The sequence below is a fragment of the Schistocerca serialis genome, chromosome 5, assembly GCF_023864345.2.
Source record: "Schistocerca serialis cubense isolate TAMUIC-IGC-003099 chromosome 5, iqSchSeri2.2, whole genome shotgun sequence".
NCBI lineage: Eukaryota > Metazoa > Arthropoda > Insecta > Orthoptera > Acrididae > Schistocerca > Schistocerca serialis.
This window is the reverse complement of record NC_064642.1, coordinates 106338327-106482505: the sequence shown is the minus strand read 5'-3', so window position 1 is coordinate 106482505 and position 144179 is coordinate 106338327.

Sequence of the window (144179 nt, the reverse complement as noted above, 5' to 3'; positions counted from 1 at the left end):
GGGTAAAGAAAGTTGCAATCTTAGGAAATACAGAAACAGTGCTCCATAATCAGCCACGCTCGGGACGTCCTGTCACAGCCACTGCTCCACACACGCTAAATCGTGTGGATGCCATTCTTCGTGCCGAACGGCGCATCACAACTCGACAATTGGCTCTACAGTTGTCCGTCACCATTGGAAGTGCGTCTGCAGTGATAGAGACTCTCGGATATTCAAAGAGGTGCTCGCGATGAGTTCCACGAATGCTCACAGCGGACCACAAGATTCAGAGAACGGCCATTTCATGTGAATTGTTGGAGCGTTCTGAGACCGAGGGAGAGGCCTTTCCGTCACGGATCGTTACGGGGGATGAAAGCTGGGTGCACCACTTCGCGTCGGAAACAAAAATCAGGACAAGAGCCTTTACCAGCAGTGAATACATGCTCTTCCACAACGTTGGCGTACGGCCATAGAACATGATAGAGACTACGTAGAAAAATAGGACATGAACAAGACATGTTAATGCATATTGTCAACAAATTCTGACTCTTAATAATAAACATGTTCTGATAAAAAATGTGGGTCATTACTTATTGAATGACGCTCGTAGAAGATCTACTGACGAGATGAACAATCTAATGAGTAAACAATATGTATTCAGAGTAAATCGAAGAAAGATGAAAGTAATGAGAAGTAGCAGAACTGAGAACAGCGAAAAACTTACCATTAGGATTGATGGACACGAAGTAGTTGAAGATTAGGAATTCTACTACCTAGGCAGCAAAATAACCAATGGGAGTAAAGAGGACATCGAAATCAGACTAGCAATGTCAAAAAGTGCATTCCTAGCCAAGGGAGATCAACAAGTATCAAACATAGGCCTTAATTTGAAGAAGAAATTTCTGAGGATGTACATCTGGAGCACAGCGTTGTATAATAGTGAAAGAAACTTGGGCTGCGGGAGAAGAAGAGAATCGAAGCATCTGAGATGTGCTGCTACCGACGAATGTTTCAAATTGATTGGGCTGATAAATGAGGAAATTGTGAGCAGCATCGGAGAGAAAAGATATATGTGAGAAAATCTGACAAGAAGAAGGGACAGGGTGATAACATATCTGTTAAGACATGAGAGGAAAACGTCCACGGTACTAGAGGGAGCAGTAGAGGGTAAAAACTAGAGGAACACAGAGACTGGAACGCATCCTGCAGATAATTGAGGATGTAGGTGGAACGTTATACTCTAAGATGAAGAGTATATTATTACTATTTAGTTCATTAAAATTATTTATATATTATTATAAGTAAATATTACTTATGTCTGCTTTTATTTTAATTATTGGTTTATTTATTGGTTTTAATTGGTTTAGCTTAATTCCTTATTTCATTTTAACATTATGCTCCTGGAAACCTGTAAAATATAAATATTTCGTTTTAAATACCACAGGAGAGCAAATAGATGTATTTCGCAGCGGCAATCTCGAGGAAATTCGTCGTCGTTAACTGCTCCACCTGAAATGTCTAAAACCTTTACTCGCTACGCAGATCGTTCGGCACGATTGTGTGCTATGTTGTTTGATGAGTCTGGATGATAGGTACTACAAATTAGCTAGTTAAAGTTTATTAATTAGGAGACAATCTCTCGACGAACTCTGACACTGGAAAATGCAGGTTCGCACTATCGTACCAAACTTCACCTCCTAGCGATCTACGTCTTGTAATATCTGTACCGTGGTAAGTAACTAATTTCGGTACGGAGATATACACACTTTGTATATCTGCTGTTGGTTACTAGATTTTATTTTGTGCAAAAAACTATTTGAACATTTACTATGTAACTTAATGGTGTCGCACAACGGTACAATCTCTCTCCTCCTCTCATACGTCCGATCTCTCCATTCCCTTAACATACAGTCTCTGAAACAAAATCTTTGGTACTGCAAAAATTTGGAGATGAGCTTATGGCATCGTTAAAACACAGAGATGCGTTCGTAGTACTTGAAGTCCGAATCTCACAGTCGGTATATGTCGTTCACCGCAATATGAAAAAATGTCGTGTAACGAGGGCCTCGCCTCTTGAGTGGCGTCTTGCGTGTCGATGGGGATGAAATGATGATAATTAGGACAACACAACACCTAGTCTCTGAGCGGAGAAAATCTCCGACCCAGCCGGGAATCGAACCCGGGCCTTTAGGATTGACAGTCTGTCGAGCTGACCACTTTTTTTTTTTCTTAGATCTCACTTTGTTCTATATTGTTCGTTGAATTTGTTCGTGGTGGATGTGTGACGACACTCGTTCAGGTTGTTCGTTGATCCATTCACTCAGTTTTTTTTATTACAGAGGGCAGCTAACCCTCTGACCGAACACGCTGAGATACCGTGCCGGCTACTACTCAGCTACCGGGGGCGGACACCACAATATGAATTTGTCGCACGGAAGTTGGAGTTTTGCATACACTGGTGTACCATGAGAGGATTATGTATTGTATTAGAGGACAGCATTTTGGTCGTATGTTTGTTCATCTGTTTGAGCATGTAATAGTGTATGTATTGCACTTGAGTGTAGCCTTTTGGTTGTATATATGCTCATCAGTTTGTAAATGTAATTGTTGGTCTTACACCATAAGAGGATGATGTATTTGGGGACAGCAGTGTGGTCGCATGTCTTCATCTGCTTGTATACGTAATTGTTGGGATTTTCTGATAAATAAATAAATGTAAATGTCGAGTGACTAGGGCCTCCGACAGGGAAGACACACATAGCCGGTTTCGAAATCATGTTGAAGTAAAATCTTGTTGCAACTGTCTTGCTGTGTTATACGAATCATATTCTTGTACGGTTGCTGTTTCACAGGTATGTTTAAAATTGTGTGATAATAGAGGCCACTGTTGCGGAAAATTTTAAAATTATATTTCCTCTCATATTGTTGGAACTCGAACGTTTAACGCATCTGGGTTTACTGGGTTGACTCTGACGATGCAATACGCTTGTACGCTGCAGCTAGACCGTCAAGCCCTGAACTGACGTTGTGACGCTCTTTCGCGTCGTTTCGACTTCCCAGAAACACAGAAGTGCTGCACTTTAAACAGAGACGTGGTAACTTGAGTTGGCTGTGTGAGTGTGTGTGTTCGTTGCAGAAACGTCGAGCTGCACTCAGACTGCTGCAGCCAACAGCAAATCCGCGCTTACGGTAATAACGGCGCGGTGCGGGGTCTACCGCAGGAACATTAGGGCCAGTCGTGTGACTCGCCAAGTGGGGCGCCAGCAGGCGATCGGCGCTGGAGCTGGGAGCTGCTGGCTACTGCCGCGGGCCGCGCCCTCCCCTCCCTCCATCCCTCCCCCCCCCCCCCTCCCACGCCCGGTGGCCGGCCGTCCTCACCCACGTCCTCGGCAGCCCGGAGCGGCGAGGCACTTCTCCGGACGCGGCACGAGTAGCTGGCGCGACCGATATTACGCCTGCAGCGGGTCGGAAACAGCCGCAACGGAGAGCAAAACCGACAGTTTTCGACGCAACTAGACCACTGTGCAACCCTGCCAATGAAACGGCCCGAACGAGTTCCTAAGGTTTCCGCGACGTTACCGAATGTGTTTTTCGAACTTTGTGGTCCTGTAGAGAATGGTGAAATGTTTTTGGTAGTGATTCACCAAAATCACAATAGTAATCCGTTGTGGTTTGCTGCATATTTTATTACAGTGAAAAACATTATAAAAACTCAATCACCATAATACAGGAGACTGCCTAACAAGGCCAGCCGGCCCGTGTGGCCATGCGGTTCTAGGCGCTACAGTCTGGAGCCGCGCGACCGCTACGGTCACAGGTTCGAATCCTGCCTCGGGCATGGATGTGTGTGATGTCCTTAGATTAGTTAGGTTTAAGTATTTCTAAGTTCTAGGGGACTGATGACCTCAAAAGTTAAGTCCCATAGTGCTCAGAACCATTTGAACAAGGCCAGATCACTTGGACAAATAACAAATAAGTTTCTTTAAGCGGAACAAGACTCATAAAACTTGAAATTTGAATATGTCTAAGTAAATACACTCAGGTAAAGCTTAACTTAAGTACTACAAATGTCCATACAATTCCCATCAGAACTGCCATTACTTGCAATCAGCTGAGGAACAGATTAAGGGTAAGAACACAGAACTCTCAAGGTTTGGCTAGCCAACTTTCCTAGACAAAACTATATACAAATGACTAAAACAATTAAGGAGGTGCTTTAATTTTGATCAAACCAATCTTCAGTTTTACCTGCTCAGTTGATTAATCAACAGAATTATTACAACTAGAATGTGACCATATGACAATACCGCTAAAATGAGATTGTTTAAATATTGCGTGTGCGTTAGCGATAAACGCGAGCAGACCAAAGACTCAGATCAATACGAGAGACCCACGAGACAGGAAATGACATAGAAATGTACTCAACTTTGCACTGCAGTTGAACTTCAGATGGTACAATTCTCCATCGGAAAGATGGAATCACGCAACAGTGACAACATAACCCAAGATGTAAAGGAGAGGACAGGGCCTTAAATATCTCTCTACCCCCATGGTGCTCTGCTCCCAGTATGCTCGAGTCGACCCCTGCCAATTCTCTGTAACACAACACACATCAACGGCAGACAGTATTCTGAGACATAAACTACACAATCTTATCTAGAGAACAGGTGATCAATACAACTGAATAGAAACTAATTAGCCTTCGTGAGTTACATGGCCAGTGCCAGCCCTTAAACTTCGATTTATGAGTTCGCTAAAGATCATGCCCTTAAGTTAAGATGACAACAATTATCTCGGCGCACATTTACACGCCAAACTACCAAATGAACTACAAGGTAGAATAGAGGATGTATCTCAGCGTGTCTTGAAACGCCAGAGCCGGACTTACTCACTACCCGTTGCACTAGATACGTCTTTAACCACGTTTCATTTCGGTTTGTTGAGCATAGCCACACTTCCTCAACTTCCGTCAAGATAGTTAGTCACGAAATGGAGGTAAGCGATAAACAACTAAAACAATTCCAAAGGATTTTTAGTACACTGGCATATTCAATTAAGCCGCTCGCAACCCACCGAAGCAACTCAGCGATTCCAATTCAATCGGCCGGCGTAGCTTATAACAGACTCGAAGGAGCTTGTCCTTCCGACCTCTAGGGAAACTAAATCACCATGGGCGGTGGATCTGCCCTCACGACTGTACACGCCGTAGCAGCTGCCCCGCTCCTTCGTTGTCCGACTCGTCCTCTCGCCGCCCTGCCTACGTACACAGTCCAACGTGACTCTCACTCACCGCCGATCCCGACACACCTCACCACGCGTTGCCCCTAAATCCTTCTCCGCCAAAGATAAGCAGAAGGCAAATAATCATCGAAGTCGACACAAAGATCAAAATGACGATCGATGGAAACTGCCGCCAGAAACACCAGCTTGGATGGTATTTTCAAAATTTGCAGGAGACCAGAATGAGATTTTCACTCTGCAGCGGAGTGTGCGCTGATATGAAACTTCCTGGCAGATTAAAACTGTGTGCCCGACCGAGACTCGCACACTCCGCGGCAGAGTGAAAATCTCATTCTGGAAACATCCCCCAGGCTGTGGCTAAGCCATGTCTCCGCAGTATCCTTTCTTTCAGGACTGCTAGTTCTGCAAGATTCGCAGGAGAGCTTCTGTAATGTTTGGAAGGTAGGAGACGAGATACTGGCAGACGTAAAACTGTGAGTACCGGGCGTGAGTCGTGCTTCGGTAGCTCAGATGGTAGAGCACTTGCCCGCGAAAGGCCAAGGTCCCGAGTTCGAGTCTCGGTCGGGCACACAGTTTTAATCTGCCAGAAAGTTTCATATCAGCGCACACTCCGCTGCAGAGTGAAAATCTCATTCTGGAAACATCCCCCAGGCTGTGGCTAAGCCATGTCTCCGCAGTATCCTTTCTTTCAGGAGTGCTAGTTCTGCAAGATTCGCAGGAGAGCTTCTGTAAAGTTTGGAAGGTAGGAGACGAGATACTGGCAGAAGTAAAGCTGTGACTACCGTGCGTGAGTCGTGCTTCGGTAGCTCAGATGGTAGAGCACTTGCCCGCGAAAGGCAAAGGTCCCGAGTTCGAGTCTCGGTCGGGCAAACAGTTTTAAACTGCCAGGAAGTTTCAACTTTGCAGGAGACTGTTGCAAATAAGTTCACAGCCCGAAATAGCGGCCAGTTCCTTAAAGGAGCATAGTGTGTAGCATATCGTTTCCTCGAACGATTGTGTAGGGGTCGTCAGATAGCCACTGTGTCCGCCAGAAGCGAGTATATTAAAAGTGCACACAGAGAAATCTGTATCCATGGAAAAATCTGTGAATGTGACCTCCATTATTTGGGGAATTTACCTGATCTCTGAGTTACGGCTTACCTGTGCCACGACAGCCCTCGTCCACAGGAAATGCTCCCTATGCCTACAATGGTGTGATGACCCGTGTCGACTCCGCCAGGCAGATAAACAGCAAAATGAAAAAGATCGCCATCAATAGTCAAGTCCTACGACACATACTTCTACATCTACATGGTTACTTTTCAATTTACAAGTAAGTGCCCAGCAAAGAGTTCGTTCAATTACGTTCCAGCAATTTTTCTGTTAATCCACTCTCGGAAAACGAACACTTCAGATCTTTCCGTGCGAGCTTTAATTGCTCTTATTTTGTTATGATGATCATTTCTCCCTGTCCAGGCGGACGCCAACAAAATACACTCCTGGAAATGGAAAAAAGAACACATTGACACCGGTGTGTCAGACCCACCATACTTGCTCCGGACACTGCGAGAGGGCTGTACAAGCAATGATCACACGCACGGCACAGCGGACACACCAGGAACCGCGGTGTTGGCCGTCGAATGGCGCTAGCTGCGCAGCATTTGTGCACCGCCGCCGTCAGTGTCAGCCAGTTTGCCGTGGCATACGGAGCTCCATCGCAGTCTTTAACACTGGTAGCATGCCGCGACAGCGTGGACGTGAACCGTATGTGCAGTTGACGGACTTTGAGCGAGGGCGTATAGTGGGCATGCGGGAGGCCGGGTGGACGTACCGCCGAATTGCTCAACACGTGGGGCGTGAGGTCTCCACAGTACATCGATGTTGTCGCCAGTGGTCGGCGGAAGGTGCACGTGCCCGTCGACCTGGGACCGGACCGCAACGACGCACGGATGCACGCCAAGACCGTAGGATCCTACGCAGTGCCGTAGGGGACCGCACCGCCACTTCCCAGCAAATTAGGGACACTGTTGCTCCTGGGGTATCGGCGAGGACCATTCGCAACCGTCTCCATGAAGCTGGGCTACGGTCCCGCACACCGTTAGGCCGTCTTCCGCTCACGCCCCAACATCGTGCAGCCCGCCTCCAGTGGTGTCGCGACAGGCGTGAATGGAGGGACGAATGGAGACGTGTCGTCTTCAGCGATGAGAGTCGCTTCTGCCTTGGTGCCAATGATGGTCGTATGCGTGTTTGGCGCCGTGCAGGTGAGCGCCACAATCAGGACTGCATACGACCGAGGCACACAGGGCCAACACCCGGCATCATGGTGTGGGGAGCGATCTCCTGCACTGGCCGTACACCACTGGTGATCGTCGAGGGGACACTGAATAATGCACGGTACATCCAAACCGTCATCGAACCCATCGTTCTACCATTCCTAGACCGGCAAGGGAACTCGCTGTTCCAACAGGACAATGCACGTCCGCATGTATCCCGTGCCACCCATCGTGCTCTAGAAGGTGTAAGTCAACTACCCTGGCCAGCAAGATCTCCGGATCTGTCCCCCATTGAGCATGTTTGGGACTGGATGAAGCGTCGTCTCACGCGGTCTGCACGTCCAGCACGAACGCTGGTCCAACGCGCCAGGTGGAAATGGCATGGCAAGCCGTTCCACAGGACTACATCCAGCATCTCTACGATCGTCTCCATGGGAGAATAGCAGCCTGCATTGCTGCGAAAGGTGGATATACACTGTACTAGTGCCGACATTGTGCATGCTCTGTTGCCCGTGTCTATGTGCCTGTGGTTCTGTCAGTGTGATCATGTGATGTATCTGACCCCAGGAATGTGTCAATAAAGTTTCCCCTTCCTGGGACAATGAATTCACGATGTTCTTATTTCAATTTCCAGGAGTGTATTTTCGCCGGATGTCAAGTTAAACACCCTCCAACCGTCTACTTTCCTGCTTAGTTTATTTGGCAAGCAATTTCAGCGTTTTAGTACGCCGTCTTCAGGCTCCTGACCGCCGTGTAGTAAGATTCTACCAGGGTTGTAACCAAAACAGTGGCCAGAAACATTAGTAACAGTAGACTTTTGCTATAGCGACCACTTCAGCTGTCATCTGCTCGTGATAATTGAAGTCATGGCTATAGCATAAGTCTACTGATACTAATATTGCTGGCCCCTGTTTTGGTCACAACCGATGTAGAATCTTCCTACACGGCCGTCATGGGCCTGAAGATGGCATAGTAAAACGCTGAAACTAGTTGCCTAATAAAATACACTACTGGCCATTAAAATTGCTACACCAAGAAGAAATGCAGAAGATAAACGGATATGCAATGGACAAATATATTATACTGTAAGTAGGCTGTTTATGTTTTCTAATTGGCAACGTTACGTAGCGCTCTGTATGAAAATCACTGGCTGTGCTGTGTGCAGTCTGTGGCTAGTTTGAATTGTTGTCTGCCATTGTAGTGTTGGGCAGCTGGATGTTAACAACGCGTAGCGTTGCGCAGTTGGAGGTGAGCCGCCAGCAGTGGTGGATGTGGGGAGAGAGATGGCGGAGTTTTGAAATTTGTAAGACGGGATGTCATCAACTGCTATATACATTATGACTTTCGAACACTATTGAGGTAAATTCATTGTTTGTTCTCTATCAAAATCTTTCATTTGCTAACTATGCCTATTAGTAGTTAGTGCCTTCAGTAGTTTGAATCTTTTATTTAGCTGGCAGTAGTGGAGCTCGCTGTATTGCAGTAGTTCGAGTAACGAAGATTTATGGTGAGGTAAGTGATTTGTGAAAGGTATGGGTTAATGTTAGTCAGGGCCATTCTTTTGTAGCGATTTTAGAAAGTCAGATTGCTTTGCGCTAAAAATATTGTATGTCAGTTTAAACACAGTCATGTATAATTGTTCTAAGGGGACGTTCCAATACTAGAACTGACATGTGATTACATTTTCACGCAATTTGGGTGCATAGATCCTGAGAAATCAGTTCCCTGAACAACCAGCTCTAGCTTTAATAACGGCCTTGATACACCTGGGCATTGGGTCAAACAGAGCTTGGATGGCGTGTACAGGTACAGATAACCATGCAGCTTCAACACGATACCACAGTTCATCAAGAGTAGTGACTGGTGTATTGTGACGAGCCAGTTGCTCTGCTACCATTAACCAGACGTTTTCAGTTGGTGAGAGATCTGGAGAATGTGCTGGCCAGGGCAGCAGTCGAACATTTTCTGTATCCAGAAGGGTCCGTACAGGACATGCAACATGCGGTAGTGCATTATCCTGCTGAAATGTAGGGTTTCGCGGGGATCAAATGAAGGGTAGAGCCACGGGTCGTAACACATCTGAAATGTAACGTGCACAGTTCAAAGTGCCGTCAATGCCAACAAGAGGTGACCGAGACGTGTAACCAATAGCACCCCATACCATCACGCTGGGTGATACGCCAGTACGGCGATGACGAATACACGCTTCCAATGTGCGTTGTCCGCGATGTGGCCAAACACGGATGCGACCATCATGATGCTGTAAACAGAACCTGGATTCATCCGAAAAAATGACGTTTTGCCATTCGTGCACCCAGGTACGTCGTTGAGTACACCATCGCAGGCGCTCCTGTCTGTGATGCAACGTCTAAGGTAACCGCAGCCATGGTTTCCGAGCTGATAGTCCATGCTGCTGCAAAAGTCGTCTCACTGTTTGTGAAGATGGTTGTTGTCTTGCAAACGTCCCCATCTGTTGACTCAGGGATTGAGACGTGGCTGCACGATTCGTTACAGCCATGCTGACAATATGCCTGTCATCTCGATTGCTAGTGATACGAGGCCGTTGGGATCCAGCACAGCGTTCCGTATTACCCTCCTGAACCCACCGGTTCCATATTATGCTAACAGTCACTGGATCTCGACCAACGCGAGCAGCAATGTCGCGATGCGATAAACTGCAATCGCAATAGGCTACAATCCGACCTTTGTCAAAGTCGGAAACGTGATTTCTCCTCCTTACACGAGGCATCACAACAACGTTTCACCTGGCAACGTCGGTCAACTGCTGTTTGTGTACGAGAAACCGGTTGGAAACTTTCCTCATGTCAGCACGTTGTACGTGTCGCCACCGGCGCCAACCGTGTGTGAAATGCTCTGAAAAGCTAATCATTTGCATATCACAGCATTTTCTTCCTGCCGGTTAAATCTCGTGTCTGTAGCACGTCATCTTCGTGGTGTAGCAATTTTAATGTCCAGTAGTGTAAGATTGGGAACAAGTCGGCTGGAAGGTGTTAATTTGGTACCCTGTATCGAACAGCCCAGTCTCGCAAGCATATCTAAAAAGATGGACGTACAGACAAATAGTTTAGAATTCGTTGGAGGAAGTTGGTGACTGAAATATCATGACAAGATTCTTCCGAAATTGAGAATGATATTGTTTTAATAGTGGGTGACACCTCAATTCGCGTATGATATCTATGGCACTCTCCTGTTTCGCGATAATAGAGAAAAACACTTACATCTACATCATACTCCACAAGCCACCTAGTGGTGAGTGGCGGAGGGTACGTTTTGTACCACTAACTGAGCGCTCCAACCCTGTTCCACTCGTGAACAGCGCGCCAGAAGAATGACTGTCGGTAAACCGCTGTACTGTAATTTCTCGAATTTTCTCCCTATGGTCATTACGCGAAACATATGTTTAGTGGGGGGGGGGGGGGGGGAACGCTCTTGTAATGTCTGCCGGTGGTGTTTGTTGAGCACCTCCGTAGCTCTCTCGCGCCGGCTAAACGATTCTGTGAACAAATGCGCGGCGCTTTGTTGGATCATCTCCATCTCATCCAGAAACGCACCCTCTCGAAACCAGGCGAGCAAGTTACACCGCGATGCAGAGCGCCTCTCTTGCAGAGTCTGCCACTTGAGTTTGCTAAACATCTCCGCAACGCTATCACGCGTACCAAATAACCCTGTGACGAAACGCGCCGCTCTTCTTTGGATCTTCTCTATCTCCTCCGTCAACCCGACCTGGTACGGATCCCACACTGATGAGCAGTACTCAAGTATTGGTCGAAGTAGTGTTTTGTAAACCACCTCCTTTGTTGATGGACTACATTTTCTAAGGACTCTCCCAATGAATCAGAACCTGGCACCCGCCTTACCAACAATTAATTTTATATGAACAATCCACTTCAGATCGTTCCGTACGCATACTCCCAGATATTTTACAGAAGTAACTGCTACCAGTGCTTGTTCCGCTGTCATATATGAACAATACTCAAGAATCGATCGAACAAGCGCCTTATAAGCCACTTCCTTCGTGAATGAGTTACATTTCCTTAAGATTCTTCCTATGGATCTGAATCTGGCATCTGTCTTTACCACTATTTGTTTCATGTGTTCATTTCACTTAAAGTCAGTCTGGATAGTTACTCATAGATATTTTACGTAAGATTCTGTTGGTCATCAATATTGTAGCTCTACAGTAGTGGATTTCTGTTCCTATGGGTGAACAATGTTGCTTTTATTTACGTTCAGAGTCACCTTCTTCATTTGTCAGGAAGTCATTCTGCACATTGTTACTATCTTCTGGCATTGCTACTTTGTTACAGACAACAGTATCACCTGCGAAGGCCTTAAGGGTACCCAACGCTTTCTATTACGCTGTAAACAGTAACGAACCTGTCAACTTATTAGGATGACCCGGAAATTACTTTTACATCTGTCGATTTTGTTCCGTTAAAAGCGACATATTGAGTTCTATCTGCAAGGAGGTCTTGAATCCTATTGTGAATCAGCTTCGGTACTCGATAAGCTCCTTTTTTTCACTAAAGGGCAGTGTGAGACAGTGTGAAGTGCCTTCCTGAAGTCAAGAAACACGGCACCAACATAAGCGCCGTTGGAGGAACAGAGCGAGCTAAGTTTTGGAGAATCCATGTTCATTTTTATAGAGGAGATTTTCATTCTCCGATAAGTCATAATTATTGAGCATAAAACATGTTCCGTAATTCTACAACAGACCGACATCGACGATATAGGTCTATAACTGTGTGCATCTCTCCTATGGCCCTTCTTAAAAACAGGAATCATTTGCGCTTTCTTCCCGTCGCTAGGTACTCTTATTTACTCAAGCGATCTACAGTAAATTACTGCTAGAAAGGGAGATAGTTCTTTCACATAATCCTTCTAGCATCTTACAGGTATCTCATCTGGTCCTAACGCCTTTCCACTACTAAGCAATTGTATGTGTTTTTCTGTCCCGCGGTGGGTTGTCTCAATATCTACCATACTGACGATCGTACGATGATTGAAAGGAGTGACCGTGTTACGACCTTCCGCGGTGAAACGATTTCAGAAGACCGAATTCATATTTCGGCCTTCTCTCTGTTATCTTCCACTTTGGTGCCAGTATGGTACCACTGAGTAAATGAAAAGATGATTTTGACCAATTTACTGATTTTGCATTCGACCAAGAGCTCTTAGTATTTTTGCTCAGATCAATTTAAAAAGTTTTACCTTCTGAGTCAGTGAGCGCTTCCCTCACTGCTTTCCTTACGCTCATTTTCGCTTAGTTCAGCTTTTGTTTGTCAACTAGGTTTTTACTTCACTTGATGCTGCGATGAAGTTCACATTGTTTATGTAGCTGTATTCTAACACGGCTATATTGGGTCTCTTCCATTCCCTAAGACCTTACTCAGAACTTATTTCTTAGGGGCATATTTCACGACGCCTTTAATAATTTTTTTCATGTCAGGCTTCGATAACGTGCAGCAGTATTCCAAAAGAGGGCGGACAACTCCAGAAGGGGTCGGACGACTCCAGAAGAGTGGGGACAACGTACCGTGGGCAATCTCTACAATCGACCTGCTGTACTTCCTAAATGGTCTGCCAGTAAATCGCAGTCCTTGGTTTGCTTTACCCAAAACATTATCTGTGTGATCGTTTCAATATATGATGATGATGATGATATCCAGCGATCACGGGCCCTTCAGACCACGCGCTGCTTCCACAAACTGCCTACGTTTCGTTTCAGCATAAGTTATTTGTAATAGTAATCTTTAACTATGTAGCTGAATTCACAGCTCTTGCACTTGATGATTTATCGTGTAACCGAAATTTAGCTAATTACTATTAATATTCATGTGGATGACTTCGCACTTTTCATTATTTAGACTCAGCTGCCGCTTTCTGCACCTTACAGATGTCTTCCGTAAATCACCATGCAAATGGTTTTGATGATCTCATGACGTTACGAGACGGTAATTGACAGCATCATCCGCAGTCAGCCTAAGAGGGCTGCTCATATTGTCTCCTAAATCATTTATATAGGTCAGGAACAGCAGAAGGCCTGTAACCATTCTTTGGGGAATCCCAGATAGTATTTCTGTGTTATCAGCTTACTTTCCGTCAGTTACTACGCCTTTCTCACAGGTAATCGTGAGTCCATTAGCACAACCTGAGACGATACTCCGCAGGCACGAAATTTGATAACAAGGCGCTTGTTAGGAACGATGCCAAAAGCCTCCTGGAAGTCTAAAATTCGACGCCCCCTGTCGATAGCACTAATGACTTCGTGAGTATAAAGCGCTGGTTGTGTTTCACGAGAACGATATTTCCTGAATCCGTGTTGGCGATTTGTCAATAAATCGTTTTCTTCGAGGTAATTCATATGTCCGAACACAGTAAATGTTCCTAAATCCTACTGCAGATCGACATTAGTGATATGGGGATTACTACCGTTTCATTTCTCGGGTGTTGGCGTGACCTGTGCAACTGTCCACTCTTTAGGTACGGATCTTTCGACGAGTGGCGGTTGTATATGTTTACTATAAAACCGGGTATTGTATCAGAACGTGCCCTCCTAGATATGCGTATTGCACTGATTCTAGTTGTTTTGAAGGTTAAATCCTGCCTTTCCTTGTTTTATCATGCATATTTTCTCCAATTATGAAATATCGCATTTTGCTTTGTTTTAAAGAATTTTGCTTTTTAACTTGATATGTAATATCATAATGCTCATTTATCTCACACTTGACAATAATGTCAAAGTAAATTGAGTTAAAATTGCCCGAGGCAGGATTGGAAACTGCGACCGTAGCGGTCGCGCGGGTCCACACTGTAGTGCCTAGAACCGCTCGGCCACTCCGGCCGGCCCAAACGGGTGAGAACAAGGTTGGAAAAACAACGGAAAAGCATGCCAAATTGAAACGAACACAAAATCTCTAAGACTGACGATCTTATACAAAAGCTCGTAATTCAGCGCTGACATAATGCGATATGCTTATAATAGTTACCACAGCGAAACTTTGTCTCGAAACCTGGCAGGAAATCCAAAGAGATTCTGGTCGAATGTAACGTACACTAGAGGCAAGACACAGGCAGTGCCTTTTTAGCGCGGTAGTTGTGGAAATACTATCGACGACAATGCTGCCAAAGCAGAGTTACTAAACACAGCATTTCGAAATTTCTTCACCAAAAAAGACGAAGTATGTATTCCAGAATTCGAGTCAAGAACAGATGCCTACATAAGTAGCTCAGAAACAGATATCATTGGAGTAGTGAAGCAACTTAAATCACTTGATAAATGCAAGTCTCCTGGTCGAGATTGTGTACCAGTTAGCTTCCTTTCAGAGAATCGCCTACAACCGCTCGCTCGAGAAAAGATCTGTACCAACAGAAGTTGTGCTGGTTACAGCAACATTCAAGAAATGTAGTAGGAGTAATCCACTACATTAAGGGTTCATATAATTAACGTCGATATGCAGCAGAATTTTGGAACATATATTTTGTTGAACATTATGAATTAGCTCGAAAGAACGGTCAAAACGTATTTACATTTTGTGAAACACAACGAGCTCTTTGGAAACACGAAGTGTGGGATGCTACTGACAAGAGATTTCAAATTGATTCCGTGTTCCTAGATTTCCAAAATGCGTTTGTACCATAGAAGCGGCTTGTAGTGAAATTGCGTGCTTATGGAATATAGTCGCTGTTATGTGACTGGATTCGTGATTTCCTGTCAGAGAGGTCAGAGTTCGTAGTAATAGACGGAAAGTCTTCGAGTACAACAGAAGTTCCCCAAGGTAGTGTTATAAGCCCTGTGCTGTTCCTTAACTATATAAACGATTTAGGAGACAATATGAGCAGGCGTCTTGGGTTGTTTGCAGATGACGCTGTCGTTTACCGTCTACTAAACTCATCGTAAGATCAAAACAAATTGAAAAACCTTTTAGAAAAGATATCTGAATGGTGCGAAAATAGTCAGTTGACCCTAAATAATGAAAAGTGTGATGTCATCCACATGAGCGCTAAAAGAATCCATTAAACGTAGGTTACACGATAAATCAGTCTAATCTAAAGGCTGTAGATTCAACTAAATACCTAGGAACTACAATTACGAACAATTTAAATTGGAAAGAGCACGTACAAAGTGTTGTGAGGAAGGCAAATCAAAGACTGCGTTTTATTGGCAGAACACTTAGAAAATGTAAGAGGTGTACTAAGAAGACTGCCTACACCACGCTTGTCCGTCCTCTATTGGAGCACTGTAAGGTGGTTTGCAACGGAGTATATCGAGAAAGTTCAAGGAGAGCAGCACTTTTTTTATTATCGTAAAATGGGGAACAGAGTGTCACGGACACGACGCAGGACTTTAAATGGACGCCAATAAAAGAAATGCGTCTTTTGTTGCTTCAGAAAGTTCTCATGAAATTTCAGTCTATAATTTCCTCCTCTGAATGTGAAAACATTTTGTTGAGGCCGACCTATATAGGGGAAACGATCATCATAATAAGATAATAGAAATCAGAGCTCGCACGAAACCATACAGGGTGTTACAAAAAGGTACGGCTAAACTTTCAGGAAACATTCCTCACACACAAATAAAGAAAAGATGTTATGTGGACATGTGTCCGGATACGCTTGATTTCCATGTTAGAGCTCATTTTAGTTTCGTCAGTATGTACTGTACTTCCTCGATTCACCACCAGTTGGCCCAATTGACGGAGGTAGTGTTGACTTCGGTGCTTGTGTTGACATGCGACTCATTGCTCTACAGTACTAGCATCAAGCACATCAGTAAGTAGCATCAACAGGTTAGTGTTCATCACGAACGTGGTTTTCCAGTCAGTGCAATGTTTACAAATGCGGAGTTGGCAGATGCCCATTTGATGTATGGATTGGCACGGGGCAATAGCCGTGGCGCGGTAAGTTTGTATCGAGACAGATTTCCAGAACGAAGGTGTCCCGACAGGAGGACGTTCGAAGCAATTGATCAGTGTCTTAGGGACCACGGAACATTCCAGCCTATTCTTCGTGCAGTTGACGATAACCCTAATGTCAGCGTCAGAGAAGTTGCTGCTGTACAAGGTAACGTTGACCGCGTCACTGTATGGAGAGTGCTACGGGAGAACCAGTTGTTTCCGTACCTTGTACAGCGTGTGCAGGCACTATCAGCACCTGATTGGCCTCCACTGGTACACTTCTGCGAATGGTTCATCCAACAATGTGTCAATCCTCATTTCAGTGCAAATGTTCTCTTTACGGATGAGGCTTCATTCCAACGTGATCAAATTGTAAAGTATCACAATCAACATGTGTGGGCTGTCGAGAATCCGTACGCAATTGTGCAGTCACGTCATCAACACAGATTTTCTGTGAACGTTTGGGCAGGCATTGTTGGTGATGTCTTGATTAGGCCCCATGTTCTTCCACCTACGCTCAATGGAGCACGTTATCATGATTTCATACGGGATACTCTACCTGTGCTGCTAGAACATGTGCCTTTACAAGTACGACACAACATGTGGTTCATGCACGATGGAGCTCCTGCACATTACAGTCCAAGTGTTCGTACGCTTCTCAACAACAGATTCGGTGACCGATGGATTGGTAGAGGCGGACCAATTCCATGTGCTCCACGCTCTCCTGACCTCAACCCTCTTGACTTTCATTTATGGGGGCATTTGAAAGCTCTTGTCTACGCAGTCCCAGTACCAAATGTAGAGACTCTTCGTGCTCTTACTGTGGACGGCTGTGATACAATACGCCATTCTCCAGGGCTGCATCAGCGCATCAGGGATTCCATGCGACGGAGGGTGGATGCATGTATCCTCGCTAACGGAGGACATTTTGAACATTACCTGTAACAAAGTGTTTGAAGTCACGCTGGTACGTTCTGTTGCAGTGTGTTTCTATTCCATTATTAATGTGATTTGAAGAGAAGTAATAAAATGAGCTCGAACATGGAAAGTAAGCGTTTCCGGTCACATGTCCACATAACATATTTTCTTTCTTTGTGTGTGAGGAATGTTTCCTGAAAGTTTCGCCGCACCTTTTTGTAAAACCCTGTATACGTGTTCGTTTTCTCCGCAAGCACAATAATAGAGAACTATTGTGAATGAGTGTCAATGAACCGTCTGCCAGGCACTTAAGTGTGATTTGCAGAGTATCAATGTAGATGCAGATGCATGTGTAAGGAGCACAGAATATGGCTTGAGAAATAATAGATGAAAAGATGGAAGTAAAGAGATGCAGAAGAAATTAGAACAGCTAGAAGGTATCATCAAGAAGTACATGAAGTTAAGGAACTCCACGATCTGGACAACGAAAACATCTATGTCGGATGGAGCAAGGAGGACATAGGAAGCAGACTATCACTGGTAAGAAGGGCGTTCCTAGCCAAGAGAAGTCTACTAGTATCACTGACAGGTTTTAATTTGAGGAAGTAATTTCTCATAGATGGTTTGCAGAACAGCATTACATGGTAGTGATGGAGAACTGCATTGTATGGTAGTGAAAAATGGACCGCATGGAAACCGGAAGACGATCAAAGTAAAGAAGATGCGGTGCCACAGAAGAATATTGAATATTGGATGGACTAATAAGGAAAGGAATGAATAAGTTCTACGCTGTATCGGCGAGGGAAGGAGTGTACCGAAAACACTGATACGAAGAAGGGACCGGATGGTAGGACATCTGTTATGACATCAGGGAATAACTTTCATGGTACTAGAGGGTCCTGTTGAGAGTAAAAACTGTAAAGGAAAATAGAGATTTGAATACATCCAGAAAATAATTGAGATTGTAGGTCGCAAGAGCTACACTGAGATGAAGAGATAGGTACAGGAGAGAGGAATTGGTAACTGGCCACACCAAACCAGCCAGAGGAATGATGAGCCGCCCCCCCCCACCTCCCCCCCCCCTCCCCCCCCCCCCAAAAAAAAAGATTTGAAGTTTCCCGATTTTTTCCTCTGTTTTACTGTCAAACATTGGTTCTTGACCTTGAGTCTTAGAAAATTTCATAATATGTTTCAATTTTTTACCACGCCAAGAGACCAAGAAGCTTAAAGTGTGACATAAATTTTAATTTTATACGTCTGCCCGTTCCTGAGGAAAATGGTTTTTAGTAGTTGGAGCGGCTGGCAGACAGATGGACGGAAAACAAGCTGATCCCATAAGGGTTCTGTTCCTACTGGTTTAGGTACAGAACGCTAAAAGGCCGTACGTGATCTGATAAAGTGGAATCAGGGTCAGTTTGAAAATACACTACTGGCCATTACAATTGCTACGCCAAGAAGAAATGCAGATGATCAACGAGTATTCATTGGACAAATATATTGTACTAGAACTGACATGTGATTAAAATTCCACCAAATTTGGTTGCATAGACCCTGAGAAATCAGTACCCAGATCAACCACCTCTGGCCGTAATAACAGACTTGATATGTCTGGACGTTGAGTCAGAGCCTGGATGGCGTGTACAGGCACAGCTGCCCATGCAGCTTCAACACGATACCACAGTTCATCAAGAGTAGTGACTGGCGTATTGTGACGAGCCAGTTGCTCGGCCACCATTGACCAGACGTTTCGTGTTGGTGAGAGATCTGGAGAATGCGCTGGCCAGGGCAGCAGTCGAACATTTTTTGTATCCAGTAAGACCAATACAGGACCTGCAACATGCAGTCGTGCATTATCCTGCTGAAATGTAGGGTTTCGCAGGGATCGAACGAAGGGTAGAGCCACGGGTCGTAACACATCTAAAATGTAACGTCCACTGTTCAATGTACCGTCAATGCGAACAAGAGGTGACCGAGACGTGTAACCAATGGGACCCCATATCATCACGCCGGGTGATACGCCAGTACGGCGATGACGAATACACGCTTCCAATGTGCGTTGTCCGCGATGTTGCCAAACACGGATGCGACCATCATGATGCTGTAACAGAACCTGGATTCAACGAAAAAATGACGTTTTGCCATTCGTGCACCCAGGTACGTCGTCCAGTACACCATCGCAGGCGCTCCTGTATGTAGTGCAGCGTCTAGGGTAACCGCAGCCATGGTCTCCGAGCTGATAGTCCATGCTGCTGCAAACGTCGTCGAACTGTTCGTGCAGATGATTTTTGTCTTGCAAACGTCCCCATCTGATGACTCAGGGATCGAGACGTGGCTGCACGATGCGTTACAGCCATGCTGATAAGACACCTGTAATCTCGACTGCAAATGATACGAGGCTGTTGGGATCCAGCACGGCGTTCCGTATTATCCTCCTGGACCCACCGATTCCATATCCTGCTAACAGTCATTGGATCTCGACCTACGCGAGCAGCAATGTCGCGATACGATAAACCGCAATCGCGATAGGCTACAATCCTACCTTTATCAAAGTCGGAAACGTGATCGTACACACTTCTCCTCTTTACACGAGGCATCAGAACAACGTTTCACCAGGTTCTAATGGTTCTAATGTCTCTGAGCACTATGGGACCTAATATCTGAGGTCATCAGTCCTCTAGAACTTCGAACTACTTAAACCTAACTAACCTAAGGACGACACACACATATCCATGCCTGAGGCAGGATTCGAACCTGCTACCGTAGCGGTCGCGCGGTTCCAGGCTGAAGCGCCTAGAACCGCTAGGCCACTCCGTCCGGCGGTTCACCAGGCAACGCCGGTCAACTGCTGTTTGTGTATGAGAAATCGGTTGGTAACTTTCCTCACGTCAGCACGTTGTAGGTGTCGCCACCGCCGCCAACCTTGTGTAAATGCTCTGAAAAGCTAATCATTAGCATATCACAGCATCTTCTTCCTGTCAGTTAAATTTCGCGTCTGTTGCACGTCATCTTCCTGGCGTAGCAATTTTAATGGCCAATAGTGTAAAAGGTCTGCTCCTAGCAATAAAATGAAAATAGAAAATCTGCGCTCGCCAGAGACGCATATATCGGAGTAGTCATCGCTCCGATGATAGGCACGAGGGCAGAGCAGCATCAGCGGAAGTTGGTGGTCAGAGGTAGTGGCTTTGCACTTGGCGGCACCCTCTGACGTCTGGCTGTCAGCGGCGAAACAGCGCGCGCCGTACGGATGGGGGCTTAATGAGTTGTCAGCCGCGCCGCTCGTCAGCTGCGCCCGAGGGTGAGCAGTGAGCAGTGAGCGGCGGATGCGAACGGCTGGCAGGCTGGCGTGGCGTGGTCCGAGAATCCGGGCGCCCGGCCGCCGCTCAACAGCGCCGCCACCGGCTTGTTCGCAAATTGAGGCGTCACGTTGGTGCCCGCAGTTAATACGTTTGGCCGTCCCCTGGTGTAGGGGCCGCTCCTTCCCTTCAGCACCTCGCGCTTCACTGCTGGAGAATCACGCTGCTGACGACGGCAGGCACTATCCTGTTACACGCCTCATCTATCTTTGCCTTTTCTTATCTATTTTATATTTCACACTCTTTCACTTTGCTTCATATTTGTTGTTTTACCAGCACGTTTAAACATTTTTAGTCGCATATGGGTCTTCATCATCGTTGCAAAGGTTTGCCTCAAGAATAAAGTGTCCGTCTGACTTTTTAATTTTTTTATAACATTGTATGGATCAAAGACTCATTATGTCTGCGCGAGAGGAGAGAGACAGACCGACCGACACAGAGATAGAGAGAGATTGTCTTTGCTTCCTGGTATAAAAACTCTATGGATACAATTTTTAACATTACGTGTACTAGGAACTTACTTACTTCTGAATCACTAATTGCGAAGAGTATGATCGCAGCGGAACTGTAAATAGCGGATTGTTAGAAGCTGCCATTTTGAATAGGAAATGTAATTTGATTTATTATGATAACATTTGATCTAGTCCTAGGAGATGATGTATCCTGTAATGTAGCTATGTAGATCATTTCTGGAAAAATATAATTTCATAAACGGAAAAGTTACGTTTGGTTCTTCGGTTATTTTAACTTCTCCCTTGTCTGTGGCTCGGAACATTATTTGGTGTGTCGTAGCTCGTAGAGAACATTGTGTCCTGAGAAATCAGTAAAGCGTATACCACTGTCGTTTATGCTTTATTTTGAGAGATTACTTTCTGGACTTTTGTGTGAATTCATACATTGGATACTGATTCTCATGCTGCTGAGTGAGTGCGTCAAAACACTCAAGACAGCTTCCCCACGCCGTAAGACTGTACCTCTGACTACTTCAAGAAGAGTCGACGATACTCGGTATTCGGCAGATCCACTGAAATGTTATTCCAGTTGCTTACTTCGGCATCTAGAGACAGGCAGAGTATGATTATTCACAGAAACTGCCCAGTCGTTTTGTTTTATAGACTGGAGAATTCAATCAGGAATTGAAATTGTACCTAGGAGTGTGGGAGATATTTGTTTTAAAATATTGGGGAAGTGACTTCTCTCTCCCAAAAGTTTCCAATTAAGTAATTAGATATTGTTCAGTCATAATATATGAAGACAGTAACTGTTCTCGAAAGAACAGGTACCATTGATGACCTTGCAGCTTCTCTAGAATAAATGATAATTAATTGGAACCCTCAGCTGCCGACAGGTGTTGTTGACATAATTTGATGGGGACAGCAGATAATCTGTTACCCGACCGGGACTCGAACCCGGGATCTCCTGCTTACATGGCAGACACTCTATCCATCTGAGCCACCGAGGACACAGATGAATAGCGCGACTGCAGAGACTTATCCAGTCAATTTAACGGTGAGTGATGTTGAAATGTGACCCATGGTTTCATGGTAGATACCTTCTTTGTACCTACGTTTTGCTTTCCAAGTTCTCTGATTTCCCTTTTGAGAGACGCCCATTCTTCGTCGACTGAGCTACTCCTTATCGCAGTATCTGTAGCCTTAGAGAACTTCAAGTGTATCTCTTCGTACCTTAGTAGGGTTTACTTCCACATGACAATTCTTTGCGTATTGATTTTTCCTGACTAATCTCTTAAACTTCAGCCTACTCTTCATGTATGTTAAGTTATGATCTGAATCTATATCTGCTCCTGGGTATGCCTTACATTCCATTATCTGTTTTCAGAATATCTGCCTGACCATGGTGTAATCTAACCGAAATGTTGCTGTATGTGCCGATAGTTTCCAAGTATACCTTCTCCTCTTGTGATCCTTGACGAGATTATTTGCTAATACTAGCTGAAATATATTGCAGAACTCATTTAGTCTGTTTTCTCTTTCGTTCCTACTACCAAGCTCGTGTTCTTCCACAAACGTCTCTTCTAATCTTTCCCCTACAACCGTATTCCTATCCCCCATGGCTATTAGATTTTCATTTCCCTTTACATACTAACTACGTGTTCAATATCCTCATATACTTTCCCTGTTTCTTCATCTTCCACTTGTGACGTCGGCTTGTATACCTGAACTATCGCTGTCGGTGTTAATTTACTATCTATTCTTACGAGGAAAAATATATCAGTGAACTCATCACAGTAACTGCACCCTCTGACATACCTTCCTATTCTTAATGAACCCTATTCCAGTGATATCATTTTTTGCTGCTTCTGATATTACCCTACACTCATCTGACCAGAAATACTTGTCTTCTTTCCATTTCACTTCACTGACCAACATTATATTGGGCGTTAGCATTTCTCTCTTCAGATTTTCTAGCTTCCCAACCTCGTTCAAACTTCTGACATTCCACGCCCTGACTGTAGAACGTTATCCTTCCATTGGTTATTCAAAATTTTTCTCATAGTCACCTCTCCCCCTTTGCAGTCCACTCTAGAAGACACGAATGCTGGACTATTCCAAAATATTTTTCCGATGGAGAGACCATCAGACACTTTTCAATTACAGGCCACATGTCCTGTGGATACACATTAAATGTCTTTAATGCAGTGGTTTCCATTGCCTTCTGCATCCTCATTTTGTCACATCTGTGGACTGCCTTAGACAGAAAAGTGAAACTCTTCGTAGAGACCACTGTTATCTTACGGGGCAGCTCCGCAGTGCAGCTCACAATGCGCGGAATTTGAAGTACCAGATACAAAGGTAAATACCCGTTTTCTTCCATAATTTAAGCGTGTATGTCGCTCACTTTCTAGTTGAGCACTTGGGTGATTTCGGCATGGAGAACAAACAGGTCAGTGTCCTACCTGAGAGTGACGAGAAACACATTGCCTTCTCCAAACGAATGACGCCAAGAATTATGTTCCGTGTCCTGTATACGCTACGGTTCATGCAGGCACCACTCCAGAAACTCTTTGAAACTCTACCTCGGGAGGATACGCATATCACTCGAGCTGTATTTTCCGACGAGGAAAAGTTTCAACTTGTAACTAGAAAGTATGCAGATAGTATGGCGAAACTCAACGAAACCAGGCTACCACACATAACTACATTCTCTAGCAACCTTACAGGCGATGCCATAATGGATGCAGAGTATGAGCATGCCATGAATGTCTGGCGGGAATTCAATACTTCAACCATAGGAGAGAACGCACGGCTTTCAATGGACAAAGATGAGCGCTTGCTTCCTGATGTTTCCGAGAAATTTCGGAGTCTATGCATGACCACATATTCTCTGGATCCCGCCTTTCATTACATGGCACCTGGGTTGTCTTGAGATCCAATGCTCAAGAACAGGAAGTGTAGCATTGAATTATTGACCAATAGTGACATATTTCTGTTCTTTGGGTGAAGGATACATAAGGGACTTTGCCAAAGTGTCCGTAGGCACGCGAAGGCAAATAACCCTCGGATGGGTGATAGGTTGAACGCATCCCTTGATTCGAGTTACATAATGTATCTGGACGTAAATAAGTTATACAGGAATGCCATGCAACAGTCACTGCAGATTGATGGGTTTTGATGGGTGCCCGAAGACGAATGCAAGGGATTAAGTGAAAAAATCATGGGGGGATATGACAGCTGATTCTGATGTAGGGTATGTGGTGGAGGCAGAAGTCAGATACCCTATTAGTTTGCATGATGAGCACGCCTATTTGCCGCTGTGTCCAGAGCAACTAGTTCCATGAAGAGGCTCCATGCCAAAACTGATGACAATGCTGGGAGATAAGCGGAGATACTTTATTCATTATCGTAACCTCCAGCAGTATCTCAGCTTGGGTATGGAGCTGGTTAGAATCACTTGGGCTATCTCCTTCAAGCAGTCCTCCTGATTGAAGGTGTATATTGATTTGAATACGAGACAGAGGGATTCTGTGATGTGTGACTTTGAGAAAGATTATTATAAATTAATGAATAATTCAGTTTTTGGCAAAAAATGGAGAATTTGAGGGAACGACGCGAAATACTTAGTAGAACCGAATGGGACGGGCGTTATGGCGTAAGAAAATGCTTTGCCACACCGTATTTTAAGCGGGTCATCATATTCAATAAGAATTTTGTAGCTGTGGAGATGGCGAAGACTGCAGTAGAGTTTACGAAACTTATTTATGTGGAGATGTGCATACTAGACCTGTCCAAACTCCAAACGTACCACTTCGATTATGAGTTCGCGATGACTCATTTCGCAGATCCTAAATTACTTTGTATGAATACAGATAGCTTCATCTATTTGGTGAAGAACTATAATCCATATGAAGTAATTAGGTTCCACGATAATGAATTCGACACCTCCCCATACACAGCCGATAATCCTTATGGTATTACTCCACAGAACAAGAAGGTTATCTGTCTAATGATGGACGAGGCTAATGGATTGCCGATTGTGTTTTAAAAATTAACAGAATAGAGACAGAAGTGATGACACTTTCTGCAGGACCTGACCATCATTTTGCAGGGCAATGCTAAAGCATGTACAGTGCAAGCTGTTACTGATTTGTTTGACTGATAGAGCTGCCAAGTACTATACCACCTAATGCATTCCACTGATTTAAACCCACGTATGTTTAGCTCGATTTCCAAACTGAAGGAAACACTTCACGGCATTCGCTTCAGAACTGCTACGAATTCGTCGGCAATAGACCGCGCCGCTCGAACTGTCACACAACTGGCACTGCTAAGAGTATCCTACGACTTCCAAATCGCTGGCAACGGGTTATACACAATGCTAGCGATTACTTTGGAGGTCAGTAAAACTTTGAAACACGTATCTATTTTGTATGAGCAGTAAATAAATAGTTGCCACTATTAAAGTTCCAACCCTCGTATGTATCTATATAGCTCACAGTCCATAAGAAATGTTATTGTGAAAACTTTGCTACTGGGAACCACTGAAATTAAATTCTAAGCGTGCACAGTCCATCAAAATTATTGTAAAAGCTATGCTACTGGGGAATTCAGTTGTAGTAAAGAAAATATCCCCACATTAGTTTTTAGCGTAGAATTAAAAAAAAATATTTGCTACCAGTGTTACTGTTGTAGCGTCTGATTTAAAAGTATTTCTGCATTGGAATAGCACAGTCTATAACAAGAATGCCATATTGTACCTCAAAACTACATTGTACTTGAAGATGTATATGGCACCTCAAGAACTATATTGTATTGGTGTGAACTGAATAAACCAAGAAAAAATTAGTCACCATACGTCTTTGTTGTTGTTGTTATTTACAAAAAACCCTATCCCCTATTGCATTATGTATGTATATGTATATAAAGGCGGTGCATGTCTCAAATGACGTTAGTTTTGCTGAAGATAAGTGCCATTAAGGAGGGTAAGTTTAAGATGGAAGATAACAAAATATATAGAATAGCTACATGGAATTACGTCTATCATGCAGCACGAATTGCGTTATGGTAACAGGAAGCACGTGACCGTGTCTGCTTCCAAAGTTGTATAGCAGACATATCGAAAACTATATCTCCTTTTTCCAGAATGAGATTTTCACAGTGCACCGGAGTGTGCGCTGATATGAAACTTTCTGGCAGATTATAACTGTGTGCCGGACCGAGGCTTGATCTCGGTACCTATGCCTTTCGTGGGCAAGTGCTCTATCAACTGAGCTAACAACCCGTCGCAGAAGAGCTTCTGTGAAGTTTGGAAGATATGAGACGAAGTACTGGAAGAACTGAATCTGTGAGGACGGGTCGTGAGTCGTGCTTCGGTAGTTCAGTTGAAAGAGCACTTGCACGCGAAAGGCAAAGGTCCCGAGTTCGAGCATCGGTCCGGCACACAGTTTTAATCTGCACGAGGTTTTATGTCTCCTGTGCTTGAAGAAAAACCACATGTGGTTAAAAAACTGGGCACTGTCAAAGCGAGAATAGAGTTGAGAAAAAGAACACATAGGTTGTTAGGTAAAAATTCCTTTATTTCTCATCCAACTTAAATATAATTTTAGATTTTCATAATCAGACACAGCAACATTATTTTCACACATCTTCTTCTTCTTGGGTCGATGGAGAGAAGGTCCCCCATAGAATTCCAGGTCTTGAATAGCACCACACTTAAAGATTTGGCGCATCCGTGACATCTTCTCCATCCGCTTCACGTAGATAGTGGTATTGAAACGTCCCCTTAGAAAAATTAACGAACTGCTTTGCTGGTAAACCCCTTACGTTATTTGAGTTTCAAACAGCTGAGCAAAACTGAACGTACTCAGACATTTCTCTCTTTACTTATTCTGATGGTTACTAAACTGACACACAATGTTTTTAGCGCAACGCAATCTGACTTTCAAAAATCCCCACAAAAGAATGGCCCTGACTAACAATAACCTATACCTTTCACAAATCACTTACCTCACAAAAACCTTCGTTACTCAAGCTACTGCAATACAGTGAGCGCCACTACTGCCAGCAAAATAAAAGATTCAAACTACTGAGGGCACCAACTACTGATAGGCATAGTTAGCAAATGAAAGATTTTGATAGAGAACAAACAATGTACTTTCCTTAATAGCGTTAAGTCACAATATCTATATCAGTCCATGATATCCAATAATACAAATTTACTGTCTCTGTCCAGATCACCCGCTCTCAAAACTCTGCCATCTCACTCCCCACATCCCACACTGCTGGCGGCTCACCTCCAACTGCGCAACGCTACGCGCTGTTAACAGCCAACTGCCCAACACTACAATAGCAAATTCCAACAATGCCACCCAGCCACAAACTGCACACAGCACAGCCAGTGATTTTCATACAGAGCGCTAGGTGGCAGTGGCGTTACCAATATAAGAACCTAAACAGCCTACTTACAGTATCCCTGTGATCGAATAATTTAAACGCCGTCACTATATCTTTATAGGGATGCCGAGATCGTCCCAGTGAATTCCATGGTTGAGATGTGTTAACCACTTTATACTCTTTATACACACTTTACATACTTGAATGACCTCAGTGATGCAATGTTTACTTAGAATATCTCCATTTTTCCTGCATCTTCTGTGTGCATCACATCTTTACATATTATCTCTCTACGCTCATCGCCATAGAAACCAAGAAGTAAAGAAATAGGTCATTAAAAAAGTAATAGCATCATACATGACTACAGAACAGACATTATTATTATTATTGATCTTTTCAGCTGTCGTGGCGTGTGCCCCCGGACTCCAAACGCGTGCTGATGTAGTCGACGCCGTAGAGCTGCTACTGCCACAGCTCTCGCGGCAGAGTAGACACGATGCGTTATAACGTCAGTCCCCGTAGATTAACGGGAGAAAAAACCTGAAAAACTTCCGAAAAGGCGTTCCTCGCGTAGTCGTTGTATCTCAGTTACAAGTCCGCAACGTTTCCACTTACGCGAACTCGTATAGTTGATGCTTTTTATTATTAATATTGTATTGTTAATTGCCCGGATTTGCAGCAGTTATTAATTCTTCTCTCGTTCGCATAGCACACACCACTGATTGCGAGGAAATATTTTAGTTAACAGTTTTCTTTTCGCTGTTGTCTCGTTGCTATGGAACTGTTGTGCTAGTATGCAGCGAGATCCAGAGATACTCTTTGATTCAGTCTTTGTAAGATTGCGTCGTAATACGAAAATAGTTTGAAGTTCACTTCTCAACTAATGACGTGAATATTTGCACTTCAGTGGAATAGTTTTTCATGAGTAGTCGTTGATTTGGTCATTTATCAAACTATTTAATGATGTAGTCCACACAGGGTATTTAACTGTTAACGAACAGTTTATTGATATTTTGTCACTAAATACTTATAACTCCCGCACCACTCGCACTCGGAATAGTTTAGTTAAATCAGTTCGATTGAGTTATAGTTTCTTGGCAATTACCACAACTCAACACTTTAGCATAATTGTTTTATCTTCATGATGTCGTGTACTTGGGTCCTAGTCAAGAGTAATTGCGTGTATCTTTCATAGAATGTTCACTTCTCCTTAGGGTCCAAATAATTTAAAGTCAAGTCCAATGTTTATTAATTCCGTTATTAGACTTCAATTAACCCGTAGTGCACGGTTAAATGAGTCTATCTGTTCCTGACTCAGTTCGTAAAATCAGTTTCTTAAGCCGTGAATCCCGTCACGCAACAAACACTTCTAAACTCGAAAACAATCTCGTCACGTTTCGCAGTCCCCATTATTCAGATCAGAACTGCTCTCGTACGTCTGCACTGGATGAGTTATAGCAAGCGACATCTTCTGTGGAAGAGCATTGTAGGCGCATTGAATTTCTTCGTTGCGCTTGCAACTCTCTTCCAAATATAAGTTATATCTGATGACATTACTTTGGACATAACTTTTGAGATATTAATTTCACATTTGTCACATAGATATTTGTCCATTGCTGAAATATGATGTTTCTTCTTTCTCTTTCGCTAACAAATATGCTCAGTGGTGTACAATGTAGCTGGGAACGAAGATTTTCGCGCCGACACTTACGCATAAAACTTTCTCGGTATTCTTGCCGCATCAGTTCTAGATCAAATCTCGAGCTTTCGACGATTACCTCCATCGTCATCGTCAGGAGCTTACTGTCTTCACTCCCTGCTGCTCACATCTGTTACTTTCCCCTCTTAGGGGAAGTGTGTGTGGGGGAGTTTGTAGCCTTTCGGCTTTTACTCCCCTGTGAACGTGTGTGTGTGATTTTTCTATAGTTTTTTGGTGTCTGTGACTTGTGATGTTTGTTGTGAGTGAGTCTAGTACTTGCCTGAGGTAGTCGAAAAGATTGGTGTTATATGGGAAGGAACTGGATTAGGGATTGGGTATTGGGATTTTCTCTTCGACTTAATCGTCGAAGATCGTCATAGGGCGCTTATGCTTATCGCGGGACATGTCTTACCGACGTAGGGAGTGGATGAGCGCGTTTCCGGATCTGGAAGAACTCTCATAGAAGGCCCTTGCCAGATCCTGGAAACGCTCTCTCAGGAGTGGGATTTCGGCTGCGGCGTGCAAGTCGTCTGTGGAGAATCCAAGAGGTAGGTGCAGTGCCCTTCTGAGGGCGCGGTTCTGCAGCCTCTGGAGTTTGTCCAGGTGCTGCTTTGCCGCGTATCCCCAGACGGGGCACGCATACTCCATTACTGGCCGGATCAGGGCCTGGTAAACATTTACTGCTACTGGACAGGGAAGGGAGCTGTTTGTGTTCAGGATAGGGTATAGGATGGACATTCTGGCGCAGACCTTCCTGTGGACCTAGTCTATGTGGGGTTTCCACGTAAGACGAGAGTCCAAGGTTACGCCAAGGTACTTGGCGGTTCTGCGCCAGGGGAGTTGGATTCCATTTAGGTGAAGGTGGAGGGGAGGACGTTGAGGAGGTTCGCGCCTTCCGAGCCTGCGGGTAATCAGCATTGCCTGCGTCTTCTCGGAGTTGATGGTGATGCGCCAGCGACGGGCCCAAGTTTCTGTGTCATCTAAAACCTTTTGTAGCCTAGGGATGACCAGGTCCTTGTTCGCGTTTCTCGTGTAGAAGGCTGTATCGTCAGCGTGCACCAGGGGGGCCGTTGGAGTGTCCGCAGTGTACAAACTGTACAATACGGGCCCCAGGACCGATCCCTGTGGCACCCCGGCACGAATACGCCTTCTGGTGGAGGTGGCAGTTTCTACTGTGACGGAGAAAGTCCTATTCGTGAGATAGCTCTTAATGAGCTGAACTATGCTCCCGGGAAACCCTTGCGTGTATAACTTGTAGAGTAGCCCTCTATGCCATACTGAATCAAAGGCTTTGGCTACGTCTAGTAGCACTATCCCGCAGTAGCCTCTGTGGTTGAAGCCCTTTGTGGCTGCTTCAACCATTCTCATGACCTGTTGTGGGGCAGAGTGGTTCTGCCAGAACCCAAATTGGAAATCCGGCAGAATTTGCTCTCTGGTAATATGTTCTTGTATGGGTCTTAGCAGGAGGCGCTCATAGATCTTGCTGAGAGTTGGCAAGAGGCTAATCGGCCTGTAGTGCTGCGGGAATAGAGGGTCTTTCCCTGGTTTGTGTATCGCGACCACTTGCGCATGTTTCCAGCAAGCTGGGAAAACACGGGAACGAGTAATCTCGTTGAGGACGTTCGCGAGGTGTGTGATCGCTGTGGGTGGGAGTTTTTTGACTAACTGGTTTGTGACACTGTCGTGCCCTGGCGCCTTTTTTGTAGTGAGGGACCTGATTACTCTTGCCATGTCCTCGGGGGCAAAAAGTATGGGTTCGTCCTCTGGGTCCTCCTCGGCATTGAGGAAGACGGCCAGTTGACGACTGACTACCTCCTCATGCTCTTCATCCTGGGGTTCTGCCGCTTGGAACTGCTTCTCGAAGGAGTCGGCGAGGGTGTTGGCCTTTCCAGCATGGCTGTAGACCAGTCCCCGCTCGCCATGCAGTGGCGGCATCCTAGCGCGTCGTTTTGTAAACTGTTTGGTCGCTTGCCATAGTGTATGATCGTCTACTTTGAGATCTGTGAGGCGGTTATGCCATTGCTGGTTTCTGTGCTCATTTAGCGCTACCTTCAGCTCTCTCTGTAGACGACTGAGCAGCCTCCTGGTGGCCTGATTTCTGGTGATCTTCCACTCTTTTGCCACTCTGTTCTTGTGTCGAATTTGAGCTAGCAAGTGTTCTGGGAGCTGTATTTGCGGGGGTGGGCCATCCCTTTGTGGAGGGGTGGCTTCTTCCGCTGCCTGCAAGATGGTGCCTGTTAGGTCTTGTAGCGCTTGTTCTACTGTTTCAGCAGTGGTTGGTGGAGCGCGAGCGATATCAGAGGCGACAGTTTCTTGGTATCGCTCCCAGTCTGTTCGTTTGTACGACGTCTGGTACCGTGGGAGTGCTACCCATTCTCCCACATCGACCTCCAGAATCACTGGGTTGTGGTCGGAGGACATTCTGTTCATTGTCCTTGCGGCCACGAACCCTGCGATCCTCCTAGTGAGAGCTATGTCTAACACATCGGGCCTGCTTCCGTTTTTTCGGAAAATGAGTGGGCTCGACTGGACCCCATGTTTCGAAGTGGTGGGCGCGCGCTAGTTGTTGCAGTTTGGCGCCTGCTCTGGAGGTTACTCTAGAATTCCAATCAGGAAGTTTGGCATTGAAGTCTCCCCCTATTATGAGTTTGCCTTCAATTTGCCCTAGAGCAGCTATGTCTCCTTCATCTGTCTGGTCATGTGGGGGTCGGTAGACTGCAACAATTGTTAGGGGTCCGGTGGCAGTGGTTACTTCCACAGTCACTGCTTCGATTTTGTTGGTAGCTGGTAAGAATACCTGGTGGTGGGGGATCCGTCTTTTTACATATATGGCCACTCCTCCGCCTTGGGTTGGCCTGTCTTTACGGTAGCTAATGTAGTTGGGAACTGTCGCTTTTATTCCCGGTTTTAGGTGGGTTTCCCCCATCATGCATATGTCGATGGAGAACTCCTTCATGAGTTCTCGGAACTCGACCTCTTGATTAACAATGCCGTCTGCGTTAAAGACGCACATTGCCAGGCCTTGAATATTCGGTCGTCCATTCATGATGGGGTGTTGATACTACTGAGGAAGTCGCAGAGGGGAGCGACTGCTGGACTGTTGCCTGAAGGGCGACAAGGATCTGCGTGTTCTGCTTCTGGGCTTCCCTGAATTCCTTCATCATTTCCATGACGAGGTTCATGGTCTGCACCATTATGCCTAACAACTGATCCATGGGGGGGGGGGGGGGAGTGTGTGTGGGGTTCCCTGGGGCTTCCTCCGTCATGGTGGACCTGGTCGTTGTTGCTGTGTATTTCCCGGTGTTGTTCTCGTGGTAGTGTCTGGTGTTGTGATGATTGGGCTACGCTTTCATGGTTCCTCGGAGGAGAAACCACTTCCGCATAAGTCGCCCTCGGTGTGTCCGGCCTTGGTTTACCCAGGCCTTGTCCGTGTGTGTTGTCATGTTTTGTTTTCTTGTGTGTCTGAGTGGGTTTATGGTGTTTTGCTTGTGTGTGTGGGGGGCGGCCTTTGCGCTCTTTGCCTGTTGTGTGTGTCGTTTGTGGACCTCACAACCTTGGTAACCCGCTGTGTGGTTTTTGCCACACAGCACGCACCTTATTTGTGGGTAGGTGTGTAGAAGAGCACATGTTCTTGTGTCGTGGGCCTCTGCGCACTTCCTGCACCTTACTGGCATGGTGCAGTAGGCGACGATGTGTTTCAGGCCCTGACACCTGAAGCACTGCACCGTCTTGTTCTTACGGCGCAGCGGTTCAGTGGTGACAGGCACAGCCAGTACCATCTTTATCTCCCTTTTATTCTGGGGGATGTCTGGGAGTGTGACCTGGTATAGTGGCCACTTGCTGTTGATGTTGCCCATCTGCTGGACCGCCTTGACGACGTACCCCTGGGCAGTCAAGTCTGTTTTGATTGCCTGGGGGGACACTCGTCTTGGGAGGTCTCTTATCACAATGTTTCTATTTCTTGTTTTTGTTGTGAAAAACGTGTAGTGTGGTATGTTTTTGTTTTTAAAAAGTGTTTTGACTGTGGTGTAGTTTTCAAGTGTGTGTAGTGTGATTTTGATCTTGTCTCCACCAGCAGGTTGTCTTCACTGCTGCTATGGTAGCCTCTATATAGCCCGAAGACGGCTTCTGATTGGTCGGCTTCTGATTGGTCGGCGATTACGTACTGCTGTCTCAGACGGTGTCACTGTGTGCGCCGGTGGCGCCACCGCTTCCGTTTGAACGTAACCCTCGGAAGGAACGTCTCTGCTGCTTCTCTGCATCGAGCGCTCGTTTCCACGCACAGCTCAGATGGTATCCGCTATCGTGGTTAAAGTTCTTTTGGCTCATTCTTATTTCCACAGCCTCCTTAATAAGAGAATCCCAGTACGTGGAGGGATGGGACCGAATTTTAGTTTCATTGAACAATATTTTATGTTTGTTCGTGAGACTGTGCTCCGCAATTGCCGATTTCTTCAATTCTCTATTTCTAATATGGCATTGGTGTTCCGCACAGCGGTCGTAAACGGTACGAATCGTCTGACCTATATAATTGCTTCCACACTCACAGGGTATATTATAAACTCCAGGGACCCTGAGGCCGAGATTGTCCTTAACAGGGCGCATCATCTCCTTAATTTTCTTAGGAGGACGAAAAATCGGTCTTATGCCACGTCTACGGAGGACTCTTCCTATTTTGCTGGAAATCGCGCCACAAAAAGAAAGAACCGCAATCGGTATTTCAGCCTGTGAGGTTGCAGCATTTTCACGTTTCCTTCTTTCGGACAACGCTACCTTTATATCGCGTGCACCATAGCCATTCTTTCGGAACTCGTTCTTCAGGTGGTTAATCTCGGACCTTAAGTGGTCCTCGTCAGAAACAGTTTTGGCTCTATATACCAACGTGTTAAAAACGGCTCTCTTCTGAGCAGGATGATGGAAACTCTGTGCATTCAGGTATAAATCGGTATGCGTCGGCCTACGGTATACAGAGTGGCCAAGACGCCCGTCCTCTTGTCGTTGTACTAAAACGTCTAAGAAAGGCAGTCTCCTTCCTTCTCCATCTCGACAGTGAACTGGGTGTTCGAATGGATGCTGTTCATGTGTTCCATGAATTGTTCGAGAGCTTCTGCGCCGTGTGACCAGATCATAAACGTATCGTCAACGTAACGATAAAATAAGGATCGACGGAGGGGAGCCGAATTTAATGCACGTTCTTCAAAATTCTCCATAAAAAAGTTAGCCAGTGATGGAGACAACGGAGAGCCCATTGCCATACCGTCTGTTTCCATATTACTTTCCTCTGCGGGGAGGACGTTGCACGCCAGGTTCGTCAACTGGAGAAGCTGCGCGTCAAATATGCACAGTTGCGGAGTAATTTGGCATTTCTGAGACGCTGTCGCGATAAGGAGATTGTGCCCAAGTTTGCTGTGGTTAAACACCATATCAAGTCGCTTGGAATGAAGAATATATTACAGAAGATAAGACGGGCGATCATCACAGACGTACGCTTATTCAGTGTGGTATCTGATTGGGACGTTATATTAGACATACGCTAGCGCTTCCATTCCATCCATATCCCTGACGATCCGCACTGTGCCGTCCTCGATTCGGATGCGCTGTGACAGGCAGATGTTGGGAAGTTGTACAACGTATCGTGGCACACCTGTCACGACGACAGCCAGAGTCGGTCAAGCCGGACGAACTCCTACACCCAGATACCACTTACTTTCCCACTAGAAGAACGAACGCCGTCAACCCGCTGAAGGGCAGGGTGCTGTATTATAAGTTGCAAGCCACTCCCGTAAACGCTCTGGACCTGACGACGACTCATGAGGAGTTACGCCGCCATGCATTGATTGTACCAACCACGACTATTGAATTATTTACGCGCGTTATTCGAGGATCCTCCTGCCCGTTGGGGCGCTCTGAATTCTAGAAGGCACACTTAAAAATGATTCACAGCACACGATTGATCCTCAGAGCTAACAGTTTAGGGGGGGGGGTCCCCCTTACATCTTACATTCATTATGCGAAGACGACTTGGAAGCTTTTGGTGGCGGTTGTAGGACACAGTTAAAAATATTAAAAATAATAAAAACAAGAATATATATATAATTAAAATCCAGTGAAGTTCTCTTGATCCTATCGCACCCCTTTCCTTCCTTGACTCTGAGAATGGGGCATTGAGGCCAGACCTCGACAGCTGACACCTGCCCTCCTTGCCCCCGACCCTTCTCTCAGGCCCTTATGAAAAAAAAAAAAAACGAAAAACCAAAGGAAAGTGGTCAGTGCGACAGAATATGAATCCTAAGGGCCCGAATTCGATTCCCGGCTGCTTCGGAGATTTTCTCCGTTCAGGAACTGGGTGTTGTGTTGTCCTAATCATCATCATTTCATCCCCATCGGCGCGCAAGTCACCGAAGTGGCGTCAAATCAAAAGACTAGTACCCGGTGAACGGTCTACCCGACGGGAGGCCCTAGTCACACGACATTTACATTTATTTTAACGCAGCTTAACTAAGGGTGGGTGGCATCGCGCATTCGAGTTATAGTGCTTAAAGCGTGGCTCATACTTTGAAAATACGTCAGGTGGCAAATAAAATATATATCAAAGGGAGGCCGCCAATTGTGAAATTCAGATTCGATTCATACTGCGCATAATAAAAGCTCATGGCCAGAGGTGTAATGTGGCAAAGCAACAAGATGCACTTCTCAGCCGTTGTCGAGAAAATCGACAGTTAAAAGAAACCGTAGCGGTGAAATACTCTCTACGATTAATAATTTTCTACAGCGCCGTGGCGCAGCGGTAAGCGCTCGGGTTCGTAATCCGAAGGTCGCCGAATCGAATCTCGCGCCATGTAACTTTTTTTAATTATTTGTTTATTTGTAATTCAAATATATATATATATATATATATATATATATATATATATATATATATATATATATATATATATATATACTTGAAATAAATCCAATCCATCGTCCACCACCAATTGTCTTCTCCGATTTTTGCCGATGTGATACGAACGCGTGGTATGCATCAAACCTGACGAACGATAGAACAATTATTCAGAATGTCCATCAGGTGTGTGTCCCAACAGATAATTTAAAAAAAAATTGTTCTTGTAAAAACGCATCGTGCTGTTTTCTGTTTTCCATGTTTCTATGATAACTATCACTCGGGTTCGTGCTATACTCCAGCTACTTCTGGTCACTAATTGTTAATTATGTGCGAGTGTATACCGAACTTATCAATAAATTGTACCCACTTCAATATTATTTGTGATATTGTGTTTTATTTCAAGTTTTATTTTTCCACGACTAACGACTGTCAACAACTTATTATATGCATAATTGCTGCAACTATATATATATCTTGGTGCTTTGCCACATTACACCTCTAGCCATGAGCTTTTATTATGCGCAGTATGAATGGAATCTGAATTTCACAATTGGCGGCCTTCCCTTGTTAGTACAGGTTGTGTACGGAACATTTAATAATCAAAAGCGTTTACGTGACGGCCTCTTTATCGGTTTCATATAAACATCCAGGGCCACATTACACGCATTTCTTGATTTCAACAGCTCAAATATGCTGTAAGCAGTAACATTCTCTTTTACCTTGAATCCGTAGTTCTCAAGGTTAATTGTGATAACATATTAAGAAAGCAAGAGCTATGGAATATTTTTCTACTATGTTGTTGTTGATTAAACAGATTCGCGCACTCACTAACCCCCTTTAATAGCGGTAATAAGGCATGGATATAATTTGCACACTACACTCACTACCGCTCATCAGAACTACGGCATTACCTTATTCGCAGACATCTACCTCACACTTGAATTTGAATAACAGAATGACGATGGATTCATAGTGATTATTCAGTTATGTAAAGCTAGTGCGCTGAAAGAGACAAACAAAAGTCTATTGTGCGCTTGTAATAAAGCATTCTTTGCATTCAGGCCTATAGGAGGTTTCTACATACCATGATATTCCTTTTGGAAAATTCAGCTCCCGCACACACACCCGTCAAAGGATCTAAACAGGGCTGTATCAATGAGTCACCGTTTCTCGCACATGTAACAAACAAAATCTTTGTATGACGCTCTAACAACCTAGTTCCTTTTTTCGTAACAAACTCAGTTTTGTCACCTGAAACAACAGATCTGTCTCGCGGTGATCCTACTCCTCCTCCAAAGTGCTAAACAGGTTCGGTGCTTACCAATATGAACTTAAAAATGCGCTTAGACTACAGCAGTTTTGCGGTTTCTCCACCCACCTGCTCTGCCCGTGAAAATTAACTCCGAATGAACGTACTCGAGTATATTTTTCACTCACGATGATTTCTTAGTCAGAGGAAAATTGTGTGGTCTGGGTGGTCGAAGCTATGCATGTAATGCACTGACACAAACTCCGACTTGGCGGTCTGAATATAGACGCCACTGTGTGTTGGCTGGATTGACAAGTATCGAAATTACCAAATGGTTTCGTGGAAGTGGTGAAATCGATAAACGGAAAAGACTCTACGGCTTTTTTAAATTGTAATTACATCCTTTATTCATAAACAAATACGTAACACCGGGAGACTTTTTTTCAGTGCGAAAACAACACCCAGCTGGTGCAAGTGTGGACGTTTCATAATTTTTTTATACTTCTATAACCGATAGGCAGAAATGTTATGCTGCTGATTGAACGTAAGGCTGCCGTGGTTTACGTTCCGACATACGTTTGTGGGAAGTAATCAAACTACTATCCACGTAAAAACATAAAAATTACGTATGTCTAGTCGTAATGGAAGGATAGGTTGGACATGGTGAATTGTAATATCAACGCATTGAGGCCTATATCCGAACGTAAGTGGTGACAGATTCATTTCGTAAACAGCTGCACAATGTAGCAATGCAAGTGTTCGGTTGGACCTGCTATAGAGTACAAACAGGACGGGCAATACTGCAGTAACAATATGTCCCCTCGTCGGCACCCCTAACTGTACCCTCGAATTTTACTTGTTCTATCGACAGTGATGTTGATTACAGTACACCTAGCCGTGTCGATTATGTGTTTCCTAGCATTACGACCGCGGGGTAGTTTCATTATCACACAGTGCCAAACGCCTGTACTTCATAACACTTGTTTGTGAGAATGTTGGCAGGATGGAGCACTCTACAGAAGCGCTGATTCGAAGACTTTGTCAAATAATTTCCTAGGACTGAGGAGAATCGAGACATATAGCTGGTGTGAGTGTAGGCACACCATAATTTTTTTGGGCGGTATGCGGATATAAAAGATAACTACACTGTTTGTGTAAAATGTGTATATATTGCAGTGTATTTGGTTTATGTTGTGACATGAACAGAGAAATGAGTGTATGTCCTATTGTGAGGGATGTATAGATTCAGCGCATTGATACCCGCGAGGGTATGAGAGAGAATTTTATGTGGAAAATTATGTGCGCTGTAGATACTGAGATTCGTTCCAGATCCACAGCAACCAAGAGTAGACAATACCTTTACATCGATCGGTGTCAGACTGCAGCAGCAATCGTAATATTTAACTGTAGTTACACTGGTAAATATGTTCCCGGTTCACAATATTCTTACGAGTCTTGTATGTATTTCATGATCTGTAGACAACTTTTGTGGGGTTTATCTGTGGAAAGTTCTGAGTGTAAGGTGATGTATTTTTTGTTAAACTTGAAACAGATCATCCATCTCTGGCGTGATGCTGTCCCTTATCCGACATTGTAGTATTGGGACATATCGAGACCAGTAGCAGTAGAACACTGAAAATTCCAGCCACGCTCTGCATACATCTCATGGCGATGCGTCAGCCACACTGGGCAGGTGAATAGATACATGCGGCCAACGCGTCTGACTTCTCCCATTAGGATCGCTAGGAGCAATGCACCCTGAGCTATGCTGGGAAGCATTGGAACAGATTTCTATAGTGCTGGACCCACAGCTCTGTGTCACTGCGCCAGCAACAGTGCCTAGGTGTAACACGTATTCCGACAGGTATTTCTCAGGTGTCATGCATCAGAGGGATGCCATCGCCTCATCCTTGTGGGACCCAAACCGAAACCTGCATGTGGTTCAGCAGCTTACAGTTGCGTCGTCACCTCGCAGGGGCTGCCGGTGAATTCCGGCTCCTGGGAGCGCGTGCGGTAGCGCCCTGTGCGGTCCAGTGGACAGGGGGTGGTGGGCGATGCGTGGTTCACAATCGAAAGATTTTTAATTGTGTATAATTACATGTGATGATTGTTTCATGACGGTATTACTTGCGCAATCGGAATAAAAAAAGAAATGCCATCGATTTAATTACTTCTCACAAGACCTGCATCTTTCCATACAGCATAGAATGATGAGCATGAGAAATACAACACCTGCAAACTGATTTTTTTAATATAAATAAACAATATACTCTTGAATTTCCCCTTCATGAGATCCTTCCTCTCCACAACAGAGCCGCCAATTTCCCGGTAGGTGAGGGAACGAGGGGGGTGGTGATGGGGTGGTGGGGATGGTGATCGATTTCCTGAAAAATTCTTTAACTAAATACCCAAAATATATTCCATACACTGCCATAAATAACTAAACAATATTCCTCACATTCTCTAAATTGTTTAAACAATATTCCATACACTACACTCGAATTCCCTCCAAATGATCGGACGACGGTTCAATCCCGCGACCGGCCATCCTGATTTAGGCTTTTCGTGATTTCCCTATAACTCTTCAGGCAAATGCTGGGATGGTTCCTTTGAAAGGGCACGGCCGATTTCCTTCCTCATCCTTCCCTAACCCGAGCTTGTGCTCCGTCTCTAATGGCCTCGTTGTCGATGGGACGTTAAACACCAATCTCCTCCTCCTCCAAATGATCGATCAACTGAGTCTTTTTGCCGCCAATTTCCAGGAGGGAGAGTGGGGGGAGGGTGTTTACCAGAGGGGGATAGTTTAATTAATTGTTCAATTTAATTAAGTAGTCAATCAAATTGATAAGAGTGACAGGGGCTATTCCAATAAATCAGACCTGAAAGTATACATGTAGAAGTGAGGGGGGAAGTTTCCTGAGGGGGGAGGGGTGTGGAAGAGGGTGGGGTAACATAGATTAAGTGCCTGTCAAAGGAAAGGATCCTTGTAGCGGAACAATAGGTTAACGACTTGTCAATCAAAGCAGAACAGTAGGTTAAGTACCTATCAATCAAAGGAGAACAATAGGTTTGCCCCTGACTGCATACGTGCTGCTGATGTAGGCAACCTGCACCAACTAATTGGGCTTGTGAAGGCTTTCGTCTGCTACTTTACTGCTCCTGAGCGTTACTAGGTCTGCACTACAGTATTCCACCCAATTCTCTCGTGACGACTCTGGGAGTCTGGGACCAGGCCCTTACAGATGTTTGACAAGTCTTCAGTACACATCACAGGAACAGAAAGTTTACCATGTATTAGGGAGCTAAGTCAGTAAATTGCCTGACTGTATATTTAATATCACACATTGCAAATACACATTTGAGAGTTGACACAAAAGTTTTCTGAGAATGGTATTGTGTCATAATGTATAAAACTTCTACTGCTGAAGGAAAAACCAATGTTTCAGCCGCAGTTGCAGCGGTCTTCTTCTGGGCCTACTGGTGCATTATAGCTATGCAGTGTCCTTTATATTTTGTTGTTACTGGTCACTGCGCATGCCATTACTTCATAATTTTAAAAAGATAGTTCGTTTCATTTCATTTGACAGTTACAGAAGTCAACATCCACACTCTCCCCGTATCAGTTTGTGGTTCTCTTTTTCAAATTGGCTACCTAGAGACACTTGTAACAAAACCTTTCATGTACAGTTATCTCCAAAGAATTTAGCAAACTAGTAGACATAATAAAATACATAACAAAACTATATGGTTAGCTAGATAGCGAAACTGCTGTCCTCTGTCAGAAAATAGCAGCAAACAAATATACACATGGAACAGATTCACACAAGAAAACGCTGGAAACGAGCAGAGCAAGAACCATTGCCTTGCATTTCTTGGAAATATTGCAAAAGTACTGTGATTCTGTCCATGTCAAACGGAATAAGAAATAAGCAGTTGTTGGTCGTCCCCAGGAAACAAAGCTGACAACAATGCCTTACATACGGAACAAAAAGTCTGCAGAAGAGACATTCTGAAACACTAGACATTCAGAATATTCTCATAATACACCAACACTACATCTGAAATGACAATACTGGAAATAGATTCAGTGGAGTCCTAACAACATTTAATAGAAGCCTCATGTAACAATAACATCTGCTCATGTACACACACACACACTAATGCCGCTGTGCATGTACAATACACTCTATATCTATGTTTCATTCAACCTTTCCCTATTACCTATCAGTCACTATCTGGTTACAGTCATCGTTTCACTGTTTTTAAACACTGTTAATATGTTAGATTAATAAGTGGTTATCAAAGATTTTTTCATATTGTATTCCTAGAAAGTGTACCAGTATTTATTTTCATATGAAGGCCTCATGGTAGATAAACAATTCATTTACGGATTTTTAAGCTGTAACTCAGACAACCACATATAATTTCAGCGTCTAACGTGAATAGACCTTGTTATTTTATATCTGTGCAGAATATGTGTGAAAAATTCTGTTTAAGTATTAAATTGTATTGTATAACATCTAATTGTGGCTCTGTATTACTTAAACGCTCAGACAATATTTGATGTTGTTTGAAACTTTGAAATCTGTATGTAGGCGTTCTTTCAGTATGATTTATGGAAGATATCAACAAACTTTGCACACCGGAGAGCGTGAGGTGCCTTGTCAGGTTCCAGGCGGCTGCCCCCATCGAACGTTCGAGTCCTCCCTCGGGCATGGGTGTGTGTCTTGTCATTAGCGTAAGTTAGTTTAAGTTAGATTAAGTAATGTGTAAGCCTAAGGACCGATGACCCCAGTGGTTTGGTCTCATAAGACCTTACCACAAAAATTATTCTTCCGTAATTCCTTATACACACTAAACCAAAAAAGAAGCACCATGAAGGAACTATCCGAAGGGGACTGAAGTCGGTAGATGTACTATTCAGGTACAGACAAATAAATAATTAAAATTTCAGAAAATTTGGAAGATATGTTCAACAGACACATCTTATCCTGTCATCAGGGGTCAGTTCGTAGTGGGATCCCTCACTGAGGACAACGCTACCCCATTCAATGGGATTGCAAGCTGAAGGTGTGTATGGAGATGCCCCAGGCAGCACTTGGATACTAACCTGATTGTCGCCCGCCATAGGGCCTGACAGCCAGTTTTGATGGTCTGGGTTGCCATTTCTTTTCGTGCCAAGAACTGTTTGGTTGGCGTACAGCAGAGCGGTAGTCGACAATATTTTACGCCCCGTTTTGTTGCTCTTCCTGACAAGCAATCCCGGGATTACATTTCAGCTAGATAATGTTCGCCCACACACACAGTGAGAACTTCTACTGCTTGTCTTCATGGTTGTCAAACCCTACCGTGGTCCACAGTATCACCAAATCTCTCCCCAACTGACAACGTTTAGAGCATTATGGTCAGGGTCCGCAAACTCGTTTTGCATTTTGACAATCTGAGCGCCAGTGTGGCAGAATTTGGCATCGTATTCCTCAGGAGGATATTCAACAATTCTATCGATTAATGTTAGGACGAGTAAGTTCTCGCATTGGAGCCAGAGGTATACTTCCTCAATTTGTGAAACTTTTTGCTCTTGAATAATTTTTCTGAAATTGTAATCATTTGTTTGTCTGTTCATCTCCATCACATCTACCGATTTCCGTCCCATTCGGATAATTCCTTGCTGGTGAGTCTATAACACTGCCGTCTGCTACTGTTACACCATAAGCTTAAAAAGCAGATCGTAAAATGGAACTATTTTGTTAGAGTAGTTATGGGATAAAGCAACAGAGCAGTGTTACCCTCTGAGAGGAATATTGTTTGTGTTGACCGTGAAATACCCAACGGAGGTATCTCATCAGAAGTGAAAGTCAGAATTACGTATATAATTAAACAGTAACAAACAGTATTTTACCTATTTACACTGTTCAAATAACAAAGAAAACGGTCGCCAGCCCAATTAGGCAAGAGAATGATTGACATTCTTGTTCATGAAAACGGGTATGAGTAACTTTAACGGGCAAACACAACCTATACTTGGCCACACGCGAGTGCAATGAACTAAGGCACCTGAATACAGTATGTTCACGTTAAGGTTGGAACAAACTATTTGCATAAATATAACCTTATAATACTACACACTATAACGTTCAGGGCTTATTCAAACTGGATGGTCTTTATAATATTACTATTAATATTAACTGTAGAATCATAAATTGGACATAGGTTCAGTGTTACTTTTCAAACATTTTCCTGGCTGACATAAAATTGTAAATGTAGTTCACTGTAAAATTATGAACTGGTTACAGGTGAAGTCTCTTTCAGCTAAATACTTTTCCATTTAGAATGAAAGTTAAATGGAATTCACTAACAGGTTACTTCTCACTGTCCTTTGAATAAAGAAATTATTGTTTTCATAAATAGTGGTATTTATATTAATCGTTATCTAGCATGAGCACAATAGACAAACTGTTGGTCCTGTTACGCCATTAATACACAACTTTCAATAATTAAGGAACTTTGTGCATTTGAACTACTATCAATGGAGGGGGGCCCTTAATCTTGACCACTGTTGCAGAGCAAACTAAACACACTTTCAATACACTAGAGAAACAAGTACTTATCAAGCATGAACATATGACTCTCAACAGTTGCTGTTCAGAACTTTTACTGCATGAAACACAAATTTGAGATATTTGTAAGATCCTTTCAACAAACAATATTAATTTTTGCACACTCTAATGCCATCCAATGAGCTGATCCTTCACCAAACATTTCTACTATTCCATGGGTCCTTTTCAGTGATTGGGAAATGTTGTGGCGATTGCATGTTGGTAGGTGGATTTGCAGGTAGAATTGCTGGGCTCTGTCATTTCTTGGTTGCGATGATAGATATCAATTCCAGAATAGTTCCAGCTCTTTATCCATCCATACGAGGCATTGGAAAGCGTCACGGAAAGCCTCTCTCGGCACCAGTACAATATACAAGTTTTACATGAGCAGTTGACAGTTTGGAAGCTCGTCCCCGACTGACTCTTGGTTCCACCTTTCTATCCAAGCTAGCCACAATTTTCGCGTGCTACTAAGTTCCGTTCCGGAGGGGAACCACAACACGTTTTACATACTAAATAACTAAGAACCCTAAGTGACGATCAGCAATTACATAATACGAACCAAACATTTTAATTAAAACAGAAATTGGCACATATTGACATTTCAACCAAAAAAATTATTTAAAAAACAATACAGTATCGAATTTATCATACACTAATAACAGAAGTTCAACGATGGGATGGTGAAGAAAATAGAAAGGTAAATGAATCAACAAAAGGTGTGTAGTGTCTATGCTATGGTGTTACATGTCCTTATTTTCTCTTAGAACTTATATGTGTATATCAGTAGGCAGTAATGCATGGCAAAGTGTGGAAGAGGACGTTACCCAGCGACGAAGTGAAACAGCTACTGCTGCTGCTCCTGACACACTGGGAGTGCAAGATAAAGGTAGAACTAATTCCGTAAACCGAACCTCCCTCTAGAAGGAGGTAAAACACGTGAAAACCAGCCCAAAAACGGCAAGAGAAGCGGCACTGTAGCCCACGATTTATATCCGAGTTTTTGTTCCCCAGCCCCTTCGTTACAATTATTACTGGCAGAAGATCCACCCATCTTTTCTTTATATTTTGTCGGTATGTACATAGATTTAATAACTGGTTTCTGTGAAGCGCACATCTGCCTATTTCACTGTAAGCGTAGAGGCAGACCACACCAGCCACTCAACACTTAACTAGCACGGGTAGAAGTCTTTTCGATGCTAGACTAATCGTATTTCACGTTCTGGGAAGTTCGATACTGTTAAGGTGGAGGTGGTGCCTCTAGCCCTCTTTTGGCCTTTCTTCCACCCACTTCCCCTTTCCCACACCCGAGTGCACTTTAAGCGCCCTCCGCCCTCGCCGAACGCGCCACTGTCTTCCGAGTCCCGCGGGAAATAAGGGACGCCGTACCGCGACACCGACCCTGATGTGACGTCACAGCTTCCAACCTGACCCTCCGGAACCCTACGACAGCGAGCGTGCGCTTCTTAGGCTCGTATTACATACAGGTACACTACGTTCTAGAGAAGAGTTTCTCTAAAAGCTAGGACTATTCTTAAATAGTCGCGATAACAGTACCTCAGTACACAGTCAAAGGTTTTGTACACCGTATTATTTGGTAAACATCTCTTACAGCGCAATACGAGCCTTAGTGCAGCAGACGTGCAACGACTGCTCCATACTGCTTCCTCATCGCTAACGGAGCGTAGAACCTCACAGTCAGCTAACACTTATTGACTAAAAGTTCCCAAAAAGTGCAATTTATTCTCACGTTTACTTTCTACATTTTTAATTGTATAATGATATTTCTGGTCATAATAACAACACACTCGTGAAATTTTTCTAAGAGTTAGTACATAGTAATAACTGTAGCTAACAAAAAGCTAATGTCGCGAAAGTTTCTTGAGTCAAAAGTGTATTCAAGTTGTAAAGATATTTTAGGGAAGAGCTACATGACATTATGGGATACTGTGGTAGCTGGAGGATAGCGAACCCAAGAACACAAGATATTTCCTGGTCGGTATTTCAAACTTGTTATTGATTTTAGAATTACGTGAATGAATGCGCACTAGAGATGACGTCAAACAGCTCCCAGCATTTGTTGTTGTGAAGCACGCTCTCGTGATTTGTGGGGCTTTCTTATTATTACGACTGCTTCATATTTAACTAGTGCGTAATATATTAAATTCATTTGGATGGTATTCGTAGTATTTCACGTAGAATGTTTTACGGTGAGTACGATTCTGTGTGTTCTTGAAACTAGTTACCTAACTCGTGGTAGACGAAATGATACTTCGTCTCCCTTGTTGGTTGAATCGGATGGGGGACGTACCATGGAACACATTATTTATTCTAATTTATTTTTTATTCTTTTTTAAATCAGTGATCTGACTAGTTTTAAACGGCCCTCCAAGAAATCCCTCCCTGTGCCGACCTCTTCAACTCAGGCTACCAGTTCAATAATGCGTCCTGTATTATTTGTTGTATATATTCATACATTGACTTCCTCTACAGATTTTATCCTCTACAGCTTCCTTTCGTACTGCGGAAGTTATTCTCTGATCATGAAAGACATGTCCTATCATCCTGTCTCTTCTTCTCGTCAGTATTTTCCACATGTTCATTTCCTCTCTCATTCTGATGTGCACCTCACTCCTTGCCTTATCAGTCCACCTAATTTTCAACATTATTCTGTAGCATCACATCTCAAACTCTTCGATTCTCTTCTGTTCCCTTCCTCGTACAGTTCATGATCCACTAAAATGCAATGCTATGCGCCAAACGAGGATTCTCAGAAATGTCTTCCTCCGCTTAAGGCTTGTGTTTGATACTAGTAGACTTCTCTTGGCCGGGAATGCACTCTTTTTTGTGCCTGTGTGTTTCTTACGCCCTACCTGCTTCCAAGGTATCATAATTCCTTAACTTCGTATACGTTCTGATCACCAGTTTTGATGTTATGTTTCTCGCTATTCTCATTTCTGCTGCTTTTATTATTTTTATCTTTCTTTTGTTCATTCTCAAACCATGTTATAGAACAATTAGCTGTTCTTTCCATTAAACAGTTCTAATCATTCTTCACCTTCACTGGGAATAACATTGACGTCAAAGAAGTCTATCGTTGATATCCGTGCTCCGAGTTTTAATACCTAATTTGAAACTTTCACTTCCTTGGTTGCTTCTTCGGTATGTAGATTGAACATCAGGCCTAAAAGACAGTATACCTGTTTTACTTCTTTTTAATCCGAGCACTTCGTTGACTGTGTTCCAGTCTTATTGGTTCCTCTTGGTTCGTGTATTTGTTGTCTATTGCTCGTCTTTCCTTATAGCATACTTGCACTTTTTGTTGTAGCTTATTTTTTCGAATGCTTTTTCAGGTCTACAGATCACACGAACGTGTCCTGACTTTCATTTTGTCTATCCTGAATCATCAATAGTAACGCCAGGACTGCCTATCTGGTGCCTTTACCTTTCCTAAATCCGAACTGATCGTTATGTAACAGTTCTTCAACTTTCTTTGCCATTATTCTGTATATTCTCCCACTTATTTGCTCTTAGGGACGTCCATTAAGTATATGATTTCCCACGAGGGGTGTGGGAAAGGGCCTCGGGAGGTTGCGGCAAAATCACCATCAGAGCGAATGGAAACTTGATAAACAAGCCGGAAGTCGAAAACATTTTAAATCATCATTTTTTAAATGTTGTAGAGAAAATAGGGACTAAATGTTCATCAGAAGAAGCAAGGCAGTTAATGGAAGAGGGCTTACCCACACCATTTGATACAATTGAAATTCCACCCACCTCTCCATCTGAAATTAGGAAGATAATAAACTCTCTCAAGAATAAAAGCTCACATGGGATTGATGGCTTTTCCAGCAGGATAATAAAAGCTTGTTCCCAGGAAATAAGTGGGATTCTTAGCCACATATGTAATAGCTATCTGAAGAAGGGTATTTTCCCAGATTGACTGAAGTATGCCATTGTTATACGACTGCATAAAAAAGGGTATACGTCTGATGTCAACAACTACCACCCAATCTCTCTTCTGACTGCCTTATCCAAAATTCTTGAAAAAGTAATGTATTGTAGAGTAGCTTCACACCTTTGTAAAAATAAAGTCTTAACAAAATGTCAGTTTAGTTTCCAGAAGGGGTTTTCAACTGCAAATGCAATATATACTTTCACTAATGAAATATTAAAAGCTCTGAGTAACAGAAAGTCACCCGTTGGAATTTTTTGTGATCTATCAAAGGCTTTTGATTGTGTAAATCATGGAATACTTCTAGATAAGCTCAATTACTGTGGTATGAATGGGACAGTGCTCAAATTGTTTAAATCATACCTAACTGGAAGAGTGCAGAAAGTTGAAATAAACAGTTCTCAAACTGGGGAACAATCAAGAATGGGGTGCCGCAAGGTTCGGTCCTGGGTCCTCTGCTGTTCTTAATATATATTAATGACTTGCTGTTCTATATTCACGAAGATGCAAAGCTGGTACTTTTTGCCGATGATACAAGTATAGCTATCACACCCGACAGACAAGAATTAACTGGTGAAATTGTAAACGATGTTTTTCAGAAAATCATTAAGTGGTTCTCTGCAAATGGGCTCTCATTAACTTTGACAAAACACAGTATATACAGTTCCACACAGTAAATGGAATGACCCCATTAATATATATAGACTTCGATCAGAAATCGGTAGCTAAGGTAGAATATTCAAAATTTCAATATGTATGCATTGATGAGGGTTTGAACTGGAAAAAACACACTGAGGATCTGCTTAAACATTTGAGTTGAGCTACTTATGCTATTAGGGTGATTGCAAATTCTGGCGATGTACATCTGAGTAAATTAGCTTAGCACGCCTATTTTCATTCTCTGCTTTCGTATGGCATCATATTCTGGGGTAACTCATCATTGAGTAAAAGAGTGTTGATTGCACAAAAGCGTGTAATGAGAATAAATGGTGGAACTCATCAAAGTTCATCCTGCAGACACTTATTTAAAGAGCTAGAAATCTTCACTGTAGCCTCACAATATATATATTCAGTTATGAAATTCGTTATTAACAATCCGAACGAATTCAAAAGTAACAGCAGTGTACATGGCTACAACACTAGGAGAAAGGATGATCTTCACTATTCAAGGTTAAATCTAACTTTGGCTCAGAAGGGGGTAAATTTTGCTGCCACGAAAGTCTTTGGTCACTTACCCAATAGTCTGACAGATAGCCATAGTCTGACAGATAGCCATATAGCATTTAAAAGGAAATTAAAAGAATTTCTTAATGGCAACTCCTTCTACTCATTAGATGAACTTTTGGATATAGTAAGTGGGTAATTTCCGAACCAAAAAAAAAAAACTATTAAGTGTCATGTAATATTTTGTCTAATGTAATATCTTGTATAGACACCTTCTATTAACCTGACACGTTCACATCATTACGAAGTTTCGTATTCATGATCCATGGAACAAGTACTAATCTAATCAAATCTAATCTCACCAAAGTTCATAAATTATTGCAAAAGATATAATTTTGTTTTTAGACAATATTAATATGCTCACCAACCTTTTTGTGTATGTCAAGTGGTATGCCGACAAATCTAAACACATGTGCACGCAGGGAGTCAAAAGTTTGAGAAAACAAGCTAAGCTGAGGCCACCGATAAGAGATCTCTTTGTGACCTTATAAATCAAGAGACTTAAAAGCTAAGTAATCACATGGTTGAAAGAAGGTACAAACCATGTATTCTATCATCTCCATAGTAAGTACAGGTTCAATGACTTTTGCTGTATAATATATATCAATAAAAGCCTAATTTTTAGACATCTGTAAAAAGGTGAACGCTATTTCCATGGAGCTTATATGTTCCTATTGTTCCTATGTCTGCCCGCCCTTAGTTGGCATGTTCAACATAACGTCTTTTAATCGCATGGTAAAAACACTGTTTTTTTTTCTTAAACTTATGAAATGAAAGACGTTTTTAATGTGTTCCTATCAATGTCTGAAACAAATAAAAACTTTAATTTCTACGTAGTTTTACCCGATTACGAGGTAAACCTCAAGCTCACCAAATTTCACCAAGAGGGTGATTTGGAAAAGAAAAAGAACATCCCCTTGCTGCCTTCGGAACTGACTTTCTTCCAGTGTCAACTTGAATAGTCGTTTGGCTGCAACTCCCGTCAGTGGTTTGTTCCGAAGAAATGTTAACTACCCCTTCTGCCTTATTAAATATTAATGTTTCCAAAGTTCTTTAAGTCATGACTCTAACACTGGGCGGGCTATTTCTTCCATATCGACTCAAATTTCTTTTGCAACGTCATCAATTCCTCCTCCTCGTACAAGCCAACAATGTATTCTTTCCAACTATCCGTTCTGTCTGCTGCATTAAACAGTGAAATTCCCATGTTTGTATTGGAAAAATCTATGACTCCTATTTCTTAGGGTAACCAGTCCTCTGAAACTGAGCAACGTACTGTGATGTTCCTTATCACGGTAATGATATTTTTAGCTAACTTTAAAAGCATCTCATCATTATCTCTATTTCAGTAGCCCATTTCCTTCTACCCTATTTCTTACGTGCCATTCTCTTACGTTCCAGACTGCTGTTCGTCACTAAATTGTGATCTGAGTATACATTTACGCCTTGGTACACCTTACTATCCAGTATCTGGTTTCGAAATCTCTGTCGGATCGAGATGCAATCCAATTGCAATCTTGCCATAGCTCCAGGCCAAGCGTATCTCCTAGTGGTTTTTCAACATTATGTTTGTTATTACTTACTGAAATTCACTGCACAACTGAATCGGTATTACCCACTCATCCATACTATCACGCCGACATTCTACCGTAAATTTGTCTTATATTCCTTGCCTCCCTTACTAAGTAATCTGTGCAACATCCTCGTATACTCTATTATCTGTTACGACTTCTGCACCACTTGTTAGCAGCAGACACAGTGGCTGCGCCAAAGACTCAGACGGCGTGAAGTTTTACACTTATTTATTGAACTTTCTTTACAATTTCTCCCTCGTCGTCGCTGCCCAGCCCTGCGGATCCCTCCGCCTAGCTGTTGCTGCGTAGATTCTCCGACAATGTGCGCAACGCGCGGCACTGATCGCACTCGGGAGCCGCAGGCCACCAGTGCTCTGCTGAAGCCAGGATGCCCTGTGGTTTAGATGAACTCGTCGCCACTCAGTGCCCCAGTATGGGCACGTCCACGGAGCCACGTCTCCGTGAGGTCGGCTGCCGACACCTGCTACACCGGCGGCTGGGAAGCCACCCAGTCGCGATGTCCGCGAGGTCCCGTCATGGACGGACCACGTGCCGTGGGGCCGGGTTGCCATGAAGTCCGGGCGTCAGTCCCCGGTGGCGCCTGTGACCAAGACCGCACTGTGGCCGGTCCTACTGGAAGTTCTTGCTGTAGTTAGTCACCCAGGGTGCCGACCGAACTCGGGCCGACCTCCAGAGCTGAAGCTGCCATCTGGCGGTGAACGGATGACTCCTGCGAGCTGGAACAGACTTCCGGAATTGTCACCTACGGAGATCGAACATTCGGACAAGGACCACATCCGTCCTCATATTCGAACTGCTTCCTAATGGGTTCTGTCTGTTGCTGCCTGCTCTCCACTATTGATATCCGGCAGGAGGACGTTTTATACCCTCGGTTGTAGCTTTTTGTTATTACTCCCGCAGTATATTGCAGCATAACTTAGCGTGCTGGCCTCACTTTCCCTTACTCAGAACTCTCCAGGCTTCGCTCGGCGCTCGGTCTGTGTGCGTCCTTGCGTCAGTCTGTTGGTAGACTGTTGCTGTCAGCAAGGTTATCTGTGCCTGCCCTCTCTGCAACGCCTCGGTCGCTGGCGTGGCTCATTTTTTGCCCTTCTCCACTACGTGAAGCAACACTTACTACGTGTGGCCGCAACACTGCCTCCTCCTAAAAATTAAATTCGTCCCCGAATTTACCCTATACCCTAACTCTAGTTCTATCCTATATTCTACTTCTTCCCTATATACATCCAGGTTGCCCTGACTCATACCCTACTGGTAATCCATGCTACAGGAATCTCATGGAGTGGTCTTGCATTAACACGCTGAATCCTCCGTTTTAATAAGACATATACCACACCGATAAATACAGTCTACACGGTAATAGTACTGATTGAAATACCAATGATCACTATGCTACGTTTCCGCCTGGTATCTTCCTCCTCCACATGCCTTAATAATTGCTGCATTGAAATTTGACCTTTCTCCGAATCTACTAGTTTATCTATCGTTTGCAATAGTGTAGCATCCAAGGTGTTGTTAATATACGTCAAATTGTTTCCTTGGCTCTGAGCACTATGGGACTCAACATCTGAGGTCATAAGTCCCCTAGAACTTAGAACTACTTAGACCTAACTAACCTAAGAACATCACACACATCCATGCCCGAGGCAGGATGCGAACCTGCGACCGTAGCAGTCCCGCGGTTCCGGACTGCAGCGCCAGAACCGCTAGACCACCGCGGCCGGCAATTGTTTCCTTGAGCGATGCTGAATGAGGCATCTGGCCAGTAAGGCGTCAGATGAGTATCTGCAATCTTGGTGACTCCCATGACTGTCGCTGGTAAGCTGAAACGATCCCCTACTATTTCTCAATTTGTCCCATTGATTAGCTAACTGCTGTCCCGTAACTCCATCTCCGTAGTTGCTGTCAATTCCCATTGTCATAACACTTGCCTGATATCCTCTCCGTAGCGAGGTTCCGGACTGCAGCGCCAGAACCGCTAGACCACCGCGGCCGGCAATTGTTTCCTTGAGCGATGCTGAATGACGCATCTGGCCAGTAAGGCGTCAGATGAGTATCTGCAATCTTGGTGACTCCCATGACTGTCGCTGGTAAGCTGAAACGATCCCCTACTATTTCTCAATTTGTCCCATTGATTAGCTAACTGCTGTCCCGTAATTCCATCTCCGTAGTTGCTGTCAATTCCCATTGTCATAACACTTGCCTGATATCCTCTCCGTAGCGAATACTGGATACAACCAATGCTTCCCAACTTGCTGAAAATGTGGTGTAGGCTTCACTATTATTCTCCGACACTCCGAAGCTTCTCCTTCTGCCTTAATAACTGGATATCACATGACCCCTTGCCCGTGAAAACAACCCGTGATGGAAAAATGGAAACAGACTCCGTTAGACATCTAATCAACTCTAAACTCGACATAGTAGCATGAGTATCCCCCTCCTTATAAAATAACTCCTGTGTCCTGAAGTGTATGCCATTCCCCATGCGCTCCTATCTGACTGGATAAGGATGCACTGTGTAACAGTGATACTGTCTCCCCACACTAGTTACTGGAAACGTAATCTCTATGTACATCTTAAATAGATCCGTTGTTACCTTAATCCTAGACATATGATAAAAAAGTTACATACTCGCTTCAGTTATCGGCACTACATGATCTACCCCCTCTAGAATCTCTCCCTCAGCGTGCTTCACACTCCGTCTCAATTTTTCCGGTGACATCAACGTCACACTCACCTGCTTGTGCAATGCGTGATGTACTGCCTCTTGCAATTCATCCATCCTCACTCGTGCATCACCAATGCTGTTAACCAGTTCCCACAGCAATTTAGCCATTTCCAGCTTCCACTATATCCAGTCGCGTTTGTACCTGTTCCAGATCCATATTCAATAATTTCTGTGTTTTTTCTACGTATGCTCGTAACCCTGTAGCCATCCCACGCACCACACGTGTCACATTCAACAACTCTGTACACACATGATAATTACTGCTAACTACACATCCCTCGCACGCAACTTATACTTAATACACGGTTTACTGTATGCTTCTGGCGCTACTTTTCGCTTTCTGCCAGAAGGAGAAGTATATATACACGGGCCACATTTCGTCGACCTGCAAAGTAACCCGTCCTGTACTTGGAACTGCGGTTGCTTGCTGAACAATTGCCAATCACTAACCACGGCTTGTGCCCTTTTCTACTCATCTTCAGTCATCCCTGTTACTTGTAATACTGCCACTTTCCTGCTCAATGCGTCAGCACTGGCATGTTTCACACCTGGCTTTTGTATTACCTCATAATCGAACTCACTGAGTTTCAGCGCCCATCTCGCTAACCTACTCGCTGGGTCTTTCAGACCTAATACCCATTTCAGAGCTGAATGATCCGTCACAACCTTAAACCTTCTACCGTACAGATAACATCGGAAGTACTAAATCCCATATATTACCGCTAACAATTCCTTCTCCGTCGTGAAACAATTTTGTTCCGCCTTGTTAAGTTGACGAGACGCGAACACAATCGGATGTTCTTTGCCATCAATTTCTTGCCCAAGTACAATTCCAAGAGCGTGATTAGACGCGTCACATTGTAGTATAAACTCCTTCGAGAAGTCTGGAAACTTCAAAACTGGATCTGATGTCAGTATCCGTTTCAACTCTTGAAATGCTTTCTCGCACTCTGACGTCCACTGGAGGGTAACACCTTTTCTTAGCAACTTAGTAACTGGCCTCGCTATTTCTGTGAACCCCTGTACGAATTTCCGATAATACCCCGCACGACCAATATACGAATGCAGTTGTTTAACCGTTTGGGGAAACGGAAAATCTCGTATTGCAGAAGAGAGACGAGGATCTGTCCGTAACCAGTCCTGACTGATAACATGAGCGAGATAATTTACTTCTGCTTGCGCAAAATGGCATTTGTCCAAACTTAATGTTAGCCGTGCTGCCTCTAATCTTTTAAACACCTCCTCTAACCGTTCCACTTGTTGCTCTATATCTCTTGAAAAATATGTTACGTCATCCAGATACACCGTGCATTGTTTCGGTTTCAACCCGCGAAGTACTCCATCCAACAACCTCTGAAATATTCCTGGAGCGTTTTTTAGTCGAAACGGCATTCTTCTATACTCGAAGTGACCACAATGCGTTGTAAATGCTGTTTTTGGCCTGTCCTCCGGACATACTTCAATCTGGTGATAACCGCTTCGCAGATCCATAGTGGAGAAAAATTTACACTGCCCTAGGTTGTCTAACGTTTCTGTGATATTCGGAATCGGATATACGTACGCTACTGTCCGTCCATTCAAATGTCTATAATCGCAACAAAAGCGAAATTTTTTCGACCCGTCCGGTGTCTTCTTCGGAACTAGGACCACGCTACTAGACCAAGGGCTATTACTCTGCCGGATTATCCCATCTTCCAGTTGTTGCTCTATTAAATGCTCTACTACTGGTTGTAATTGTTTCGGTTGTCTGTATGGCTTACGATACACCGGAGAGTGATTCCCTGTCGGAATACGATGCTGTGTAATCGGTGTAGAAGGTAACGTACCCTGTGTTTCAAACAATGCTTTATACTTTAGTAATAATGCTTCCATACCCGAACGATCATTTCCTCTCAAATGATTAACCTTGTCACGAAGTGCAGACGTGCTGACGGTTTGCTTTACATCATAGTCTAGCCTCGAACTATCGATGTCCTCTTCATCCACTAACTCTACTGTGGCTATTACTAATCCCTTCGGCAGATCGACATCATCCTGCCCAAAGTTACCTAAACTCACCGGAACCGTAAACTGCCCGTTTATGTCCGTTACCCGTGATACACTCGTACAAAATAAATCAATGCTTTTCGTCTAAAACCTCATTACTCGGTAGTGGTTCTACCAAGAATAACCACTGCTGTGGCACATCGACATCCACCGGTACCCAGATCAGCTTCCCTGTACCTGTTCGTACTTTGCACACGAAATCACCTTTAATGCACTTCTGCGCAGTTTAGTTGGTATCACCTTAGCTATCGGTGGACATTGCGACTCTGAAACATTTGCAACGGCTGTACCCGTTGAGAACAAGTTCCCATCGAGTTCCAGCGTATGTTGCGAAAGGTCAATTTTGGCGGGATCTTTAATCAGAAAGTCTAACCCAAGTATCGCAGAAAATCCCTGTCCCACAGCTGACAACACCTCCATTTGCTACCCGAGCCACACAATCGCTATCTTAAACCTGAGCTGTGCTGTCCCTAGTGCATCTAATTTTTTATCGCCTATTGCACGCAATCTGTATCTCGGAGCTTCCAATCCTTTCTTGCCCACGAGGTCCACACTGACAACTTGCGCTCCTGTATCCACTAAAACTCTTCGCCACTTATCTTTTATCCAAACCATCAAACTACAATCCGCCTCTTCGTGCACTCTCTGAGTACGTCTTTTTACTGGGAATGCCTCCCGACGGCAGGAACATTCCTTTTTCGTTTAACAGTTTTTTACCTGTTGTATCATTAGCCCGTTTCTTGGCTTTACACTTCCGTGCCTTATGCCCTATTTTCTGACAATTGAAACGCTGCGGTTCCCGATACTGTCCCTTAAAGTAACCTTGCTCCCCACAACGGTAGCACTCTTTGGAAGACGAAAAAATTTTCTTGTCATTGCGACTTCTAGTGGCGCTATATACTTTCTGCAAATGTGTAGCTATGCGCCATGCTGCTGCTAAGTCGCTTGGGTTTTCCATCCGTATCCGACGAGAAAAATCCGGCGAGACCCTCGCAAAAGTGCGTCTAAAGCTCTATTCTCTGCTTCTTTCAATAGAACTTCATTTGCACTCGCATCTTGCGTTAACTCATATGTGTGCGGATTCGTTCTCGTAATTCTGTCAGAAAATTCTTTTACCGTTTCACCCGTTTTTGCATCATCCTCCCCAATTTTTCTCTAAAAATTCTGGCACTGTTTTGTTTCCTAAACCTTTGCAATTATCCATCAGAAAACTCTGTGAACGTAGTAACATCCTTTAACACTTCGTGGTATGCCACATAAGTCTTTGCGTCATCTACTAACCGTAACCTCATCATTTGCAAATACATTTCATCCGACCAGCCACACAGTCTAGCCGTACTACGTACGTCACCAATGAAAACATTTACATCCTCTGATGTTTTACCCGAGAAGGAAGGTATCAAATTAGCTGCTGAACAATCTGCCACACCGGAAAATACAGTACCCAGATTGAGTATTTTGCAACAATTGTTGCTCCATCCTCAGCATGTACTGCTTTTGCAACTTATTTTCTTCAGTCAGTTTCTTAACTTGCTCTGTCAATGCGACAACGGCGTCACTTGTCCCGGTTGCACGTGTCTCTGGCATTTTTCCTGTGGTACACCTGACCTCACAAAAATAAAATTGTGTTACCCAGAAACAAGTTAATTCGTAGCATGTCTAATGGCAAGCCATCTAGACTTACCACATTGCCCCGTTATATGACCATAGAGGCCACACACATCACAAGTGCTTGGTACAAATTTATCGCAAGGAGCGACGTGACCTGTTAATCCACACACTACACAAAATGGTTCGAATGGCTCTGATCGCTATGGGACTTAACTGGACTTAACTGCTGTGGTCATCAGTCCCCCAGAACTTAGAACTACTTAAACCTAACTAACCTAAGGACATCACACACATCCATGCCCGAGGCAGGACTCGAACCTGCGACCGTAGCGGTCGCGCGGTTCCAGACTGTAGCGCCTAGAACCGCTCGGCCACTTCGGCCGGCCACACTACACATTTAGATGGTACTAAGTTAACGTGACTATCATTCCCACGAAACTGCGATAAGTCTACAGGGCTGCTAGATCTTCCAAATGGCGCTCTCACATCCCTTAGCCGTACCCTCGACATGTCTAGCTGCACAGAAAACATAGAGAGAAGGCAGTTGCTGGACTCACCGTACTCGGTGTTTCTCTGTTGCTCCGCACGGTGCTAGTCAAACTCGTGGCGTGAGTGCGCCTGGCAACAATTATTAAGATTTCTGCACCACTTGTTAGCAGCAGCTGCGCCAAAGACTGAGACGGCGCGGAGTTTTACAATTATTTATTGAACTTTATTTACAATTTCTCCCTCGTCATCGCTGCCCAGCTCTGCGGATCCCTCCCCCTGGCTGCTGCTGCGTAGATTCTCCGACAATGCGTGCAACGAGCGCCACAGATCGCACTCGGGAGCCTCAGGCCACCAGTGCTCCGCTGAAGCCAGGATTCCCTGTGGTTGAGATGAACTCGTTGACGCTCGGCGCCCCAGTACGGGCACGCCCGAGGAGCTGCCTCGCCGTGAGGTCGGCTGCCGACACCTGCTACACCGGCGGCTGAGAAGCCACCAGTCGCGATGTCCGCGAGGTCCCGTCATGAACGGACCACGTGCCGTGGGGCCGGGTTGCCATGAAGTCCGGGCGTCAGTCCTCAGCAGCGCCTGTGACCAAGACCGCACTGCGGCCAGTCCTGCTGGAAGTTTTCGCTGTAGTTAGTCAGCCATGGTGCCGACTGAACTCAGGCCGACCTCCAGAGGTGAAGTTGTCATCTGGCGGTGAACAGATGACTCCTGCGAACTGGTACGGACTACTAGAATCGTCACCTACGAAGATTGAACTTTCGGACACGGACCACGTCTGTCATCAGATCCGAACTGCTTCCTACTGGGATCTGTCTGTTGCTGTCAGCGCTCCACTATTGATATCCAGTAGGAGGATGTTTTTACCCTCGGTGGTAGCTTTTCGTTATTACTCCCACAGTATATTACAGCGTAACTTAGTGTGCTGGCCTCACTTCCCCTTACGCAGCACTCTCCAGGCTTCGCTCGGCGCTCGATCTATGTGCGTCCTTTCTAACATTCTGCGTGGTGTCTGTTGTTCTAAGTCGTGTCTCCCTACCACTTTCGCGCAACGACGCTCTGAGCGTGTTTTTTAGGGAATTGACTAGTTTGAGCCTGGGACCTGTTGCTGGTAACGAGACGCCAGACCACACATGACATGTAGAGTTCAGTGAGACTAGCGATGATATAAGCAAGTACTTAATGATTTCAGCGTCAGCTCCAATGCACTTCCTGTAAAAGAATCTTAATACTAACTAAATTTAGTGGAAGGGGTTCAAGGCTTTCCTATTTTTAGTTAGCTAGTAAAATAAGGTCGAAAAAGCACTTAAGTTTACCATTGGAAATTTTATTCTACTCACAAACACCGTTTATAAATTGCACTATTGATAAAAGGAAATGTTTTAATACTGGATGATAAAAACCAACTGCGTTCAACAAAAATGTGAACGAATATTCCCTGAATGGGTTTCCAATTTCTACAATGGATCGAATGATGAGCTGTGCCATATCACATCTTTAATCTAGGTTTAAATTAAGTTCCACAAAAGAGAAAACTATGAAAATTGTCTACAGTGACCCTCAATTATCTTTAATTACTTATCTAACTTGTCGTAAATTACAGGGGCTGATGTGGCTTCTCAATAATTATATAACAGAAAAATCATCATGTTTCAGATTTTAACTTACGTAACAGATGTGAATACCATGAGCTTCAATTGACGATCGACACTAGTATTACGTAAAAAGGGGACGTATCAGATGAGACTTCTCCAGTTCTGAGTGAAGCCTTATGCGCTCAAAAATGCGGCATTGCATGCGTTCATTACCTTGTCGGTGTTCGTCAGGGGGCGACGGCCGGCGCAGCTCCATCCAGCTCGCCGTCTCGGAAGCAACTCCTTTCTAACTTCGCTTTACTACAATTTACCGAAGTTGGTTTAAAAATAACTATCTGGCTGTGTTTTCATCTGACCAATCGGGGTCTCAATGTTAACCTTAAGCTCCGCCTACAAAAATTCTGTCCATCCAATGAGAAACGTAATACTTTTCGTGGTGGGGCAATGTTTTTAAATTTTGCAACGTAACAGAGAAGCGAAAAAGTCTCACGCTAAAACTTGCGGCTGGTGTGACCCTTTTGGATTTATCGTAAGTTCTATATTGTTCTTCTGGAGGGCTCTAGCTTTTAACATGGGCTGAGGGGTGGTCCTGTCGGTTAGCTGGCGACGTGGGTGTCCATCCCTTATCGTAGGGCCTTCTAGCTTAACACGGTTCTGCTCTCGGCTTCTGTTCTCGTTTCTCCCCCGGAACTGCGTCTGTCTCACGGTGGGAAGGTATGACATGCATTTAGGCATTCATGTGTTAGTCTGTGGTATTCCATTTCCTCACTCTTTACTCGTATTACTTTGGTTAATTTAATGTCACGATTTATTCGGAGCTATGTGACATACTGCTGGATTTGCTTATCATGTCAGGGTTTTCATGGAAGGTGTTGGATTTGCCTGACACCTTACACCTTGGGTCAGTCTGTTGGTAGACTGCTGCTGTCAGCAAGGCCATCTGTGCCTGCCTACTTCGCAATGCCTCGGACGCCGGCGTGCCTCTGTTTTGCCATTCTCCACTGCATGAAGCAATGCTACATGTGGCCGCAACATATCTCTTAATCATGTGCATGCTACATCGTCACTACTGGACTGTTCACAGTAACACACTCTGTGCAGTATCTTCCTCTGCAAAGCATAAGCTGACCCGCGACTAGTAGACCATTGCAGGTGTAGCACTCATTCATGAATAAAATATGACCATACAATTGAATCAGTGTCAGACCTAGGTCTAACAGCGGTGGCACACTTAACTAAGTGATACATGCCTAAACAGCATCACGGAGAACTGAGGGAGAGCTTCCTTTCTCTGCACATGTAATGCCTAGGAAAAGTAAGTGGTTTTGAGTTTACAGTCTTTTTGGCGTATTTATCGCTTTAGAAAACTTTCTCCTTTGACACTTTCCCCGAGGAGTCGACCATTTTTGATCTCCACAGGCCTCTTTCGTATCAGTTATCCAGTCCTAGAGTTTCGTCTTCCAATGATTTCCGTATGTATTTCTCCCATCTTGGGTCTTCTAGATGGCTCACAGTTTACAATCTTCATGACAATCTATGATAACGCATTATCAGTTCATGTCCATATCTCTGAAGTGGCCTACCCTCCAGTGTTTTGTTATGGAGTACGCTATTCTCATTCGCCTACATATCTCATCTCCTCTGAAGCACTAAATGCAACAAAGTCTTCTGGAGTACGTTATCCCCATTTGTCTCCATACTTCTCCTCCTCTGAAATGGCCTATTCTCCGAAGTTTTCTGGAGTGCATTATCCACACTCAGCTCCATAGTTTTTCTCCTCCGTGGCACCTTATGCTCCAAAGTTTACGTGTGGAGTATGATATTCTGTTTGCCTCCATCCATCTTCTCCTTTGAAGCCCCCTACTCTCTGGAGTTTCCTTATGGAGTCGTTATCCCCTTTTATCGCAGTACCACTTCTCCTCTGAAGCGTCCTGTCCTGCAAAGTGTTCTGGTGTATGTTATCCCCTTTCTCCTCAGTACCTATTCTCCTCTGAAGCGCCCTATCCTCCAAAGTTCCCTGGAGTACGTTATCCGCATTCGCCTCGATAGCCCTTCACCAGCGAAGCGCCCTACTCTCAAAAGTTATCTTAAGGATTAAATTGTCTCTTTTCACTTCCATGCCTCTGCTCTGAAGCGTCGTATTCCCATTTGCCTAAATACCTTTTCTCCTCTGAACTGCCCTATCATCCACAGTTTTCTTCTGAAGTGCATAATCCGTATTCTCCTTCATATACCTTCATTTTATGTCCTATGTTACCTCGTTAGCTGCAGATGTCTTCTCATGTTTCCACTTACACTGTTAACACTTTCACCACAACATTCCTTCTTTTTTAGAATACTTATTTATATTCTGGTCTTTTACGCTGCGGTTGCATGAATTTCTTGATGAAGCACGATGCCTCGTCCCCCCATTGGTGGACAGTGTACACAACTAGTTTAGAACCGTAATCCAGATAAAATTCAGTTTCACATCCTCCTTCTCCCGATTAATGTTGTGGATTCCCTGTGCGCACTTCATAGTATCCACTTGTGGCTACTAGTAAGTAAGTTGTATCAAATTAAATCTGTCTTTCTCCTGACTAAAAAGCAGGTTGTAATGCAGCTGATCTGTTTCTCCCTCTGCAACTGCCCCTGTGATGTTGTTTCTGGACGATCCACCCACATACACATCTCTCAACATACGGGATATGTGATACATTCCTGTTTCTTTCTAGCAGTTTTCGTACATCAGTGGCCGACTCCATGCGTTGCTGCATCTCTCGGGCGTGATTGTAGATGACCGCGATACTCTGTTTTGTCGAGACTTTTCCTATGCGATCAGTAAGATGCTTAATGAACGGCAGGAGACCTTGGATTTCGCAGACCCTTTACTTCGCTAAGAACTTTTCGTGGCTGTATTAACCCACGGTTTATCTCAGCGGATGAATATCTATCTCGTACTCCTTACCAACGCATTTGCGAGGTAATTCCGCATCGCATAGCTCCGGTTCAGAGGTGTCTCTCGGCATTATAATTAAAACCACGAGGAAACAGAACTTTACTTCAGTCAGTAGACAGCCAGAAATGCATAGAATCTTCGAAAAAGCCACTCCATGTTCATAAAGTGTACTCCGCAGGTGGGGAAGAAACGTTAAGAAGTTCTTGCAACAATGGCCAAATTTCCCGGATATTTTTATAAGTGAGATCTTTCTGTTGTGAAAGTCGACATTTTTCAAACAGAAGATCAAATAAATACCGATAACCAGACCAATAAGAAAAGCCATTTTAGTTCACAAAACGCGACTCGTATTTTATTTTTAATTATGATTGAGCAAATTACGACAACGAAAAGTACTTAGTACTAAGTACTTGATACTAAGTACTAGGACGTGGGCATTTACCTTCCTTTCTGCCCATATTCCTTTCGTTATCTTCCTGTTTTCTGTCTTCAGACATTGTTGTCTCAGTCTTCTTTGATTTTTCCACTTGGCTACCTGACCATTTGTGAATTCAGGACATAAAGATATCGATATTTTGGATACAGCCTGGAGTAATTCCTGCTAGTTTCAGATCGGTTTTGATCTCGCCAACACATTCAATGGTGTCCGTTTCGACTTTGTTCATGTTGTCGAAGAAACAGACTATTTGCTTATTAAGTCCGTCAAGTGTTATTCTTATAACGTGTCCACACAAATTTAACCCGTGTTTTGTAATGTCACTCTGGATATTTATGTACTGTTTGACGTGCAGATTGTTTCTGAGTCGTTGCTACTCATCCAGAAGTTCTGTCCCCAGACTTTCTCTTACGATTTTGCTTTCGATTCCCTTAAACTTTTCAGTGTTCTTTCCTTTTCAGCCTTAGTGTCTCTTAACCGTAAAAGTATTCTGGATTAATAACTCTATTGTAATGTCTTAGTTCTGTGTGCTGGGACATACGTCTTTTGCTGTAGATATTTTTTGCATGTCGGTATGCAGGTTGCATCTTGTTAACAGAAACTTCCGTCTATTCTTGGTAGAACAACATTATAATAAACGAAAAGCAACAGTTTGCTTTTCTTCTGTGATACTACTTTTGTTGTGTTTACCGGTTTTCGGCTTACAAGGTCATCTTCAGACATTTACTGAGTATTGTTACCAAAGAAGTCACAATGTTTGCAAACAACATTGGAAGAGAAGTAACACACACTTCTAGACTGAAGTAGAAACATACAGTTGACAGTTTTGCTTCAAACTCAGAGAATGTGCTTTTGCATGAATTGATTGCATATTTAACATCCACTTTGAATAATTTAGTAGGGTATTTAGGAAGGACCTGGAAGCCTGTGGTATTCAGGAAATCATTAACTTCATCCACATAACCACATTTGTTCAAAAGTACAATACCGCTGCCGTTCTCAGATTTTCAAAAAATTGGTTCAAAGGCTCTGAGCACTATGGGACTTAACATCAGTAGTCATCAGTCCCCTAGAACTTAGAACTACTTAAACCTAACTAACCTAAGGACATCACACACATCCATGCCCAAGGCAGGATTCGAACCTGCGACCGCAGCAGTCGCGCGGTTCCGGACTGAGCGCCTTAACCGCGAGACCACCGCGGCCGGCTCAGATTTTCAGGCAGTTATATCTTGGTGTTGTAATTTCTGTTTTAAGGACTTCAGGGTGTGAAAGTCAATAGACCGTGGGATGTTACAAACGAGTATGGTTTTATTCTTTAGTGCATTGGCAACTAAATGTTTTGCAGTGGTGTCTTTCGTCAGAGCATATTAATTATCTACTTCCATAACATACAGTTGTTTCTCTGATGGTGGGGAGGAGCATATTTAAAACCTTTCTCAAGCACTTTTTGTTCATTGGGAAAAAGAGACAGGTTAATTAAACGTTGGGAAAACTTTTGTTTACAATTTGAGGTTAGAGGTGCACTCACTTTCCTATTCATAGATAATTTCCTGTTCTGTCGCAAAAATATGTCACGACTAAGATCACTTACACATTGACGAAATTCTCGATCGAAACATCAAACTCATACGGTGTACCTTCTATGTGATTGCCATATGCACCACTTTTAGATGTGTACACACGTCACGAATACGATACCATTTCTTCATTTCCTCCCTCAGTCTAGACGTGTTACTTCTTTTCCAATGTTGTTTTGCAAACATTGTAACTTCTTTGGTAACAATACTCAGTAAATGTCTGAAGATGGCCTTGAAAGCCGAATATCGGTTAACACAATAAAAGTAATATTGTAGAACGAAAGCAAACTGGTGCAGGTTTCATCTTTTTACTATTGCTTCTCTTCCGCTGATATCGTGGCACAAGTTTCTTAGGCTCGAATTCTGAAGTTATTTTGCTTGACGTACTACGTTATACACAAAATGGCACTTAATTTTTCACTAATATATCTATTATGCTATTCAGCTTGTAATTAGCAGTAACTACATTAACTCCAGTGTTGAAGTAGAGATAGTAAAGGACACCATCAGATATGCTAATGAAATCGCTGCAATTTCTACAAAAAAAAAAAGTAAAGTGATAGGTACCTTAACGACATATAATTAAAGAAATCCTTGTGTCTTTCATTTACGCACGAGTAATTAATTTTGGGACAATGCCAACGTGATAAATGACATGGCTTGCAAGAATTACTCAGTTTAAGCAAAACGGGTAAAATGTAGCCAACCACAGTGGACATCACGCTAATAAACACCCCCTCTAATCTTGATCAGGGCCACAATTTGGCTAGGAGAAGTTGCCAGTAGATTCTGTAGTTATGCCACGTCCAGCTGAAGCAATAATTCATTCCACTGGTGAACAAATTTCAACATTTTTCTGCTTCTGTTTCGTAAATAGCTGGATTTACCTAATTTTGGGGTGCTTTGGGAAAATCAGTTTTTTTCCTAAGCTCTAGATGTGCAGCAGAATCAAAAACATCACTGGTGAGCACTGACAGACTCAAAATAAACGAGAAGTACACTTTCAGAATTGCAGGGAACAATATTATATAATGTTTATATGTGGACATGGAGCGATTGGAAGGTCCAAATACATTAGCGATATATTTTCAACTATAATCTTATTATCTATTCGTAAAACGTAACCACGATATCCCTATTTTGTTGGCGTTTCATCACTCTCGCTAACAAGACCCCAGCAGTAGGCGCCCATCATGGAGGACCGCCAGTGACGTTGATAACGCTGTTGCATGTCTTGGTGGAAACGTTCACCATGCACATCGCTCGCTGGTCACAAATTTTCCGTGACGAAATCAAGATGAGAATGTAAACAGTGAATGTTAAACGACATTCTACACTCCACGTTAAGGTAACTGTCTAACAGATAATTCAGAAGAGATTAATAGTAATCATCTTTTCTTATGTCGAAAAAGCCATTCACAATTGCTCTGAAGGGGGACCAAGCGGCTAATTCGATATTTGCGGTTCTGGTGTCCAAAGTCTGATCTTTCATCAGCTTTCCTATATGTACTCGAACAAATAAACAAATATACTTTCTTACAGCTGTGTCTCACTCAGATTAAGAAACTTTTTCCTCAAATGTTTAAAGGCCCGACCCCCTTTATCCACTACTTTTACAGTGTTCTTCATAAGGCCCAACCGAAGGAGGTAAATGATTTTATTCGGCCCAATCAGGCAAATGTTTTTCCCATATTCATTTCCAGTAACATATGATGTCAGTATATGCCATTGCTTCTTTATGTAGAGGTTTCTTACCGCTGTCTCGTAGGCACAAAAACAGCAGTATTTCGTGAACCTACAATGCAAAACTGTAAGGAATGCAACAACTTTGAAATCATAACAAAGTTGCTATTCGTGGTGAGTAAACTTTAGGATATTTCTCATATCTACATTTGTGACAATATCTAAATCCTTGAGCTCTCCTGTATAACAAAACAAGAGAACAGGAAACTGAGAGATACAGAAAGTAAACAATACACAACCCTGAAGAATTCAGACATGTTACCAACCAGAAAAATTTGAAACGTGATACAGATTTATCACATCAAAATACATGCTAATTGACGTATATCCTAGACGCAAGACGGCTCTTGAGTAGTTTATTGGACCCCTTATAGTGACTAAATTCCAGGAACGTCGATTACTACTTAACACCACATGTTCCATACAGTCCCACAATTTTCTATGAAAGTATTAGTGAGTTATTTGTTTTGCCAGCCCTGTCAACTTCTGGGGTACAGAAGTGTCCACAGCAAATTTACGAAGATGTAAAGAAATGGGTAGGCCTAAAAAACTAGATCAACGGTAGTAATGAAATAACTCGAATGACTGGGCCCAAAGAAATGGTACGAAAATCATCCCCAAGGTATTACAGAAACACCTCCAGCGTGACTGTAGTCTCTACAATGACTCACTGTTACGCTGCAGCACTCCTGCATACTTTGAAAGAGGCAAAATGGCAAAGTTTCGGATCACAGCATACTTTCAGCCAGCTACTTTCAGGTTTTGTGTAGTTTCTACGTGTGGCCTGGGAGTTCTCGTGTGGCTAGATAGCTGGAATGCTTCACTGTCCCTATGAACCCCAAAGGCATGATAACAAGAATAACATGTATTAAACCTACTTAATTGTAGACGCACTGTAAGTAAGATTTCCTCCTTTACTGTTCTTCTTGGACCCATCCCAAATCTCTTGATTGATGTTTATTTGGAGACCGTCATTTCAACCAAATACAAGGCACAGACGGCTTTTCGCATTTAAAACATTACGTGTATACCAATAACTCTGACTAAATAAAGGAAATATTTTCTGTATTTAAATTTTTTTCGAACACAACAGAAAACAATATAATCAATTAAATGAGGCATATCTCCTACTCAAAAAAGTACTGGCTCTCTAAGCGACGTTTGTTATTGTGGTTGACAGCGCCACGTGTACCAGAATTTTGTAAACGGAGTTGACAAACAGGTCAGTCGTTTGCCTGACTGCTAGTGGAAGGGGCATTCACATGTCACGAAGAGGTCGGAGGGAATGAAGCATTCCGTGCCGTTCCATAGCAGGGTGGGTTACAGCATTCGCTGGACAAAATTAGCAGTGAGACTGGTAAAGAACTTGCAGTTAATTGTACAACAGTGTGGGCAATCATCAAGAAGTTTCAAAAGACTCGTACAACAGGTAATAAACGCAGTTCCGGACATTCATGAGTTCTTACATGTAGAGAGCGCCGAAGGAAAGTTCGTCTTGCACAAAAAAGTGCACTTTAAAAGTGCAATATCGTTCGTATAGGATATCCAGTCAACATCCAACAAACAGGTCACTAATCAAACTATTAGGAAGTTTTGAACGCAGCTGATATTCATGGCGGATTTCCCAAGAAGAAGCCATTTATCTCGGCAGATGACTGAGGAAAACACTTGTAGTTCGCCAAAGGCTATGTCAACATATCAGTCTAACGGAGGGAGAAGGGTGACGCAAACCAAATACAGAGCTTCAAACACAACATGTCTTACCGTAGGTAGGGGGGAGGGGGAAGCACAATCGTTTGCGGTCCCATGACAGCTTCTGGCGTTGGTGACTCGGCAATTATTGAAGGCGTGCTGGATGTTTCACTAGGCCATATACTTTGCAATGCACATAAACTGGGTCTTCATGGCGCCTTTTACTTTCAACAAAACAACCCTGCACAAGCGTCTCTGAGAACTCGGGATTGGTTATTGCATTATGTTCCAAGAAGGACTTTCACTCCGCCGAAGAGTCCTGATCTTAGCCCGACAAAGCATCTGTGCGAATATTTGCATATAGTAGTTCGAGAACGGCGTTTTACAGGGAAGCGGGAGTTTTAGATAGTGTTGTTAGATGAATCGTCGAAGATTTCACTTGCGATCGAGGATGGAGACGTACCAGTGTAGTCCGTGCAGTTGTGTGAACCTCTGTCCCAAGGCGGCTTAGTGGCTAACACACCTGCCTAGTAAGCAGAAGACCCCGCTTCGATTCCCGGTGTTGATACAAATTGTGAGTCATATCTGTATGAGTCCAGTAAACTTTCTGAAGTTATGTCACATCATTTGATTCTCGGTTGCGGGTATATATGAGGAGTTTGGCGTGAAGAGGGGTAGGGAGGGGTGGGGGGTGGGGGAAGAAGTATGGTAAACTCATCCTGGTGCTGCTTGAATCACACACCTACAATGCGAGCTGTGTGATACGTTGCATTGTCCTGCTGGCAGATACCATTTTGCCGAGGAAAAGCAAACAGCGTGTAGCAATGGACATAGTCCCCAACTCGAGATGCATACTTTTGTTGATCCATTGTGCCTTCCAGAATGACAAGATAAATGGCTCTGAGCACTATGGGACTCAACATCTGAGGTAATCAGTCCCATAGAACTTAGAACTACTTAAACCTAACTAACCTAAGGATATCACACACATCTATCCCCGAGGCAGGCTTCGAACCTGCGACTGAAGCAGTCTCGCGATTGACAAGATAGCCCAGGGAATGCCACGAAAGCATTACCCAGTCCAAAACTCTCCCTCGTCCAGCCAATGCCCTTCCGACGATTGTTGGAGGGCGTTTACTTTCAGACGTTCCATGTTGTACTTGCCAACAGCCATCAATCATCCGAAAAGGCCACCTGTCGCCACTCAGTGGACGTCCAGTTCCCGTAACTGCGTGCCAATTCCAGGCTTACTTTCCGATTAGTAGTAGTCAGTAACGGTGGATAAATTAAGCACCTGCTGCAGGGGACAATACACACTAACATTGCCTGAACGGTCGTTGAGGAACCGCGCGGGACTAGCCGAGCAACAAAAAAAAAAGGGTTCAAATGGCTCTGAGCACTATGGGCGAGACCACCGCGACCGGCATTAGCCGAGCAGTCTAGGGCGCTGCAGACATGGACTGTGCGGCTGGTCCCGGCGAAGGTTCGAGTCCTCCCTCGGCCATGGGTGTGTGTCTGTCCTTCGGATAATATAGGTTGAGTAGTGTGTAAGCTTTGGGACTGATGACCTTAGCAGTTAAGTCCCACAAGATTTCACACACACATTGGTCGTTGAGGAGACACTGTTGTTAGCCCACTGATTCATCTCTGCCGCCAGTCCTCAACAGTTGCTCGTCTCTTCGCCCGCACTGATCTGTAAGATCGTCGTTCATTCCTGCCGTCTAAGGCCTGTGGTGCGTCACAGTTACCTTGCCACCGTTTTTGGTCAGCGCCATTTCGCCTTGTACGGAATACTTTGAAACGTCCCCTTTGAACAATTATACATGACTGTGCTTAAACTGACACACAATATTTTGTTAGCGCAACGCTATCTGACTTTTAAAATTCCCTACAAAAGAATGGCCCTGACTAACATTAAACTATACCTTTCACAAATCACTTACCTCACAAAAATCTTCGCTGCTCAAGCTACTGCAATACAGCGAGCGCCACTACTGCCAGCTAAATAAAAGATTCAAACTATGGAAGGCACTAACTAGTGATAGGGATAGTTAGCAAATCAAAGATATTAATAGAGAACAAACAATGTATTTACCTTGATATCATCATATATAAATATAGCAGTTCATGACAAATTTCAAAACTCCGCCATCTCTCTCCCCACATCCACCACTGCTGGCGGCTCACCTCCAACTGCGCAACGCTACGCGCTGTTCACAGCCAGCTGCCTAACACTACAATGGCGAGTATTACAACAATGCAAAGCAGCCACAGACTGCACACAGCACAGCCAGTGATTTTCATACAGAGGTGGCGTTACCAATAAAAAAACCTAAACAGCCTACTTACATAGCCCCCATGCTCCCCACAAAAAATTTTACAAATTGGATTGGGCAGTGGCCAATACAGATTTGAAAATTTTTTTTTATAATTACAATAACAAAGAAATCAAATGCACACACTTATTGATACAATGTTGGTCAAAAGCTAAAATTGTCTCACAGTCCATAAAGACAGTCCTAATCGTACATAACAGGAGAATAGCAGTGTTTTTCTCAAAGTCTGAGCAGTAAAAGAAAATGCACACGGAAGTAGTGGATTTCCATGCAGTCTTGAAGAAGTAGTGTTGTCCTTCCAATGGAAAGACAGTGCTGACTCTCGACATGCAGACAGGTAATGGGCCACAACAGAGCAAACCCACAGCAGAGTCAGTCGAAATTTTGAAGAGTATTGGTAGGTAGGTCATCACAGAGCAGACCCACTGTAGTCCTGGTAGAGATTACGGTATTGGTGGGCCACCAGAGGTGCAGACTCACTGCAGTCCTTGTAGAAATAATGGCATGGTGGGTCATCATAGATGCAGACCCACTGTAGTCCTTGTAGAGATAATGGTACTGGTGGGTCATCAAAGATGCAGACCCACTGTAGTCCTTGGAGAGATAGCCAGCCGCCATCTGTTGTGACTGTGCAGGTGCACAATCACCGTTGAAGAGTCTTGCGGATAATATAGCAAGTCCATAAACCACCACTTGTGCACTCACAAAGTTTTCGGAACTGTCCTTAGAACCAACAATGCTGTTATCCAGTGCACAGAAACGTGTGCAGTGAAATGTAACTTACAAGTTAATAATATCATGAACTGGTGACAATTACAATTTTATAACATAAGAATACAATTACAAAGGTACAAAATAAATCATTAAAAACATAATAATACAGATAACATTTGTAGTAATATGGGCTTTACAAAAGAATCGAAATAACATATACATCAGTGTTACAGGAATAACTTTTGAAACATCAACTTTACACATGAGCATTAAAACAAAACAGAATTAATAATGTCTAACATCTTTACAAAGTAAATAACATATTATTAACGCAAATTATATTTGAGGATAACAGTATTCCTCATCATAGTTCATGTAGCTGAGTATGAGAAAAATTCTACAACAAAAGTCTGATGAGGTAAACATATAAAGACAGGAAGAACATATATACACAAGGGTACCCAAACACATAGTGGGATAACACAAAAGGAAAGGACAGGGTTTGTTTCATTGCAGTATTTTGCAAACAAAACTTTCTTTGCTTCTTGGAGATCTCCCTTCATTCATCATTATTCCCAAAAGTCCTATCTAAGCCTGCCTTCTGTATTTCGTTCACATCCTCTGTCAAAAATAGTTTTTCTCTCTGCTTTCTGTATTCTGTTCACATCCTCTGTCAATAATAGTTTTTCTCCACTGTACAGTATCCTTTTCATTTTGCCAGACCATTTTCTGATAGCTTCTCAATGCATTTCTTATAAATTTATAATAGTTAGTTTCTTATATAGTCTCCTCTTAAGCTAACTTAAATCTACTGAGCTCAGATACTAAACTAAGGGACGAGGCAATGCAGCAGCACATAACAAATTAACACAAACAGCAATGCAAAAAAAATGGAAAATTGCAAAGCAAGCTACAGTAAATATAAATTACCGAGCAATGCAACATTACAACTAATATGAGCCAATGTACAGTAACAAGAAAAATAAGTCAGTAGTAAAACTAGCTTAACAGAGTAACACAATTTAAAATTCAGTAGCACTATGCCTGGCAAACAGCAGCAGCAAATATAAAAAATATAAAAAATATAAAACTTATATCTATACATGACAAAGCTCAAGCAGAAAAGATATTACAGTAAAAACAACAATGCAGATAAGGGAAGTGTATATTCACATCTTAATGTCTATGTAAATTAAAGTGGTGCACCACAACAACTGATTGTAAAAAGAAATATTACCATGTACTTGAAAAGAAAATTATGTGTTACTGTTACTAGTTCCTTCTTATTGTTCTTTCCTTTCCAAGTGCTCCTTTTTTAAAGAATGTGGATCATAAAATAATTATTTAATAGATCTGTTGACAGAAAGTGTTCACATTAGCAAATGCATTTCATTTTATAAAAGCAATGCTGCAACACAGCTGGAAACCAGATATCAAATGAAATAAGCAACTATGAAAAGCAAAGCATAAAAATATCATTCAGTAGTCATGTTACATTTCGTAAGTCAGTAGCTCTCAACTCTCATAGAAAGACACTTGTCATAATCAGGTGTGCAGATGTACGAATATTTCCCATCAGTTCATAAGCATTGCAGTAATTAGCACAAAGTACGAGTAATCATATGTTTTCAGGTAATGAGCGTGTAATATTTGCGATGCTTTCTACAAAGGAATGTCAATAGCAAGGTTAATGGAAGTAATGAGGGTGTTGCATTTGCAATATTTTCTCTAAAGGAATGTCAATGGCGAGGATAAAGGCCTGCCTTTTTTCTTTTTTTTTTCTACCTGTGCTCCCGGAAAGGCACACCCTAATGGCTTGTTCTCCAGGTGTTTGACACAGCTGCGTGCCCACGACGCATTACGTGCAGGTGGTCACTTAACTTTCTTACGGAAATATTTACGACACCAGTTTCCGCTACAGTGACAGTCTCACATAAAAATATTTCACAGGTCAAGAATTAGCGTTGCAAATCTGTAGAAAGAAAATCCTATGAATATAACGTTGTCCAAAAAATTTTCGCTGGCATTGTGATACATTCACGCATTTACACACATTTCATAACTCTTAAAGTACGATTCTTGGTTTCCAACATCCTTTTTCACAAGTCAAGAGTCCCTACCCACTATTCATTACTCCTTACCTTATTACACATATACGTATCCATCGACACTCGTCAATATTTCGTCATTATAAATATGAAGCATAATCAAATAACTCATATAGCCTCAGCCTATTAATCGTAAACATACCTCAGCAGCATAATACACATCGTCGTCGTAAAAATAACATCATAACACCTCAGTCAAATCTCAAAATCGTCGTAGCTTCCTCCAATAATTAAAAAAATTCTCTGCTCATGTCAAAAGTGTCATCTGCCTCAAACGTACTTTAAAAATCATGAATCCATACCAAATACATCATTCAAAGCTCTCATAGTATCACAATGGTTCCAAAAAAATATGAGCATTTTACAAAGTACAGACAAAATACAATTCATAAGTGTGAAGTTATCCAACTGTGTAATTGCGTAAACATCTGTCACTGATGTAATAAAAAATGTTTATCTCTCAGTTAAATGATCAGATAGCTGTGTAATTTGTGTGTTAGAGAAATATGGTACCGATGTGTAAAGTTGTATAAGCAAATACCATATTAGCTAGGGTTCCTTGTGGTTGCCAAACACATGGTACACAAAGTAAGCGTGTACCCCCCTGAGGATTATAATAATTATACCCTCAGGTGTTACAGATTACAGCAATGGAATGAAATGTATCACGGAAAACTTTCTTTGTAATTCAAAAATCTTTAAAAATAAATGTTTTAAGTACAAAATGAATCACTCAAATACGTGTACTGTAGCGCTAAATGTGCGTCTTGTTGAAACATAATCTGTGTGGAAGTGTCGTAGTTATCGTCCTCCGAAAGCCAAGTTCTGCAGAAGTCAATGTACTTACCTCATAATACACAAAAGTGAATGTCTTAGTTATTACGCTTATTGCCGTGATGAGGATAGTACTGTGCTATAACGTATTGTTGTGCTACGGAAAAGGCGGTCTCATTGTAGCTATACCACAAAAGTTACTACTAAAACCTGTTTTACTTTCCAGAATAAAACAGAAAACTGTGCAGATATAAAACAGAAACACTGCAAAAGCAACATTGTAAATTGTCACTCATTAGTAGCGTCGTGATATAGTCGTGTAGTTGTCAAATAAACTAACCACTGTGCCATCTGGTATCTCACTGAGAGTACTTTAAATCCAGAATATATTTTCAAGTAAACCAAAATGTTGCATTAAAATCTCATTAGCAGTACTGGTAAATGTTCTAAGTATGTAAGCCTTATAGTCGTTCCATAATCGTGCAACTAACAAGCAAGAATGTACACACACAATAACACTGTGACGTCTGTTCACTATAACAATGCATTCGTCATTTCTGTTTCAATAAGTTCTCTTGGCTCTTGACTGGATATTTAACTTCAAACATTGTTACATGTTAACAGATTCTAAGTCTGACAAGCATACTAGTAATGTAAAGTGAAAAGTTTTATGGCAATGACAAAGTTAAAAAGCAGATTATCTTTCAATAAACGGTTTTACATGTGAAATGTGGTGTAAACCTTTACTCTTCCTAGTACGCAGAGTTTCAACTTCAACGCAATTATCATGTGGTATACGTCGGATTCTGTAAGGTCCATTGTAAACTAGAAAGAATTTGTGACTCAAGTGTTTCTTCTTATGTGACAATGAATGAGCTTTAATGAGAACTTTCTGACCAATATATAATTTCTTTGCATTTGCTTTACCGTGTAGTTCTCTCCTTTTGTCTGCTGCAGATTTTATATTTTTAAGAGCCAAATCAATTATGTCTTTGTGTCGAAGTTTACGTGTATTCGGGAAAGGTACAAGCTCTCTGATTCTGTTCGGTGGTTCTTCATTCTTCAGTACAAGAGTAGGTGGTAAAGCAGTGGAATCATGAGGCATTTCATTCAGCACATTTTGAAATAATTGTAGATATCTGTCCCAATGCTGATGCTTTCTGTGACAATAAAGTCTGCAAAGCTTATTGATTTCTTTCATAATCCGTTCAGACGGGTTGCAATGTGGTGAGTACAATGAAATAAAAACAGGTTTGATTTTATGATTCCGAAGCGTGCGTGACCAAACAGCAGATCTAAATTGCGGTCCGTTATCTGAAATGACTTTAGCAACGTGGCCAACTTCATGTAAGAAATTTTTAACAAAGGCGTTGGATACAGATCGTCCAGTGGCTTTACGAAACGGAGTGAAAGAAACAAATTTTGAAGTAAGTTCAACAGCGACTAGAACGTACGAAAATCCATTGGATGTTCTGACAAGCGGTCCCAAGAGATCAACAGCAGCAAATTCTTTTAATTTAGAAGGAATAATAGGAAACAACGGAGCACGATGTGAGACAGTAGATGGTTTCGCCTTTTGACAAAGTTTACAAATAGACAAGACTCTTCGAATTCTTTTTTCCATATTGTTAAAATAACAAGTCGTTCGAAGAATATGGTAACATTTTCGTGCACCAAAATGTGCGTAGCTGAAATGAATGTACCAAATGAGCTTATTAACAAAATCGTCAGGAATGCAAAGTACCCATAGCTTGTCATCAACAGTGCAGCGTTTGAACAGTATGTTGTTTCTAACCAGATAATAATGCCGAATCTGTGTGTGTGTCTTTTCATGCCATTTGCTCTTGATGTCTTTCCAAATGGGATCTTTATCTTGTTCATGAGCAATGTCCTTTAAAGATGTGGTGATGAAGTTTTCAAAGGCGACTTTCTGAATGTAAAGAATACTGAAATTTTTCTCGAGGTTGCCTTCTGTGGTACTTTTCTCAAGCCCAGCCGGTGCGCGTGACAGTGCGTCCGCAACAATGTTCTCCTTGCCGGGAATGTAGACTATTGTGAAGCGGAATTCTTGCAGATACAATGCCCAACGTTTTAACCTGTCATGATTTAATTTTGAAGACATAAGAAAGTGTAATGCACGATGATCACTGTATACTTTTACGTGCTTACCAGAAAGAAAGAAACGGAATTTGTTAAATGCCCAAACGATAGCTAAAGCTTCTAATTCAGTAACGGAATAATTTTTTTCAGATTTTGCTAGCACTCGGCTAGCAAAAGCAATGGTTTTCTGAACAGTAGTGTCATTTTCTGTGGCTTCTTGAAATAAATGGGCACCAAGACCGACTTTAGAAGAATCCCTGCTAAGGCAGAAATCTTGTGACAGATCTGGATGAGCTAGTATTGGCGCGTTAAGTAGCGATTCTTTCAAAGAATTGAATTCCAACTGTGCTTCTTCGTCCCAGTTCCAAATAGTATTTTTTCCAGTGAGAGAACAAAGTTTTGGTGTAACAAGAATTTGCATATTCAGAAAACGACGGTAAAAATTTACGAGACCTAGAAAACTGTGGACTTGTCTTTTTGTGGATGGAACTGGAATGGCTCTGATTGCTTCTAACTTTTCAGGATCCGGCTGAATGCCTTCAGAAGAAATAATATGTCCCAAAAACTTCACCTTTGTCCTACCGAATTCAGACTTTTCCAAGTTAACTGTAATTCCAGATTCTGCAAAAATACGTAACAAACTGTTGAGGATGCAATTATGTAGTTCCCATGAAGCTTCTGCTATTAGAATATCGTCCACATATAAGGTGATGTGACGTTTTAAGAACTCAGGTAATATGGAATTTAGCCCGCGAATGAATGCTGCTGAAGAAATGTTCAAACCAAAGGGAAGTTTCCGAAACTGATAACAAACGCCGAAACAAAGGAAAGCTGTGTATTTTCTACATTCTGGATGAAGTTCGATCTGATAAAAGCTGGATCTGAGATCAATGGAAGACAACACTTTTACACCATTAAAATTTTGAAGAAGTTCTTCCAACGTTTGCGGCCTGTCTGTTTCAGGAATAATGATCGTATTGATTTGTCTCGAATCTAAGACAAGCCTGATCGATCCATTTTTCTTCTCAACAACATGTAATGGATTGTTGTATGAGCTTACTGCAGGCTCAATAATGCCCTCGTCAAGCATAGATTGTATTTCTGTTCTAACACGGTCCCTATAATGTGCTGGAATTACATATGGTCTAACACAAAATTTAGTATGCTCACGAACACGAAATTGGTATTGAAATCCCTTGATTGTTCCTGTTTTATGAGTAAAAACTGTGGAATGTTCTTGTAAAATCTCAAAAAGGTCCTGCCTATCAGTGTCATTACAATTCTCAATTGTTTGAATTTTATTCTGAATTAACTCATTAACTTCAAATATGCCGTCGATATCATCCCTGTCAGTTCTTGCAGAGTGATTGTTAGTGTCTAGTTCCGTAGAAAATTCCGAATTGTTGTCCAACAGAAGGTAAAGCCGATTGATTTCTTCGTCATGGTTTGAGAGCCAATCTTCAAATTTCAAAGCTATTGACTTACCTTCCTTCTCTAAACTTATTTCAGCATCGTGAAAGTTTAAGATTGCTTTGAATTCATTCAAAAAGTCTACTCCCAATATAATTTCCGTCGACAATAATGGAACAATAAGAAAGTTCGTAGAGAAGCTGTGGCTTTGACAAAAGAATTCTAAGTTGGTTTGTTGGCGTACATCTACACTTTTTCCAAAGATTGCACCTTGTAATTTAATCTTACGTAACGGAAGTGTGGGGCAATCGTTCGATTTGTTGCATTTGCTAAAGGCTGTTTCACTAATTACTGAGATGGGACTGCCAGAGTCAAGTACTGCCGTAAATTTTACGTCATTTACAGTAATGTGAATCACAGGATATGCAATGTTGTTAAGTTTTACGTCGTGTTCCTGGAGTAAGATGTCCCTAATGTCTTCCATTTTTACGTAATTACTAGCTAAGGCAGCTGCGTCATCAGTTTCATAAGTACGTTTTGTTGCTGCCAGCGGTGTGAGTCATTGCCTATTGTCTCTTTGTTGGCGCGCGTCGTTATTGGGATTTGGAGACCTAACTTCTACAAATTCACCGTGACGAGAGGGCCCTGCTCTGTTTGAATCCCGCCAGTTCTGATGCAATTCAGGTCTGTCGTTACGATCATATCGTCTGTCGTCATGTCGGTAGATTCCATAGTTTCATTCTTTTCGGTCACGTGGTGGAGAATTTCTCCCTGAGTCGTAACTGCGCGCTGGACCGTTGCGTCTAAAGTTATTCTGTCTCCCTTGATAATAATTGTTTTGGTTCCCATATTGTCTGTTTCTCTGATTGTCTCTGTGATAGTCATTACCGCGGAGAGGTGATCTTTCCCTGTAATTATTACTGCTCTGCCAACGGTTGTCATATGGGTGGTGTCTGTTTTGGTCACGATTTGCGTTGTGAGAATAGCCTTGTCGTGTCCAGTTATTATTTCTTTCATCGCGGAATTGCGACGGATGTGACCTGTAATTGTTGTGTTCCTGGTTTCGCGTTCCGCGATTGTCAGTGTCAATTTCTAATTCTTGTAAGAGTCCCTGAAATGCTTCAATGTCGTCTTTGCAATGTCCTGCCAAAATAATATGTCGTAAATGTTCAGGCAGTTTGATTAAGCAAATGCGGATGAGTTCTGAGGGGCTGCATGGGTTTGAAAGATACTGATTCTTATGCAACATGTCTTCAAAATATTTCATAAGACTGGAAAATTCAGATTGTTCGAAACGTTTCATCATTATGATGCTATGTTTTACTCGGTCTTGTGTGGCTTGAGACCAATATGCTGAGAGGAAGGCATGGTAAAACTCTCCTTCACTGTGGCAATCGTGAATTACCGATCGCATTCTTACAGCTGGTTCATTCTCCAAGTAGCCACACATAAATTCTAATCTGTGTTCTAACGACCAGTTGGGAGGAAAACAATGCGAGAATTGATGGAGCCAAGCTTGTGGATGAATGTCGTTGCCAGAATTCTTAAATGTTTTGAATTTACGTGTAGTAATGAATAGCTTATAGTCAAAATCATCATGTCGGCGAGTCGCATATCGGTCATTGTTAGGTCGTGTCGGCCGTTCCATCTCAAAATTCGGTGCACATTGCCAATTTCTTTCATAACTTCCGAAATGCGCTGTGTTATTATTTTGTGGCTGTTCCGTATTTCTATGTCCCTCTTCCCGTATTGGGGCGCGAGTGTCCTCTGAAATACGTAAATCTTGTACTACTTGTGCCAACTGATCTTGCACTTCCCGGATTTCTCTTTTGTACTGTGTATTGATTTGATTTTGATTTTGTTTGAATTTTCTAATTGGTTCATACTCTTCTGTGTCAGTGAAGGCTACGGGTCTTGTGTCATTCAGATCATCATCTACCTTTGTAGATAAGTTAGTGACCTGATCCGAAAGTTCGGCTACTTTCTCCGATAGTGTACTTATTTCCTCCATGTGTCTTTCTGAACCAATTTTCAGGGTATCTACTGTGTCCTTTAAGTTTTCCTGAGTTTTTGCAAGTTGCGTAACCGAATCGGTAGATGCAACTGAGTCAATTTTAGCCCACAAGGTCTCATGATTTTCATGAACAATGGTTTGCAGTTCATTTATGGCTGCTTCGTGATTCTGTAATGCATTTTCATGCCGCGAAAAAATAGGTTGAAAATGCTCACAAATTTGTGTTTTTACGTCATTACAGACTTTTTGACATTTCGATTCAATGTTATGTAACTCAGTAGTTAAATCTTCGCGTGTTTGTTCAAGTGTGGTGTCTAACTTTTGAAGATTTTGTTCCATTGCGCCTAACTGTTGCTGTGTTTGTCTCTGGTGTTGTTCCATTGTGTCTAACTTTTTAAGATTTTGTTCCACTGTGTCTAACTTTTTAAGATTTTGTTCCACTGTGTCTAACTTTTTAAGATGTTGTCCCATTTGTCTCTGATTTTGTTCCATTTGTTGCATTAATTGCCATAATAATGTATTAGTGTCTGGAATATGTTTCTCTACGCTTTTCGGCAGTGCATTTGCACCGGCAACATTCACATTTTGACAAGCAGAAAATGTGTCTTGACTTATTTGAGAAAACGGTGATGACCCAAAACCTGAATCTACAGTATTTGCGAAATTGTGTCCTGTCATTTCGGATCCCTGAGGCGAGCTGTTGCCGACCGATCGATCGATAATGCTTCCCTGTTCACTACCTGTTTCAATGTCTACACCATTGTTTGCAGCCCGCTCCATTTCCCTATGCACAATTACCAAATTACTACTTTGAACATCAGTTAATTCATTACTCGGTGGCGCTAACACACTGCTTTCATTTTCACTGTCATTTCTCAGTTTACTTTGGAGCCTAGTATTACGTTTTTCACACGCCATTATTGTCACAGTATTTCACACGACAACACAGAAAAACACAATTTGAAGATCAAAAATAAGAGAACACATTAACATAGCACTGAAAATAATATCTAGTTAATTGCAGCTGCGAAATACTTGGTGCAAATCTACATGCATGCCACAACTGTTTTACTGTACAACAATGAAAGACTGCAACTACAAAGGAGATTTTCTCTACAATTACGCGCTAGCAATAAACAATAGCTACACTAATTACACAAACTACAAGAAAAAAAAATCAGAAGATTCCAGTGAGGTATCCTGGCAGGGTCGCCATATGAAACGTCCCCTTTGAACAATTATACATGACTGTGCTTAAACTGACACACAATATTTTGTTAGCGCAATGCTATCTGACTTTTAAAATTCCCTACAAAAGAATGGCCCTGACTAACATTAAACTATACCTTTCACAAATCACTTACCTCACAAAAATCTTCGCTGCTCAAGCTACTGCAATACAGCGAGCGCCACTACTGCCAGCTAAATAAAAGATTCAAACTATGGAAGGCACTAACTAGTGATAGGGATAGTTAGCAAATCAAAGATATTAATAGAGAACAAACAATGTCTTTACCTTGATATCATCATATATAAATATAGCAGTTCATGACAAATTTCAAAACTCCGCAATCTCTCTCCCCACATCCACTACTGCTGGCGGCTCACCTCCAACTGCGCAACGCTACGCGCTGTTCACAGCCAGCTGCCTAACACTACAATGGCGAGTATTACAACAATGCAAAGCAGCCACAGACTGCACACAGCACAGCCAGTGATTTTCATACAGAGGTGGCGTTACCAATAAAAAAACCTAAACAGCCTACTTACAACTTCAACCATAGCATCTCAGAAAAGTATTACTAACGTTGACGTTTCGGAAATTCTTCCACCCTTGACCCAAAAGCTAATGATCACACCCTTCTGAATGTTGGATAAATTGCTCGTTTACCGCATTATGACAACGACAACACTGTTTCTCAAATTACCCTGACATACTTTATATCACTGAGCCGTGGGTGGCTCATGTTCCCGCCATCATCTATTTTACACCCTGTTTTAACGTTGTTCCACCCCACTACGTTAATTTAAATTACTACTGTCACTGAGTTGTTGTTTTGTCTGATCTTTAGCGGCGTTAGCAGCGTGTTTCGATATATCCCCTCTCGTAGTATCTTTGCTTGACTGCTATTACATCCCGGTCGTCGCCTGTCGTAAGTTAGTTCTGGTTCGTCGGCAGTTCGGATAGTGAGTTTGGATGTCGAGTTCGGGTCTGACAGTCAGTTCGAATGTGTCTGGAACGCAGTTCGGACCTGCCTGTCGGGGAGTTGCAACACAGCACTAGTGCAGTCAGGTTGCAGCAGCAGTGAGGTCTGCGTCGACATGGCTCGCCCGACCATTGCCACCAAGCACCACTTGAGCCGGGCCACGGTCTTGGTGGATCGTCGGTCGGTCGTCCAACCGGCCAACGAGTTTTGGCTCACCGATCGTTCATGAGTTGGCTGTGTGTGTATGCATCGACTGCCGATTTGTCTTCGTGTGTGCTTAGTTACTGTTGGGTATCATTCTGGTCTTCGTGCAAGTGTTTGTCAGGTTGTGTGTGTAGTTGGCCTGTTTTCCACTGAAAAGTTATTTTAAAGGTTGCTGGCATACTGGCTCTCTGGCCGAGGGGTTCTAGGCGCGACAGCCTGCTAACGCGCGACCGCTACGGTCGCAGGTTCGAATCCTGCCTCGGGCATGGATGTGTGCGATGTTCTTAGGTTAGTTAGGTTTGAGTAGTTATAAGTTATAGGGGACTGATGTCCTCAGAAGTTAAGTCCCATAGCGTTCAGAGCCATTTTGAGCCATACTGGCTCTGACAGGTTGGTCGTCCGATCGGGAGACGTGTAACTGGTTCTCTGAGCGCTTCTGGCCCCCTTTAGTTATCATCTTGTGGAACTTGGGGCGGTCCTTTCCTGGTGCAGGGATGTCATTTAGCCAATGGGCGTGATTCCTCTGCATGGTTGGGTGCGAGCCTGTATTTCCGCCTCCGAGTGTGTGGAAGTGAGTCAGGGGCGTACCAGCAGTGCAGTCACGACGGAGCAGCAGTCGTGGACAGATCAGCAGGCAGTCGGTCGGTTGGTACAGACCAGGGAAGACATCTGGTGGCAATTAAGTCGGTCCGTGGCTGTCTCCTGGTTGGGTTCCGGCGGATCAAGTATAGTTGGGGCCACCACCTGTCTCAACTAAGTGAACGAGGGCAGACCGACCTCCCTGAAGGCCTTCTGAGTGCCACCAGTGTTTAATTATCTGTTGTCAGCTATTTTAAATTTTGGCTTATGGTTATTTGTTTTCTTTTCTCAAAATTTTGCAAAATTAGTTTCTAAATTTATCTTTCAAGCTTAAACAATGGGACCTTCTGCCCTTAAAGATTATCGTAATATATTTTTAAATTTTGAAATTTGATTGTGGCCCTCAGCCATTTGTGTTGCACCTTGCGTATGTTGTTTTTTGAATTATTTTATTGCTACCTTAATTGGATTTTTATCTCTTTAAGACTTCTTGTAGGAGGCCTTCAGCCGTGAAAGAGTTGCTAAATTACAATAAATGACAATTAGAACCAGAAACTGACTTCAACCCTTGGCCCTTTCCACAATTGTATTACCTGTTCTGCCCAGCGGGTTTAGCGGGCGTATCAGTCACCTCCATTTCTGGCGCTGCCACCTGCTTTCTGAGTGTACTTACTGCACGTTGATGTCGAACATAGGCGGTGGACACATTAATTTGACTGGTCCGTGCACGTATTATTTACATTCTGTTTCTAAAGGTAATTGTGAACACAAATGGCACACATTCAGTAAGGAGTTCGTGATAACTAAAATGTGTGATCGCATCCCAAAAAAAGTTTGAATATACATTGCCAAAAGCCCAGCAGCCTATTAATTATTTTTAGTGATCCTCATTGCAGTCAAGTGGAATGCTGCCAACGGGTATTATGAGTAAGGAATATGTATATAGAAGACGTAAGTTTAGTAGAAAAGATATTCACTGACTGTACCTGAAATGCATATGTAAACCTGCATTGCATATGTGAGAAGTTTTGTTGTTACAATCGACCAACATCACATTTTCAGCATTAATGATGTGTGGAGTAGTTGGATGGGGTTGCAGTTTTAATGGCCTATAGTGTAAATGAGGATATCCTTTCTAAACTTTCGCACTTGTATATTTTTAAATAAAGACATTACGTGGAATAAGGGTAGTGGCTGGGATAAGGGTAGTTGTGGAAATGAAGAGACAATGTCTTTAAAAATGTACGGAAAGACGTGAAATAATAATAATGAATTTATGATACATCATTGTATAGACATTTCCACGCACAGGCCGTAGTAGCAATAGGTAAATCACAACTGAAGGCGACACTACCCACGTTTGTCATATCGGAAAGTATATTCGTTTAGAAAAGTCAACTTCTGCGACGTATGGAGATACTGAACTGTCACAATAGTCACGGTTATTATCTATGACAAAGTTGTACACAAATTGTACGGTTAAAAGGTGCTTTAAAATAAATAAAACGTAAAAAGTTATTAATGTAGTTTTCCGAGGTTTGTGATTACATCTGACTATGACGACTCAGTTCGTCGAAACTAGAGCTGATGGTAATGGTGCATTAAACTTAAATTTAGTTCCATATAATGTTGCCAATCATCTAAATACCTTAATTCCTGTAGGTACGGCAATAATATCTAAAATTCAGCCATCTTACGGCAAAAATGATTATTCTCAACAAACCATAAGGACAGTGGTACTTTATATTTTATATTTGGAGCATAAGCAGGAATAGTAACTTTTTAAAAATTTAATTGTTCTTTTGACTATGGGTCGACCACCGTTAGTGGTATTAAATAAACATTTTAAATTTCATTTAGTGACACTCCTTCATGACATTTATATCGAAGTACAAACAAAAAAAAATTAAAATAAAACTGTGTACATATGCAGACTACATCATAGGTCTTTGAGGCTTCAAAAGGTCCCAAAAGCATCCAATAAAATGATATTTATAATAAGGTAATGTGAAAAGGACGTCTCTTATTCGTGATTGATAAGTTAGCTTCGTAAAATAAAGGTATGACGCTGAGCTTCAATGATGCCCTGTCACCTACGATGGTTAACAGCCACTTTTATGTTAAATTTTCTCAAATAATAAGCCTTAGCGCGAAATCGGTACCCATTTTCAGAAGCTGGTTGTAAAAACCTTTCTAACAACACCCCATTCTTCCCTTCACGATCAGTATGTGTTGACGAATGTTGATGATGCACGTTGCAGGGAGTATCATAAAGAATGGTAGACCTCTTTGTGATGATTTACTGAAGGTCCAGTTGGCATGCAATCACGATTTGTGATAATCGCCCTGGATAGTAATAGCTGTATGCGCCCATAAAGTGACCCGAATTCTGCGCGTCTTACCTTGCAAAGTTAATAAGCAATATCCAGTATCACGCGACCTCACCAGACTTCGGCCGGAGATTTATTTGACGCCTCGGCGCCAGTGGAGAGCAGCGCTTCTAGGAAAGCCGATCGCCAGCTACGGGAAGGCGCACGCATTCCGATCACGGGTCGCCGCGGCGCGCCTCGGCCCTGCTCTGCTGTGCCCGGGCTGGCGTGAGCCGGAATACCGATTGCTTCCTTCCTCGCCCCTTTCTTCGCCCGCACCTCACTCACTTAGCTTCCGGGCTGGCCGGCCGCGATAAGACGAGCGGCCCGAACCACCGGACTCCACCTCCCGCCCCCAGACTTACGCATCTGACGCTCGCACTTCCCGCCTCCCGCCTCCAGACGCGTACGCGTCATCCGCCTTCGTAGCCTCCACCTTCGCTTCCTCTCGGCATTCAAATACGTTATCGGCTCACGCCTCCCGGTGCCCATGTTGTGCTGCACGGCTATTCATGCTGTACGTATAAATCACCTACCGATAAGAAAGAAGTGCCCTATGCGTGGGAATGAGCTCACTCTGATGTACCAGCTTGTATGTGGAATACACAATACCTTCTCTGTGAGAGGCAGCCTTACATAGCCTTCTCAATCTTCCATCGGGTGTACTTGTCAAAGGCGATAACTATTACTACTTTTTGGTGTGTTTTATTAATCATTTATGCAAGTGTATGATATGAACTCATTTTCTACTTATTCATGTGATTTTTATTACTAAAATAAGCGTTCAAACGTGGTCGAGATGTTGCAAGGTGTTTAAATTCTAAGCAACATAGAGTAAGCTAAAGGGAGACACCGGTGATATCTAATATGCACAAGATCCAAGAGGGTTAAGATGGCTCTGAGCATTATGGGACTTAACTTCTGAGGTCATCAGTCCCCTAGAACTTAGAAATACTTAAACCTAACTAAGCTAAGGACATCACACACATCCATGCCCGAGGCCGGATTCGAACCTGCGACCGTAGCGGTCTCGCGGTTCCAGACTGTAGCGCCTAGAACTGCTCGGCCACCCCGGCCGCCGAACCAAGAGGGAAAAACTTGATTAGAAGACCAAGAACGAAGAGTGCACCATAGCGTTGCTGTTTTTAGCCGCTACTGTTCGATGTATAAGCCGAACAAAAAACGACAGAAATAAAAGAAAGGTTCAAGGTGAATCGATATCAATGATTAGATTCGCTGATGACATACAGTGGACGCGAAGAAGAGTTACAAGGTCTGTTGACTGGAATAAACAATATGATGAGCAAACAATGCGGATTGACAGTGAATCGGATAAATGCAAAAGTAATGACAAGAAACAGATATGAGCATAGCTAGAAACTTGACATCAAAGTTGGTGGTCACGATGACGACGAAATTAAGGAATTATTTTACCTTGTAAGCAGTGCAGCCCACGACGGACGAGGCAATGTGGACATAAAAAACAGACTAGCACAGGCAAAAAAGGCATACCTGGCCATTAAAAATTTACTTGTATAGAATATTGGGCTTAATTTGAAGAAGAAATTTCTAAGAATGTGTATTTGGAGCCCAGAATTGTATGGCTGTGAATCGTGGACAGTGGCTAAACTGGAGCAGAAGAGAACTCTGTGGTGTTACAGAGGAATTTTAAAGAGTCAGTGGAATGGTAAGGAATAGGGAAAAAGGAACACATGGAAAACATTGACTAGACATGATGACAAGACAAGTCTTCAGACGCCGGGAAATATCAGTCATAGTACTGGATCAGGTTTGGGCTAATAGTTTTTATGTGGCCTGCCAAGACAATCAGAATTTTTATTTAGCAACTTGTACCATTTCTGAAACCCAAGTGGGCTTTCACTAACCTCTGTCTCCACAAAGTGGAGCCCGAGCCAAAACTCTTGCCCACACATGTACTAGAGGGAACTGCAGAAGATAGTAACTGTAGAGGAATACAGTAAATAAATAAGGATGTAGAATGCAAGTGCTACTGTGAGATTAAGAGGTTGGTGCAGGTAAGGAATTAGTGGTGGGCTGCATTAAACCAATCAGAAGACTTCTGATAAAAAGCCAAATTTCCTCAGTACACTAATCTTTCTTTCTTTCTTTCGCTAAAGCCATAGTCCCGCACGATCGCAGGGTCGGCGTGGTTACAACGGATTTGCCAGTGTTAGTGTTAGAGATGGCCAATGCCCTTCCTAACGCCACCCCGTACCCCACCAGGACAAAATCAATGTACACCAACTGTCTGCATCTAGTGTAAATCGTGAAATAGTGCGGACGTGTCTCAAATGTCTGTGATGCATGGAACTGAGGCGGAACGTGGGGACCAGCGCGGTATTCACCTAGTGGGGTGTGGAAAACCGCCTAAAAACCCATCCAGGCTGGCTATCACACTGGCCCTCGAAGTTAATCTACCGGGCGGATTCCATCTGGGGCCGGCGCGCCTACCTGAGGCCAGGAAGCAGCGCGTTAGTGTGCTCGGCTACCCTGGCGGGTTCCTGAGTACACTAATATAAATTATTAACAAAAATCACAAAATTTATCTATTTAATATGTTAATTCCAGCGTAGGAGGCCACATCAGACAAAGACAACGTCATAGAGGTGATACTTTACTCTTCAGGCTTTCTAAAATACGGGCAGATATCACCCGGACAAGCTGTGTGAGAAAAGATGTTACTACTGACCCTCTAATCTCTATAATGTCTGCGACGCGTGTAACTGGAGCGGAACGTGGGGACCAGCCCGATATTCACCTAGCAGGATGTGGAAAACCGCCTAAAAAACACATCCAGGCTGGCTGTCACACTGGCCCTTGTCGTTAATCCGCCGGGTGGATTCGATTCGGGGCCGGCGTGCCTACCCAAGCCAGGAAGCAGCGCGTTTGCGCGCCTTATAGGCACACCATGCACATGTATTCAATTGAATCACAATGCTGTGAAGAAAACTGTGTCTTTTCTTATTGCGGTGCATTATTACTATTAACTTATTTACAAGAAAAAAAAAAACATTTGCCTCTCTTTAAAAGCATGGCGATATGATCAAAATACAGCGTAAAGTCGTTGTAAGGTCTTGAGGTGAAAAATATGCGGTGAATATAAAATTCGTGGCACGTCCGGACGGCCCAGCAGGCCATGGTGGCGCACCTCTGGTACATGTCTATGGCAAAGGGGCATGCTCAGTTGTGTTTTTGCGGCCGCTAGCACCACGCTGAGGTGAGGTGACGCAGAGCAGAACGATGGACGGCAGTCACCTACTCCTTTCACAACGAGGCCACATCTCCTGAAATCCATAACCATGGCTACTGAAGTAATAGGAAACCTGCAGCGTGTGGCCAGCAGTCAGTCTGGTGTCCAACTGTGCTCAGTAGCGGTGCTCTAGATTAATGGTAGTGGACTGCAATTGGAAACTAGGACGGTGGAGGTAGAGATGCGGTGATGTCAAGGAAGGCTTATGCTGGTAACCAATAGGACAGGAGCTGAACGAGTCGAGGGGTGGCTCTGGATCAGAACTGAGACGTTGGGATGACTTAATTGAGGTGGAATAGCAGGCGGAAGGCGTCGCAGTGGCAACAGTTGGAGCTTTGGGGACCGAAATGGCAGTTATTCAGTGGACAGGGAGTAAGTTTAAAGTCTACTTCAGGGATGGTGCATGAATTATCCTGGATTATAAATCCACTAACTGTCGACTTAGTGTGTGGCAGCAGTGGGCACAACGATTCAGCATGGGAGAACGGCAATTCCAGACAATCTCCAGGCAGAGTGCCTTTGCCATTCCAAAAGATCCACAGGTAGGGCGCTTTCATACTACAAGAGGTGCACTAACAGTTTTCTTTGGTGATCGACAGGGTGTTTGGTTGTTAGATTTGATGTCAAGCTTTGTGCAGTGAACAGTGTTAGGCGAAAGAACTATACACCGAGTGTAACTATTTTGTGAGTCATGCTGAACATGGAAGTACCATGTGCATGGTACTGTGTGTTACGGTTCAATGCGTGTGACAGCACTGGATGTGCATGTCTCCTGTAGAAACTGAGTTCTGTAAATTCTGTTTGTTATCTTTAGACTGTGAGTATAGCCAATATTCTATATAATATATTTGTACACAGAACTGCAATTATTGTTTTTAGTGTTTAGTATTCTTGTAGGTTGGTAGTAGTGTTGCTAATGATGAGTAGCTGGCCCATGTTGATCCTCCCGACCTTGTCACGGGGATCGTTCCTCCTATGCGACTGTAACCTATTACCGTCTGCTAAATCTCCTTAATGCAGAGTACAAAACCTTTGCCCGCATTCTTGCGGCGCACCTTCATCCCCTTCTTCCCAGTATTCTGTCTCCGGAAAAGACGCCTCCAGGTGGACAGGATAATATACAGACAGCAGCTGGCAATGTGGCAACAACGGCCGCAACGTGCCGGCGGGTGACTTCGATTGCTTATACGACAACCTACTTCACTGTTTCCTATTCATAATGGTTCAAATTAGCTTCCCGGCCCCCTTTCTCAACGTCGTACACGGCATTTATGACAGCGCTAGCTCTCGTATACAAGTCAACAATCGCTTAACGAGCCCAGTTCTGATACGGCGATCTATCCAACAAGGCGGTCCGCTATCGATATTGCTATACATACGCCTTTGCTCTGGAACCCCCCATTGGGAACCTCAAATCTCTGCTCACAGAACTCACGCTATGACGGTACGCATTCCCTTTCCGAGCCTAAGTGGACGATCTGCTCCTCTTGGTTTGCTCGGGAGCCTCTGCCAGGCTCTTAAATGTGGTTTGCGGAATATCCATGTCGATGTAGATGAACAACTGAAGCAATCGTGACAAACGGTGCAGCGGTAGGCAGTTCTATGAACGTGAATAAATCTGCAGCGCTACCAGTGGGACACTGCCTCCCTGATGTCGCACTAGCACCCTTACCACGGGTGCAGATCGTCAACTACCTGTGCATTGCCTTCATCCTAAACACATCCGAGATGCAACTACTGGCGGGTGTAAAATGAATGTGCGCAACGGACAATAATCAACACAAAAGTCATGATTTGGCCCCGTCTGACTACCCCCTGAAGCAGATCTTAGGATCTCTTAATTCTATAAATTACAGTAAATGAATGATGAAGGCAACTAATCCTACTAAATGATAAACGTTGTTGTTTAATATATGTTTATTTTACACTCCTGGAAATTGAAATAAGAACACCGTGAATTCATTGTCCCAGGAAGGGGAAACTTTATTGACACATTCCTGGGGTCAGATACATCACATGATCACACTGACAGAACCACAGGCACATAGACACAGGCAACAGAGCATGCACAATGTCGGCACTAGTACAGTGTATATCCACCTTTCGCAGCAATGCAGGCTGCTATTCTCCCATGGAGACGATCGTAGAGATGCTGGATGTAGTCCTGTGGAACGGCTTGCCACGCCATTTCCACCTGGCGCCTCAGTTGGACCAGCGTTCGTGCTGGACGTGCAGACCGCGTGAGACGACGCATCATCCAGTCCCAAACATGCTCAATGGGGGACAGATCCGGAGATCTTGCTGGCCAGGGTAGTTGACTTACACCTTCTAGAGCACGTTGGGTGGCACGGGATACATGCGGACGTGCATTGTCCTGTTGGAACAGCAAGTTCCCTTGCCGGTCTAGGAATGGTAGAACGATGGGTTCGATGACGGTTTGGATGTACCGTGCACTATTCAGTGTTCCCTCGACGATCACCAGTGGTGTACGGCCAGTGTAGGAGATCGCTCCCCACACCATGATGCCGGGTGTTGACCCTGTGTGTCTCCGTCGTATGCAGTCCTGATTGTGGCGCTCACCTGCACGGCGCCAAACACGCATACGACCATCATTGGCACCAAGGCAGAAGCGACTCTCATCGCTGAAGACGACACGTCTCCATTCGTCCCTCCATCCACGCCTGTCGCGACACCACTGGAGGCGGCCTGCACGATGTTGGGGCGTGAGCGGAAGACGGCCTAACGGTGTGCGGGACCGTAGGCCAGCTTCATGGAGACGGTTGCGAATGGTCCTCGCCGATACCCCAGGAGCAACAGTGTCCATAATTTGCTGTGAAGTGGCGGTGCGGTCCCCTACGGCACTGCGTAGGATCCTACGGTCTTGGCGTGCATCCGTGCGTCGCTGCGGTCCGGTCCCAGGTCGACGGACACGTGCACCTTCCGCCAACCACTGGCGACAACATCGATGTACTGTGGAGACCTCACGCCCCACGTGTTGAGCAATTCGGCGGTACGTCCACCTGGCCTCCCGCATGCCCACTATACGCCCTCGCTCAAAGTCCGTCAACTGCACATACGGTTCACGTCCACGCTGTCGCGGCATGCTACCAGTGTTAAAGACTGGGATGGAGCTCCGTATGCCACGGCAAACTGGCTGACACTGACGGCGGCGGTGCACAAATGCTGCGCAGTTAGCGCCATTCGACGGCCAACACCGCGGTTCCTGGTGTGTCCGCTGCGCCGTGCGTGTGATCATTGCTTGTACAGCCCTCTCGCAGTGTCCGGAGCAAGTACGGCGGGTCTGACACACCGGTGTCAATGTGTTCTTTTTTCCCTTTCCAGGAGTGTATGTTTATTATAGATTAAAAGCAACCCTTTAAGTACAATTGTCTACATTTCTTAACTAAAATGATTAATCAGTGGCCCAACTCTGCGTCTTATTATGACTGCGCTACCTAATATCAATAACGCGAAATGACTGACATCATCTATGTCCCAAACACTAGAAGACAATACCTTTAGAAGATGACCTACGGTGGTGTAGAACCTCAGTTGAAATAAACTAATGTGGTCACAGCTATTTAGCTTTTATAGCCCCAATAACCAGAAGCAATTTACGATATCACCGTCTGCACTGCGTCTGGTGCGTCAGCGTGCTGGTTCTCGTAAAGGTCTGCGTCGATGGAAAAACTTCAGTCACAAAATAAAAACTCTTTTAAACACTAGGATGGCAGAAGGCGGTCCTCTGACTAAAATACTCTAATACTCTCTACTCCTCTCTGTTCTACAGACTAGAAACACGAACTCTCACTCACAAGGTGGGAGTTCAGGTAACGTCTCAACGTAAGTATAGACAGAGGAAGTGCTCTCAATTACTGAACGCTGACGACTTCCAACACGGAGGTGAGGTCCAGAATCGTATAGGTTCGCAACAGTACAGTGCCCATCTGTTCTAACTATAAACTCTCCTGAGGGCAAAGACAGCAAGTCCGTCTGTACCAACAAAGCTGATATCGAGCGACCGTCACACAAGCGCGCTCACAACGGGAGACTTCCTCTGTCCACCACTGGCCACCCAGAAAGGCTCGGCTCCCCACCTTCGTAATTCCGAAAACGAATCATATTCCCGAAACCACGGAATAAAATCCCTCTCTACATATTCTTCCGAACGCCGCCCAAACATATTTCAGTCTTCTTTCGTCCAGCACGGTAAGCTTTCGACGTATAACCTATACTTGTACAATGGTACGCTTCTCAGTAAAAATCCTTGGAAATAACCCAGCCTGCGTGGTTTCCAAGGTGACGCTTCCTCGTTCCACTCAGCTGCGTCAAAGTTTTTAGTAGTTTCCCGACCGACTACAAATCGGCCGGTCGCGACACTATTGTGCCCGAGCGTTCGGGTGTCACGACGTCCGTATAGCTACTTCTTGTGTTTAAACAGGACCAACACCTCTGTGGGCCTTCCACCCAGAGCTTGAGTTCTGCCTGCATTTCCATCTCCACTGGCGTTCCAACCTCTACTAGTACAGGCAATCATTCATTATGCCGTTCTGCTAATAAAGACACTCCGTCACGTTTCATGCAATAAGCGTTAACAATTATTTACAAGGCGTACGTGACGATTTCAGTCTCTTTTATGTATTCATATATACGATGTAGAACCTATCACATGATACCTAATTGTGTTTGTAGATTACGCCAAAGTATGTGGATGGTTGCTTGTAAGGTGCGAAACTATAGCCACCTTACAAAAGGTCACTAAATTTCGACGCATTGCAGACTGTTCGTTCCGAGATCTATGACAATCCACTCCATCGTCTCGACACTCTTCGGTAGGTTGTCTACCTCAGTCGCCGTGTTACTTCGACATTTTACATAAGTCCCACCTTTACCGCATAAAATAGGCTACTATCTTACGGCGGAAACAATATTTGAGGTCTGGTACGAAACGCTTACAACCGCCCTCACCCCCCCCCTCCTCCCTCGCATGAGCGAAGACCTGGTATACTCAATGTACACCACAGAGCTAATGGTTTGTACATCCAAACGATGCCCGAAACAGTGGACTGGACTAGGAGTGTCACTCACACACCCTGGTGGACATCCTCAAGCCAGTATCCATCATTTGGAAAACTAAGCTGCCGCTTGCAGTAGTCGCCATTAAAGCTATTTACTGTATACTGTTATTCCTAAAGTTGATCTACCACCGATTGCTCGCTATTATTTTGTATTATTATTCATTCCGCGGGCATCAGAGATATTTACATGATATTTTGCATTCGCCATGCCTCGTTCCATTTGTCTTGGTAAACCACAATAGCGATCCTTTTGTAACATAAAACAATTTCACATGGCCCGATAAAAAAACTCAGACTCATTTTATCAACTTCCGTATCCACAAAATAAATAGCTGCACAACGGATAACGCTCCCTTTGATAGCGACGTAATATGAAAGTTACGTGTAAGGGGTGGGGCAAAGTATTTTGCGTTATGTCCGACAGTTGAATAACGTTCCTTCCGTACTCTTAATCCCATCGTAGATTATTTACCTTCTTCCTCAATAGTTTGTTATATTATTCTTTCCTTACTTTTGTTGTTCGACATGAAAGGCTGCAGTTATCTCAATTGTGAAAATTACTATAGTAAACTCTAACACAGGTTTCACAGTTTTATTGGTAAAACAAATTCTCCTCATATCCGCGAAAATAGTTTAGACTAAATTTTTACGCAAATATCCAACATAAAACAGTTCGTTAATCCCAAACTGGGACTTTAATTGGTCTCCTGAACTAAATTTACTTGTACCACATTGATGGCTGGGATGTGGTACACAGGAATGGCAGCCAAATAACAGTAATTCTCTCATCATTCGTCACACAATATCATCTAGAGCACTGTTTTCATTACGCACTGTAGTTTGAACACTGCTAAGTGAGAAGCCAAACGAATGAGACTACCAGATGCTTCACTGTATAGCCTGATAGTATAGAGCCTTACAATTCCTTTCAAAAAATGATTGAAGTTAATTTACATTAATTATTTAAATACTGTACTGAAACCTACCTAATCTGGATTATTTGAGTGTACCACACAACCTATCACATCTGTAGCTCATAACTAAACCCCAATTTTAATCCAAAAATAATCAGATGTACTAAGCATTTGTATTTCTCTCGTAACGCTGATTACCGTTCAGTAGCGGTGAACCAAGCTGTCATAAATTTGGAATAATCTGCATCTCTCTGACTACAAATACAACCACTAAAGCAAAACGTAATTAATGAAGAAAAATCAGAAATGCACCAAAATTTATCACTTTTTATCAAATACGATTTCTATTCCCACTATTCTGGGAAGATCTAAACTTCCATTCTCGCCTCGCTTCTCATATGGCCGACCCCTTGGTATCCCAAAGAAAACTTATCTAAAAACCATAAAATGTTCAAAATCACTTTCATTGCACATCCACTTCCTGACAGACATTACATATTAGCCAAGAAGCACTTTAATAGGCATTAAATGCAGAGAATCGTGTCTACCGCAGTTGGCGAGAAATGTACGAGTCCTCGCTCCACAAAGAGAACTACCTCCAAATACAAATAAAATTTCTTCAAATTTATTTCACTTGACTCTGAGCTCAGCTAAACACTTAATACAGTGGATAATCAAATTTTATCTCAAATAATACCAATGTTCAACATTTGTTACGACCACGTCCTGCGGTACGTTGCCCAACACCACATTACAAATAAAACTGCCACAACATGAAAGTTTACGCTCAATCGTTACTTCTCTGCCTCGTTCAAACTTCTGACATTCCACGCCCCGAGTCGAATCGTTACTAAATATTTTTCTCATTTTTCTCTCCACCTTGGCAGTCAGCTTCTGGTGTTCCGTATGGGGAACTATTCCGCAATCTTTCGCCACTGCTTTTCAGTTACATGTAACATGTCCTGTAGGTACACAATATGTGTCTTTAATGCAGTGGTTTCCATTACCTTTTGTATCCTCATGCCTTTGATAATTCTTCCGCCTTTAGGGACAGCTTCCCACACCAAGGACACGAAAGTGCTCGGAACCTCTATCCACCTCTGATAATTCCATTGACAGAATGAGGATGACTTTTTATGCCAGAAGTCTTCGGCCGCCAATGCTGACGATTTTTATTTAAAACCGAAGTGGTGGTGGGGCTCGAACCACGGACTGAGGACGTTTTGATTACTACTCAAGGATGATAGCTCTAAGCCAAGGTCTCTATCTTGTGTGTCTTATTATCTGACATTTCTGTCATGGTTAAGTATCCCTTCTCTTGATATAATCTGCCTGACAAAAAATTTTAACGTGCTAACAGTTATATCAATATTTGGGATTCTTAATTCAGAACCTCCCATTACATTTATTCCACACGGATACGCTTATCGGTTTCTCAGCTTGTTTCTCAATCAGCATACGGTTTTCATATTTGTTCATAACAGTGTAAAGGTGTGAGAAAACGCCAACAGGGGAAGGGGGTAGTTGTTACATAGCTCACTGGAGGTCTCAGTTTTGATCTTTCCTTACTGATGAATTTAGTTTCCACTCAGTGTACTTATGCACGGTTTTTTTCTCGTAGTGCGCCACCGTACTATTCGCCCAACTGTCCTGTTTTATTTATTTTGACTACTTATTCTCTTCAGGATTTGGTGACTTCTTCTCTTCAGGTATTTAATTTTTGACTACAAACGTTGGTGTCGTCTTGGTGCGCATATGTGACTCTGTTCTAAGTACGATGGTCTATAAAATTTCTTTAAATCCTCTGAAAATATTGTTTTCTTTCAAAAATATTTTAGAAGATTGTTGTAGTACCTTTATCATATACACTACATCAGATTCTTTCCTTCTCATATAGCTCACCTGAGAATGCTGCTTTAATACAGTAAATCGGTTATGACAGTCAAGAAATTATTAATTACAGCTGCCTTGCGATTCACTTTAGTTGAATTGACTATGAAATTTAATGGCTGTAGTACACGCATTGCAAAGTCCTATGTAATATCTAAAAATATTCACATTACCAACTTCAGGATATTACTGCCACATTTAAGTGTGGCATTAGTCCACAGACAGTTTCTTCATGACGTACAAGCTTAATTCCTGTTGATACTGAACAAAACGAAAATAGTTTTAAATAGGTCAGTGAAATATGCACTATGCAGTCAGACTGTAAAAGAGACTGAAATTGAGGTATTGCTTTATCATTTTTATATAGGAGTAATGAAATACAGAATATTGTAACTAGAGTTGATACATTATGAGGAAACTGTTCGAGAATCAACTACCTCAAGTGAAGGTGGCTATATTATCGGTGATATGAATATTTGTATTAATTAGGTGACCTTCACATAATAAATTATTATAGTGTTATATTGGGCTTAGTATTTCACTTACAACGTTTTGTTTTCTTAAAATTTTAAAACTGAAGTAACGATTTGTTTCAGAGGTAGGACCCTCCAGACCTCCAGAAATCCAGACTTAAGACACGCTTTAGCGTTAGAACTTCTTCAGTATATGAAGCCAATAAACCAATAAACTTTTGGGTGAAGTGTAAAACTGACAGGTGATACCTTGCACGGAATTAAAAGTCTCTAGTCTAGTACAGTTGGGAAAAATGCGGGGCGTACCTCACTGTCAAAGAGCTACTCACCTGGATGGCAGTCGCTTCCCCACGAGTACGTTCTATGCATCAGCTTGAGCGGTGGAGCCACTTCATCGCGATGAAAATATGAGCTTGCGGGAAGACCGCATCAGCATTCCTAGCGCGTCTCTGCTCACCCCACAACGCCGCGCGTTATTAAAAAAAAACAAGGATAGCCTACGAGGGAGGGGTGGAGGGGGGTGGGGAGGAAGCCAATAAATCACTGCCGGGCGAGGCCAGGGATGGAGAATCCGCAGGAGGAATCGGAAAAATAATCTGGCACGGCAGACGGACGCGACACCCCTTTCCTACTTCCGTCGATCTCTCTTCCTCCACCCTTCCCTTTCTCACCCCGTCCCCACCTCCTCACCCCTTCCGTCGCGTAAGATCTCCGCCCTAGAGGACTGCACCCCGTTCAGCGGAAATGCCACCGTGTGATTGTTGACAACGAGCAGCGTCGCCCGAGCCGGTCGGAGGCTTTTAGCGAGGGCGGGGGGTGAGCAGAGCAGCGGGTGACGTTGGCGCATGATTGATACGACCGACACGGGGTGGTCCCGTAATAGCAACCGCCCCGCCCCTTTCCGGGCGGTGCCGCCGTGTCGCGGGCGGTGAGCTCCTTGTCCGTGCTGGCGGACAAATGGCAGACACGTAAGCCAGCCGGAAGGAGCACACCCGGATTCCTGGCGGTGCTGGGCCGTGGCGGGGCACGTGCGACAGTTTTCAATCTCGGGAGCTGCTAAATCCGAGGCCTAAAGGGGCGTGCACGGACTGACGCGGGCGGAGAATGTCTCTGACACTTGCGGGGCGGACAAATGATGACGTCGCTGCCTCCTCATAGAACTGTCTCCTTCCCTGACAGCTTTCCCTGACAGCCAGAACAAACCAACCATTGCATTCGCATTTCAATAAACGCTTAACAGCTGTGTACAAGACCGCATACAGGTTCTGTTACAGCGGAGGGGGTGGATGAGGGTACTGACGTCTGTATGTTTAATGGGTTAAGATGCGAGTGCAGCTGGGAAAGAATTATTTTCCGGGTGCAGGGGTAATCTTTCCCCGATACCCCTCGCCGGTTACTTATTTTGTTATGTAAGTATCGTCTGCCGGTACATTATAAATCTAGAAGTACGAGAGTTGAATGAAAATTAATGTCTCCACCTTCGTTAATTATGTCAGGATGGGAATATGGTTCAAACATCTCTGAGCACAGTCCCATAGAACTTAGAACTACTTAAGCCCAAGGACATCACACACATCTATGCCCGAGGCAGGATTAGAACCTAGAACCGCTCGGCCACTCTGGCCGGTGGATGGGAATAGTTTAATAAATAAAACACAGAAATAATCCTTAGAATGCGATCCTTAATTACAAATCTTCACTTTTCTACATAATCACTAGTCAATTGGATACATGTCTGCCAGCGATGAACAAGTTTTCTGAGGTTGTCACTTGAGAATTCGACAACTCAGTTTCCGCAACCACGGTCTCACAGTTCTCTCAACGTCTTCATCAGAAGCATTATGATGTCCCGGCAGATCATCTTTCATTATCGGGAACATATACAAGTCAGCCGGTGCTAAATCCACATTCTATGGAGGATGACCGAGCGAGGTGGCGCAGTGGTTAGACACTGGACTCGCATTCGGGAGGACGACGGTTCAATCCCGCGTCCGGCCATCCTGATTTAGGTTTTCCGTGATTTCCCTAAATCACTCCAGGCAAATGCCGGGATGGTTCCTCTGAAAGGGAACGGCCGACTTCCTTCCCCATCCTTCCCTAATTCGATGAGACCGATGACCACGCTCTCTGGTCTCCTTCCCCAAACAACCAACCAACCTATCTATGGAGGATGCCGTGCGGTGGTGAGATTCAGTCTCTGAAGTTCAGCTGTGGTGTGACGTGAAGTGTGCGGTTTGGCATTGTCATGCTGCAGGAAAATATTTCCCTTTTCCTTTCGGAGCATTGTTAGCCGTCGTTTCAGAGTTCACTGGGTTGTAATGTAATGCTCTGAATTTGTTGTTGTTCCACGACCAAGGAAATCAACATGGATAACACTCAACATGGATAACACCATCTGCATCCCAGAACACTGTGGCCATGATTCTTCCAGCTGAGGGATGCACCTTGAATTTCTTTTTCTGGGGTGAGTCTTTATGTCGATATTCCATAGACTGACATTTCGTCTCCGCGTAGTAACGGTGTACCCACATTTCGTCTCCTGTCACTATTGATAGGAGAAAGGCGTCATCTTCCTTCTCATAACGCGAGAGGAGGTCCTGAAAAATTTCAAGACTGTGGGCTTTCATTTCAGGAGTCAGTACCCGGGGTACACATCGTGTACAGATCTTCCGATAACCAGGCAAAGCAATAATGTGACCCACACATTCTTTTGAAATGCCGATTGTGCTTGCAGTTTCTCTGAATGATATGACGATTGTTCTGAAGCAACTTGTCAACATTTTGCTTGTGATACTCGGTGGTTGATGTTGCAGGACGCCCAAATCTTTGTTTGTCGCATAGGTCAGATGTTCCCGCCTCAAAATCTTTAAACGTACGCGCCCAACGACGCACAGTACTCACATCAACTCAATCACCATAAACTGCTTTTATTCTCTGATGAATCTCCTTTGGGGTGACACCTACTGCTGTCAGGATTTCAATGACTGCACGTTGCTTAAATCGCACTGACTGACCGTCTCAGCGGGGTTCCATACTTTACACTGTAACAACACAACCGTTCAATGCTAAGGCTTACCGCCAACTGGCGCTGCAGAGAAGAGGCTACGGAACAAGCCAGTACCTTCCGCATACCAATGCTGTCAACTGTTGAGGAATTACGAAAGTGGAGGCATTACTTTCCAGTCAACCCTCGTATTATGTATATCATACCAGCACGCTGCTATTTTTTGAAGCTTTATTCAAGAACTGTAAGTCGGGCGATAATGTTATTTCGGCTGCAATGATATTTTCAAGCTATCTGAAATTGTATCCCACTGATAATATGTAAAATATTCTAGTTATATACATGTGGTTGGTTTAATAGCTCTGTGTCAACTACTTGCTTCAAAAACTCGTCGTTGTCGTTGTACACTGATGCGCCAAAGAAACTGGTGTGTGTGTGTGTGGTTTGAGGTTTTCGGGCGCTAAACAGCATGGTCATCAGCGCCCAAACGCATAGAAACAGGAACACATGCGGTGAAGGTACGAAGACGGACAGCGAACAAGGAGAACGGCTAAAAGACACAGACCTGACGCAGTTCCAAATCCTCACGTACAGAGGCAAAACAAGTGGTGAAGAAACGCACTAAAAAAGGAAAGGAACCACAAGGTAAAGTGAACAGAATTCGAAGTGAAACAAGTAGATATTCGTGACTGGCGGACCTCTTACCTAAAACATGGGTGAGCCAGTCACCCAGCAGCACATTAAAATCCTCTCCCTAAAATACGCGGCAACAAATTGGACAGGACACAAAACCGTAAGACCTTAACCACAGTCGTTGCGTCGTCTTGCAAAATAGAGGGCAAATCCGGTGGCAAGGAAACCACCGCCCCCTGGTCAGAGAATAAAAGACAGTCAAGTAAAATGTGGTGGACAGTAATCTAGGCATGTTGTTGTTGTGGTCTTCAGTCCTGGGACTGGTTTGATGCAACTCTCCATGCTACTCTATCCTGTGCAAGCTTCTTCATCTCCCAGTACCTACTGCAACCTACATCCTTCTGAATCTGCTTAGTGTATTGATCTCTTGGTCTCCCTCTACGATTTTTACCCTCCACGCTGCCCTCCAATGCTAAAGTTGTGATCCCTTGATGCCTCAAAACATGTCCTACCAACCGATCCCATCTTCTAGTCAAGTTGTGCCACAAAATTCTCTTCTCCCCAATCCTAATCAATACCTCCTCATCAGTTACGTGATCTACCCACCTTATCTTCAGCATTCTTCTGTAGCACCACATTTCGAAAGCTTCTATTCTCTTCTTGTCCAAACTGGTTATCGTCCATGTTTAACTTCCATACATGGCAACACTCCATACAAATACTTTCAGAAACGACTTCTGACACTTAAATATATACTTGATCTTAACAAATTTCTCTTCTTCAGAAACGATTTTCTTGCCATTGGCAGTCTACATTTTATATCCTCTCAACTTCGACCATCATCAGTTATTTTACTCCCTAAATAGCAAAACTCCTTTACTACTTTAAGTGTCTCATTTCCTAATCTAATCCCCTCAGCATCACCCGATTTAATTTGACTACATTCCATTATCCTCGTTTTGCTTTTGTTGACGTTCATCTTATATCCTCCTTTCAAGACACTGTCCATTCCGTTCAACTGCTCTTCCAAGTCCTTTGCTGTCTCTGACAGAATTACAATGTCATCGGCGAACCTCAAAGTTTTTATTTCTTCTCCATCGATTTTAATACCTACTCCGAATTTTTCTTTTGTTTCGTTTACTGCTTGCTCAATATACAGATTGAATAACATCGGGGAGAGGCTACAACCCGGTCTCACTCATTTCCCAACCACTTCTTCCCTTTCATGCCCCTCGACTCTTATAACTGCCATCTGGTTTCTGTACAAATTGTAAATAGCCTTTCGCTCCCTATATTTTACCCCTGCCACCTTCAGAATTTGAAAGAGAGTATTCCAGTTAACGTTGTCAAAAGCTTTCTCTAAGTATACAAATGCTAGATACGTAGGTTTGCTTTTGCTTAATCTTTCTTCTAAGATAAGTCGTAAGGTTAGTATTGCCTCACGTGTTCCAACATTTCTACGGAATCCAAACTGAACTTCCCCGAGGTCCGCTTCTACCAGTTTTTCCATTCGTCTGTAAAGAATTCGCGTTAGTATTTTGCAGCTGTGACTTATTAAACTGATAGTTCGGTAATTTTCACATCTGTCAACACCTGCTTTCTTTGAGATTGGAATTATTATATTCTTCTTGAAGTCTGTGGGTATTTCGCCTGTCTCATACATCTTGCTCACCAGATGGTAGAGTTTTGTCATGACTGACTCTCCCAAGGCCATCAGTAGTTCTAATGGAATGTTGTCTACTCCCGGGGCCATGTTTAGACTCAGGTCTTTCAGTGCTCTGTCAAACTCTTCACGCAGTATCTTATCTCCCATTTCATCTTCATCTACATCCTCTTCCATTTCCATAATATTGTCCTCAAGAACATCGCCCTTGTATAAACCCTCTATTTACTCCTTCCACCTTTCTGCCTTCCCTTCTTTGCTTAGAACAGGGTTGCCATCTGAGCTCTTGATATTCATACAAGTGGTTCTCTTCTCTCCAAAGATCTCTTTAATTTTCCTGTAGGCAGTATCTATCTTACCCCTAGTGAGACAAGCCTCTACATCCTTACATTTGTCCTCTAGCCATTCCTGCTTAGCCATTTTGCATTTCCTGTCGATCTCATTTTTGAGACGTTTGTATTCCTTTTTGCCTGCTTCATTTACTACATTTTTATATTTTCTCCTTTTATCAACAAAAACCAATATTTCTTCTGTTACCCAAGGATTTCTATTAGCCCTCGTCTTTTTACCTACTTGATCCTCTGCTGCCTTCACTACTTCATCCCTCAGAGCTACCCATTTTTCTTCTACTGTATTTCTTTCCCCCATTCCTGTCAATTGTTCCCTTATGCTCTCCCTGAAACTCTGTACGACCTCTGGTTCTTTCAGTTTTCAATCTGCAGTTCATAACCAATGGATTGTGGTCAGAATCCACATCTGCCCCTGGAAATGTCTTACAATTTAAAACCTGGTTCCTAAATCTCTGTCTTACCATTATGTAATATATCTGATACCTTTCAGTATTTCCAGGATTCTTCCAGGTATACAACCTTCTTTCATGATTCTTGAACCAAGTGTTAGCTATGATTAAGTTATGCTCTGTGCAAAATTCTACAAGGCGGCTTCCTCTTTCATTTCTTCCCCCCAATCCATATTCACCTACTATGTTTCCTCCTCTCCCTTTTCCTACTGACGAATTCCAGTCATGCATGACTATTAAATTTTCGTCTCCCTTCACTACCAGAATAATTTCTTTTATCTTGTCATACATTTCAACAATATCTTCATCATCTGCAGAGCTAGTTGGCATATAAACTTGTATTACTGTAGTAGGCATTGGCTTTGTGTCTATCTTGGCCACAATAATGCGTTCACTATGCTGTTTGTAGTAGCTTACCCGCATTCCTATTTTCCTATTCATTATTAAACCTACTCCTGCATTACCCCTATTTGATTTTGTATTTATAACTCTGCAATCACCTGACCAAAAGTCTTGTTCCTCCTGCCACCGAACTTCACTAATTCCCACTATATCTAACTTTAACCTATCCATTTCCCTTTTTAAATTTTCTAACCTACCTGCCTGATTAAGGGATCTGACATTCCACGCTCCGATCTGTAGAAAACCAGTTTTCCTTCTCCTGATAACGACGTCCTCTTGAGTAGTCCCCGCCCGGAGATCCGAATGGGGGACTATTTTACCTCCGGAATATTTTACCCATGTGGACGCCATCATCATTTAATCATACTGTAAAGCTGCATGTCCTCGGGAAAAATTACGGCTGTAGTTTCCCGTTGCTTTCAGCCGTTCGCAGTACCAGCACAGCAAGGCCGTTTTGGTTAATGTTACAAGGCCAGATCAGTCAATCATCCAGACTGTTGCCCCTGCAACTACTGAAAAGGCTGCTGCCCCTCTTCAGGAACCACATGTTTGTCTGGCCTCTCAACAGATACCCCTCCGTTGTGGTTGCACCTACGGTATGGCTATCTGTATCGCTGAGGCACGCAAGCCTCCCCATCAACGGCAAGGTCCATGGTTCATGGGGGGAATCTGGGCATGCGTGTTCAAACACAGATATATGTTGAGAGGTGGCATGAGCCCCCTGTCATATTTCTATCTTACGATTTTCCTCTCTAATTTCATGTGGTGACAAGTTGCTATTCCCTCACACGCGGACTTCCCACGCAGCGTCTATCGTCACCCAGGTGGTCCGGTGACAGGCGGGCTCTGTAGATCTTGAAAGGGTAAGCCGACGGGTGTGAGGGAGTCGAGTGAATGCTTTCCAGACCCCGACATTGTCAAAATACACGCCCGGAGGGGCCTGAAGTAGCGGCTGGGCTTGAGGTTCCGTTACTTCGCAGAAACTTTGCGATAACACCTTCTGGCGGGCTACCAGCGAGGCGTGGGAATGACTTGTGTTCCCAAGCAGACTTGGCGCGCAAATTCCCGCGTTTTCCCGCCGTATAGTAACTGTGATTGGCTTGCTCAGGGCATAGCTCCGTGACGTAGCAAAATCGGCGCAGAAATTGGCACCAAGAATCTCCATTGGTGGAATGGTAGTGCTCCGGCAATAGAGAGGAATTTTCCGCCGGTTTTCGAGTTGCTGATTGGAACGGTTAACCATGGCCACTGTCGTGGGGGCGGAAATGTTCTGTGTTCGGTTTGTACGGGTGCTCTTGTGGGTGGTCGGCTCTCGCCTTTTGGTCGAAGTAGGTTACGAGACTGAGCTCTCGCTGCGCGGGTCATCCTGCCTTCCGTTGGCTGTCTAATATACTTTTATTTAATTGTAACTGTTTGACGAAGTTGCTGAAGTTTCGAATTCAACGTAACTTTCCGAGTACAGTTGGCAATTGAGCGTTCTGCGTACAAGAGGCCTATGTTGTCTGTCTTGAGCAGTTTTGGCTAATGTTGACTGTATCGGAGTTACTGGGTGACTTCACTTGTTAAAATCAATCACTGTACCGTCAGTTATTGTGTGGCGAGCCTTCTTCGTCTCCCTCAGAGGCGCATTTGTATTGCTAGGAAGTCTTTAGTTTGAAACAACCAGGCCAGGATAATTTGTTTCGGGCTATACTCGCGACATTATCATCACCACGACGGGACGCTTCCAGTACGCCAGATCGTGTCCTTGCAGCTAAGAAGACAGCTTGGTAATGTACGTCAGCAGCACCGGCAAAGCAGGCATTTTTGCTAGGCGATAATCAGAGCTCAGCAGAGCGCGCCTGTTCGTCTTTTCTAACTTTGTCCTATCTTGGGTGTTCATTATCTGAGTTCCCACTAATGTAGCATCAATTAATGTTGGGTTAGCGGTGTGTCTCTCTTAAGATTTGAGTGGCAAGGAATTGGCTCCACATACCACTTCGTCCTAAACGTCACAATCTAGTTTAGGGACAACTTCACCTTCACAGCGTTTGTTTGAGTATCCAATCTGAGCCAATTTGATGTATTGTAAATGTTACATGTGTTTTTGTTTATTATTCTGTGTTTAGTCTTAATAAATCATATTGTTATTTTGGACAGAACTTTCATTCTGTTAATCGGTAGAGCAACCCTATCATTTCTCACTATGTTAATGAAACCTTCCTTTATTTAACTTATTTATCAAATTAAATTATTGCAGGTGCGAAACTCTTTTCTACTCCACTTGCAGGGTTGATTACAGTCAGTTCGCGTATCTTTTTAATCCATGTGCAGCAGCAAAAGTCGGAGTTAGAATAGGGGGGGCTTAGAGCATCATTAACATATGGAGATTCTAGAAGAATTCAGTGTTAAATACACTGCTAGCCCCGGCACCTTGCAATGTAAACAGGCAGAATACGGCGCGTCGGTTGGCAGGGCCTATATGAGATGACAAGAGTCTGAAGCATTTCAAATGTTCACACGTGTGTGAAATCCTATGGGACTTAACTGCTAAGGTAATCAGTCCCTAAGCTTACACACTACTTAACCTAAATTATCCTAAGGACAAACACGCACACCCATGCCCGAGGGAGGACTCGAACCTCCGCCGGGACCAGCCGCACAGCTGAAGCAGTTGTTAGATCGGTTACTGCTGCTACGATAGCAGGTTATCAGCATTTAAGTGACTTTACAGTCTGCGCACGAGCGATGGGACACAGTATCTCCGAGGTAGCGATGAAATGGGGATTTCCTGGTACGACCTTATCACGAGTGTACCGTGAATGTCAGGAATCCGGTAAAATATCAAATCTCGACATCGCTGCGGTCGGAAAGAGATCCTGCAAGAACGGGACCAACGACGACTGAAGAGAATCGTTCAAAGTGACAGAGGTGCCACCTATCCGTAATTGCTGCAGATTGCAGAGTTGGGCCATCAAGAAGTGTCAGCGTGCGGTCCATTCAACGAAACATCATCGATATGGGGTTTCTGAACTGAAGGCACACTCGCGTACCCTTGACTGCACGACACAAAGCTTTACGCCTCGCTTGCTTCCGTCAACATCGACACTGAACTGTTGGCGACTGGAAACATATTGCCTGGTCTGACGAGTCTCGTTTCAAATGGTACCGAGCGGATGGACGTATACGGGTATGTGGACAACCTCATGAAACCATGGACCCTGCATTCAGCAGGGGCTTGTTCAAGCTGGTGGAGGCTCTGTAATGGTGTGGGGTGTGTGCAGGTGAAGTGATATGGGACTCCTGATACTTCTAGATACAACTCTGAGAGTTGACACGTATAGAAGCATCCTGTCTGATCACCTGCATCCATTCATGTCCTTTGTGCATTCCGATGGGCTTGAACAATTCCAGGAGGACAATGCGACACCGCACACGTCCAGATTTGCTACAGAGTGGCTCCAGGAACACTCTTTTGAGCTTAAACACTTCCGATGGCCACAAAACTCCACAGACATCAACTGTATTGAGCATGTGTGGGGTTCCTCGCAACGTGCTGTTCAGAATAGATCTCTACCCCCTCGTACTCATTCGAGTAACTATTTCCATATCTCAGCGTTGACACTGTCCGCCCCCGGCAGCTGAGTGGTCAGCGTGACAGACTGTCAATCCTAAGGGCCCGGGTTCGATTCCCGCGTGGATCGGAGATTTTCTCCGCTAAGGGACTAGGTGTTGTGTTGTCATTATCATCATCATATCATCCCCATCGACGCGTAAGTCGCCGAAGTGGCGTCAAATCGAAAGACTTGAACCCGTCGAACAGTCTACCCGACGGGAGGCCCTAGTCACACGACGTTTATTCATTATTAATCGTTGACACTGCAAATGTTTAATTTGTCTGTGTATTTGTAGCTCAGACTGGGTTAGTTTTGTCTATACATATTTCTTCTCAAGTACAGATACTGTTATTGAGTAAATTTTGTTGAAATTATCGTTGTCTTTATATTTGACAGTTTGACTTCACTGTCGTCAACGATGCAGTACGTTGTAAATTTGTAGCGATAGTGTAAAATTATCTTACCGCAAAATGCCGCTTGTCAAAGACGTTTATGAGAAGTTATGCAGTAATAGTGTTGTTTATTCTTTGTTTTAGCTTTTGGTGACTGTGTGTAACCAGATATGTATTTTACGCATTGTCTCTATAGTTGCTCTTCGTAAATTTTGGAAGAAATCTCGCCTAATACCCAAAATTTAGTGTTGACCGCAACATGACAGCACCGCACACCTAGTTAAACAACCGCGTCGGCTATAGCGTGTGCGTAAACCCTCCGTGCCGCGACATACACTATGTGATCAAAAGTATCCGGACACCTGGCTGAAAATGACTTACAAGTTCGTGGCGCCCTCCATCGGTAATGCTGGAATTCAATATGGTGTTTGCCTACCCATGATGACAGCTTCCACTCTTGGAGGTATACGTTCAATCAGGAGCTGGAACGCTTTTTGGGTAATGGCAGCCAATTCTTCATGGGGTGCTGCAGTGAGGAGAGGTACCGATGTCGGTCGAGTGAGGCCTGGCGCTCAGTCGGCGTTCCAAAACATCCCAAATGTGTTCCATAGGATTCAGTTCACGCCTCTGTGAAGGCCACTCTATTACAGGGATGCGATTGTCGTGTAACCACTCCGCCACAGGCCGTGTAATGTGAAAAGGTGCTCGAACTTGTCGAAAGATGCATTCGCCATCCCCAAATTGCTCTTCAACAGTGGAAAGCAAGAAGATGCTTAAAACATGAATGTAGGCCTGTGCTGTGATAGTGCAAAACAAGTGGTGCAGGCTCCCTCCATGAAAAACACGACCACACCATAACACCACCGCCTCCAAATTTTACTGTTGGCACTACACACGCTGGTAGATGACGTTCACTTGGCATTCGCCATAGCCACACCCTGCCATCGGATCGTCACATTGTGTACCGTGATTCGTCACTCCACCAAGGTTTTTCTACTATTCAGTCGTCCAATGTTTACGCTTCCTACACCAAGCGAGGCGTCGTTTGGCATTTACCGGCGTGATGTGTGGCATATGAGCAGTCAGCCGATCGACCATGAAACTCCAAGTTTTCTCACCTCCCACCTAACTGTCATAGTATCAGCAGTGGATACTGATGCAGTTTGGAATTCCTATGTGATGGTCTGGATAGATGTCTGCCTATCACACATTACCGCCCTCTTCAATTGTCGGCGGTTTCTGTTAGTCAACTGACGAGGTCGGCCAGTACGCTTTTGTGCTGTACGTGTCCCTTCACGTTTCCACATCACTATCACATCGGAAACAGAGGACCTAGGGATATTTAAGAGTGTGGAAATATCGCGTACTGACTTGTGACCCAAGTGTCACCCAATCAAGCTGACCACGTTGAAATCCGTGAGTTCCGCAGAGCGCCCAATTCAGCTCTCTCGCAATGTCTACTGCGGCCTCTGATGTGGAGTACCTGGCAGTAGGTGGCAGCACAGTGCAACTAATATGAAAAACATATGTTTTTGGGGTATTCAGATACTTTTGATCACATATAGTACATTCGTAACTATCGCGCCAGCCGCGCCGCGTACTTCTCACGCGACTACAGTGGAGCACAGATTTTACTCACGTCAGAGCCAGCAGCCATAATGGAAACGCCAGCGACACCAGCAGTCAGCCGCGTTTCAAAGAAACCGCCGCCCTTTTGCCCCAGTCCTTTGGTTCATTCAATTGGAGAGCCGGTGTGCGTTGGCGCATGTCTCCGCTGAGGGCACCGACCACCGCTACGTCGTTGCGGCACTAAACGAAGAGATGGCCAGCGAAGCACAGGACATCCTAGCCGCGCCCCTAGCCACAGAACGCTGCGCAAAAATTAAAAGGGCACTAATTAAACGCCTGTCACTGGCAGAGACCAAGAGACTAGAGAAATTGCTGCCCACAGAAGAGCTCGGCGATAGCACGCCGTCGCAATTATTGCGTCGCCTGCGCTCTTTGGCAAATAGTGCAGTGACGACATACTGAAGAGCCTCTGGATGTCACGTGCCGGCGGACGCACAAAAGATACCTACCGTGGGTACTGGTCATATAGACGCGCTCGCGTTAAAGGCTGACAGAATAGCGGAAATGCTTCCATCTGCAGATGTGGCAGCTGTCGCACGACAACGAGTGAATCCCGCCACAGCAACATTTGCATCTGTACAGGTACGACTGGCACAGTTTATAGCGCTGGTTGCGACTCTGTATGCATGTACCAACCCAAGTAGCTCAACATGGGGTCCTAGTCGTCTGCCATCAACCACGAGGACATGTTGGTACCACGACGATTCGGTACGGGGGTCAAGAAGTGTATCCTCCCACGTGAAATGGGAAGCAACGACATGGGCTCAGTGATGACGGAAAGTGACTCAACAGGTAACAGCCATGGGCCTTTTCGTCACCGAGCGATACACGAAACATCGTTCTTGATAGACACCAGAGCAGTTGTGTCAGTTTATCCAACCAAACGCTAACCTCGCCGTAATCGTAACTTTTGTCACCTGTTTGTCAGCCGGTGTGGCCGAGCGGTTCTTGGCGCTACAGTCTGGAACCGCGCGACCGCTACGGTCGCAGGTTCGAATCCTGCCTCGGGCATGGATGTGTGTCATGTCCTTAGGTTAGTTAGGTTTAAGTAGTTCTAAGTTCTAGGGGACTGATGACCTCAGAAGTTAAGTCCCATAGTGCTCAGAGCTATTTGAACCATTTGTCACCTGTTTGCCGCCAATGGCTCCACCATTCATCCATTTGGGTGGGTTACTTTAGCTCTCAACCTGGGCCTTCAACGTTGATTCGAATGGTACTTCATAGTCGCCGACTCAGTGTATCCGACAGTAGGAGCAGACTTTTGTCGCGCTTTGGGCTACTTCCAGACCTCAGACACAGTCGTCTTCTGGACACGACAACCAACCTAATCAGCCACGGTCGATTTCATCGCAATGACTGCGACGGAATTCAAACATTAACGGGTGTTTCACAGTATATCGCTCTCCTTCAGCAGTATTCGGAGATTACGGGGCTGTCACCTACGCTTGTACCAGTACGACAGAATACTGTGCACCACGTAAACTCCTGGTCCACCGATCCACGCACGACCTCGACGTCTGAAACCTGGTAACTTGAAAGCAGCAGAACAGGAGTTTTCCTTCATGGTTGCACAGGGAATCTGCCGACCATCTAGTAGTAGTTGGTCTTCGCCTCTCCACGCCGTGCCAAAGGAAACTAATGGATGGCGTCACTGTAGCGATTATCGTGAGCTCAACATATGGACCATTCCCGATCGATACCCTGTGCCCCATATCGAGGACTTAGCACACAACATAAACGGTAAATATATCTTCTACTGAACTAGTGTGGGCTTACTATTAAATACCAGTCGCACCAGACGACATCCCCAAAACGGCAGTGTGTATTCCATTTGGTCTTTTTGAATTTACCAGAATGCCATTAGGTCTAGACAACGCTGCCCAAACATTTTAGAGTTTTGCGGACGAAGTGACACATGATCTTGATATCTATTTCGTCTATATCGACAATGTTTTAGTGATGTCCAGAGCACCTAGAGCATTAACGCCATCTTCGTGCACATGGTTTGCTTATAAAGTGTGTATTCGGAGCATGAGAGTTGCAGTTCCTGGAGCACACCATTAGAGTCCATGGAAAACGGCCGTCACAAGAGAGGGTAGAGATGATCTCGAGCTACCCACAACCCATAACAATACGTAAGTTACGTCGATTTACAGGTGTCACGAACTTTCATAGGTGCTTCGTTCGTAGCCATACCTTACTGGTGGCACCTTTAAACGAGTACCTACGAGGGACGCATAAACCTGTTGAGGAAATGAAGTGATAGTATGCTAGATGCTTTTGCGAAACTGAAAACTGCTACCGCAGACAACCCACTGTTGGCTCACCCATGTCCATAAGAACGTCTCGCCTTCAGGGCCAATACCTCTGCGACAACAGTTGGTTCCGTGTTGCAACAAGATTGGCAATCATTAGCAATTTTCAGCGAGATACTTTCGCAGGGACTGGTGCTATACGCTACGTATGCCGCTGTTAGAAGTTCAGGCACATGCTTGAGGGGCAATAATTCACGTTGGTTACGAACCACAAACCTCCCACGTAGTCATTTCAACAAATACGTAATAAAATCTCACCACACCAGCTTCACCATTTAGATTCCACTGGCCAATTCACAACCAAGATTCCACACGTCAACGGTGAGAAGAATGTGCCGGCTGATGTTCTATCTCGCATTCAAGAGATCACAGGCACGGTCGACTGTGAAGTCCTCGCAGCAGCACGACTGACTGATACAGAGCTGCGAGAGATTTTGGCAGAACACACCGGTCTACAGCTCCGGCGTCTTATAGTACGCTGCCAGCATCAAACTCCTATATATACTGTGATGTGCCAATATGAAGAGCGCGTCCTTTTGTGGCAAAATGTTTCCGCCAGCAAGTTCAAATGGTTGAAATGGCTCTGAGCACTATGCGACTTAACATCTGAGGTCATCAGTCCCCTAGACTTAGAACTACTTAAACCTAAGGACATTACACACATATATGCTCGAGGCAGGATTCGGACCTGCGACCGTAGCAGCAGCGCGGTTCCTGACTGAAGCGCCTAGGACTGCTCGACCACAACGGCCGGCTAACCAGCAAGTCATTGCTTCATTGCATCAGCTGTCACACCCAGGAGTTTGCGGAAACACCAAGCTGGTCAAAAGAACCTTCCTGTGGCGTAGTTTGTATGCAGACTGCAGGGCTTATGTACATCAATGCACCACATGCCATCGCATTAAAATTACGCGGCATGTTGGTGCACCACTCAGCACATTTCTGCCACCCAGTCAAGGTTTCGAGCATATACACTCCTGGAAATGGAAAAAAGAACACATTGACACCGGTGTGTCAGACCCACCATACTTGCTCCGGACACTGCGAGAGGGCTGTACAAGCAATGATCACACGCACGGCACAGCGGACACACCAGGAACCGCGGTGTTGGCCGTCGAATGGCGCTAGCTGCGCAGCATTTGTGCACCGCCGCCGTCAGTGTCAGCCAGTTTGCCGTGGCATACGGAGCTCCATCGCAGTCTTTAACACTGGTAGCATGCCGCGACAGCGTGGACGTGAACCGTATGTGCAGTTGACGGACTTTGAGCGAGGGCGTATAGTGGGCATGCGGGAGGCCGGGTGGACGTACCGCCGAATTGCTCAACACGTGGGGCGTGAGGTCTCCACAGTACATCGATGTTGTCGCCAGTGGTCGGCGGAAGGTGCACGTGCCCGTCGACCTGGGACCGGACCGCAGCGACGCACGGATGCACGCCAAGACCGTAGGATCCTACGCAGTGCCGTAGGGGACCGCACCGCCACTTCCCAGCAAATTAGGGACACTGTTGCTCCTGGGGTATCGGCGAGGACCATTCGCAACCGTCTCCATGAAGCTGGGCTACGGTCCCGCACACCGTTAGGCCGTCTTCCGCTCACGCCCCAACATCGTGCAGCCCGCCTCCAGTGGTGTCGCGACAGGCGTGAATGGAGGGACGAATGGAGACGTGTCGTCTTCAGCGATGAGAGTCGCTTCTGCCTTGGTGCCAATGATGGTCGTATGCGTGTTTGGCGCCGTGCAGGTGAGCGCCACAATCAGGACTGGATACGACCGAGGCACACAGGGCCAACACCCGGCATCATGGTGTGGGGAGCGATCTCCTACACTGGCCGTACACCACTGGTGATCGTCGAGGGGACACTGAATAGTGCACGGTACATCCAAACCGTCATCGAACCCAACGTTCTACCATTCCTAGACCGGCAAGGGAACTTGCTGTTCCAACAGGACAATGCACGTCTGCATGTATCCCGTGCCACCCAACGTGCTCTAGAAGGTGTAAGTCAACCTCCCTGGCCAGCAAGATCTCCGGATCTGTCCCCCATTGAACATGTTTGGGACTGGATGAAGCGTCGTCTCACGCGGTCTGCACGTCCAGCACGAACGCTGGTCCAACTGAGGCGCCAGGTGGAAATGGCATGGCAAGCCGTTCCACAGGACTACATCCAGCATCTCTACGATCGTCTTCATGGGAGAATATCAGCCTGCATTGCTGCGAAAGGTGGATATACACTGTACTAGTGCCGACATTGTGCATGCTCTGTTGCCTGTGTCTATATGCCTGTGGTTCTGTCAGTGTGATCATGTGATGTATCTGACCCCAGGAATGTGTCAATAAAGTTTCCCCTTCCTGGGACAATGAATTCACGGTGTTCTTATTTCAATTTCCAGGAGTGTACATTTGGCTGTTGTGGGACCCCTCCCACCTTCTGAAGGATTTACCTACTGTTTGACCGCAATCAATCGCTTCACAGGTTGGCCAGAGGTTTTTCCCAGGGCAGACATCACAGCAGAGATTGTAGCTACCACCTTTTCCCGCGGGTGCATCGCCCTACGCTTCACGACGGATCCAGGTATACTGTTAGACTCACATCTGTTCAAGGCCCTCGCTTGACCGCTAGGAGCAAAGGGGATTGAACCCCATCGTACTACCCAGCGACAAATGGACTTGTGGAACGATTGCATCTAGAGTTAAAGGCATCCATACGTTGTCACAACGTTGAACCGAGTCACTATGTTCTACGCGATATCCGTGCAGCTATAAAGGAGAACATGGGAGCCATGGTAGCCGAAATTGTTTTGCTGATAAATGATTCGTGTGCCAGGTGAGTTTTTCAACAGTACTCTGAGCGATGTGATCGAAACCTCGGACTTTGTTACTAAACTGCGGTCGAGCATTAGGCAACTGCGGTTCTTGGCACCAAGAGAACGACAGTCTCATCATTCGTTTGTATTCTGCGAGCTGTCAAGATACAAACAAGTTTTCGTTAGGCAGGATGCCGTGCGCAAACCGTTACAGCCGCTTTATGACGAACCCTGCAACGTGCTCAGCAGGGGTGACAAACAATTTTAGGCGAACGTCGGCGGTAACACGACGACGATTTCAACTGACAGACCAAAGGCCGTTTGTGACACCACCTCCTCCACCTGGGACAAAACAACTGGACAAGCCAATACAGACACGTCAGCACAGATTTCCACCCCACAACCAAGTGCAAGATAACCAACGGCGCCTGTGACGCGGCAAGAAGCGACACAATAGCAGATTGATGCCGTATTCCTGGACTTCAGGAAGGCATTTGATACGGTTCCGCACTTACGTTTAGTGAAAAAAATACGAGCTTACGGAATATCGGACCAGGTTTGTGATTGGATTCAGGATTTCCTAGAAGAAAGAACACAACATGTCATTCTTAACGGTTCAAAATCTGCAGATGTAGAGGTAATTTCGGGAGTACCGCAGGGAAGCGTGATAGGACCTTTATTGTTTACAATATACATAAATGACTTAGTTGACAACATCGGTAGCTCCGTGAGGCTATTTGCAGATGACACGGTTGTCTACAAGAAAGTAGCAACATCAGAAGACTCGTACGTACTCCAGGAGGACCTGCAGAGGATTAATGCATGGTGCGACAGCTGGCAGCTTTCCCTAAACGTAGATAAATGTAATATAATGCGCATACATAGGGGCAGAAATCCATTCCAGTACGCTTATGCCATAGGTGGTAAATCATTGGAAGCGGTAACGACCGTAAAATACTTAGGAGTTACTATCCGGAGCGATCTGAAGTGGAATGATCACATAAAACAAATAGTGGGAAAAGCAGGCGCCAGGTTGAGATTCATAGGAAGAATTCTAAGAAAATGTGACTCATCGACGAAAGAAGTAGCTTACAAAACGCTTGTTCGTCCGATTCTTGAGTATTGCTCATCAGTATGGGACCCTTACCAGGTTGGATTAATAGAAGAGATAGACATGATCCAGCGAAAAGCAGCGCGATTCGTCATGGGGACATTTAGTCAGCGCGAGAGCGTTACGGAGATGCTGAACAAGCTCCAGTGGCGGACACTTCAAGAAAGGCGTTACGCCATACGGAGAGGTTTATTATCGAAATTACGAGAGAGCACATTCCGGGAAGAGATGGGCAACATATTACTACCGCCCACATATATCTCGCGTAATGATCACAACGAAAAGATCCGAGAAATTAGAGCAAATACGGAGACTTACAAGCAGTCGTTCTTCCCACGCACAATTCGTGAATGGAACAGGGAAGGGGGGATCAGATAGTGATACAATAAGTACCCTCCGCCACACACCGTAAGGTGGCTCGTGGAGTATAGATGTAGACAGTAGACAATAGCAAGCACTGCAAAGGAAGTGGTTCTGGTGTCGTGTACAGGTAAACAGACGATATCGTTGTGACCGCTTCGGGGAGTGGGGGTGTAGGAGGAAGAAATTCTATAGCGATTGAGGAATATTAAATATTATCTTTCGGCGAAGTGTCGCTTGTCAAAGAAGTAGTCGTAGTACTATTTGTTCTTTGTTTTTACTTTTGTTCGCTGTGTGTAACCAGAGATGTATTTTACGCATTGCCTCTGTAGTTGTGCTTCATAAATGTTGGAATAAATCTTGTCAAACACCCGACAAATGTATGTAACACCTATAGGTTCAATAATGAACCTTTTAGAATAAATAGAAACATACATACATAAACATACACTAAAATACCCATATACAATGTTAAACGAATACACTGACCTTAAGCATAAAAATGTTGTTGACAATTTTATCGAAATTTAAGAACACGGTAGTACTTAACATCATAATCAAACCTATAGGAAGAATCTATAACCACTACACAAATCCATAGATGAATAAGTTAAATATTTAACCATACAGCATCATTGACTTCAGTCAAGTAAAGCTGTCATATTTATAAAAGAAGAAAACTTCAACAGTAATTACTGGACAACAATATTGCTGTCTAGACATAATCTACATAAACAAATGCAACTAAATTTGTGCTACAAACACAATATGCAGAAATATTTGACAACTACAACTTCAGCGATGCAATGTAGAAGTAAATACTCGACACACTGTTGCAAAAACAAACCACATATGCAAAGTAAATATTTTATGCATTAATAGTGTTATACAAATGCAGATCGCTTGTTAATGGCAATGCAGTGTCCTGGTATAACATACCTAAAATTTTGCTTGTCATCTACTACGCTGCAGGCTCTCAAGAACACAAAACTACACATATGTAAGAGGCTATCAGAAAGTTTCCGATTGAAATCGTTGCTGCAGCTTGTAAGCAACGTAGATTGGCCCCAATGCGCCTATATAAGCGCCGACACGTGGATAGGGGATTACTGTGACATTTGAGTCTTTCAGATGTACGTTCGGTAAATGCGTTGAAAAGAGTCCGTTTGGGCTATTATATATAAACTATGTATGTCTCTGACAGGCTTTATAAAACGGATCGCTGACTTTGCACGACCGCAGAGCCAAAGATACTGCGTCTGGTCAGAGATTGTAGTGTTGGAGTAAGAGAGGCAGTTTTTGTGGTGTACGCTGTGAAGCCACCAAGTGCCTGATAAATATAGAAATTACGAGAGCATGTAAGCAGAAGTCTTCCCACAAGCAAGGTAAAGATGTTAAATAAGTGTGACTTCCGTTTGGCGGCATGTTAGTATAGATGAGTTGGCTAATAATTTGTAATTGTTGAGTAACCCCAGAACATATGTTAACTAATCTGTTGAAAGGGTTGCTTAGATATTTGTAAATAGTAGATTCCCGCTATCAGTCGTCCATTGGAATATTTATTGGCAGATCTAGATTTTGCCTAGCAACTAGCCATTCTCAATGCACTATCCTTTTTTGGTCAATGCACGTAATGCCTGTTGATCTGGTTTTGTACACAGTTCAAAGCAAGACCATGGAATTTCGTGACCATGGAATTCCATGAACTGTGTACATAGCAAGACCAACAGGCATTACGTGCACTGACCAAAAAAGGATAGTGCATTGAGAATGGCTAGTTGCTAGCCGAAATCTAGACTTGCCAACAAATATTCCAAAGGACGACTGATAGCTGGAATCTGTAATTTACAAATCAAAATAACGGTCGCTGCGGGCGACAGCCTCTGAATGGGGGGTAACCTGATAGTTAGATATTTCCATTTTGTAATGGTTCTAAGCCATGTTAACACAGGTATATGTAATTTGAGGATTTGTATTTACGCTTTTATTGTGAGACTAGATGATACTTGCTGTATAAATCTCATGGTTAGTCAATAACAATAAAAAAGGATGCAATTTTTCTGAGCAATGTAATTTCAGTTGTCAGATGTTTTGAGAAGCAAAACTTAACTTGGGATATAATTTCACTAAAAACAAGAAGTGTTAATAATTCACCACAATCAGACCGTCTCCCTGTCCAGGTGATATGTTTTTCAGAGACGTTGGATTTTTCTTAAATGTTTCCATTTATCACGAAAAAGAATTTCACGTACATTTCAAAGTATGGCGATTTGAATTTCGCACCTCTGAGCCTGAAGCTAGCATATTTTAATTTTATTTCTTATGAGAGACCAAAATACATCGCGTTTCTCCGCTGCTGCTTCAGAGGTAAGACAATTTAATTTATTTTTTACGTGCACAGGGACCAAATTTATAATTTTTGAACATGACCAGAGGATTCAGGGTCTGAAGTACTGGATGTATTTTGCAGTGACTGTATTTCTTTATTGGTATTTGGAATTGCATTGCCCAACTAGTTCGTACAAAATTTTACTGTCAATAACACAGAGTGAGTAAACCACTTGCAGTTACAACACGCTATACGATCACTCCAATTTTGTATCCATTCCACAGTCTCGCAATCATTCAACGAATTATTATTTAAAAGAACGTTACAGCGTTAAGGTGAACTACGGTGACGTCATTACCACACCCGTCCAATCAGAACCAAATGGCTCTGAGCACTATGGGACTTAACTTCTGAGGTCATCAGTCCCCTAGAACCTAAAAATACTTAAACCTAACTAACCTAAGTACATCACACACATCCATGCCCGAGGCAGGATTCGAACCTCCGACCACAGCGGACGCGCGGTTCCACACTGTAGCGCCTAGAACCACTCGGCCACACCGGCCGGCAGATCCAACTTGTTGATATTTTTTGTTCGGTTAGCGAAGGGAAGACACTGTAAAGTTGATGCATTAAGTTGTTCTGAAAGTGGTGCTGATATTCAAGATGATAAAAGTGGGTTAAGATCTGTCAGCTGTCTGGGGAAGTTATCCTTGCATTGCTGAGCAACTGTTTCACCAGGTATCCAGTTTAGCTTACCAAAATGCCAACCAGACTAACGTTAATTATAATCTTTTAATAGTCATCTTACGACAACCGATGATATATCTTTATACTGAAGAAGAGAAATTTGTTAACATCAGATACAGATTTAAGTGTCAGGAAGTCATTTCTGAAAGTATTTGTATGAAGTGTGGCCATGTATGGAAGTGAAACATGGACGATAACTAGTTTGGACAAGAAGAGAATAGAAGCTTTCGAAATGTGGTGCTACAGAAGAATGCTGAAGATTAGATGGGTGTATCACATAAGTAATGAGGAGGTACTGAATAGGTTTGGGGAGAAGAGAAGTTTGTGGCACAACTTGACTAGAAGAATGGATCGGTTGGTAGGACATGTTCTGAGGCATCAAGGGATAACCAAATTAGCATTGGAGGGCAGCGTGGAGGGTAAAAATCGTAGAAGGAGACCACGAGATCAGTACACTAAGCAGATTCATAAGGATGTAGGTTGCAGTAGGTACTGGGAGATGAAGAAGCTTGCACAGGATAGAGTAGCATGGAGAGCTGCATCAAACCAGTCTCAGGACTGAAGACCACAACAACAACAACAACAACTTGGACATTTATTTTAACATTAATCATTGTTCTGTTAAAATTTCAGGATATTAAACTTGATTCATAACTAAACTGGTGCCTTATTTAGGATTGTGAAAATAGGAGTTTGTAATCTTACAGAACACATCAAATATGGAGCCAAGATTGGGAGACTGCATTCAACACTGCATTCATAAAATAACACATGAAGGACGTTGAAACATATGCAAGAGGAAATTAACCACAACCAACCGATTGAATTTTCACCCAAAGAAGTTACGGTCGTAGCGCAATCGTGTCCGTTATGAAATTACCACACACTGGTATACTAAATTCATACTAATTGTCTGTGAAATCTTCTTGAAAAGAATAGCTGAGGGCTACTTTGATAATTACACCACATGCTTCACGCGGTCAACTTGGTTTCCACAAAGAGTGTAGCTCCACAGTAATTTTGATAATTAAAAGAAATGACATCGAAACGCAATTTCCAAAAGAAAAACCTCGAACTGGTTACTATCGTCATACTGTTAATCTAATGGGTCAAACAATTATATAAGCATGTGGTACTGGCCTCACAAAGTACACCCCACGTGGGTTGAACATAAAGAAAGGTTGCTATATTTAAAAATATTGTCAAGACGAGACATTATAATGCCATGCACTTTCGCATTTAATATTGATGATCTTGGTTAGCGTTACGGATGATCAACACGTGGTTCCACTCTGCTCACAAAGTAGTGACAAAGCAACTAGTGGAAGATATTCTGAACTTCACACTCGAATTACACTGCGTTGCAATTTAAGATAACATAAGTTATCTTAGATGTAAACCAGAAACAAGGGTGATTAAATTTTCAGTTCGGCTAAACTTAAGAAATCCATTCATTGTCCTACGGACTTAGCAGAGACGCGCTTAGCCAGAGATCTTACCACTTCGAACGCTCGCCGCAGACAGATTGGCGTGGGCCCCTACCGACGGTGCTTCACAGATAAAATCGGAAGTGACCAGAGAGGCAGCTTCCTATACCAACATGACAAGGGATGGACAGGACCATACCAAGAACAGAAACCTCTTTGCTTTTAGAAAGTGTAGCTACCTGTTCTGACGTTGGTCCTACTGTTCTCTAACAGACAGCCTTGTCTGCTACAATCAAGCATGCAACTAGAAATACATTTGTGCATACATCCTTTCACACAGAAGGGAAGGGAGGATGACAGTATCATATCGTACACACTATATAAAAGAAAGCGGATGTAGGTTCCATATGAGACTGTGTGACATGAATTACATATAAACTGTGTTTTAAAGTGTAGTAGTGTGACAGATCGTTCTTGTTTATGTGTAAAAGTAACTCGTTCCACTGCTCAGTCTCCTCCCAGATAGAGTCAGAAACACCACAGTAATTTTAGAAGTGGAATGTATGCTGTAAATGACAACAGATTTAAGAAATTAACGTGAAAGGAATCCAACGGGGACCTTTCAACACCAGTAGGTGTCCGTTTGAGAATAATGAATGTGTATGGGGCAGCATGTCTTGATAACCACCATTGTGAAATGGTGCACCAAGTTCCGTGCTCCTTGCTCCATTCTCCGTGTTCTATGCTCTGCGCTTCTTGAGAACTTTGTTGCAGGTGGCGAAAGCTGGTGCCGCCACTGCGAACCGGAGGCGAAAGCGCCAACGATGCAGTGATGTCATCCTTCGTCCCCTAATCCCAATAAGTCCTATTACCAGGCATCTGCTCGAAAGGTAACTCTCGCCGTGTTCTTTGATTTCCGGGGCCGATTGGTTGTGGTTTCAGGGGAGATAGTGTCTCTATCCCAGGGGAACGGTACTGCACCAACGCTGGAGATATTGCGCTGTGCAATTATGGTGAAACTTCCGGGAGAACTGTGAGAAGGGGTATTGCTACTTAATGGTTAAGCACGTTCCCGTACTGCAATTGTCATAATCTGAAGTTACGACAAACTCAAGTGGGAGATCCTCGAGCAACTGCTCAATAGTTTTCATTGATCCCCGTTCTGTTATCACACCTTCAGTCTGTTAAAAAATAGCCCTGAAGTGTTGACGATTTATGTAAGACGAGGATACGCAGTAGGGACTATAGGAACAGGACATGGTATTTTAAGAAACAGATATCTTCAACACGGTGCGTCGGTGGAATAATTGTTTCAATTCTGACGCCGAACTTTTAGTTTTGCGTATAGGTTGTGAACAGTACGGTCTTCGAACAGGAACATTTTGATCGCCCCTGGTCTGGGTTTTAGCAGTAGTTTATCGTACTACACCAAGCTAACGCTTTGTGTGTACCAGCTGGAAAAATAAACGCCGCTTATTCCCGTTCTCAAGACGGCAGATGGGCGCAGTTACAGATTTTGTAACGTGTTTGAAGCTCAGGCATGATCACTCTTTTGGACAACGGAAATCTGCCCTATAAAAGTCAACACCAATTCCACAAACATCAGCGCTGGTTAAAAGAAATGGCGAACGACTAAAACTGTTTTCTCAAGAGCTACGAGAGGTTTCTGAAGGTTAATAATGAAAACTTGACGTACTTTTAGAACAAACTTCCACCAAAGTTCGCGAGTTAAAGTGAAATACTCTTCCTTGCGCCCAAAGTTTCATATTGCTCCGAAGATTTGAACGTAGTTCTGTCCCAACCATAATGTGATATCATAATTTGTCGCTGAACTCGCTGGTAGTTGTGACAATATGAAAGATTGGTGGATCGCGAAATAAGGTTTCTGTAATAAGCTGTCATAGGAAAGATGCGTCCAGAGAACTGGAATGAATGATGTGAACTATTGGCTATCGTAGAATTCCATGTTACAATAGCTTTATTGAGAGCGTTACTTTGTAATACGGAACTTTATCCCATAATTGCATTACGAGCACATTGTAAGAATGGAAAGCTGTGGTTACTTAGATAGGCAACTAGGTAATAAATAACGCGGGAATACATCGGGAAGCATTCTTTCAGTTGACGGATAACTGATGTGACATACCACCCCTTGCTCACAAAGAGGCAGTAACGACGCCTGAGTTAACAGAGACCTGACAGATCCACTCTGTCACGGTCTCGTTAGACAGGTGCAATTCGCTACAGCCGTTTATCTTTGCACAGGCCTCGTGGTAAAATTTTCACCGTCGGTATCTCGTGCACGCAGTGGCGCAAAGCTGCACATATGCATTGCGATACAGACAGCCCGCACGAATACTCACGCTTATGGATGACCTTTAGCTGTGTGTAAGTCACTTACTCCTGTGCGCAGCGGGGCGATTTGAGGCTGCCCCGTGTTCAGCCGTTTTGTGCTTGCAGGTATATGTCATTCTCCTTCTCACACAGCACCACTTTCTCTCTCGCTCTCTCGTGCGTTCACGTGCTTTCCCACGTCCGTTCGTGTGCGAATTCACGCGTGTGCGTGGTGGGAGGACGGTAGTTGGGAAGTGTGCAGGACCTAACTTTGTTACCGCCCTGGCGGGGGGGACTGCATTTACCAGCGTGCACGCATTTAGTTACGGCAAGTGCTAACCGAATCAATGCAAATTTTCGCACTCGGTTATTTCTGCTCGGGTTACGTAATTGTGTGATAACACGCCGGGTCCCGGGGGCTGACGGAAGGCGGAGGGGACACGGCGCAGGAGGCGGGCGGAAGAGGCAGATGTGGGCGGCGGAGGTGGGTGGCGGAGGGTGGGTAGCGCGCGCCGGCCGCTGAGCGTCCGTCCGCCGGCACGCTGCGGCCGCGACTCGTAACTCCCGCCTCATTAGAATTGCTAAAGCGGCCCCCTGCGGGAGGCAGCGCGGCGGCCGGCGCTCACGCGGCTTCGGCACGCCGTGTCCGCGGAACACTCCAGTGAGGCAACGCTGCCACCGTTGGCCGTCGAGCTTCTCGCCTAGGCCCTAGAGCCCTTTACCACGCCAGGGGCTTGCGCGGCCTGCAATCTGGTCCAGGTAAATGACACGGTAATCGAGCATAGACAAGGCTAGGTGTGGTTATCTGGCATTTGAAACTTCACTATTCAGCTGGTTACGTTATGAGGGACCCAAGTGCACCATAAACTCTGTTTTTACCCTCCTTGCTAGCAGCATTTGAAATGGTTGTTACTTCAGCCCTTCTGATGAAAACAGTGCGAAGAAATGAGTGAGGAATACTTTGTGCAAGTGAGCAAGTAATGAAATAAAAGTACAGGGTCACTCAAAATTACACCGATGAGATAGCGATTTGCACATATGCAGATGGCGGCCATATCGCGTACGCAACATATACAGTACTCGCCATTAAAATTGCTACAACAAAAAGAAATGCAGATGATAAACGGGTATTCATTGGACAAATATATTATACAAGAACTGACATGTGATTACATTATCACGCAGTTTGGGTGCATAGATCCTGAGAAATCAGTAATAACGGCCTTAATACGCCTGGGTACTGAGTCAGAGCTTGGATGGCGTGTACAGGTACAGCTTACCCACGCAGCTTCAGCACGATCCAACAGTTCATCAAGGGTAGTGACTGGCGTATTGTGACGAGCCAGTTGCTCGGCCACCATTCACCAGACGTTTTCAATTGGCGAGAGGTCTTGAAAATGTGCCGTCCAGGGCAACTGACGAACATTTTCTGTATCCAGAAAGACCTGCAACATGCGGTCGTGCATTATCCTGCTGAAATGTAGGGTTTCACAGGGATCGAATGAAGAGTAGAGCCACGGGTCGTAACAAATCTGAAATGTAACGTCCACTGTTCAAAGTGCCGCCAATGCGAACAAGAGGTGACCGAGACGTGTAACCAATGGCACCCCATAACATCACGCCAGGTGATACGCCAGTATGACGATGACGAATACACGCGATGAGTCCAAACATGGATGCGACCATCATGATGCTGTAAACAGAACCTGTAGTCATCCGAAAAAAAATTGACGTTTTGCCATTCGTGCACCCAGGTTCGTCGCTAAGAACACCATCGCAGGTGCTCCTGTCTGTGATGCAGCGTCAAGGGTAACCGCAGCCATGGTCTCCGAGCTGATTCTCCATGCTGCTGCAAACGTCGTCGAACTGTTTGTGCAGACGGTTGTTGCAAACGTCCCCATCTGTTGACTCAGGGATCGACACATGGCTGCACGATCCGTTGCAGCCATGTGGATAAGATGCCTGTCATCTTGACTGCTAGTGATACGAGGCCGTTGGGATCCAGCACGGCGTTCCGTATTACCCTCGTGAACCAACCGGTTCCATATTCTGGTAACAGTCATTGAATCTCGACCAACGCGAGCAGCAATGTCGCGATACGATGAACCGCAATCGCGATAGGCTACAATTCGACCTTTATCGAAGTCGGAAACGTGATGGTACGCATTTCTCCTCCTTACACCAGGCATCACAACAACATTTCACCAGCCAACACCGGTCAGCTGCTGTTTGTGTATGAGAAATCTGTTGGAAACTTCCCTAATGTCAGCACGTTGTAGGTGTCGCCACCGGCGCCAGCCTTGTGTGAATGCTCTGAAAAGCTAATCATTTGCAAATCACAGCATATTGTTCCTGTCGGTTAAATTTCGCGTCTGTAGCACGTCATCTTCGTGGTATAGTAATTTCAATGGACAGAAGTGTAGAAGGGCAATGCAGTATCGGAGCACTGATTTGTACTCAGCTCATTCATGTGAAAAGATTTCCATCGTGATAATGACCGTATGAAGGGAATTAAGATATCTGAACTCGGGATGGAAGTTGGAGTTGGTTGCATGGAACATTCCACTTCCAAAATCGTTCGGGAAGTCAATACGCCGAGTTCTGCAGTGTCAACAGTGCGCCGAGAGTACCAAACTTCAGGCATTACCTGTCACCACGGACAACGTAGTGGCCAATGGCCTTCACTTAACGGCCGTGAGCAGCGAAGTTTGCGTACACTTGTCAGTGCTCACAAGGCAATCAACACAGCGTGGAGTAACCGCACAAGTCACTGTGGGACACAAATCAATATAGGACGTATTACGAACGTACCTGTTTGGACAGTGAGTCGAAATTTGGAGTTAACCTTTACTAAGAATACGACATCGCCTAAAGTGCCTCTTCAGGGGTCGTGACCATAACGGTTGGACCCTAGCCGACTGAAAAACAATGGCTTCGTCAGTTCACCACCGGAAATGGAGGGTGAAGCCTTGACAATGCCAGCCACTCGTGCTCGCGAAACGTCAGGAAATCATCAGACGAACGTCGGCCGAAGAACTCAAGACAGAAGCCAATAGGTAGTTCGTTGGTCAGATTAGTTCCCACTTCAGTTGGTAAGGGGTGTTAGTAGGGTAAGTGTGGCGGAGACCCCATGAAGCTAAGGATCCAAGTTGGCAACAAGCCACTGTTGGTGGTAGCTCCATATGAGGGCGGTAGTAATCAAAAACTTATATTACACTCCTGGAAATGGAAAAAAGAACACATTGACACCGGTGTGTCTGACCCACCATACTTGCTCCGGACACTGCGAGAGGGCTGTACAAGCAATGATCACACGCACGGCACAGCGGACACACCAGGAACCGCGGTGTTGGCCGTCGAATGGCGCTAGCTGCGCAGCATTTGTGCACCGCCGCCGTCAGTGTCAGCCAGTTTGCCGTGGCATACGGAGCTCCATCGCAGTCTTTAACACTGGTAGCATGCCGCGACAGCGTGGACGTGAACCGTATGTGCAGTTGACGGACTTTGAGCGAGGGCGTATAGTGGGCATGCGGGAGGCCGGGTGGACGTACCGCCGAATTGCTCAACACGTGGGGCGTGAGGTCTCCACAGTACATCGATGTTGTCGCCAGTGGTCGGCGGAAGGTGCACGTGTCCGTCGACCTGGGACCGGACCGCAGCGACGCACGGATGCACGCCAAGACCGTAGGATCCTACGCAGTGCCGTAGGGGACCGCACCGCCACTTCCCAGCAAATTAGGGACACTGTTGCTCCTGGGGTATCGGTGAGGACCATTCGCAACCGTCTCCATGAAGCTGGGCTACGGTCCCGCACACCGTTAGGCCGTCTTCCGCTCACGCCCCAACATCGTGCAGCCCGCCTCCAGTGGTGTCGCGACAGGCGTGAATGGAGGGACGAATGGAGACGTGTCGTCTTCAGCGATGAGAGTCGCTTCTGCCTTAGTGCCAATGATGGTCGTATGCGTGTTTGGCGCCGTGCAGGTGAGCGCCACAATCAGGACTGCATACGACCGAGGCACACAGGGCCAACACCCGGCATCATGGTGTGGGGAGCGATCTCCTACACTGGCCGTACACCACTGGTGATCGTCGAGGGGACACTGAATAGTGCACGGTACATCCAAACCGTCATCGAACCCATCGTTCTACCATTCCTAGACCGGCAAGGGAACTTGCTGTTCCAACAGGACAATGCACGTCCGCATGTATCCCGTGCCACCCAACGTGCTCTAGAAGGTGTAAGTCAACTACCCTGGCCAGCAAGCTCTCCGGATCTGTCCCCCATTGAGCATGTTTGGGACTGGATGAAGCGGCGTCTCAAGCGGTCTGCACGTCCAGCACGAACGCTGGTCCAACTGAGGCGCCAGGTGGAAATGGCATGGCAAGCCGTTCCACAGGACTACATCCAGCATCTCTACGATCGTCTCCATGGGAGAATAGGAGCCTGCATTGCTGCGAAAGGTGGATATACACTGTACTAGTGCCGACATTGTGCATGCTCTGTTGCCTGTGTCTTTGTGCCTGTGGTTCTGTCAGTGTGATCATGTGATGTATCTGACCCCAGGAATGTGTCAATAAAGTTTCCCCTTCCTGGGACAATGAATTCACGGTGTTCTTATTTCAATTTCCAGGAGTGTATTTATTCGTGGGAGTGCTATATCTGTTGCACCAACAATTGAGCGGGCTGTGTTTACATGGAATACAATTGCTCCTCTGGTCCAACAGAACCGATCAGTGACAGGAAGTGCTTATGTTCCGTTACTTGGAGACCATTTGCAGCCAGTCGGGGACTTGATGTTCCCATACAACGATGCAGTTTTTATGGATGACGAAAGCGCGCATTCTACCTGGCCATAGTCGTTCGCAATTGGGTTGAAGAATATTCTGGACAGTTCGAGCGAATGATTTGTCCACCCAGATCGCCCAGCGTAAATTCCATGGAACATTTAACGGACATAATCGTTACATCAGTTCGTGCACAAAATACTGCACCGTTTACGCCTTCCCAATTATGGACGGTAGTAGAGGCATAATGGCCCAGCGTATCTACAGCGGAATTCCAGTGACTTCTTGAGTCCATGCCACGTCGATTTGCAGCACTACGCTTGGCAAAAGGAGGTCAGACACGATGATAGGAGGTATCCCATGACGTCTGTCACGTCGGTGCGTGTTACTGCTCACATGAGGTGAGGACACGTCTACGAGTATCATCAATACACCTATACGTGTGTCGCTGTGGTGGAAGGGGCGAAGGAGCTGTATCGTCTTGGTGCTCTATGCTCATTCTAGAAGATGCCGGAGGCGTGGTAACCTTATGACACAAGCTTTCTCAGGCGGGTTGGTGCGGTCAACTGACCCATCTAGGCCTTTAGCAAGGACGTCGTGGAGTGCATCGACAGTTGAGACATCCAGGCATGAATGCCAGCCACACATCTCCAAGTAGATCTACATACATACTCTTCGAGTCATCGTAAGGTGCGTGGCGTGAGTGCAACCTCTAAAGGTACTAGTCATTTCCTTTTCCGTTCCAGTTACAAAGAGAGCACACGAGAAACGACTTCCTATATGCCTCCGTACGAGGTTGAATTTCTCTTATCTTCTTTTGTTCTTGCGCGAAATGTTCGTTGGTGGCAGTAAAATTCTTCTGCAGTCAGCTTCAAACGCGGTTGCTCCAAATTTCCTCAGTGGTATTCCTTGGAAAAAAATGTCCCTTTCCATCCCGGGATTTTCATTTGAATAACCGATGAATCTCCATAGTATTTGCATCTTGTTCTAACCTACAGGTTACAAATCTTGCAGTCCGACTCTGAATTTCTTCGATTTCTTTCTGCAGTCCGACTCGGTGGAAACACCAGACACTCCAGAAGTACTCGAGAATGGACCTCACTAGTGTTTATAAGCAGACTACAGAAGAACCACATTTTCCTGAATTTTTCCCAATAAACCCAAGCCGATCATTCGCCTTCCTTAGTACAATCCGTCAGTGCTCGTTCAATTTCATATGGCTTTGTAATTTTACCCATAGATATTTAATTGAAGTGTCAGTGTGAAGCAGTACACTTATAACGTAGCCGGCCGCTGAGGCCGAGCGGTTCTAGGCGCTTCAGTCTGGAACCTCGCAACCGCTACGGTCGCAGGTTACAATCCTGCCTCGGGCATGGATGTATGTGATGTCCTTAGGTTAGTTAGGTTTAAGTAGTTCTAAGTTCTAGAGGACTGATGACCTATATGTTAAATCCCATAGTGCTCAGAGCCATTTAAATTTTAAACTACTAACGCAGTATTCAGAAATAAAGTGATAGACTGAGTTTCAGCACCTGCCGTAGGCGGGTGCCCATTGGATCAGTAGCAGCGATGGCTTCAGCCCTACCTCGGCCCATTGGTACTGTGGCCGGGTCCCTATGCGGATGATGTTATACGATGTGGAACGGAAATAGTTGTCCACTGACGAGCGTTTCATGGCGGTGGCCTACTCTACACTCACCACCGGTTGGATGCCGCTTGCCGGCCGAATGTCAGCTTGAAGCGTACGAAATAGAAGAGTCAGTGTGCAGATTTCTGGAGTGTATGTAACGTTGGTTGATCCTCTGATTCGGAGGTGATGTTTCGAAAACGCTGAGTGGCTCAGGTGGGTTGTGGGTATTCCACATTGCAGTAGTCTGCTCTTCATTGGTCGGCATTTCGATTCCAGTTGCCAGCTAGATAGGCAGTGTTTATGCACGTGAGGGCTGACACGTCGGTGAGAAGACTGTCCAGGTATCGTGTACTCCATTTACCGCAGTGCCGCTGAAGTGCCCCGATTATCGGCAGTACCGTTGGATGGTGACCGATTAGTAGTGCCACTGTGCAGAGAAAATATCAAAATGCTGTACAAGCTGATTACTGTACGCATCTCGATTATGACCAAGTGTGGCAGCACAGACCTACGGTATTAAATTACATTGGACGGATCAAAAGTTGTACCAAGCTTGATCGTAGAATGCAGTTCACCGACCATTTGAAACTTCGACGCATTAATTAAAATAGTGGGATAACTGGACCAAGGAAAGAGACCTGTCGAGGAAATGCGGAATGCTGGAGGTGAAGAAGATCTGTAATCAACGTTCTCGTAGTACACACAGAAGTAGTTTCTAAATTGGGATTCCCCAATCAACCATGTGACGTATCCTGAAATATGACCATGCCATGAGACCGTACTAAACACAAATCGTCCCTTCTCTAAGAATGGAGCTTTAACGTGTTATATATATCAATGACGACAGATTTTAGCTACCTGACGAATGTCCAGAATCACATTTGCAACGCAATGGCACACAAGAATGGAGCTACCTTATCACAAGTGGATTTGTTGACTGTACTTACACAAATTCAGGAACATGGACGTGGCTCCCATAACGTGAATGTTTGGAGCACAGTGACTGCAGTGGACACTACATCTTTAAAAAATCCAACAACTGTTGCAGTCGTTTAACAATGTTGCAAGAGGTTTTCTTTGATCAAGTTCCGCTAAAAATGCAACTTGTGGGTTTCTCTCAACAAGGTGTCGTATCACCATTTTACGCGCAACTGTTCATGTATATCTTGACATAAGATTAGGAGGCCGATCGGCCTGATGAACAACTGCACCGGCCTCCTCTATCATCGGACCTGACACCCTCTGCTTTTTACTGGTGGTGAATTGTCTGGCAGTGTGTGCACTACACGAAATTTAACATCAGTGGACTGAAGCATTGAAAACGTCATTTAATACCAGCCTCTTCCGGAAGGTTGTGTGTACGGTCTGTTCGTCCTAGTATTAATCGTTGATTCCTAATGTGTTGCACACGACGATGTTCGGATTGAGACCACTATGTGAATTACAAACTATGGCAACTTTCATTAGATTTCATTTAAATACGTATTTAATTACCAGCAACATATCCAACTTTTCAGTGGAAACACAGTTTCCAATCCCCCTGTGTTACGGGCGTTGAAGTAGGTTGAACATCACGGGAACTACTGTGGCGATGAAGGGTAAATTCCTAGGTGTAAACAAACAATCTTGTTAAAAATTGGCGGGTATGTAGAACAGTCAAATAGCAAAACACGTATTTTTTCGCTTTTTCCCGGTTTCGCTTTAAGGGATAAGAAAACCCAGAAAGGTTATTTAGCATATCAGGCTTCGAAGCAGTGTCTTCGGAACCTTGATATTTAAAAAATGTATTTCATACAAAAGACGAAATGTAATTAACGGTCTTGAAAACTGCATAGCCAACTTTTGTAATAATTTAAAATTTTGCAAATCACTACTAATTACTTTGGAAAAACGAAGAACTTGTATGAGAGCAGTTACACAAGCTTTCGCGCCTCATTCATCCAAGTATAATAAAACTAGTTTCTGAAACACCATTTCGGTAAAATAACCCGTACCAGTGTGCTGTCGAGGTATTTTTAACATACCTAAGTAAAACATTTAAACGTTCGTTATTATTCATTATTTGTTTTACTTGGTTTTGTTTTATGTTTTAAACTGTAATTTATGTTATAAATTGATGTTTTCCTGTTTTTCGGTTTATGATTTTAGATAAGTATCTTTTGTTAATTGAAAATAATAAGTAAATCATTGTTATAATATAAAATTATTACATTAATAATTTCCGGTAAACAATTACATCATGAACGCAAAATGAGTGAAATTTCTTCACGTAATACACAAGTTGGACAATACAATATAAAAGAAAATCACACAGGATTCGTTTATTCTGGCGGGCAATTCTCTACCTATCCTGACTTGTATGAAGCATATTCCAGTGCGCTAGTAAACTGTGACTTGTTTCTCAAGTGGGGATTGACAACATTATCATTTAGCAGAACTAGACCTGAAAAACTTCTCACAAAATTCTCACAGCCTCGTTGGTCGTATACTTTCAGTGGCTGCACCTGCACGTCAAACTTCTTGGGATCACCAGATGAACTATTTCTTTGTCCTCAGGTACGACACTCAAATCATTCCTTTCACACTGGTCACTCCAAGAATTTAATTACAACAGGGGTATTTCTCCAGAACTGAGAAAGAATACTTCTGTGTAATGCATTTTGACATGGTCAGACGTTGGTTTACCAGATTTCAATGCCATCATAAGATCATTTTGGATTTCCTGAATTCTCGATCCAGACTCTCCATTGGTTTCTTCTAAAAGTTTCACGAGGATCGTGGTCAGTGGAAAAACCATTTCTGGCATCATGCTTAAAGAGGGGGAACTTGTGCATCAGATGATCCCAAAACCCTCGTCGGGACAGATACAGCGATTGGACATATACGCTAATCGATGTTGGAAGAACTTTGTGAGATGGTTTTCAGATCTATTACTGCTGAATGATTATGATGTAAATATACACTTCAGAAATAGTAGAATCAAGTTTGTATCAGTAGTTTCGAATCAGTTCTCTCTACCAGGATTTCACAATGTACTAAACACGCCTGGTTAAAATGAAAATCAGGATATATAGAAGATGACCGACCACAATTTTAAATACAGCTCATTTCTTTTACAGTGTGTTGCCCATCTTGTATAATATGTGACGAAATTTCTATCTTTTTATTTGCATGGTGTTGAAAACGTAATGTTTTAAGCATTTCTATACAGATTATCAATATTGTAACGATTTTTGTAGTAATTAGTTGCTTATTATTTTCAATTAACATAATACTGATATGTGGAACGGTAAACTAAAAAACATGAATGTAAATTATATTAAAAAAATTGAAACACAAAAAGAAATATGTACAATAAGTAATTGTAATTATGATGAACGTTTAGATATTTTAATTGTCTAGGACGAAAATACTTCGACAGCACATTATGGAAAGCTTGATTTGACAAAATGGTGTTTCAGAAATCAACGTTATTACATTTGGATAGTTGTGGCGTGATGGGTCATTTAATTTCCGTTGTAGCAAAAGATTTCACTTTTAATTATTGATTAATAGTGATGGGGTATTCTGCGAGATTACAGATTGTTAGAAAAGTTGATTTTTCAGTTTTCTTGAACGGTTATTACATTTCTACTTTTGTAAGCAAGAATTTTTTTTTGTATCATAGTTTCGAAAATATTCCCTCTAAACTTAATACTTCAGATTACATTTCGGAGTTTGTTATATCCCTTAAAAGCGAAACTGGGCAAAAACGAAACGTCCATATTGCATTAATTTGATCACCCTGTACATTACTGCCACGTTTCATCAAGATCGTTTGTTTACATCTGGGAATGATCCCCTGTCAGCGGCGCGCGGGACTAATTACGTGACATATCGTTCCGCAGATTTACTCGGTATGGTTGGTGTTACAGATCTAGCTCTGCTGAATAATTATAAGGTCAATCTCCACTTCAGAAATAATATAATGAAGCCGCTGTCAGTAGTACGTCATCAATTCTCTTCGCCAAGATTTTCCAACGTACTAGAAAATGTCTGACGCAAACCAAAATATTTAGAGGATCGTCCACCACCATAGGCGAATCGTCTTGAAATTTGTTTAGTATTGTGTTGTGTATTATGAGTAGAAATCTCGTTCAGTTTATGTTCACGGTGTAGAAAGAAAAGGTTATGTTTCAAGTATGACTTCACAGGTAATCATTGTTGTAATGATTTTGTGTTGCAGTAATGAGGTGCTTATTAATATTAATTGACTAACTTTAGGCACCGCTACACAATTAAATCAGAATTTCGGTCACCGGTCCCGTTTTGAATTGCGAAACAGGGTTACAATTGTCATTAGCAGTACACATCTAAGAAGTGTAAGGTGGCAAGTTGCATAAGGCTGGGAGTGGTATCAGCTCTATCACTGTGCTGCTACTCTGTTCACCGAAAATCCTGTCATCTAAAATACTTAATAACTGGCAAAATTTACGTAAATTACAACAAGGCTTGCTATACAGACAACGAGTTTAGAAGCCCACACTCACTTCCTCATAATCACTGTGAAACTAACTCTCATTTTATCTAGATTTCAGTTAATAAGAATGTAGTCACCTATATTAAATAATTTTGAAGTAACTCCTTGCTGCTAATGAAAAGACAATTCAGTTAAATACTACTGGTTCGAAATGAATAAACACACGAGAGCTATTTTATTTTGCCCACAGTAGCTAACCTGGTAACTATTAAATTGATAACAGTGTGTTTAGAGCTTAACTTAATTAACACGTAGGCTATCAGTATTTGAAGGTAAGAAACTCACTGCAAATTAACTCTTAAAAAACAAAGACACTTCCGACTAACTTTTTCTGTAGTACAGCTTGTGACAGTGCAGTTCACACACATTTAAGACCAAAGCTGGCACTGCCCGTTAAACAGGCCATCTGAAGGTTTAATGTTGCGGAGTCTCTTTGACTTTAAATGCTTAAACGTGTCAGAATGTGGTACCAGAAGTTAGCTACAATTTTATAAATGAATGCCAATACTATGTAAACAAGAGATAACTCTGTCTACTTTAGGAAATTCAAAGAGATACCTTTCAAAATAAAGTTTGTACTATACAATACTTTTCTGTATTAATGTAATAAGCTAGTAACGCTATACATATATTCGAAATGCAAAGAGTGTAAACCTACCAAATTCCTAAATTTGAGAGACTGGCTAACTAACACAACTACTCATCCATTGTAGGGAAAGCAACAGTCACACCTTTCATTAATCTGATTATGTAAACATATCAGTTACTTACGGTTATAGAATAGCTCTAAACAACTTCATTCCTTTTGGGTATCATATACTTTCCATAGTAGAACATAATATTAAAAACAACTTCTGTTTACTAACTAATTGTGCATTTATCTTACTTTTGTAAGCAATTGTAAACTCTATACTGACCACTTAAGCTGTGAAAGTATTAACGTAACATCAAACACTATTCCTACTTGAAACTTTCACTAAAACACTTTACAGTTTATTTGATGGGTAAATATTTAGTGAACAAATGCAAATCACTTCATACTTCAGTGCGTCCTGGTAAATAACCTTGAGTTAAATGGCTCAGGGCTTTTGCTATATGAATCATTTATTGTAGCGTGGACAGATAATCAATTAATAATGTGAACACTGTTATCCAGTATTGTGAAGCACTGCTGTAACATTGCTTCGTTACGTAAGCAAATAAGGTTCCTTATTTTATAACGCAGTTTGGCTTGACTTGAAAGGATTTACAGGAAGTTTATCATTAAGGGACGAACACCAACGGTCTTTAAGTTTTTATCTTCTTTCTAAAAAGCAAATATTTCACTAATTTCTCCCTGGATAAATCACAGTTTTATGGATCGTGGCTTGAGAGTGGTCGTGTCTGGCGAGCTGTGTGTGGAAACTGTAATAGCTTTTTTTCAGAAGCTACATTTAATACTGATTACACACGTGCAGCACATTATCCTCTTGAAGTACTAATATGAGCTTTCGTACTCCTCTTACTGCACATGAAACAAACCGTTTACTGGAGGCTGGTTACTTGTATTTAGAGCAGCAGAAACTCCACGAAGCCCTTACCCTGGTACTCTTGTTTCTTTGTTTTGCAGGTAAGCCATATTCTTCCAACAGCACACGTCGTAGAACAAATGACTTAATGGAAAAATATTGATTCACAGAGCATAGCTCAGTTCTTTAATGAGAACATGCAGAACACATTTGCTACGTTCAGTCTACTAATCAGTCAAGATTCTGAATTAACTTTGTGAACGTCCCTCAAGATGAAACTCAGGTGAAACCATAATACAGAATTTATCTTTGTTTCTGTATGCACTGTGTCGGATGTACTAAGTCTTGGCGTCTTCCACGTCACAGATCCTTCTCTGTCACGGACACATTTCAATCAATATTGGTCAGCGTAACCTTACCTTACAATCTTTACAGTATCATGCACTTTGACGTATCAGTTAACAGTTTCTGTTAACGCAAACACAGCCTAAAACAATTGCAAATAAATTGAAATTTTTCGTGAAATCGTTTACAGTAAAACCGTTTGCAGAAACATGCAAGAAATATTTCAAAGAGATATCGTGAATTTGTGTATGTCAGTTACAAGCGTAACTCTACGTACATAAAAATTCTAAAAGTCACACAATCGGATATGGACTTCCAGCTATGCTTTGAGGCATTTGAGGAAAGGTTTAAAATTTTACACATATGAAATTTAAATCCTTTAAACAGAGAGGGAAACAATATTAACAACATATACAAATTTTAGGACGGCAGATGAGTTACTAAAATGAAAATTCCTGCATCAACCGTGTAATCGTTAGCATTATTAAATAACGACGCAGCGAGCTGGAAACATAAACATTTCGTCAGTGTCAGGTGCTGACCTAAGATGATCAAGCTGATCATGGCCGAGACATCTCTCGGTCCCTTCATTGAGCTCAGATTAATTTCTCTAAACAACACAAAGGAAAATAATTAAAACCAGAGAGCTAGAAGGTGAGAACAACAGAAATGAATTACAGATCATACGCCAAAATATCTCATTTTGCCTTTTCAGGGTCTGAATGTTAACAATGTGAGTTTTTTCATTTTTGCTCAGTAATAATGAATTAAATAAACTATAGCACTTAAACATGTGGGTGTTTAAAAGGAAAAAAAAACAGTCAAAGTGGCTCTGTCTTTCATGACAGTTTAAAAGATGGGCTTTTAAAAAGGAAACACACAACAGAAAACATTAATTTTTTTATACTTAGCCTAGGTTATTAAAAACAGTGAAAGAGTTCTAGTTTAGCTAAGTACTGCTTTTTACAAGTGGTTTAAGAAAATCTCAAGCATGTTGTAATAACCTAGACTGCTGATCACCACTCAGAACAAAAATAACTATGACAGTCACTATTCCATATCAGAAGGCATTATACGTGATAATCCGAATTACATTTCTAATGGGAAGCCTCTCTTTAAGCACAGATGTTACTGCAAATCGCAACCAGTACTTGAGTTACACGTAAGAAAAGATTCTATGTAAGTCTGCTGGCTTTCGTGGCCGTTGTCACTGAAGTTAAAATCTTCTGGGTTATTAGGCCGCGTCATGTTTCTTCTAAAATGTTCGACGTTTCGACCCCTCTGCTGGTTACTTCCTCAGGATCTTTTGGTGTCCACTACTGCTAGAACACTGTCTGAGATGAGTGTTGCGTCCACTTATAAAGGGGGAGTTTTTTGGCTTTCGTGCTGGAGAAGTGATAGTGTTGGTTAATATTCATATAGCTACCATTGATGGGCCATAGTCACATTCTAATATTCCCGCTCCGATGCAGAAGAAGGGGTGTTGGTAGCTCATCTCCTGTGGATACCATTGGCGGTCCATCGTCATTGAATAGAAAAGCACTACTCCACACTTATGCTGTAGAAGGGTTATTGGTTGAAATGCCTGCTACCGCTATTGGTTGGTCGTCATCAGTGGCTAGATCCGAAACGGACAGAGCAAGAGAAGGGGAATGCTTACCCAAAATATTATTGTCCGCCGAGGTGACTTGCAGAGCGTTGTTTATGCCGCTCACACACCCGTTATAAGTGGACGCAACACTCGTCTCAGAAAGTGTTCTAGCAGTAGTGGATACCAAAAGATCCTGAGGAATATCCCAGCAGAGGGGTCGAAACGTCGAACATTTTAGAAGAAACATGACGCGGCCTAATAACCCAGAAGATTTTAACTTCAAGAAAAGATTCTCACTGTTTTCTTTCTACGCCAATCCTCGGTTTTATTGTAAATTATGGCAGTTTTGCATCCACAATTGAAGCATTTGAAATGCGAATAGTGCCAGCTCTGAAGGTGCTGCAACCACGAAGACAGAAGAAAGAGTGATTCGCCAAATGCGGTGGGCACACTTTTCGCGGATAAGGATCACCACTGTAATTTGAAGAATCGGCCTGCTGTCGCTGGTGAGCAGTCCTAGTTACCATTCCAAACACAAGCAAAACATTCACACCTGGAGTGAAAGCGAACAAGTTGCTAAATCCTACCACTAACCAGTGGCACTACTTCAGGTGGGACAACTGAGAACTCGTCACTATGATACAAAGTGCATATAAGTTTAAAGGGCGGCAGGAATCGATACCAATGCACGGCCGGCTCAAAATGTACAGTGGGAATTTACTCGTTTCTGAAAACACGCTAAATCCTACCACAAGATGGAAAAACACACATGACAGTCAGTCAGTAACCCGTCTTAGCTGTCTAATAGCAACGTACCTGAGCTTTGCGCACTATCGATATCTGATCGAAAGCGTCAATGCAACCTTTCTGCTGGTCGCCAAGCAACGTTGTGCTCTGGTCCCTGCCATCGGTACGCACACAATGGGACGGATGACGTATTGCCCCTGTGGATCGGCTCAGCCTCTGTCACTGCTTACCGCTGACAGGAGGAAAACAATGAAGCAATCGCGTCTGGGGATTATGAGGGGCCTCATGGCGGCTAGCACTTGCCGGAATCACATAGTATTCTGAGAGTAAGTGTGGTCTGCCATATTCCCTTGGCTAGAAAACGCGGTGCTGGAATGGCAAGGCGGTGTTGGTTTCGCTCTGCGCTATGTTACCTGCACATACACAGGCATTGCGGTGCAGTGAGAGCAAGCGTTCTTGTTAGGCGAGTACTATACTCTGTGCTGTACGGTGGGCGTACTCAGTTCACTGCATTATACACAAGCTAACAAATGCGCGCAAGTGCTTACATTCGTGAATTTAGTTACAATTTACGCCTATGAAATCATGAAGACTGTAAATTATAACAGGTGTTCAGCGTGCAGAGAGGTTCAGTTCAGTTTCCTTGTCTTAACTGAATTTAGCGTGCCGTTCTAATAACATTTATGTGTTGTTGTTGTATTCAGTCCGGAGACTGGTTTGATGCAGCTCTCCATGCTACTCTATCCTGTGAAAACCTCTTCGTCCCTGAATAACTACTGCAACCTACATCCTTTCGAAAGTGCTTAGCGTATTCATCTCTTGATCTCTCTCTACAATTTTTACCCTCCACGCTTCAGTCCAGTACTAAATTGGTGATCCCTCGACGCCTCAGAACGTGTCCTACCAACCGATCGCTTCTTCTAGTCAAGTTGTGCCACAAATTTCTCCTCTCTCCAATTCTGTTCAGTACTTCCTCGTTAGTTACGTGATCTACTCATCTAATCGTCAGCATCCTTCTGTAGCACCACACTTCGAAAATTTATATTCCCTTCTTGTCTAAACTGATTATCGTCCATGTTTCAGTTCCATACGTAGCTACACTTCATACAAATAGTTTCCAGGAAGGACATCCTGACACTTAAATCTATACTCGATGTTAACAAACTTTTCTTCCTCAGAAACGCTTTCCTTTCCCCAGCCAGTCTACATTTTATATCCTCTCTACTTCGAACATCATCAGCTATTTTGCTCCCAAATAGCAAAACTCATTTACTACTTTATGTGTCTCATTCTGTAATCTAATACCCTCAGCATCACCTGATTTAATTCTACTACATTACATTATCCTAGTTTTGCTTTTGTCGTTGTTCATCTCACATCCTCGTTTCAAGACAATTTTAATTAAATTGCCATGAATACGCGTTACAAATAATATGCTAGTGAAGACCGAAAGGATTTTATTTTATTTCATTGATAAATCTTCTATAGTTCGAGTGCTTGCTACTTACCATTGGGACCAGCTCAGCGTTACTGTGGACTTTCTAGTTCGATTTCATTATTAATGCCCACCTAAACAGATTTTTTTTCATAGCCCTCTTCTCTGACAGTGCGACCGTTAGTGTTTTAAGCTACTCACCTGTGCCTACGGCTTGTTACTGAAATCAACTGAGTGTTGTGTCTTGAATTTTCCTTGTACGTGTTAATCATTGCCCACTGTTCTTACAACGTTTTTTAATTGTAGCTCGCTGTCTGAACTGAGATGACTAAGCGTACATTTGTATTGGTTTTATTAGTAGACAGTTTGCTAATGAGGATACTTTCCTCTGTGTTTCAGTTCAGGCATGTTTGTCCATTAAGGTGGAAACAGATTCAATGAACAGCTTTAGATGAAATGATGTGATTTCATATCGCAAAATTATATTATCTACCTGACTGTATGTTTCAGAGCTCTCATACTTGTTAGAGGTGAATTAAAATAACAAAGTACGTGGTTGTTATCTGTGAATAAATGTTTTTTTTCTGGAACAGTTGCTATTTGGTTATCTACCCAGCATCTTACGCCTCCCAACTGTTCGCTAGCTACCTGTTTCAAAAGTAACAGAGTGTGGTTCTGGGAAAGCGTATTAGTTGTAATACCAGAAAAGACACGAGGCGTTACATTTATAGTTTAGAAGTAGTTAGTCTTTTGTGTGTTTGCCGCTGTACCCTCTTTAAGTGTTTCGATCTCCCGAACTGATTCCGTTATCAAGCATGGATACTAGGGACGTGCTAGGCATCCAGCATGTTATGAAAGAAAGTGTACTCAACAACGTGAGTAAGAGATTCGTAGTGCGTCGGTTGATGGCAGCATTAACGAGCTGTCGCGGCATATCCTTCGTGGGGTGGACTGCCTGCTGCAGCTGAGCCCTCAGCGAGGTAGGTTAAGACTCGATTGTTTGTTATTAATTACTCGGTGGTGTGCGCAACACCGACTTCTTGCAGGTTAGCTGTCCTTCACAGTCTAAGTTATTTCTACTGCAATTAGGTAATCGGGCACATTATATAACAGCAGTGGGAATCACTGAGCAGAAATTTGAGAGCTATAAGTAGAGGTTAGGAACTTCAATATGGAGTTCGTCTATTGTAGTGGAAAGAGAATTCTGACGAGAAGATACGGGGAGATGTTAATAAGAAGTCTAAATTTATTTCACGGAATGGTGATGGAATCGAATGTGGAGGCAATTCAGTCGTTTATCATAACCTATTATTGCTACAATACAAGGGATTACGAAATTGTCTGTCGAGAATAGTGACCAAATTGTAAAAATCTTACATTTGTCAGTTAATTTATAACAGCAGGCTGCTAGCCTTCTTATAGTTCTTCCATTTATTCAGCCTCTTACCAGCGCGCAAGATGACTAGTACTATTGATCAAGTTATTCGAGAAGGGTTTGCAAGGCAAATTATTAACTGAGCTTTTTCAGGTAATATGAGAAATGAGTTAATTAACAAGCATTTTTTCCAGGTACAAGATCAACAGGAATTCATCGTAAATTACGTTGACAGTATTAGCCGCCCTCAGCATTGTGTGTTTAATTTAGCGACATTCCGGTCGTCAGTAACACAATGCAAGGGGTTCGGGAAGAACACCATTTGCACGACGTTTATGGCAACAGACTTAATAGTTTACCAAGCGAGGTGGCGCAGTAGTTAGCGCATTGGGGAGGACGCTGGTTCAAACCGCGTCCGGCCATAATGATTTAGGTTTTCCATGACTTCCCTTGGGAAGGGAGTAAGACAGGGTTGTAGCCTATCCCCGATGTTATTCAATCTGTATATTGAGCAAGCAATAAAGGAAACGAAAGAAAAGTTCGGAGTAGGTATTAAAATCCATGGAGAAGAAATAAAAACTTTGAAGTTCGCCGATGACATTGTAATTCTGTCAGAGACAGCAAAAGACTTGGAAGAGCAGCTGAATGGAATGGACAGTGCCTTGAAAGGAGGGTACAAGATGAACATCAACAAAAGCTAAACGAGGATAATGGAATGTAGTCGAATTAAGTCGGGTGATACTGAGGGAATTAGATTTGGAAATGAGGCACTTAAAGTAGTATAAAGGAGTTTTGCTATTTGGGAGAAAAATAACTGACGATGGTCGAAGTAGAGAGGATATAAAATGTAGACTGGCAATGGCAAGGAAAGCGTTTCTGAAGAAGAAAAATTTGTTAACATCGAGAATAGATTTAAGTGTCAGGAAGTCGTTTCTGAAAGTATTTGTATGGAGTGTAGCCATGTATGGAAGTGAAACGTGGACGATAAATGGTTGAGACAAGAAGAGAATAGAAGCTTTCGAAATGTGGTGCTACAGAAGAATGCTGAAGATTAGATGGGTAGATCATATAACTAATGAGGAGGTACTGAATAGAATTGGGGAGAAGAGGAGATTGTGGCACAACGTGACTAGAAGAAGGGATCGGTTGGCAGGACATGTTCTGAGACATCGAGGGATCACCAATTTAGCATTGGAGGGCAGCGTGGAGGGTAAAAATCATAGAGGGAGACCAAGAGATGAATACACTAAGCAGATTCAGAAGGATGTAGGCTGCAGTAAGTACTGGGAGATGAAGAAGCTTGCACAGGATAGGGTAGCATGGAGAGCTGCATCAAACCAGTCTCAGGACTGAAGACCACAAAAACAACAACAACAACAACATGACTTCGCTAAATCGATTCAGCCAAACGTTGAGATGATTTAAAGAGTACGGCTGACTTCCTTCCGCATTTTTCTCTAATCCGATGGGACCGATGAACTTGCTGTTTGGTCCCCTTGCAACGGTACTTTCGCGTTCTCGTCAATACGGTAACAGAACGTTTAAGTTCTACCAGTGCAAAGACGGAAGGTCCGCGATTCAAAATGTCAGAACTGTGTAGTAAGTAGCGACAGGAACACCACCACAAAATTACGCAGCACTAACACTCCAAACCATCGACTCTCGGAGAGAGATTTCAACCGTGTTCAACCTAATGGTAAAGTATCGAACTATTTTTCTCCGAATCATACAGTTTGTGGGAAAAGCAGTGAGAATAATTACTTTGGAAACCTTTTATCAGACGAAGCCTGTTATAACGATAAACTGTTTCGCTTAATAAAACGGCCGCCAGCCCAAATCGGGCACAGTGTCTACACAAAAAGATTAAGTCAATTTTCGACACTGCATAAATAAATACTTTCACTTACAACTTAATTTAAACACAACCACTTAATTTCCATTTACTACGGCCACTTGGCAGTAAGTACTACTAATTCCACTTTCTGTTACTTATGGAAATCATCAATATATTTCAGTAATTATTTAAAGAAGACACATATATATTTCAACAAGGATACAAAAAAATATTAAACTTATAGCTTTCATTCATGTGACCAAAACTATTATTTAACATGACTAAATTTCATTTCCTTAGGACTGTTATTTGCTAATGTTTTACTAGCACCAATATTTTTCTGGCTTTCTTTGACATGGAGAAGCAACACGAACAATTACTGTTAAGATTGTTGCAGTTAAACAATTATGATACTTTACTTTCAGAAATGCTATTGAAAACTTATCCTCATGGTCATGCAAAGGGTTGGCCCTTAAACTAATACGTGCAAACTTTAGTATTTAATAATGATTTTCTGAATTTACTACCGAAACAGTACTATTTCCAGTAATTTACTATTATTCAAGCTTCAATAAACATCAGGATACTCGGAATAAATTCGTTTAGGTAAGGACCCTGCTGAGGTAAATGAAATAGGAAAATTACGGTTAAACACAAAGGTACATTTAACACTTATATTCCACTGATTGAAGACGGATGGTTCGTAGTGTGCTACACTTCTAAATAAGGTACTTTGCCTGTTACTGATGTCGAAGGTGGCGTGAGGCGATGCTGCGTAGTAAGATTGCGCAGGTACAGCTCTTGATGTACATAGCTCTGCCTTCCTCTTGGTGGCGACGATAAAATTGCAAATTTCTGAGCTATTAATTTGTTGCTGTTCTGTCCCAATCATGTAGGACACGTCCGAGGCCAAAACCCAGTCTTGCAAGTAAATTCGGGGCCTCTAGTGCTTGACCAACGTAATGCGTGTTCAGCACTTGCAGGGAAGCTACCGACTGTCTGAGCCACTTGCGCGCCAATTTTCACTCGCGCGCCCCACCACCTTTTCTATTCCACCACAGAAAGGAGTTCTGTTCTACCTATGATCCCTACACCTTTTCAATTTACACTTTGCTAAAAAAAAAACCTAAGTATGAACCATCTACAATTGTATGACAGCATATACATACAAAATTGACATAATTACAGTTGCACTTGAAATATTACATAATAATTTACAAAATATGTTTTAATACATTTATTCCACCTAAGTCAAAGAGGTTATTTTAAACAGATAAACTATACCTAGCAAAAGCTTACTTTCGTTATAGATAAATGGCTGTATTATATTTACAATTGCATTACACCCTTCTGCAACTCAACCAACCAGAACCAACATACTAGTTTTGTTGCCTTGGATCACGTAACACGGTAAGTAGGTAGTATCAGTTTTACTGGTCAGAATAGGTGTACCGGCCAAGAAAGCACATTGCCCGGGCCCTATTCCCCGAACTTCATGGGAGTATCCAATCTGCACAGGAAAACAGAAATTGCTTCATGTGTAGTAAAGGGGGTATTTTGCTCGGCAATGTCCAGCAGGTCCTGGGAAATGCAATGGCAGACGACGATCTCGGAAATGGTGTTGGAAAATACAAGCAGGTTGGCCATCTTAGGCTTGCAACGTATGAATAATTCATACGTCCTAGGTCCCCTTTATGTGTACTGCCTTTAACCGTAAACCGGTCTGTAAACTTCTTAGTTCTGGCAGTAACGTTTCTTTGCTTAATTACTTTTTTATATCAAGTAAGAATATTTTAACTTCTCATTTTTAAAGCTGCTGCATAAACAGTTTCGTGACGTTAACGAACAGTCGTTGCTCTTGATAGGAGAGGTACGAGCTGATTTAAGAATTCAGGAATTCTCATGACCTTTTAAAATCCTTGTGGCGGAACATCTGCGTATTGATTTACTATTGGGCTGTGATTTTATGGGAAATAGAGGATGAGTTTTAGACTACTGTGGAAATCAGTTTGCATTTCAGTTTCATCCGAGTGTGCAGTATTCATTGTGTAGTCGTGGCCAACTTCCCGGTATTAATAATATTGACTCAAATGACTTCCACTCTGATGTCGAATACCTAGCAGAACACGAAGATCAGCAGTTTTTTTGTTGAGTCAATTTTTGTTGCTGTATGTGTTTGTGGCTCAAATCTGCTCTCTGCGCACGTGGTATACAATTCTTGACATACTGATCCACATCTTCTTTCCTACCTCCCACCAATACCTCTCCACCACTCTCCTATTCGTCGCTCTAAACCCTCCATGACCAGATAACATGTGACCATGTGCTTCCTTTAAAGCTTCATCCCTCAACACTACTATCCTTGGCCCTAACTTCGTTTCCCTGCACAGAAGACCGTCGTACATATCAAATTGTGGCTGTATCTGATACAATTTACAATCGTTGTCTGCATCCTGTAATTCTTGTCATACTGCTAGATCATAACCTGTGGCTTCTACTTTTGCCACCTTCCTACTTAGTGCATCTGCATTACTGTGCTTCTTCCCAGGCTTGTGCACCACCTTGTAGTCGAATTCACTAAGCCTCACAGCCCATCTAGCGAGTCTAGTGGATGGATCCTTCAATCCCAATAACCATTTCAATGCAACATTATCTGTCACTACCCGAAATCTTCTCCATATAAATAACATTTAAAATATGTGATCCCACAGATTACACTAAGCAACTCCCTCTCAGTTGTTGAGTAATTCCTCTCTGCTGCATTCAACTGCCTAGATACAAAGGCTACAGGGTGTTCTTTCTCATCAGTTTCCTGACTAAGAAAACCCCCTAATGCTTGATTTGATGC